This window comes from Cupressus sempervirens, chromosome 3 (genome assembly GCF_028749045.1).
Source record: "Cupressus sempervirens isolate cs-2001-9-10 chromosome 3, ASM2874904v1, whole genome shotgun sequence".
NCBI classification, from domain to species: Eukaryota; Viridiplantae; Streptophyta; class Pinopsida; order Cupressales; family Cupressaceae; genus Cupressus; species Cupressus sempervirens.
Window position 1 is genome coordinate 559,615,641 of NC_143120.1, and position 144,179 is coordinate 559,759,819.

Sequence of the window (144,179 nt, forward strand, 5' to 3'; positions counted from 1 at the left end):
GCAGGGCATTGATCAATCCACATGAAAAAATATAGGTTCTTTCTTTGTGTATTCTTATTACAAATGATCCTTTAGATACTTTTGGATGATACATGTGAGTAATAAATCATTTGGAAATCCTTTTCTGTGCTATTTGATTAAATCTTCTTCTAGATGTTTTCTTTTTGTGGAATAATATACTAATTATGCATGCCAATAGAAGTTGATGTAAATGCTTATGGAGTAATCATTGTAATTTTGTAGTGCCCTATACCATAACAACTCCTGCAACCCTTGTTTGCAATCTAACTATCTAAGCAAACTGTGGGATCCTTAGGCATCATGATTCTTAGCAAGTGATCACTCCTACCATTATTGTGAAATTAAAACAATAGATTTCAACCAAATCAAGTGAGGAGTTTTGTAAGACAAATATAGTATAAACAAACACTAGTGTTGGAAATTGTATATCATTTAGTTTCATCATCAAAAGTCTCACTAAGGAAAACTATAAACCCAAGATATCAAGTTAGAAGGCATGAACATGCTATCGTCACCATGAACATAAACCAACATGAGAAAATTCTAAGCTCTATAAAGATTGATCACACTCAGTTTCTTTAGAGTTATGGAAGCCATGGCCCCATCATGGCAATCGATCATACACTAAAGTCTTGAAAACAATAATAAAAATTAAGGTGAAAACCAAAGAGATGACAAACATAAAACAAAGGCATTATCCAACATGTTTGAATGACTCTAGTTCACTGGTTGCAGTGGGTTCTCTGCTTATTTTCCTTACGAAATATTTGTCAATCAAACCCAAAAATGGAACATCTTGTCAACCATCTTGTTTTTCACCATAATTGCATTTCAATTGTTGATTTATCTTTAAATTAGGAGCAATGGCTCCAAGCATATTTCTCTACATTATAATGTTGGATTGTGCAGTTGAAAACACTACCGCCTTTGAGTGGATAAATAACTGATATGAATTGAATCAAAATTGTATGTTGGACAAATTGTTTTGCAGTTTTATGATTAGATTTATTTATAAATGTTATTAATGATTTAGTGTATGTATATAGTGACATCTTCATTCCTCATTTTCGGGGAAGATATGATGAAATGAGGGCCACAAGAGGCCATGCACACAATAATTATGTTGAAGAAATTTGAGAAACCAATACCCAACAGGAATATAAAATCCTTGGACTTCAAATTTGATAGACTCTAGGTCCAATGGAATCTATTTTATCATTAGTGTAGTATTGTGTATTGGTTTATGGTAAAAAAAAATTTTCTTATTTTGGGAAAGTTCAAGTTAATGATAGATTTGAGAATTTTTTATTTATTTTTTCAGTAAAAGTGGGCTAACCACTAATTTTTTTATTAAACCTAATTTGAGAGCTCATCAAAGAAAGAACCAGGAAGAAAACTCTTAATCTTAGCCCAATTACAGAAGAGGAAAAGGAAAAGAAAAGAAGAGAAGGAAAGGGAGCCAAAGTGTGGAAAAACAGTATGAAAGTTGTGAACAAGTGCTGACAAAAATGTCAAGACTTCTCATTCTCAATAAGCTCTTGCAAAGACTACGATTCAAAGTATTGAGTATATGGGTTGAATGCTTCAAAATTAACATCATCACAACCAAGATTAGCAAGAAAATTTGTGACTCCATTACCTTCTTGGTAGATATGTGAGATACAATGGTCATCAAAAGAGTCTAAAAGATTCCAAATTTGATTCATATTATACATGAGTTTCCAATTTAGGAGTTATCTCTTAATGCATGCATTAATAATAACTATGGAATCACCGTTGATATGGATTTTATTAAACCGTCTTGCTTAGCCAACACTAGACCAATGAGCAAAGCTTGAGCTTCAATAATGTTGTTAGTGCCTGGGGGAATTGGAACAACTTTAATTGCTTGCACTATACCACCATGATCCCTAATGCAAATGTCAATGCCAGATCTACCCAGATTACCTCTCGATGCAACATCAAAGTTGATCTTAACAAAATTAGAAGAAAGGGGATATATTTTGTTGATGAATGATTTGGAGGATACTTTTGGCTACTATTTGGAACAAAGCCAAAAGTAGCAAGCAAACCATCTCATTCCTTGATATGAGAATAGATAATTGCATTTAGCATTTAAGATGTTGTTGTTAACAACTTCAAAGACTAATTTTTGAATGCCATCTTGAACTGTTTGTTTGTAGAGAGTTAAAATCTTGGCAAAAAAATGCGTTTATTTCTCTCTCACCATAGAGCCCAAACCACAATAGCAGGTACAAAACTCTAGATAGAAGAAAAAAAAGATTTAGAAAAAAGCATAGGCCATGCTTGAAACAAGTCCCATAGTTTTCTTGGAAGAGGCAAAGAGAGACTCAATTTGTTTAACACAAAAGTCCAATATTTATGAGCAAATGAGCAACTTAGAAGAAGCTAATCCGTAGTTTCATCTTAAATCGTGCAAAGAGTACACTTGAAAGGCTGTGTAATGTGGATTTTTTCAAGTTGATCACTAGTAAGAATTATGTTCCTCAAAGCCAACCATGCGAAGAAACCAACTTTGGGGAGACCAAATTTATTCCAACAAAAAGAGAAAGTATGATTAGGAACTTTGCTGATATTTAACTGATGTAAGACTTTGTAACCCTCCTTTATTGTATATCTTCCATCTTTAGCAGTTGCCCAAACTAATGTATCTTGTTTATTAGAAAGAAATACTTCTCTTCCCGAGAAGATTGGTTGCAAAGCATCCCTATGAACTACATCAATTGGAAGATCTATAGTATCCCTCCATATAACTTTACCCAAGAAAATATCAATAGCAAACACATAATCTGGAAGTTGTGAGCCCCATAAGTCAATGGTGAGATAGATAATATCTTTGAGATGGTTAGAAATAGTTAATGGTGGGAGACCATTCCAAGAGTCAAACCAAACTCGTATTGAAGAAAAAGATCTTATATTTGTGCAAATTTACCTTTTGACCTAAGATTGAAGTATATAGATCAAAAGTACTTTTGATCAGTTTAGCTTCCTGAATAGTTGTTGCTCCAAATAAAACAGTGTCATCCACAAATAGAGAATGAGTGACAGTGACTAGAGTGCCAAAATATGAACCCCATGCCAAAGATCCAAGCTGTGTTTATGTGTGATAATTTTACTAAAAGCCTCATCCATTAAAATGAAGAGGATAGGAGATAGTGGATCATCTTGTCTGATCCCCTATGAAGAAGGGAAGAAACTAGTTGGAACTCCATTAATAATCACTGAAAACCAAGCTCCCAAAATACATGCTCTAATTCATTTACACCATTTGATAGAAAAACCAAATTTTTGGAGGACTTTAAAAAGGAAGTCCCAAGATACCCCTATCATAGGCTTTCATCATGTCAAGTTTAATGACAAAATTGGATGATTGGGCATAAGTAATGGAGTGTAGAACTTCATGAAGCACCAATGCACCTTCCATAGTTTCTCTTCCTGGGACAAAAGCTCCTTGTTTAGTGGAAACAAGGAAAGGAATGAAATGAAGCAACCTCAAATAAATAACTTGTGTAATAATCTTATAAAATGAATTGCAAAGTGAAATAGGTCAGAAATCAACAAATATCTTAGGCTCTTTCAATTTAGGAATGATAGAAATTTTTGTAGTATCAAAATATTTGTAGATTTGAGAACTTTCATTAGTTGAGTACACTTAGTATTTGGTAATAGTATATTTTTAGTTACACCATATAAAGTTTAAATTGTGGGAGGTATTGATAGAAGGGTGCTAAATGTGGGATCAAAGAGGAGGATAATTAATGGAAAATTTGAATTGTATTTTCCTTAGGTACCTACCAGTCTTTAACACTAAACTAGTTCATGATGCTTGGCCAAGTTGGGTAAAACATTTATGCATATGATTGAAAGTCATTGGTTATTTTACATTGTTTTCCCTCTTCCACATTCTTGTATATGTTTCTACTAGACATATGTGTTAGTAGATTAGGCACTTTGCTGCACCAAATTCTTCCAATTCAATTGCGTCGAGTTGCTATCTTCTCATGCTAGGTCGGGTAGTTCTTCTTGATCGAAGAACCTTGGGGAGCTAACCACTCCATGGTTAGGTGGTAAAAGTGCTTGAACCACCCTTCCGTCTCATGATAGCAGATGGGCAACTTTTTGATGGCTTGGAGATAGGATTACATACAGAAGGGCTCACAGGTCCGAAGGTATGATATTTTATGTGTTTTATGTTATTGTACGTTCATCTCATTTGACATACTCATAATTCTTTATCTTGGATGTATAGGTTGACATACTTATGACAAATATATGATGTGTAGACTTTATAACTTTTGTTAGTTTATGATATTGACATGTGGTTGATAATGTAACATCAAATGTATATAAAGATTTTGGGGTTTATGAAATGATGATACATGATATCAATTTTCAACTCGACTAAATGTCGTTATGTAATTTTCAATTTAAAAAATTTAATTGGATCAAGTAATTATGTGTACAAAGTCAACATTTGAGAGAATTGAGTTCTTACAAGGATGAATGATCTCACATCATCAACTCTTATTCATATGTGATTTGGCTCTTGAAAGCCAATTATTAGTTGGGAAGCTTAAGGGTAGCATTGTAATGAGATAGGGTGGATATATGTCTTCTCAATTTGGAAGTTGAAGGAAAAGGAGACTTGTCAAAATGCAAATGTGTTCATGACTACATATGAAGTTCATGTGCTACTCTCTATCAATTGGCATGTATGGACTTTCACTCTAGCAACTTTTTCTAGATTGTATGCTTCAACAATGTGAAAGAGTAAATAGGAAGGAACATTAGATATCCTACTTGGAAAAGAGGTTTTGTTCAATCTTTTTTTAAACCACTAAGTAGATCATTGACATTGGTACATTTATATGTACCAATTGAAATGTACATCATTGACAATAGTCAACCCAATGATAATACTTACATAAAATAATAACATGTGGTTGACATTACATATACCAATAGAGAGATAGGGGACCAAGGAATAAAATATATCGATGAGAGTAACAAATAAGAAGAGGAAATGTGACATGTTGGTACAACATACATTGATTAACCTCATCAATAAGATAGATACTAGCAAAAAAGTGTAAATCTTATCTTGCTAATAGTTGATGAGGTTATTGGTAAGACACACTCTGATAGATATAAAGGAAGGAAATTCTATTTTTAGTTGTCACGATGATGAAGGTCACCAGTGTAACAATTAGTAATTAGGTTGTGTTATTTTGGGCTTCCTTGACACCTGATGAACACATCAATAAAGCCTATCACAATAAGAGATGACCACTAATGTTATGAGAAAGAATATTAGAATAACTAATTCCAATGGTGTAGGGTAAAGGCATCTTGAATAATTATATTGATAGACTCATTGGTGTAGCTATGTCCATTACCATAATAGTTTGAGGAGTTATCCCATGATACCTAATGAGTCATACCACTAGGTCAATGTACATCGTTGAAAGGAAAAAATGTCATTGACTTATATTATCCTGATAAGTAAAATAAATCTAAGTTGTTTAGTCATCAAATGAGCATATGTTGATGCATCTAATTCCATTTTGGATAGAGTTACTCTGATGAATTTTCGTTGGTGCAATTATCATCACCAATATATCATTTCAATAGGTTGGTTGACCCTTGATGAACTTATTAGTATTAATTATACCAATTGGAAAATGACATAAATACTTTGGAGAAGGAGGAAGAGATTTATCTCGATGACGCCAAAAACAAATATCCATCAAAGAGACATACGCTGATGAGGAACCATTGTCATATCAGTCCAAAATTCAAAACTAAAATGAAGGATTTCTATTAAATGCATACATTGGGTAGATCCAAGGATTCACATGAGGCAAATTTATGAAGTACTAATTATTTCAAGTTATCAGTTTAATGCATTTATTATATATTTAAGATTGCGTGACACAAAAATTTATAGAAGTAAAGAAGCTACAAGTAATTTGCAAAAAACATATAAGAAATCAGACTTGGAAAAATAGAGGCATCTACTTCCCTAGGGAAGAAAAGGCCAATGAAGAGTAGAGGGTCTAAGGAAAAGAATTTTAAAACAAAGGAGAGTGCTCTAGTTAGAAAGTTGAAGCAATATATGATCGACTAAGTGTAGGCTCTTGGACCTAAATTGTGATGGTCAAAGCAACATTTTCTTGAAAGGAAAGTTGGAAGACAAATTTAAGGATGTTGGAGACTTCTAGATTAGGGTTAGTGGATATGAGATCTTCCTATTTCATTGTTTGAGGAGAAACAAGAAAGTGTCATTGTACCTATGGATGGCTAATTGGGGTAAGTTGATTGTCCCAAATGCCTTTATAAATTTGAAACTCTTGGAGATTCTAGTGAGAAACTATAGTTAAGCAAATAGATGCATTAAGATGCATAAATATCTTTTAAATAATTATTTAAGATGAAATAGTAATAAAATAATATACTAACAAACTTAAATACAATAACATAATTTTCTAAAACTTATTAATTAAATATAAAAATAATAAATACATTTATAAATTTGAAACTCTTGGAGATTCTAGTGAGAAACTATAGCTAAGCAAATAGATACATTAAGATGCATAAATATCTTTTTTATAATTATTTAAGATGAAATAATAATAAAATAATATACTAAAAAACTTAAATACAATAACATAATTTTCTAAAACTTATTAATTAAATATAAAAATAATAAATACATTATAGATTTCTCCTAAATCTTTAAATTTGTTATGTTAATTTTCACTATTCGCATAACCATAATTTTATAAAATTAATATAATTTCAAACTAATTAAATAATAAATCTTTCAAATCTGAATACCCGAAAAATATGGGAGAATTTGAACAAATAGGAGAGGAGATGAAAAAATATCATAAAACATTCGAACATTAGGGCCCGTTTGGATCCTGGATTAGAGTAGGAATTAGAATACACAATTCTCAAAATTGTCAAATCCATTGTTTGGGTCCACCAAATGAGAATGAGAATTAGAAAAAATTAGAATCCGGTATCCTTATTTGCCCCCCAAAACCAAGATTTGGTATTCCATCTAAATAGGTGGAATTGTGCAAATACCCATTTTAATTCCATTTTTCAAAAAATGAGTATTACACGTTATTGAAATAAAATTGTTTTTCACATCCGCTCCGCTCGTTTGATCGCTCATTTTGCAACACACAATTTTTCCCCATTGTCGCCTCTGCACATATCTTCTCTACTCGTTGCCAATGTTTCGCCCCTGGTTCTTTTGCTGCTGTTCCCCAGGGCCAAAACGTCAATATCAGAAAAAGGGACAGAAGGGGAAGCCTCTGCTAGCGAGTACCTAAGAGCAAACAATAGGAGTCATTTCGCTTGCCTCAAAACAACTATTTGGCTCTAGCAGCTTTATCTCGTCGACTGAACTTTCCCTTCTCACTTCACCTCTTCTCTCAAAGGTATGAACCCACCTGGCCTGGTAACCAAATCCACTAGCAGATTTGGGAGACCAGAGCTACCGGTATTGACCCTTAATGAACTTGGACAGAGTAGCTCTATTCATTCATGCTTCAATTAAATTACAGGCCGGTAAGATAGGCTGAGGAGTTTAAATTTTTTTAAGCCCCTTTGAACAAATCCTTCTTGAACATGTTTTGCAACGATGGCGTTCCATGGGACCACTTTTTGTTGAGGCATTTTACTTTGATTGGTGCCCATGGCCTATTCCAGAGCTCCCATATTGGCATAGTGAGGAGGATGCCGAGAATGGTTGTGGAATTTGGCTTGACACCCTAAGATTGTAAAGTGCCTTGACAATTTTTGAAGTTTTACCCCAATTTTTCTGCCTTAGGAATTTTGTCAAACACTTCCCTTGCAGCCTCAGTTTGCTGATGTTTGTTGTTTTGCTATGATTTTTGAATGCCAATGATATTGATGAATACAAATGATTGCAAAATAACTAATTGGAAATCAAAGTGATATGCAACTTCTTTTTATTATTTCCAAATGCAAGTACATAAAATTCTGATGTAAAATGCACACTCACAGCCAAGAGGTATTTTTACAAATACTTGGTATGCATCCTATGACTATGCAACGAAACACTTTTACAAACATTTGGCATACAAAATGAACAGCAGAATTAAGTTGATTTCCCTTCAATACTTCAATGTTCACAATGATTGAATACTTTGGTAACAAAAAGACATATATTACTTGTCAAATGTATCCATCTACAATTGCCAAATGTAAATATCAAAAGAACTTGGAATAAGTTGCTGAGATGAAATGCTTTTTGGCTTTGCTTTTTTCGGACTACTTTTTTGGATCTGCTTTTTCGGACTGTTGCGAAAACTGAAACCTTTCTCCTTGCCAACTGATGTCAAAAATTAAATGCACGGGCTGAACAAAAATCACTGAATATTATCTCCCAATTAATCACAAATGAATTGGCTGAATACCAATTCCTACACTCCCAACTAGAGTTGATATCTTACAAACGAAATTGACACTTTAGAGTTTTCAAAACCTCAGGCAAGTATGCAAGCACTAAGGCTCTCAGCACAATAGATGAATATGCAACTCAAGATGTATAAAATGAACCCCCAAAGGCTCCTTATAAAGATTTCACAAGCAACTCCAAAAAGCTTTTAGAAGAATCCAACACTTTATTCTTTTAAGTGATTTGATATTTTATTATGTTAGTCACTTTAATATTAAATCAATTAAATATAAAGTTACTTTTTAATATTTCATTGTTTAGTAACCTTATAAGTAATTAATTTAATATATCTTTTCTCCCTTATTTATTCATTTTTAGCCTCTGAAAAAAATAAAGCTAAAATAAAATAAGTAGCTGGTGCCTTGCCTGTCAAAAAAAGGACATTACAAAGATTGCATTAGCTTGAAAGTTTCTAGAGCCTTTTCATTAATTTAGTTTGTGCATATTATCACATTCCATGAGATGCCATCTCTTTGCAGGATTCTGGCAAACAGTTTATGTGCCTAGCCCATGCTTCCCTGCTTTGCATACATGTCAATATTAGTTAAGAACTTTGGCCTCTTTCAATCCTTACAAAGAAACAATTCATAGGATATTTGAATGCAGCATTGAGTTTCAAACTTGTCATTTTTGTGCAGCATGACAAATGTTAAATTTCTGATTTGAAGGAAACAACTCTGTCTGATACTTTGACACACCATTACTAGGTGTCATTTATATACATTTATGGGAACTTTGAGTTTATGCACGGGACCACGGCTTGCAAATTGCCGCCATTGCTGCTGGCAGATTTTGACGCGTCATATATGTATATTGAAGGCTCCATTAATAGACCTTCGTCTTGCTCCTAGATTCTACGAACAAAATATCCGCTGGTTGAACTGGGGCAGTGTAATTGAATTCAAAAGGGGGATTGTCTTGGGAATCTATAGCTGTTATGAGCATTTCCTGGTTTACTATTAAAGGCACATCTGGAAAGAGGCTTCTCATCTCTGTGTAGAATTTCGTGACAGTAGGTATTTTATTGAGTGCAGGAAGGCGGGGCATTTTGGGCCCTGATTTCAATTTTATTATATTCAGGCTTACGATTTTTATCATATTCAACATAGCAGCTCAGCTAAAGAAAGATTATTGTGAAAAATGGGATTGTTTTCATTAGGTAACAGTATTTTTCGGGTTTTGCAAATTTTTGATTTTAATTATGTAAGTGATGACAGTGGAGTGATGACAATATAATATAGTTAAAGCTAAAACTAGATAATATATACTCTGTTCCATACTTGAAGAAGTTCTAATTTGTCTATAAAAATAATGTTCTTAGGAAAAATCCAGAAATGAAACTTTTAACATGTCGATTGTCCATTTGAGTCTAAAGAAAGATTATTGTGAAAAATGGGATTGTTTTCATTAGGTGATAGTATTTTCTGGTTTTACAAATTTTTGTTTTTTAATTTTAATTATGTAAGTGATAACAGTGGAGTGATGACAACATAATATAGTTAAAGCTAAAACTAGATAATATATTCTCTGTTCCATACTTGAAGAACTTCTAATTTGTCTATAAGAATAATGTTCATAGGAAAAATCCAGAAATGAAACTTTTAACATGTTGATTGTCCATTTGCTTCAACTGATTGAGTCAAAGTTCACCAGATATACAAGAAGAAAAGAAGGCTGGTAAATAAATCGACCATAGAAATCTGGTAAATAAATCGAACATAGAAATCTATTAAGTTTCTGGTAAATAAATCAACCATACAAATCTATTAAGTTTTAACAACATTAGTCTTTTGGTAGGTCTACAAAGATAGATTCAAATGCAAAAGATCACATAAAACTCAACCTATGAATTTTCCACAAGAGCAGATTTCCAAGTGTTCCTTTACAAATCCTTGTAAACTTGGATGACTTCCAAGTCAATCCAGGTGTCTGTGCTCAGTATTCCAAATTCTACAGCCATGGCCATGCAAGTTGCAGGACATCGGGGAGCAGGAGTAGAGGTATACTACAACAGTGAAACCTACAAGGAGATTCGGTTCTGGGTTACCATCTGCGAGGTCTATTGTGACTGAAACTCTCCTTTCTGCTTACAAAAAATCTGTGGATATATTAAAATACAAAGTATGCATCCAAGTATTTATGTTCGATTTCTACTTTGTGGGCGGTATGTAAGAATTGTCTATAAGCAAAGTTAAGGAAGAAACGGGTAAAAATCTTGTGTCTTCATCCATGGTGTGACTCTTCAGTGAATGTATGGGGGTTTAGGTAGGCAAAACATTTACCATAAAAAATGTTAATATTTCATTTCATAATGGCAACATTTGTAAATTGCGTTCTATTGCATACTGTCACATTCCATTGAATAACATCTCTGTGAAGGATTCTCGAAACCTCATACCAACATTAAATAAAAATCTGACCTGATTTCAAAATCCTAGATTCAAGCAGAATAGGAATGCGGGTGTACAAATGTATAATGTTTATATCAGATAAACTGTCTCAAAGGCTTTGATTCCAATGTACTATTTTTAAAATAACTCTGCTACCCAAGAAATAGTGCATGTTCTTTCATCATTATACACATCCTCACCCTGCCACTGATTCTTACTACATCTCAACAGGTTGGTTTCTAATCCTGACATTTGTGTTCTGTTCGACCAATGTACCTATTTTCTTTTTGCATGCAGTTTCAGAGGCCTATATTTTCTTATGGATGTGTCTAAAAATCTCTTCGACCATCTGCCTAAAATTTTTCTTTTTGTAGAGGGGAAGATAGAAAATAATATAATTCGATTCCAAGAACATTGATATCATCAAACACTGATGCAATTTTCCTGTCCAAGTCGGGGAACCTTCACTGGCCTGATTACTGTCCGGAAACTATTTTGTCACAAGACGGTTTGGAAAATTTCTATGGCTTTCATTTGATGTTTCATCCGATGTTCCATGACATCCAACTGCTGCTACCATGTTTAAGATGATCACACCAGGTGTCTGTCAGCGTGTTTGGCAGGTATATGATCTCTCACCGCCTTCTTTCTCTGTGTGGTATAAATTGACCATTCTTTGTCAATGGAAGAATACAAGAGGAAAGATTTATTTATGCGTTCACCATATGGCACAAACACAAAAAAGTAGTTCACACAGAAGCAGTACAAACTCTGCTAGGAGCAATGGGGTGGGGGATTCCTCTCAAAGCAATTTTATATACCATCGACATCTTCGCAGGATGTGTTCTTAGCTAGTCTCAACTCCAAATTGTGATTTTATGCATTTAGAATTCTGAATTGTGTGCTTCTGATTTTCAACATGCAAGTCTGTGGTGACATTAGTATACCCTCTGTAAGTGCAAAATTATATCTCAAGCCTTCTGGGTTCTGTTCTCTTTTTACGAGTTAAACTAATTGCTAAATCAAATCAAAATGTAGCAATTTCATCATTTATATGTGCCTGGTTACCGATTTGGGGAGTTTTCTAAATGTAACGCACTTTGCTACTTTGGCAGATATGCATCCATTAGGGCTATAGAAACTCTCTCGGCTTGATGATCAGCAATGGCTGACTTACTGAGTTTTGTATTCATTCATTTGATGTTTCATCTGGTGTTCCACGGCATCCATCAAACCAAGGTTGAAATTTCAATCAGATTCAACCTTCAGCAGCTTCAGAAAGCAACATCAAACCTCAAATATAGAAGTGGACATCTTGTCTCCTTCCCAGTGGGTTAAAATTTCACAGCTCTTCTTCTCAGCAAGAGCTTCCTTCTGAAATTTGTTCTATTTCTGGGAATGAAACTCACAAAACTGACCCTTCACCCAAATTTCAGATAGACCTTAAACATGATCTCCCACTTATTAACGATGTCAAATCTTGAAACACAGATTCATCACAGGGGATGGTTAATCTCATTTGGTGATCAAATCCATACTCTTCCTCTGCTTTCTCCAGCAATGCACTGGATGCGCAATGATTCAAGTAATATGTGGGAATGATAAATAGACTTCTTTCGCTACCCACATATACTGCACAATGCCCTTTTAGGACATCCAGTGAGAGAGCACTGAATGATCTACCCGTCATCTCATCCTCAAATGCAAAATACCTTCTCTTTTGGCGAAGACCATATCCAATTGCTTTATGGGCGTTCACAAACCTACAAAAGGCCCTGATAATATGCTTAAGAAGCAGAATTGGTGGATTTTCCTTGCTTCTTCAATTGTTTTTGATCTACTTCTTAATCACAGAGAGATTGAAAGATGCAGAATACTTTGGTGAGAAGAGGAAGGATGTGTTGTGTATATACTATATATACTAACTCAAAAAGATAAGCTTCTATGATTAGAAAGCGATTGCAAATTGACAAAGTGGCTGATAGTGTAGTGAGGGAGAATGGATTATGGTCCTTTCAGTTCTCAGAATGCAAGCCAAAATGTATTTGTAGACAAGAATTCTACATTGGAACTTGGAGACAAGAATTAAGTGCTGTATTTTTTGAATGACCAAGGTAATCATGATTCTAACCGCTGTAATTTTGCCTATTAGCTTTATTATTCACCGATCAAACAATAATGATTGAACATGCAAATGTTTGTGAAATCAGCATGAAATTGAACATACCAATACTAATATTTGTTAGATTCACATTTAATTATATATTAACACCATTAGATAGCATTTTACAATACATTATTTCCAAAATTATGAGGACACAGATAGAATAAAAACTGAAAGTGGGTCTGTAACAAAATTCATACCCCATTAAAGCAAATGCTGGATAGAAAGGACAATGCCACATGGAGATACCGTCGTACTTGGGCCAAACTGTTGGCTTTATTTTGCAGGCCCCCAGACAAATTCACACATCATGTTGTTTGCAAGTATTGGATGAGATAAGAGGTTTATTACATTCAGATCAGATTCAGATATAAATCCAAACAATTGATGGATATTTGCTATTAAGCTAATCAGAATCAACATATTAATTCTTATCTTAATGTTTATTCCTACTACACAACACTTAATTATATAATTCATAATGATTTGTTAGTAATGGATATGGATCAGAGAGGTCCCTTCACTTCATAATTGATAACATCTTTGACAAAGCGTTTTCCGTCTTTTGATTTGTATCATAGAGATAGAAGCCAGAGTAAGGTGAGCAACCCCTCACATCTGTTTTATGATTTATAGAAATAAGCTTTTAATATAGCAATAAATAAATAAATAATTGTTTTTTTTAATATGATAATGATGTTCTTGTAGTGCAGTGTATATATATAATTCTGGCTTATTACTTTGTGTGGTCCTCTGCAACTGTTTTATTTGTTTGTTACAAATTGCAATGTTTTATTTGTTTGTTGCAAATTGCAATCTTGTGCAATACATAAACAAAAACTTTGGATAAATAATGGTTACAAAATGGTCAAACATAGGCTTTGAAATGAGGAATTCTCTAATCTAGTGGCCAAATGTAGGCTTTGAAATGGGAAATTCTCTAATCTACGATCAACGTAGTAAAAATGCATACTGAAAAAACCTGTTCAAAAGCCAGAAGGATTGGTAATGCTTACCAAAGCCCACTCAGAATATTCTCACAATATTCATGTGATGTGAGCTAAAATGTGGGAAACAGAGTCAGGGAGGGGTGTGAATTGTAGAGACACTAACAGATTAACATCAAACTCATTCTCTGTCAATGTTTGTCATATGTTATACATAAAATGATTGCAGAACATCACATGTACTATGTTTTACTTTATTTTGTTTCGTTGACAATGCTTCACACAACATTTTTAATTAGGGGCTTCATAATAATAGGTTGTGGCATCTAGCTATTTTTGAAGCAATGGTTTTCCTGTGTTTGTATCCTCGAGCCATACTTAAAGGGCACAAACTAAGCTTTGACCGCTTAGGTGGCCCTGGGCTGACATAGCTCAAACATTACACACTAAGCTTTGACTGTTTAGGTGTGATGTGGGCCCATTCCTTCCTCTCACATTCACAGTTTGGAAAATAATCATTGTTAATTATGTTGTAACTGTCGTGAATCCCCCCAAACTCATCTTCTTCACTGTTAACATTACTTCCTTTGGGAATTAATCCCACACAAAGCTTTATTTTGCAAAATGTTTTCTGCTGCTAATAAGTTCAATGACCATGTCAAGGTAAATACCATTTCAAGATTCCAAAGTTTATTTATTTCCTATTTACCAGGATAAAGTTTGTAATTTTCAAATATGATAAATGGTTAACAAGCTAAGGTTGAAATGTGAGATAAGTTTAAATTGCTTTTCAATTACGGATAGATCTTTCCCGAAAATGATAAATTGCTTGATGGGCCAACAGAACGGCTTTCGATTTCTAGGGTCTTTTCAGGGGGTTTTGTTAGGGATTGATGATTAGAGACCGTTATGTGCTTGGCAGTCCAACCGAAGTTCCAAACTTCAAGCATCTAGAAAATATATATGTTGCAATTGGATCTGACTAGCAGATTATAGAGCACCTTATCTCTGGGTGGTTGTTCTCTCGGTTAGAACATTAAAAATAACCAACTGCTAAAGAGTCAGCCACTGCCCTTGTCAATTGAGCTGATTAATCTCTTTCGTATTATGGATGCAACATCAACTCATGCTCAAATTATCGTGGAACCCTGCTCAAGGAATAAACTGGTGTTTATCAGTTTTTATGATAGGTAATTCTGAAGGAGACATTATGTATTTTCTTTCATCAGTGTCTGTCTTTTTGTATTTTTTGTTTAGTTGGCATTTAAACAATGGTGAAATCTGGTACTGGTTTTCTACCCAAAAATTTATTTAATGAAACCAATTAAGTTGCACTCTGTGTGTATAGTTCTAACCAATTTTTGAATAAAATAAATATGATATATCTTCTATTGCTAATTATTTTATTTATATATTTACTAAATAAAAGAATATATCCAAGCATGGCACTCCCCTCACATAATATATTTATTCAGCAAGAAATTTTTAATGGAAAAAGCACGACATAATTGGAGTAGGAGCTCTAAGTTGCAGAATATGGAAGGCAGCTTCACAAATATAGTGATATCAAATAGAGAGAATGTAAGTCCCTTGAGAGTTTGTCGACCAAAGTAAAAATCTGCCTGATTCAAAATATTATCTGATAACTTTCTTCCCAAAAACTTGTCTACCAAGAAAAAGTCCCTTGAGAGTTTGTCAACCAAAGTCAAAATCTGCCTGATTCAAAATATTATCTGATAACTTTTTTCCCAAAAACTTGTCTACCAAAATTTCTTGGCTTAGACTTCAAACTTTGTCCTCATTTACTTTTATATTTTGAGGCTATTTTTTGTGTTGTCATAGCTGACTTCGTTATTTTTAATTCTTTCTTTGAAAGACTGTTCTTAGTTTTAGATCATGAGAATTAGAATTTGAAAATTAAACATTGGTATTATAAATTGCAAGCTCTCCATTTTGAGAAGGTAATAAATTCAAGGAGTTGTTTAATGTATCAAATAATATGGAATTTTGAAACAAGATGATAAGACAATGTAAAGGGTTGGAAAGACGCCTATGCTATGAAGCTATTCTCATATAAACTCTTATCAAGTGTCAAAAATAAATGCAGAAAAAAATGTCAAATGAAGATATTTACAGCCTACTGCCCTCTTTTTGAGATAATTTCCTTTGTTTGGACATACTCATTGACTAAGAGCTGGAGCAGGCAAGCTCATTATCCCAGTATTCATCACCAATCGGAGAGGAATTTAGGATTCCAGCAAGGGAATTCACTATCCTATAGAGCACACACTCCAATCCAATACAAAAATAGCATATAACACAAGGCTAGGGAAATAGAGATATGTGGTGTGGTCTAGACTGTACCAAATTGGTTTTGTCTATTGAGGTTCTATAACCAGACACTGGACCCAAACAGGTGTGCTTCTAACCTAAAATTTCACATGCTCTTTGAGGTCATGAGAAGGCTTATGCCTTGGAGATTTCATAGTAAGACAATTTTGGAATGTGTATTTGTACACATTTGCTACTGCACGTGGTCTCTATAAAATAGCTCTCCTCCTAAGAGAGGAAATGCATGTCAAATAGGAGGCCAAAAGATGCAAAGAACCTGTCTATAATTTAAGGGGCAAACAGGAATATAAAAAAGAAATTTATTATACATACTACCTTTTAGAGTTTAAAATAAAGTAAATCTTAGAGCAAAATGTTGAGTATTCCAACTGAAATGGAAAAATTCGGAAGTTTGAAGGTTATTTTTGAAGATAGTTTTAGTTTGTATCAAATGAATGATTTAATTTGGATTTTATGATGATGAAGGTTAACAGAGAAGATTGGACATACAAGATTAAACTTGTCTATTTGGTTTGGAGATAAAAGAAATGACAGTATTACGAGATTGAACTTGTCTATTTGGCTTAGAGCTCAAAGAGAATGATAGTATGAGGAAGTTAGGCCTGGTGATTGTTTCAGTTTAGTGAAGAAGATAATTTGTTGTTAGGTGAGGTATAAGGAAACTTGGATGATCTATACGCCTGTTATTATGTTCTCTCCCCAAACCATTCATACCCAGAGCCAATTCAAATCAGTATCATCCTCGGGTTATTCCTAAATTGAAATGACTCATTTTCTTTTTCCTTATTTCTTTCTAGAAGAGATAGAAGGTTTGAAGAGATTATGAATATTTCTTTTTGACTGCATAGGTGTTCAATATTTAGTTGTTGAAGATGACAAATGTTGCTTTTCTTAAAATTTTAATTTTTCATTCTATAGCTATCAAAACGTTACACTTTAGAAAAGAAATGGTGAATTTCAGAGACAAATTTAGCATTGTAACTAACAAGTTTAGAAACAAAATGGTGATGTTCATTTACTGATTAAATATTGGATCTTATAAGCTAAAAAAGAAATTGCGAAGCTTAGAAGTCATTTTTAGACACATCATAAATTTTGTGGCTACAATGAAAAATACACCTAATATAAAGAGTCAATACGTTTGTTCCTTAAAAGAATTGCATTCATTATGTGTTGGGTAGAACTAAAGGCACATCTATTTATTATTCTCAAGTGCCAAGAAAAACAAGCGAAGGTTATATGTTCGGATCATAATGGCGGGCATAGCAACCCATGTTGTCCTACCCAATTGCCAAATCTCTTTGAAATGGGCCATGTAGAAGCGAAACAAATGATATTGTACATTGTGTTTAGTAAGTCCACAAGTGTTGATTTTTGATTGCTATCAATGAAGGGTTCAATTCATTACAAGGCCAGCATCTCAAGAGATAAATCTCCAGTGGGTGATAAACCATTAAAGTGGGAGGCTTGTGTGTGGGGAACTCATGGATTTTGAGTGATCTGAGTCCTAGGAGGCCTTGGATTGCAGTAGAAAATCTCCATTAGAGGTTGCAGTTGTGCTTAAGGAATCAACAATTTTGACAACGTAATTTGAGTATTTTGCAGAGTTTCTATCTCCATTTGATTTGTCGAAGGTATTGTATAGTGTGGAGACTTTGTTTTTGTGATGTGTTTGTTCATATCCTTTTTTAAGTATAGTGACCAAACTTTGCAAGTTTTCTATAGTTTCAGTGAGTTTTGTGCAGTTTTGGGTGACATGCATGCTCTATCCTTATCATCCTATTTGATGTTAATTCTAGATTTGAGGGTGTGTGTTTGTGGTAGAGTTAATTATAGTCTATTTATATACCTTTTCTGTGTGATTAAATCCAAGAGTTGGAATTATCAGATCACAGTTTGGAGTTTTGTGGTGTTGGTTTGGGGTTAAAGGTCTGCCGGGTTTGTGGGAAGTAAAGTTACCAGAATGAATTCATTGCAGGTGTAATATTTAAAGGGTTTGTTGTCTGCATGCAATATATTTTGTGTGAAAATATCAAATTGCAATAAAATTGAGCTTCTAGAGTTAATTTGTAAAATGTGTCAATTTTGGGTGTATCTCCTAATCAGAAAATTGCTCTCACAATTTTCTAATCTTCGTGTGCTCTCCCCTCATCCCTCATCCCGGTTTTTTTTTTCCTTAATAATTTTGTGTTTAGAAACTAGTTACTTTTTAAGTTGTCTGGCTATAGGGGACATGAATTGTTTCCCTTAACAAAATTTTCATTTCCCACATCAGGTATGGGTTGGGAATATTCAGGGAAATACACATCCCTGAAATATCTCCTATAGGGATAGGTCATAGCATGTATAGATGAGTCCTCAGCACATAGATGAAATCCAACACAAAATAAGTAGCATGTATAGATGAGTCCTCAGCACATAGACGAAATCCAACACAAAATAAGCGATATTGATGGTATTTTTTACAAGCTCTTATTATTTTTATAGAGTTGAGGCTATTATACATTGTGAACTAGTGATATAAGATTGATTTTAATTTCATATTAGCTGCATTTAAATATATGTAGATGCATCTGGCGAATTTGGTCCCAAAAGTTTTTGTAATGTGTGCCTTGACATTAATATGTACAGGCAAATATAATATCTGTAGCATAAACTTCATCGACTGTTAAACTTCTGTTCAGGCTCTTGCCATTCTAAAATGTATTTTTAGATGATGTATTTTTTAGAGATAAAATTGTTTTCTAGTTCTAACTGGGGAAACTTAATATTTCAGAATAAATTAAATTTTTTAGTAGATATTCCTCTATTTAATTATCATGCAAGGTCATAAGAAACTCAACTCCATAGACATAAAATTCCTTGGTGACGGGTTTTGATAAGTGATATAATTGAAGGCTTAGATTATGACTAACATGAGATTTTATTGACTTGAATGGGAACCTTGACAAGCTTAACTTACTTCAAATGATTGATTTTCTTTAAAGTGCATATTTAATACTTGTCTATTTGACTTTGTGTGCCTGATGAACTTTTTTCTCTAATTTGCTTTTGCAGAAACCTTTGAAACTAGAGCATTTTCTATGGTGATTTAACATTGGGAAGCATATATTAAGGAGGCCTTGCTTTTTGAGAAGAAGATAGCAAAGAAATTGGTTGAACTGGATAAGGTTAGTATTTTATAGCTTTGTCAACATAGTTCTCATAAGATGTCAGAAAGTCCAGTTATATAGGTACCTGTAGGATTACGCTTTTGGAAAGCCAATCTTAATATGTAGGAAATATGAATTGCTTCTTCCCCATTTAGAAATGTTGGCAACAAAAACTATTCAAATTTCTGTATGGCTGATTGCTTGTGTTGATTACTTCTTGTTTTATAGGTACTTGTAGGATTACGCTTTTGGAAAGCCAATCTTAATATGTAGGAAATATGAATGGCTTCTTCCCCATTTAGAAATGTTGGCAACAAAAACTATTCAAATTTCTCTATGGCTGATTGCTTGTGTTGATTACTTCTTGTTTTATCTTTGGCTAGCTAAATGAGTTTTGTTGAGCGAAATTTCTCTATGGGTGGTTAATGAGTTTAATTAAGTGAAATTTCTGCTTTAATTCTCTATTTGAGCATATAGCGAATAGTTTGGCTAGCTAAAACTAAACAAACTAGGAAGAAAATGAGCAAACACCACCAAGAAAGTAAATCTGGATAAAGTTTACTGAATTTTTGTTTTGGTAATATGTTTACATCAATCAAAGAAAACATAATCCAAATTTTGTTTGTTTTTATTTTTCCAATCTTGTGTACATAGAAAAGCTTAGGGACTTCATCAACAAACTTGATAAAGATCATAATCATAAAAAAAAGGTAATTGATGAAGTTGCTAGATGGCTTGTGACCTATGGAGATTTAAAATACTACTTTGGTTTTGGTTATCAATGATCACCTGTGTTTGCCATGCAACTTGGCTACATCTATGGGCTTGAGAATTTGAAAAACTTGTATTGTTATAGTCCAGATAACTAAGAGCTTGGATGCTTGAAATCCCGAAGATTAAAGCTTTGCTTGGTATCTACCATGTATGCGGTTTGATCTTAAGTGCATTCCAGTCACCTGATAAGATTAGTAACATAAAATAGAAAATCCGTAATGATATCACACTCAGTATTATGGCATGCAACACAAATGTGTATATTTTATGTTTCTCAGCTTCAAATTGAAGTTAGAAACCATTTCTAATGTAGCAGCAACAATAGGATACTTTCAGTACAATACGATTTAATCTTTATATCTAAATCTTTCTAATCTTTCAAGCCATTTGTAGCGAATTGTCCAAACCTATATAGATTTATGCACCATTCCCTTTCTTATAACATTCGCAGGAATCTTTGACAGTCTGCAACAAGGTATTATAGCATCAATATTACCATCTTGCTTTGTAATGGCTGTAAGGCCTCCGCCAATTATTAGACTCGAATCAAAATTCAACCGCAGTGTTAAAAAAAAACACATAATCAATACATGTAATGTCCCCTTTTTTTTGGGACATTATAAATTGATAGGTCAATCCAATATATGACCTGTTGGTTCCCACAACCGTAGATTAGAATCCTACGAGCCTTGCCTACTCGATGCTGGGATATCTAATTGGTTGTGGCCAACTTGATAGGATCAATCAATTCGATCTAGATCCTTTGCGCTTTTGGTTCTGCAAAACCAAGGTCAGTGCCCCCGATCTTGGATAACAAACTTTGATCCAAGACGTTTATAGTAGAGAGATTTAATGCAACGACAATTTCTCGAAATGGCAAGAGGTCAAGGAAATTTCTTGATTGCTAATAGTAAATATTAATCTTCGAAATTATGATTACTTTAATAAACTTGTGAATGCTGAAATAATTTCATATACTTGACAAGGAGCCATGGGCTGAGATATTGATGTTCTTCAAATTGTTCATGTGCTTATTTTGATCATTGAACTTCTGTATATTTGCAAAGGATGACTTACAATAGTCACTTAGTTATATCACACAGTAGCAAATGTGTTGCAGATAGGAATGTGTGATTTTCATTGTTTCAGTACATTGGATTTCAAATATGGCCAATAGCATCATGGTGCACTACTTTAAAAAATACTACATAATGCTTATACCTTGACATGACCAGTTCAATGATTTCTAGCTTTTGTTTTCAAATAAACACCTTTGACATGGTGACATTGCACAATCTCTACTTTATTGTTGCCACTAATGTTGCACCAAAATTTCAAATCTTGCACAAATGGAGCCTAGAATTTCGGGCTCCATTAGTGGCTTTTGCTAGGGACATATGACTCTTGAGGGCATGATGAGAACCTCAGCTATCTTTGAATGAAGAAGACTTGCCAAAATGTAGGGATTAATCAGTTCATGTAATAATACAGATAAAAATCTAAAAATAAGTATAAAACAAAATAGGGAAAGGGAAAAAGAACTCCCTTAATATGCTCATTGAAAGAATTTCTTAAGGTACTGTCCATGAACTAGGAAATCTTGCATACGACCATCCGTATCCTACAAAAAAAAAAGAATATTTCCCAGCCTTTTCAAAAATGATAAATGGTCCTAACCATAAGGCCTCAAACTTACCATGTTTCCCTTTGTCTTGATTTTTTGCGTTCCACTTTTTAAAACCCAGTCACCTACCTTAAAAGATCAGATTAGAGTTCTTTTGTCATGAAGAAATTTGACTTTCTGTTGTTTGTTAATATTCTATTCTTGCACAAGCCTCCTTACTCCATCCAGCTCAATTAGCGCATTTAATCTATTTTTCATGAAATCGATATCCTCTAATTGCTCCTCAATAACAAATTTGTAAACATGAAGTAAATTATTTAAAGGAAGCTTTGCTTCCTTGCCATAAACCAAGTTAAAAGGAGAGAAATCAGTAGACTTCTTCATAGTGATTCTGTCTACCCACAATGCCAACTTGTTATTATCCAACATCCTTCTGATAATCTTCAAGATGTTTTTGTTACTAGACTCAGCTTGTCCATTGCCTTGAGGATCATTCGGAGATGAATATGATACGGTTCTACCATATTTCTTACAAAAATCAGCAAACTCGTTACATGGAAAACACATACCATCATCTACTATGATTTTTTTAGGGACTCCAAATCTAGTTAAGATATTCTCAGTAAGAAACTTAATCACTACTTTGCTTGTAGACTGTTGAGTAGGTATGGCTTCTACCCACTTAGTAAAGTAGTCAGTAGCCACTAGAATCCAATTGTGTCCTCCGATTGATTTATCACTAATCTCCCCGATGAAATCAATTCCCCACATTTGGAATGGCTCTTCTGCTTGTAATGTTCTTAGTGGGAGGGCACCATCATAATTTAACTTACCTGAGAATTTCTGACAAGCCTCGCACTTTGGCACATAAGTATGACAATCTTTAAAATGTTGAGGCTAGTAATAACCTGCTCACAATATTTTATGTGATGTGATCCTAGTTGAAAAATGACTGCCACACACTCCTTTATGCAGTTCTCTAAGAATAACTGCAGGCTGAGCAATATCCAAACAGAAAAGTAAAATTCCATCTTGGTTTTTCCAATATAGATCTCCTTGAATAAGGACATACTTAGCGGCTTGTAACTTAGTAGTTCTCTTTTGATTATCACTTAGATTATCTCTACATTTTGTAAGCTTTAAATAGTAAACTATATCAGTATACTAAGGGCACCTTTCAATACTAACCTTAGTGTGATCGTCAGTAATCTGATTGATTTGCGTAGCTTCCAAATTTGATTTCTCATAAGTTTAGCTAATCCTTGCCCTCTAACTATTTTTGTGATTTGAACATCTATATTAAATTCTTGAATTTGATTTACCCACCGACATCGTCTTTGCGTAGTTTTAGAATGTCTAAATATATCTTTAATGGCAGCATTAGGCACATAAACAATGATTTCGGCTTCAACCAAATAAGGTTGAAAAGACTTAACTACTTTAACAAGGGCGTAAGCCTGCTTCTCATTTATATCGTAATTAAGTTCAGCAGCTTGTAAACTCTTACTAAAGAATGCAATCGGCTGCTCACGTCCTTCATTGTTCTTTTGTAACATGATGGCGACTATAGTATGATAAGAGGCGAACGAGAAGATTTGAAAAGGTTTTTTAAAGTCAGGGGATTTAAGAACTAGAGCTTCCTTTATAGCTTTCTTTATCTTAGTACATACTCCTATAGCTTCATTATCCTATGCTATCTTTTCTCCCTTCTTAAGTATTTTAGCGATGGATTTAATAATCTCGGCAAAATTAGAAACAAATCTCCTCATAAAATTAGTTTGCCCAAAGAATGATTGAATACCCTTAGTAGTTTTAGGAATTTGAATATTATCAATGACTGCTACTTTTTTTGGATCTATCCTTACCCCTTCCTTAAAGACAATGTGCTTTAATAGTTTCCCTTCAGTAACTCCAAAATGACATTTTTTATGGTTTAAGGAAATTTCGAATTCAAGAGCTCTTGTGAAAATTTTCTCCAAATGTTTACAATGATTTTCTGCTTTCTTAGAATAGGTAGTAAGGTCATCTTGATAAACTACCATAATTAGATTAATCAATCCATCAAAGGTGACATCCGTTGCCGTTTGGAAAGTAGCTCTTGCATTCATTAATCTGCAAAGCATCCTAGCATATACGTAAGTACCCCAAGGAGTCGTGAAAACGGTCTTATATTGTTTGGACTCTTTGACCTTAACCTGATTATAACACGAAAATCCATCCATCATGGATAACAGTTCATTTCCAGTCACCTTCTGCAGTAAGATCTCCATATTAGCTAACGCATAATTATCCTTTAGAGAAGATATGTTCAAATTCCTAAAATCTATACACAATCGAATATTGCCATTCTTTTTTCTAACTGGCACTAAATTTGAAACCCATGTAGAGTGCCTAATAGGTTTAATGATTCTGACATCTCTTAGCTTAATTAGTTCATCCTTCATCTTTGGTGCTAGAGTTGGATTGATTGGGCGTTGTCTCTGCCTAAAAGGTTTAGCATCAGGCTTTAATGGTATTTCATGTTGAAATAAGTCTTCCCTATAAGCTTTAAGTTCATTGTAACTCCAAACAAAAACATGTCTATATTTTTTTAACAAGGAAATCAACTCAGTCTTAATCTTGGATAACAATTTCTTCCCTATATAAACATTTTTAGGAGAATTTTCACTTCCTAGGTTTATTTCCTCAAGATTGTTTTGGATTTTAGTGGATTTGCTAGGTCTTTCTCTCTCTGTCTCTCATCAAAGATTCTTTCTAAGGCCACAAGACCCTGGTATTTTGTTTGTCTTTAATTGAACTATTTCTTTTCCAAATAACATTTCCTTGCCATCCTTTCCTTCCACACATCCGTTCTAATCAATGACCTGATTTTCATAATCTTCCTTACAAGTCAAAAACCTAATGAGATCTCTGTCATCTTCAAAGACTTGCCAGTTTTGCACGTTATTCGGTATTGAAGGTCTATTTTTCATTTCTACTTGAATAACCTCATCAAATGGAAGATCAATTTGTTCGATAGCAAGGTTGGCCATTATATCAGCCAAGTAGTTATTTGACCTATCTATCCACTTAATAGAAAAAGCATCAAAAAACTCTATCAAATCACACACATAGTTTCGATATTGTTTCAATCTTGGCTTCCTACTTGAAAACTTATGCCTAATTTGGGATACAGTCAAATCTGAGTCCCCTAAAATAGTGAGTAATTTAATCCCATAAATTTTAGCAATATGAAGACCAATAAACAAAGCCTCATATTTAACAATATTGTTAGTACAGTCAAAATTTAATAGGAAAGAAAATTTAAAAATTTTACCTGATGGTTAAATAAATATAACACCAGCCCCATTTCCTTCCTTACTACATGTACCATCGAAGAACATTTGCCAAATGTTATCACAATTTTCCTTTGCATGTATTGAAATTGGGTTAATAACTTCAAAAATAGATTTAGTTATACTTGGAAATTATCCATGTCAGAATGGCAAAAGTTGACTTTAAAATTCAGATTGTAATCTTCAACAAGGTAATATGACTGGGGCTCTCTTTCAATTCTGATTTTTTTGCCTACTATTGGTATGGTAGCGTAGGATAAATCCAATTGAACATGACCACCAACCAAATTCGACCATTGTCTAGATAACAACATGCCATAACTCATTGAAATCTCAACTACAGTGATGTCAGTTCTGTATCATACATGTGGGAATGTTGGAAAATGAAATTCAATATTTTTAATAATGCCAACTATTGGGACTGATCTATTATCCATAGCATATCACTTGCCATAAGGAGTATTTACTTTGAGACCAATTTCTTTCATTACATCGACAGACATGATATTAATTGCTGCATCATACAATTTTTTACCAATTTGTTATTAATCAGCAATGTTAAATAAAATGGGTCTACTTGGTTTGAATTTTTACTCAATGCTTTCCCTAGATACACAACAGGTGGTTCTTCATTATTTCTTGTGTCATTTTCATTATTAATAGCCTCTATGCTAGACAAAATCTTTAAAGTTTCTTCCTTGTAATTAGGAAATTTCATCATTTCCATTAGAGGAACAATAATTTTCAATTGAGACAATGCATGATTAATGAAATTATGATAGTCAAATATTTGCTTACCACTATTATGCTTGACCAGCTGTTTGGTTAGTTTAGGAGACTGGTTACTTTCTACTTGCTTAGCCTAAGTTTGATTGCTAAATTATTTTAGATGTTTCTACCCCTTGCTGATTTTTTGCAAACATACTAGTAGGATTACCTTGATTTGCAGTGGTAGCTTTATTTCTCCGCTGATAGGTGTGTTTAGCATGCTCTACAGCTGCGACAGTATAAGCCTTCCTTTCCTCAGCTATCAATTTTTGTGAAGTAGGTATATGTTCCTCATCTAAAAGCTCTTGTTGGATACAACGTTGCTGATTTAATCTCTTGTAGTGGTAGTTAGAATTTTGATCTTCCTCTGTAGAATCATCCTCATCTCTGCCCCATTATGGTTCTAATGATATGGCATTAACAACATGTTGTTCTTCACCTTCTTGGTCTTCCTTCTCAAAATAGATTGTGCAACAATGCAATACTTAGGATCATGGGGGAGCCTACATATATCACACCATGTACCATGATAAACAATGTTGGTTTTTTTTTAAAGGATCAGGGGTATCTTTGACATAATTCGGTTTTTCTAGTTTTCCACCCTTCTAGTTTGTAGTGTATGACATGTCTTGAAGACTTAATCTGTCATTTGTGTGAACTTTTTGTTTGTTTGTTTGAGTTTTGAATTGTTAGTTGGTATGAATTTATCACACATATCATACAATATAGAACATTGTTTTTGTACTCATTGTAGATTTCTTTTCTAGTTGATGTTTTAGATCATTTCAATGATCTATCATCAAAAATATGATAATGAAGTTGATCTATCATCAAAAAGATGATAGTGAAGGATTGGATTGTTGGCTTAATCTTAAGCATAGAGTAGAGAGGACTGGAAAATGAATAACATGACAGAAGGAAGAGGGGGTGCATCAGATAGAGGGAAAAAAAAGTAATATTTAAGAAGGAATAATTACATATGAATAAGTGCATGAATGAATCTTACTAAACATGTACAAGGAAGAGTAAATGAATGGTTGGCCAAATATTCTGAAAGTAAACAAAGAAGATAGGAGTGAAAAAGAGTAAATAAAGAGGGATACAAAAGCTTCCACAGCACGGTGAATATTCCATGTAAACAAAAACTTTTTGCTAATTTCATCATAGAAATGCATGAATATAATATAATCTCAACTTAATGAGGGCAAAGCAATATTATTGTGTATCAGGCTCATTTGAGCGTGCATAGAATATATAATTAGGGCATATTGCAATTAAATAAATGAATATGGAATTCTCTTAGAAATCTATTTTCCACAAATAATGGATCTATCCCATCCTCTGCCCCTTCCCTGTAGCTGAATGCTCTCTAGATATGAAAAGCGTGTTGCATTGTGATCAAATTTCAAAATTACATGTCCATATCCATGCTGATAAATGTAGACATCACAAAAAAAAATCTGGATTAGATATTTTTCTAGCAAGAACTGTGGGCATTTCCTCCTATTTGTTTCCTCCTAATACGATATCCAAGGTGTGACCCTTTGCCAATCTTCTCAAATGGATTTGAAAGTAAATTTGTCTAGCTTGGAAATATATCTACTCCTTCCATGGCTTCTTTCAGCATCGAATATTTCTCAAGGTTGAAACCCAAACAATTTTTGGCCTAGTACAATCCTACTCTTGATTTTAGTCAGTTTGGTGTAGATTATACAATTGTAGCACCCACTTATGAATCAGTTGTGAATGATCAACTAGGCACCTCGGCAGTTGTTCAAACTAATTGTGGGCTTAGCAACCCATTTTGGCCTACCCAGCTGCCAAATCTCTTTGAAATGGGCCATGTAGAAGAGTTCAATTCAGTAGGTTAAGAAACAAATGATATTTATTTTTCTACACCTATTAATTTAAAGTCGTACGAGAACTTTGATCTTATCCCAACTCAGATTCCTCTCTAGTAGACTCTGAATGCACTACACCATGTAATGTTCCCAAATACGTTTAACTCCGAATAGACGAGCACTGTAACACGATGGACAAACATGGTGATGTACGACTAGGTCAAAATGACATCTAGACTGTGTTGGGCTATACGATTGAGTACTTGGAGACTGTACGGTGTCCTTTGCTGGCCGTACGATGGCGTATGAGGGGATCGTACGGTTGAGAGAGAGCAGTTGATGGCCGTATGGAAGGCAAGGTGAGTTGTACGGTGGATGGGTTATGGTCGTATGGTATGCTTAAAGATGATCATACGGTGTTAGCAGGCTTGGCCGTACAGTGTTGTAGGAGAGGCCGTATCGATATGAGGCCATACGGAAATCAGACAGGAGGATGCAATGGTATGTGTCCTGAGTGTTATGAGTTTCTGACAGGATATGGAGAAGAAATGGTTTCAGACCTATATTGAATGATTAATCACGAATACATTAGATAATGCCAACAAGAATAAAAATGTTGAATAGAAATAGCCTTCAATCAATAATATATTAGATGGTGCTCCGAGTTGCCAGATTCGAGCGAAGTGTTTCAGGCGATGGAATAGGGTGAGTGTTGAATGCCACCGAAACTGGACAAAGCCAAATAGGGAAGATCTTTCACTTCCGAAATGGCGAACAATAGAGAATCCCAATTGGAATTCATAGTAGATAGAAATAATCCAAAACGCATACCTAATGACTACCCAAAAGCCGTGCTTAAATACCTGTCGGGGAAAACCTTTTGAGAGTGTACAAAGATAGCTGATGGTGACACAAACTAGGGAAACAAAATAAAAATGGGTCTGAGATACTTTAAATCAATCGGCCTGTTACAATGGTTTGATAAAAATGATTTATTTTATAATGGGAACATTACAGTCCTCCCGTCCCAAATTTTGCTTGACCTCAAGCAAATGCAATGCCGGGTGCTGGAGAATGTGCTCGCCCTCTCACGTCGTGTCATCTAATGGCAAGTGTTTCCAGCGCACTAGATATTCCTTCACCATGCGGTTCTGCAAAGTCTTCTCACATACTTCGATGATCTCAGCTAGTTCCAATATGAGCTTTCCTTCTTCATTGAGTGGTGGAATGGCTACCGTGACATTTTGCCCTACGACCTTCTTTAGGCATGAAACATGGAAGACGTTATGAATACGGCTTCCCTTCGAAAGTTCGAGCTCGTACACAACTTCACCAACATGACGAACTACACGATAGGGGCCATAAAATTGGGGCTTCAATTTTTCTTTTCCTTTTTCCTTCAATGAGGATTGTTGATATGGCTGGAGTTGGAGATAGACCAAATCCCCTACTTTGAAACTTCTGTCCATTCTGGGTCTATCAGTGTATAACTTTTGTTGATTTTGTGCATTCTGGGTCTATCGGTGTATAACTTCTGTTGATTTTGTGCCTACTGTAGGTTTTCCTTCAAGCATCTCAGTATGTCTTGTCCCTCCTAAAGCCAGTCCTCGCCCTTGGTGTGCGACTATCACTTGGAACTGTGTCAATGAAGCAAAGGGGTGCGTACCTCTACAGAGCTTTGAATGGTGCCATTCTGATGGACGTGTGATACGTGGTATTTTAGCAATATTGCCCTAGATGTATCCATTTGACCCATGCCCGTTGTTCCAAAACGTAGGTCTGAAGGTAACCTTTGAGCCACTTGTTCACAATCTCTGTTTGTCCGTTTGTTTGCGGGTAGTAACTAGTATTTGGTGACAATTCTGTCCTTGCCATCCGAAATAGTTCTGTCTAGAAGATACTAATGAATCACCCATCCCAATCATTGATAATGTTTTGGGGTAACCTGTGCAGGCAAAAGAATTCTCTAAAAAACAGATCGACAACTTGTGTGGCTTGAAAATCTGAGGGGATGGCGAAGAAGTGTGCGTACTTTGCCAATCTATCAACCACCACGAAAATGCAATGCTTACCGTTCACCTTGAAAAGCTCCGTTATGAAATCCATTGAGATACTTTCCCACTTATGTTCTGGAATTGATAGAGGTTGTAGTAACCTGACAGGTAGAGTATGTTCGGATTTGTTCCGCTAGCAGACCACACACTCTCTTACTTACTGCAACACATCCCCTTTAAGTCCTTTCCATGAAAATCTCTCCTGGAGACTTCTGTAAGTTTTGAGGAAACCTAGGTGTCCAGCCAAGGGTGAGTCGTGTACTTCCTTCAAGATTTTATGCTTCAATTTGGATTCCAACACTAAAAATACTTGATTCTTATAGTAGATGATGTCATCCACAACTCTATACCTATCATCCTGGGTGTTGCCATCCATTAACTCACATGCAAATATGTTATTAGAGTATTCTACCAACAGATGTGCCTTCCAGTTAGCTGAAATCTGGTTTATCGAGCAGATGGCGGGTTTCTTAGACAAGGCATTTGCACCCACATTGTTGCCTGAACCTTGCTTACCCTTTTTTGTTGCCTCTTGTTCAAGTCTTGTTGCTCCAAAAAAATCTCAAACTGTTGTGATCTGTATGGACAACAAACTTGGCACCTACGAGATACTGTTGGAATTTGGTTAGTGCATGTATGATGGCCAATATCTCTTTTTCGTAGATGGAATATAGGCGTTTTGTTTGTGTAAGCTTCTTGCTCTCATAAGCTATAGAGTGCCTATCTTGCATTGGTACCGTGGCAATGCCTTCTTGGGATGTGTCGCACTCCAAAATGAACGGTCTAGAGAAATCAGGTAATGCAAGTACGGGACAAGTGCTCATTGCCTCTTTCAGCTTATTAAAAGTGAGTTGTGCCCAATGTAACCAACCCGGGTGCGCGCACCCGGGTCAAAAGCTTGGCGCACTCGGTGTGCGTACGCACCCGGTGCGAGTGTGTCACGCACCCAAGCACCCCCGCCCGCGGCTTTTTCGCCGCTGCACCCCCATCGCACCGGTTGGGCACCGGGTGCTTGGGTGCTTCCCGGGTGCGCGGGTGCGCCACGGGTGCTCGCGGGGTGCTTCCCGGGTGCGTCGAGAAGAGACCCAATTTTTTTTAAAAAAACAATATTTTTTGGTTTTTTTTTTTTGTTTTTGTTTTTTAAGTATGCTAACCCTAATTGGGTGTGGGTCCCATGTAGTCTATTTGAAGGCTTAATAAGACCAATAGATCTCTTATTCATTTCATCATTTCATTTCACCATTTTCGAGCAGCAAGGAGCTAAGTGAGAAAGAGTGTTTGGAGGAGCTTGTGAGAGATTAGTGGGTGGTTTTGCAAGGGATTGCAAAATCAAGAGGAGCAAGAGGAGCAAGAAAGTTTGATTTGTCAAGTGTCTCCTCAAGTTCGAGCCTTCAAGGTAGGGTTTTTTTTATTTTACTTAGTTTTTTTGGTTTTAAAAATCAATTTATAATTTTTAAATTTAGTATTTAGTATTTAGTATTTAGTTTTACTAAGTTACTTTCAAGTTTCAAGTTTCATTCTTGAATCTTGTTGATAGTTGAATCTTCTTAGTTCTATGATTTTTTATTTGATTATTTCTATTAATTTTTAGTTTTTTTCATTGTTCTTAAAATAAAAATATGGCAATATGGCATATGCTGAAACGTATTTAGTAAAATACGTTTCAGCATATGCCATATTGCCATATTTTTATTTTAAGAACAATGAAAAAATTTAAAAACTAAAAATTAATATAGATAATAAAATAAAAAATCATAGAACTAAGAAGATTCAACTATCAACAAGATTCAAGAATCAAGAATGAAACTTGAAACTTGAGAGTAACTTAGTAAAACGTTTCAGCATATGCCATATTGCCATATTTTTATTTAATATTTTCTTTTAGTATTTAGTTTCATTTTTTAATACTTTAAATTTTTAAATAGTAAATGCTAAAATTAAATAGTAAAGTTTTAAGTTTTAAATCATTTTTACTTGGGCTGAAATGTATCATGATCATTTTTATAATTTTACTTTCATTTTGTGAAATGCAGTTTTATAAATGGCTTCTAGATCCAGCCAAAGTGCAGAAGACATGGAAATTAATGAGCCAAGTGCATCTAATTATGAGCCTGAACTTGAGCTTGAAGGAAGTGATCATGGGGCTGATGTAGGTGATCAATCCGAGCCTGAGGAAGAGCCTCCTTATGTTGCACCAGGGGTGCCTTCTATTGATTGCCCTTCAGAGATTTTGAGGAAGTATGCTAGGGGTCCTTATGACCCAAAGTCCCCTCTTAAACAGTTTGCTACAAAAATTACATGCACTACACCTTCAGGGGGTGGCACATGCAAATGGAAGTGCAATATATGTGGAGCAGAATGGTTTGACAACATTACAAGAGTTAATTCACACTTTCTTTTTTTGGAGTGGCTATGGTGTGAACCCATGCATGTTCTTATCAAATCCTGAGAATGTCAGATATAGAATTGAAGTAAATAAACTATGGGGCATTCCTGATGATAGTGTTGTTCCAGTGCCTAGATCTTTGTCTGCTAGGCAACAGGTACAACATATACAGCAGTTACAGGGGCAACGAGATACATCTACTCGTATCTTGCATCAGAGAGCAGGGACTATGTCACCTATATCATCATTCTCCTCACCTACACACAGTTCAGCAGGGGACAACAATAGGGGGAAACGAAAAGCAACTGCAAGTAGTACTGATAGTAACCCCATTGCTCATTTATTTAACATGCATGCAAGGGACTGGTTAGATGATGCTGTTGGTGATTTCTTCTTTGCCAATGGAATCTCTACACATGTGGCTCAATCTCCCTATTTTGTGAGGATGATGACCATGGCAGTGAATGAGGGAGAGCCATCATATGTGCCACCAGGTGACCACAAGCTGAGGACTACAGTGTTGGATAGAGCCTATGACAAGGTTGGGATCTTGATGGAGCAAATGAAAGCATGTTGGATGGACTCAGGTTGCAGCATTATCATGGATGGGTGGACGGACATTAGCCATCGTCCACTCATCAATATTATGGTTACATGCACGGAGGATCCATATTTTTTGAAGGCAGTTGATTGTTCAGAGCATCGTAAAGATGCTGATTTTTAGTTTCATGTGCTTAGAGAAGCCATTGAGGAGGTTGGACCACAAAATGTGGTCCAAGTTGTGACAGATGCAACACATGTGTGCAAAGCTGCAAGGAGGCTTGTTGAGGCAGCTTATAGGCATATTTGGTGGACTCCATGTTGTGTGCATGCCATGAACAATGCACTCAAAGACATGGGGAAAATAGAGTGGATTAGAAAGGTGGTTAATGATGGGAGAGAGGTGCAGATGTTTATTTGCAATCACCATACATCACATGCACTTTTCAGGAGCTTCGCAAAGAAGAAATTCCTGAAACCAGTTGAGATCAGGTATGCATCATATTATATTCTCTTGGAGAGAATGATTGAGTTGCAAGAGCCATTGCAACTCATGGTTATGACACAAGAATGGAATCAATGCATCATATTATATTCTCTTGGAGAGAATGATTGAGTTGCAAGAGCCATTGCAACTCATGGTTAAGACACAAGAATGGAATCGATGGCCTGAGTCCAAAACAGAGCAGGGGAAGAGGGTAAAGGAGATAGTGAAGAGTGATCAGTTTTGGAGTGATGTAAAATACATAGTCTCCACCATTACTCCAGTGTTTCAAGTGATCAGATATGGAGATGCAGATTCACCTAGCCTTGGAGAGGTTTATGAGTGCATTGATTCCATGCTTCGGCAGATGAGGGCTGTTGTGCGTGAGAGAGACCCCACTCTAGCATTCTATACGGAGCACATTGAGCCTATCATTCACCGTAGGTGGGAGAAGTTGAACACTCCTTTGCACATGGCTGCCTATGCATCGAACCCGAAGTGGTACATACCTAGGCCTAGTAGAGTCACACCACTTCGGGATGATGAGGTGAAGAATGGGTTCTTTCAATGCATTGCCAAAATTTATGATACTGAGACTGCTTGTGAGATTCGCACCGAGTGGTTCGAATTTGCTAGTCTTTCAGGTAATCCTTAAATCTTGATTCAGTGCTCTAAACTCTTTATAATTATAAGTTCTTTTAATAATTAATTGTTACTTATAAGTTATAACTTTATTTAAGTTATTTATAATTTTAATATTATGTTGTAAATTTTAAAACTTGTAACTTGTAGGATACTCGGATATTGCAAAGGTGGATCTCAAAACCATGGCACAAAAGAATCCCATTTTGTGGTGGAAATGTCATGGGTCACAAAAGTTAAAGATCACCTCACTAGCCATTTGACTGCTTTCTCAGGTTTGTAATACTAATAACTAATTCCAGCCCTTTACAATCTTGAAGAGTTTTACCTTGCTGATTTTAATTTATGATTCATTGATTCAATAATTATTAATCATCGATTTACCATTTATCATTTGTTACAAATTGTATGAACATTTGTTTGTAACTTGTAAATTGTAACTTTCAACTTTGTTATCTCAAGTGTCTAGCTCCTCAGCTGCAGAGAGGAATTGGTCCACCTATAGCTTCATTCACTCTGTTAAGAGGAATAGACTTACCTCTAAGAGAGCGGAGAAGCTGGTTGCTGTACGTGGTCACTTGCGGCTCAAAGATCGCAAGACACGCGAGTACAAGGAGAGCCCTGCAACACGATGGGATGTGGAGCCAGAAGATCTAGCTCAGATTGATGAGGATGCCGATACAGAAGCCAATGTAGGGCTAGTTGGTGTTCCTTTAGAGGATCAGGATCTTACCCAAGAGGAGTCTAGTAGTTCCAGTGATGAGGACTTTGGCATAGGGGATGATTAGAGGGCACTTGAGAATCATCCATTCTCATTATTGGCATTTTGTCATTTTGTTGATTATACTCACTTTGATATGGCTATGATACATTTTTATTATTTCATTGTTTTATGCTATTCAGCTCATTGTCATCATGAGCATCTTTATGATATATGATATTCACAAAATCATATTTGAACAATGAATTTTGAATCTTGCATCTTGAACTAAGTTAATTTGTCAAATGGTCATTAGTAATAGTAATGGTTATGAAATTTCAAGTTTCAAGTTTGAACTTATGGTTTGTGAATCACATTTTAATTTTCTCTATTCATTGTAGTCAACTATATTTGATATGTTAATGTTACATTGTTATATAATATATTGAAGTATCATTTCATAATTAGCATTTTCAATCATATATATTAATAATATTATATATATACTATGCGACCCCCTCCCCCCACTCCCTCTCCTCCCCCCCTCCCCTGAACCCCCCCTCCGCTCCCCTGCCGCCGCACCCCCACCGCACCCCTGCCGTCCCCAAATTGAGGCCATTTTTTTCCCGCACCCGAAACTCGTCCCAACGTCCCCCCGCACCGCCGCACCCTCGCGCTGGGGTAACACTGGTTGTGCCTTTTCATTCCACTAGAAAGACCCCTTGTCAGATTCGTTAAAGGTGCTATGAGCTGAGAGAATCCTTTAACGAACCTCTGGTAATAACTGCACAGTTTAAAAAATCCTCGCAATTCCGAGAGTGATTTTGGGGGAGGCCAATCAAGGATAGCTTGAATCTTCTTCTGATGAACTTGAACTCCATATTTATTGACAACATGCCCCAGGTACAATATTTGTGTCATACTGAATTCACACTTTCATTGCTTGGCGAACAAATACTGTTCCTCCATGATCCTTAGGATTTCATCTAGATGCTTCAGGTGCTTCTCCCATGTCTTGCTATAAATAAGAGCATCAAAAAATACCAATAAGTACTTAATTGTTTGTTGAAGATGCGATTCATGCATGATTGAAATGTAGCAAGTGCATTTGTCAATCCGAACGACATGACCAAAAACTCATAATGCCCATAGTGACAACAAAAGGCCATCTTTGCTACATCTTCCTCCCTCATGCAGATCTAATGGTATCCGGAACGAAGATCTATTTTTGAAAAGTAGACTGCACCATGTAATTCATCTAGCAACTCATCTATCCTTGGAATGAGATATCTATTCTTTATTGTTTTTTTGTTCAACACACGGTAGTCTGCACACATGTGCATCATCTCGTCCTTCTTTTTGACCAATACCATTGACGACGTGAAAGGGCTAGAACTGGGATGAATCCATCATTTCTCTAGCAGTTCCTGAATCGTCTTTTCAATCTCATCTTTAAGCTTCTTGGGATGGCGATATGGTGTGGTTATGACCGATTTGGCTCCTGCTTCCAACTCGATTGTATCTTCAAACCCTCGATGGGGTGGTATGCTAGTAGGAATGTCTATAAAAACTTTATCGTGGTTGCTCAAAATCTTCTGGAGATCATCATTCTGGAGAGGTGTCTGTTGCCCATTTATAGGTTCTGTCGAAACAAAACAATGTGCTGCCCAAGCAATGTCATCATGCCGAAAAATTGCTTCCATTCGATGTGCAAAAACTTCCTGAGGACCCTCATTTGCCATTCCACCAAGAATAACCTTCTTTCCATTGACAGCGAAAGTGAAATCCATTCATTTGAAGCTCTGAGTGTATTCATCAAGTGCCTCCATTCACTGTATGCCTAGAATAACCTCCATGTCATCAAGGTCCACTATGAAGAAATCCTTGGTCACTGTGTGATTCGCCATTGTGATACTTAGCTGAGGAACAAGGTGTGTGTAGGGCAAAAGAGTCCCTCCGGCAACCTTGACCTGAAATCTTGCGTGTGTCTCCGTAGGTAAACCTCTTCGCTTCACCAGAGATGAGTTTATGAAATTTAGAGAGGCTTTGCTATCTAGCATCATCGTAACCCTTTGTCGTTGAAGGTACCCTGTACACAAAAAATTGTGCACCTTGGGCTACCAGCTACGGCAGTAGTTCCTCCGCAACATACCAAAGCTGAAATTCTTTCCGTACGGTTGAAACTAACCATGTTGGTGTCGTCGTGATGTTGGTTGTCTTCGGCAAGCGTTTCCTCTTGTTCATCCTCATCATCGGACACGACCTCAATGTAGTGTATTTTTCCTTTTCCGAGGCATCTGTGGCCAGGTTCCAATGGTCCCTTGTAGTTGAAACATAATTCCTTCCTTCGGAGTTCTTGTCCGATAGCTTCGTCCAATGACAGCTTCTTGGGCGGAGGTTTATTATCTTTGTCCCTCAAAAACGCCGGCGGTTTGGGGTGTGAGTAACTTTGAGAGGATGATGTCGATGATGATGCCATGCTCCGTGCCTTCATGGCAGGATTGAACCCTTTTACCCAACCTTTCTGTGGTTCTGTCATTTCGTCCATGAAGAGCACTTTCTGTCTTCTTTCATAAATGTCCGTGACCAACACAGAAAGTTTTTGAAATTCCACAATGTACTAGTGGACCGATCCAGTTTGCCTCAGTTGCGCCAAATCTTTGAAATTGAGTTTCGAATCTTTACCATCAAATCAATCTATCAATCTCTCAGTGAATTCCTCATAAGTAGTTATTTGATCATGCTCCATTGCGATGGTGTCGTGATGCCACCATTCATGTGCATATCCGTCCAAGTGCAGCATCACAAATTTGATTGCTTCTTTTGGCATAGGATTCAACTGGAAGTATCGGCCTTCATTACCCATGCTTGTGCAGATATGGATCCGGATCCGTCAAATGGAGATAGATTTACTTTACTTAATTCTCTTCTGAGATCATCATTAAAATATCATTGGTTTCTGCCTCCTGAATATCTCATTCTCAGATCCGCGTAATCTTTGTAAGATATATCTTGCTCAAAATTTGCATTCTTTCAGTCTTCTCTTAGTTGTTTTTGCATCTCTTCAAAGGTTGGTTGTTTCCCTCCGTGTGGTGCTTGAAAAGATGGCATGGAAGGTCGAGAGTGTTTTGGATGAGGGTTTGTTTTACCCGACACTGAGTCTGCGCTGTGACCATTTTTTTCTCCAAATATTTTATTGTTTGCCAACTTTTTGAGAGTCTCTTCCATGGGTCGCTTAGTATCGGTGATCTATGCCTGATTCTTTGCAAGTTCTCTCAGTAGTTCAGCAGCCATTCTATCAACGGAATGGGTTCTTTGTCTCTTCTGGCTATAAACTCTCATTCACTGTTCACATGCTGGCAAGATTGAAGTGCTCTGATACTACTGTAATGTTCCCAAATACATATAACTCCGAATAGATGAGCACTGTAACATGATGGACAAACAAGGTGATGTATGGCTAGGTCAAAATGACATCCAGACTATGTTGGGCTGCTGTACAGTTGAGTACCTAGAGACTGTATGGTGTCCTTTGCTGGTTGTATGATGGTGTATGAGGGGACCATACGGTTGAGAGAGAGCAGTTGATGGCTGTACGGAAGTCAAGGTGAGCCGTACGGTGGATGGGTTATGGCTGTACGTTGGTAGGAGGCTTGGCCGTATGGTGTTGCAAAAGAGGCTGTACAGAAATCAGACAGGAGGATGCAATGGTATGTGTCAGGAGTGTTATGAGTTGCGGACGGGATATGGAGAAGAAATGGTTAATCACAGATACATGAGATAATGCCAACAAGAATAAAGATGCTGAATAGAAATAACCTTCAATCAATAATTGCCAAAAGATGGTGCTTTGTTTTGCTAGATTCGAGCGAAGTGTTATAGGTGACGGAATAGGGTGAGTGTTGAATCCTACCGAAACCGGACAAAGCCAAATAGGGAAGATCTTTCACTTACGAAATGGCGAAGAATAGAGACTCCCAACTGGAATTCGCAGTACATAGAAATAATCCAAAATGCATACCTAATGACTATCTAAAAGCTGTGCTTAAATACTCGTCGGGGAAAACTTTCTGAGGGTGTACAAAGATAGCCAATGGTGACACAAACTACGAAAACAAAATAAAAATGGGTCCAAGATACATTAAATCAATTGGCCTGTTACAATGGTTTGATAAAAATGATTTATTTTATAACAGGAACATTGCACACCAGCCAACTAGTCACGGAATGGAACTGATTACTAAGGAATATCAAGTGTACAAAACAACTATGGTGATGTTTTATGTGGAGGGGAAGTAATCAAACTCGTAAATTAATTAATTTGTCATCATGGAAAAGTAGTAAAGTAGTAATATTTCATAGAAAATGCAGGTTCTTGAGGTAGGCTTGATATTGTCCATTGTGTTTAGTAAGTCCTCAAGTGTTGATTTCTGATTGATATCAATGAAGGGTTCAATTCATTACAAGGCCAATAACTCTCGAGATAAATCTTCAGTGGCTGATAAATCATTGAAGTGGGAGGCTTGTGGGTTGGAAACTCATGGATTTCGAGTGATCTGAGTCTTGGGAGGCCTTGGATTGTAGTAGATAATCTCCATTAGAGGTTGCAATTGTTCTTAAAGAATTAGCAATTTTGACAATGTAATTTGAGTAGTTTGTAGAGTTTTTATCTCCATTTGATTTGTTGAAGTTATTGTATAGTGAGGAGACATGGTTGTTACGATGTGTCTGTTCGTATCCTTTTTAAGTGTAGTGACCAAACTTTGCAAGTTTTCTATAGTTTCAATGAGTTTTGTCTAGTTTTGGGCAACTTGCACACTGTATCCTTATTATCCTATTTGATGTTAATCCTAGGTTCGAGGGTTTGTGTTTATGGTAGAGTTAATTATAGTCTATTTATATACATTCTCTGTATGTGATTAAATCCAAGAGTTGGAAGTATTAGATCACAGTTTGTGATTTTGTAGTGTTGGTTTGGGGTTAGAGGTTTGCAGGGTTTTTGGGAAGTAAAGCTACCAGAATGAATTCTAGATTTATTGCAGGCATAATATTTAAAGGGTTTGTTGTGTGCATGCAATATATTGTGTGAAAATATCAAATTGCAATAAAATTGAGCTTCTAGAGTTAATTTGTGAAATGTGTCAATTTTGGGTGTAATCTCCTTATTAGAAAATTGCTCTCACAATTTTCTAATCCTCGTGTGCTCTCCCCTCATCCCTGTTTTTTTTTTCTTTACAATTTTTTTGTTTAGAAACGAGATACTTTTTAAGCTGTCTGGCTATAGGGGACAAGCACTGTTTCCATTAACAAAATTTCCATTTTCCAAATCAGGTATGGGTTGGGAATATTTTGGGAAATACCATATCCTTGAAATATCTCCTATAGGGATAGGTCATAGCATGTATAGGTGTCCTCAGCACATAAACAAAATCCAATACAAAATAAGTGATACTGAGGGTATTTTTCACAAGCTCTAGTTATTTTTATAGAGTTGAGGCTATCATACATTGTGAACTAGTGATATAAGATAAATTTTAATTTCGTATTAGCTGCATTTAAATACATGGAGGTGCATCTGGTGAATTTGGTTCCAGAAGTTTTTGTAATGTGTGCCTTGACATTAAAATATATTAGCATGTCACTATAATTTTGTGACATTAGTTTGGTATTGGATTCTGTTGAATTTTGAGTGCCTTTTAGAATGTGATGTACTTTTCATGGATGCAGCTTCTTTGTAGTAAATGAATTTCGTAGGGAGTTATGATTATTGTATGGTATTCGCCTTGAGATTTAATGAATGATAATGTAATCTAATAGTTCATTTTAGAGTTTCTTCATTCAAATTGTTTGTGATTAGCATAATTGGAATCTAATTTTCCATGTCAATTTTATATACAATTTTAATCAACATCAACTATAAGAGTTGGATGCAACATACCGCATGTTGAAGTGGCCAAGCCTGTTAATTTTTTTTTTTGTTGCAGCACAAAAACAATTGTCAAAATATTTGTTTATTCAATATATGAATAAATCCAATAATTAGCCTCATAGAACTCTATACTTTCTTATATAAACTTTGTTTTTTGATGTTTTTGTATCCTGCCTATAAAAGTTTTATGTAATTAAAGCAAAGTTTTATAATGATGGTTGCAAAGTATTATATCTTTCACTATGTTATAGGCAAATATAATATATGTCGCATAAACTTCATCGACTGTTGAACTTCTGTTCAGGCTCTTGCCATTCTAAAATGTATTTTTAGATGATGTATTTTTTAGAGATTAAATTGTTTTCCTATTTTATTTGGGGAAACTTAATATTTCAGAATAAAGAAATAATTTTGTTTTGTAGATCTTCCTCTATTTAATTATCATGCAATGTCATAAGAAACTCAACTCCACAGACATAAAATTCCTTTGTGACGGGTTTTGATAAGTGATATAATTGAAGGCTTAGATTATGACTAACATGAGATTTTATTGACTTGAATGGGAAGCTTGACAAGCTTAACTTTCTTTAAATGATTCATTTTCTTTAAAGGGCTGATGAACTTTTTTTTTCTAATTTGCTTTTGCAGAAACCTTTGAAACTAGAGCATTTTCTATGGTGATTTAACATTGGGAAGCATATATTAAGGAGACCTTGCTTTGTGAGAAGAAGATATCAAAGAAATAGGTTGAACTGAATAAGGTTAGTATTTTATGGCTTTGTCAACATAGTCCTGATAAGATGTCAGAAAGTCCAGTTATATAGGTACCTGTAGGATTATGCTTTTGGGAAGCCAATCTTAATATGTAGGAAATATGAATGGCTTCTTCCCCATTCAGAATTGTTGGCAACAAAAACTATTCAGATTTCTCTATGGCTGATTGCTTGCATTGATTACTTCTTGTTTTATCTTTGACTAGCTAACTGAGTTTTGTTGAGCGAAGTTTCTCTATTGCTGGTTGCTTAATGAGTTTAATTGAGTGAAATTTCTGCTTTAATTCTCTATTTGAGCATATAGTGAACAGTTTGGCTAGCTAAAACTTCACAGACTAGTAATAAAATGAGGAAACACCACCAAGAAAGTAAATCTGGATAAAGTTTACTGAATTTTTATTTTGGTAATATGTTGACATCAATCAATGAAAACATAAATATGAACATAATCCAAATTTTGTTTGTCTTTTATTTTTCCAGTCTTGTGTACACAGAAAAGCTTAGGGACTTTATCAACAGAGTTGGTAAAGATCATAATCATAAACAAAAGGTAATTGATGAAGTTGTCAGATGGCTTGTGACTTATGGAGATTTAAAATACTCCTTTTGTTTTGGTTATCAATGATCAACTGTGATTGCCATGCAACTTGGCTACATCTGTGGTCTTGAGAGTTTGAAAAACTTGTATTGTTATTGTCCTGATAACTAAGAGCTGGATGCTTAGAATCCTGAAGGTTAAAGATTTGCCTGGTATCTACCATGTATGTGGTTTGATCTTAAGTGCATTCCAGTCATCTGATAAGTTTAGTAACGTAGAATAGAAAATCTCTAATGATATCCCACTCAGAATTATGGCATGTAACACAAATGTGGACATTTTAAGTTTCTCATCTTCAAATTGAATTTAGAAACCATTTCTAATGTAGCAGCAACAATAGGATACTTTCTGTACAATACGATGTAATCTTTATATCTGAATCTTTTTAATCTTTTCAGCGATTTGTAGCGAACTGTCCAAACCTGTATAGATTTATGCACCTTTCCCTTTCTTGTAATGTTCACAGGAGTCTTTGACAGTCTGCAACAAGGTATTATAACATCAATATTACCATCTTGCTTTGTAATGGCGACAAGGCCTCTGCCGATTAGTAGATTTGTATCAAAATTCAACTATAGTGTAAAAAAAATCCATGCTTTTTTCCAACACATTATAAGCTGATAAGCCAATCCAATATATGACCATTGAGGACTTAATACAGAATTATTAAGTCAATTTTAATTAAAGGGAGAGTGAATAAGAGATGAGTTGGCATCGGGATAGGCAAAAATACAAAAGCTAAAGTCATAGGCTGCCTCTTTTAAAGGCAGAGGAGGAGCTCATTTCTTTATACTTGGATTTGATTTTGATATTGAGCTCTCTTGGAGAGTCAATTGGAAGCTTCACTTTTCAACCCACTTGGAGGATGAAACCCACAAGTCAGAAGACGGTTGACGAAAACCCATCGTGGTATTTCTAGTCTGGTATTTCCAATCTGTAACACTCTTTTTAAGATTGGATTGTGGTGACGATAAGTTATTGTATATCTGATGTATAATTCAACAACGAACCCGAGGTTATAGAAACTGTTATATTGGATGAATTTATGGTTATGTTTGTTGAAAGTTATTAAATTCAGCTGCATGCATTTGTTGTTCAATATTTTCCGAGATTTCATTTGAGAGTTTGAAGATGATACCCAACGAAGAACTGTTTGGGACAAATGGAAACCCCAAGAGGTTCCGTTCCCACATCAGTTACATGAAAACTATTAAAATCCAGAATTACATACATATTTGTTAGAGTGAGCAACATTAGGGGTTTGATCTCGTGGACACAGGCATATAGGTAGCATGGAAGTACTGTTCGGGATAGATAGAAGCCCCAGAAGGTTATGTTCCAATACTAGTTACATGAAAAAAATTGGAAGCCAAAACCACATACATATTCGTTAGAGTGAGGAGCATTAGGGGCTTGATACCGTGAATATAGGTATGTAGGCAGCCTGGAGATGGAGGAAACCTCTAGTGTACAACGCCCTATGCTCCATTCAAGACTAAATTATGAATAAGTGAGATCCCGCGTTTTAGGTTTACCTTAAATAAAAAATTAAACACTAGTGAACCATTGCTATTTTTGAGGTAAAAAACAAGACCGATGCTTGATAACTAAGAGATTTTATCGAACTAAGTAATTCTCTCGGGCATCTCAAACCTCGCTGAGAGCCCAAAATCCAAGGAAGGGTGTGAATCTATTGATTATGACGAATATGATTACAACAGTTGAGCAATATACTTAGATATCTCCTATAAAGGACAACAACCTTGGTGCACTACTATTAGGGGAGTGTAGAATCTAAGTGCTTAGGGCAAAAAACCGCTGTTTAGTAAAAGTCTCTAGCCAGAGGATTATATTACCTATCCACATCTAATATTTAAATCAAAAACATGTCTAAAGAAGGTATCGAAAGCTGACTAGATGCCTAAAATAGTGAGAAGCTGTATCAAACTTAGTAATTCTCTGCTGGTCTTACACCTGGTCGATAGCCTAAAATCCAGGGAACGGTGTGGGTCTATTGATGATGACAAATATCATTACAAGACTTGAGCAATATATCTATATATCCTCTGAAAGATGGCAACCTCAGTTCACTACTATTAGGAAAGTGTAGACTCGAAGAGCTTAAGGTGGAAAAGTGTTGCTTAATACGAGTTTGTAGGTAGGGCATTATATTATCTATCCTATTTGAATGATGCATGCCCATCACGATTGATAGATGGATCACATGAATGGTTTGATCACCCTTTAGTATGGATAGATGAATACGTAGAAATATAAACAAATAAACACTTAAAAGAAAAGTTAATAAAGATTGGGTGTTCGACAACAAAGAAATGTTGGGGACAGATAAAAGCCGCAAAAGGTTTTGTTCCCACACTAGTCACATGAAGACAATTGGAAACTAGAGCTACATACATATATGTTAGATTGAGGAGCATTAGGGGCTTAATCCCGTGGACACAGGTATGTAAAACAATTGGAAACTAGAACTACGTACATATTTGTTAGATTGAGGAGCATTAGGGCCTTGATCCTATGGACATAGTTATGTAGGCAGCCTGGAGGTGGAGGAAACCTCTAGAGTGTAGCGCCCTGTGCACCATTCAACACTAAAAATAAATTACGAAAAAGTTAGATCCCGTATTTTAGGTTTACTTTAAGTACAAAGAATAAAACACTAGCAAACCACTACTAAACTTTAGGTTAAAAACAAGTCTCAAGAAGGTATCAATACCTGCATTTGATTATCGATACACTTAGTAATTCTCGTGGTGATATCACACTTGACTATTCATAATAAAACCTAGGGGTTGTGACCCATACCCCTAGGGGTTGTACTAAAACATGAACTTAGTATTGTCAAGGTTATAGAGGATGTTGAAGGATTTTGCCTAATTCTTTTGAGTGGATGTTTTATATCGAATGACTATTGGGGAGGGATAGAAGCCCTGGGAGCTTTCGTTCCAACACAAGTTACATCAAAAAAACTAGAAACTAGAACTACATATATATTCACTAGAGTGAGCATGATTAGGGGCTTGATCTTGTGGACATAGGTATGTAGGTAGCTTGGATGTGGAGGAAACCTTCAGAGCACAATGCCATGTGGACCATCCAACATTAAATTACAAAAAAGTCAGATACTACATTTTAGGTTTACCATAAATCAAATAGATTAAAATACTAGCAAATCATTGCTAATCTTCATGACGTGTTACCGTAAATCAAATAGATTAAAACACTAACAAACCATTGCTAATCTTTATGTCAAAAACAAGTCTCAGGAAGGTATCGATACCTGACTGGTTGGTTGAAAAACCGAGAGGTGGTAGCGAAATTAGTAATTCTCTCGATGATCTCACACTTGGCCGATAGCCTGAAATCCAAAGAACGGTGTGTAACGATTGATGATGACAAATATCATTGTAAGACTTGAGCAATATATCTAAATATCCTCCCAAACATGACAACCTCAATGCCCTAGTATCAGGGAAATGTAGACTCCAATGGCTTATGGTGACAAACTATCGCTTAGTGTAAGTCTCAAGCCAGAGCATTATATTACCTATCCTATTAGAACAATGCATACCTCTCGCGATTGAGAGATGAATACCTAAACTAAATGATTTGATCCTTATGATGAATACATTTAGGGTGTGGATCTATTAATTATGATGAATATGATTCAAAAAATTGAACACTATGTCTATATATTCTAAAAGAGATGACAATGATGATACGCTACCTATTAGGGGAGTGTATACTCCAAGTACTTAGGGTGAAAAATCGTTGTTAATTATATTTTTCCTTCCACAACATTATATTAACTATCTTACTTGAAAGATGCACGCCCATCACGATTCATACATAGATGCCTAATGCGAATGGTTTGATGACTGTTATGTATGGATAGAGGGATATGTAAATATGTAAACAAATGAAAACTTAACTAAAGATGGTATGTTGTGTTAGTCAAAGGGTTATGCCTGACAATTAACTTTCACACATAATACTTATGATTATAATGAGGCTATATCATCCACTATGCCCCAATGTCTTAGTAGATTGATAAATATATGGTTTGTGTCAACAATGACAACTTTATGTTGAGTAATATGGTTAGCCTTTAGGTTAGTAAAAGAGACTTTGATATGTCCTCAATGTATGTAACTATTTGAAATTTGACATATTGAAACGATTTATCTGGGAAGCCTAAGGAGGACCTTTTCTCCTAAAATGCTAGAAAACCGAGGATGGGGCTCATGGAGGATGATCTGTTAAGAAAATATTATAAATAAATACGATATTAATTATTTAAGTGAAGGGAGTGAGAACTAAATGCTTAATATAATGTAAATATAACGTGTATTATTTGTGCCCTTGGCAGAAATCCAAATTTGGTTTGATTGATTCTTTGATGCCTTAGTCTGAGGAGTTAGTCAATTCCATTCAAGATTATTCCTGCAAAGTATACAAAGAGTATATTTTATATTAACTTAATATTGAAATTTTAATTACCGTTCCCTTCACTAAAATAACTGAGAGGCGGTATAGAACTTAGTGATTCTCTAGATGATCTCACACCTGGTCGATAGCCCGAAATACAAAAAAAGATGTGGATCTATTGATTATGATGAATATGATTACACAAATTGAACGCTATGTTTATATATTTTAAAAGAGACAACAACCTCAATACGCTACCTATTAGGGGAGTGTCTATATATTCTAAAAGAGATGACAAACTCGATACGCTACCTATTAGGAGAGTGTATATAAAAAGGGCTTAGGGCAAAAAATCGTTGTTACCTATATTTTTCTTTCCACAAAATTATATTACCTATCTTACTTGAAAGATTCACATGTAGCGCGATTCATAGATGGATGCCTAATGTGAATGGTTTGATGACTGTTATGTATGGATAGAGGGATACACAAATATAGACGAATGAAAACGTATGTGAAAATGATTGGAAGGTAGAACTACATACATATTTGTTACAATGAGGAGCAGTAGGGGCTTGATCTCGTGGACACGGGTATGTAAGCAGGCTAGAGCTAAAGGAAACCTCCAGAGCGCAGCGACTTATGCATCATTCAACACTAAATTACGAGAAATTGGAATCTTGCATTTTAGGTTTACCTCATAAAACGATCAAAACACTAGTGAACAACTACTAATCTTTAGGTCAAAAACAAGATTTAAGAATGAAGCAATACCCAACTAGATGCGTGATAACTAAGAGGTGATATTGAACTTCGTGAAGCTCTTGAATATCTCACAGCTGGTCGATATCCAGAAATACCGATGTTGATAACTGAGAGGTGGTATAGAACTTAGTGATTCTCTCGATGATGTCACACTTGGTTGATAGCCCGAAATACAAAGAATGATGTGGATTGATTGATTATTATGATTGTGATTACAAGAATTGAACACTATACCTATTTATTCTAAAAGAGACAACAACCTCGATACGCTAGCTATTAGGGCGAAAAATCGTCGTTAAGTATAAGTCTCTTTGCAAAGCATTATATCAACTATCTTATTTGAAAGATGCACACTCATCGAGATTTATACATGGATGCCTAACATGAATGGTTTGATGATTATTATGTATGGATAGAGGGATATGTAAATATGTAAACAAATGAAAACTTAACTAATGATGATATGTTGCGTTAGTCAAAGGGTTATGTCTTACAATATAACTTTCAAACATAGTACTTATGATTCTAACAATGTTATATCATCCACTATGCCCCAATGTCTTAGTAGATTGATAAATATATGGTTTGTGTCAACGACAACTTTATGTTGATTAATATAGTTAGCCTTTAGGTTAGGTAAAGAGACATTGATATGCCCTCAATGTATGTAACTATTAAAAATTTGTTATTTTGAAATGATGTATCTAGGATGCCAAAGGACGAGCTTTTCTCCTAAAAAGTTGCAAAGTCGAGGATGGTGCTCATGGAGGATGATCTATTAAGAAAATATTATAAATAAATACGATATTAATTATTTAAGTGAAGGGAGCGAGAACTAAATATAATGTAAATATAACGTGTATTATTTGTACCCTTGGCGGAAATCCCGATTTGGTTTGATTGATTCTTTGAGGCGTTAGTACGAGGAGTTAGTCAATTCCATTTGAGATTATTCTTGCAAAGTATACAGAGAGTATATTTTATATTAACTTAATATTAAAATTTTAATTACCATTCCCTTCACTGAAATAACTGAGAGGTGGTATAGAACTTAGTGATTCTCTCAATGATCTCACACCTGGTCGATAGCCCGAAATACAAAAAAGGGTGTGGATATATTGATTATGATGAATATGATTACACAAATTGAACACTATGTCTATGTATTCTAAAGAGACGGCAACATCGATACGATACCTTTTAGGAGAGTATATATTCTAAAAGAGGCGACAACCTCGATACACTACCTATTTAGGGGAGTGTATATTCCAAGGGCCTAGGGCGTAAAATCATTGTTAAATATATTTTTCCTTCCACAACATTATATTACATTTCTTACTTGAAAGATGCACACACAACATGATTCATAAATGGATGCCTAATGTGAATGGTTTGATGACTGTTATGTATGGATAGAGGGATACGTAAATATAGATAGACGAAAACGTACGTGAAAACAATTGTAAGGTAAAACTATATACATATTCATTATAGTGAGGAGCAGTATGGGCTTGATCCCATGGACATGGGTATGTAAGCAGGATGGAGGTAAAGCAAATGTCTAGAGCGCAACACTCTATGCACCATTCAACACTAAATTACGAGAAATTGGGATCTTATATTTTAGGTTTACTTCAAATAAAAAGATCAAAACACTAGCAAACAACTGCTAATCTTTACGTTAGAAACAAGAATTAAGAATGAAGCAATAACCAGCTAGATGCGTGATAACTGAGAGGTGATATTGAACTTAGTGAATCTCTCGAATATCTCACAGTTGGTCGATAGCCAAAAATACCGGTGTTGATAATTGAGAGGTGGTGTAGAACTTAGTGATTCTCTCGATCATGTCACACTTGGTCGATAGCTCGAAATACAAAGAATGGTGTGGATCGATTGATTATTATGAAGCGTGATATACTCCAAGCAGATGGGGCTCATGGAATATAATTTGTTAAGAAAATATAATAAATAATTACGATATTAATTATTTAAGTAAAGGGAGTGAGAACTAAATGCTTAATATAATGTAAATATAAAGTGTATTATTTGTGCTCTTGGCGGAAATCCTGATTTGGTTTGATTGATTCCTTGAGGCCGTAGTCCGAGGAGTGAGTCAATTGCATTCGAGATTATTCTTGCAAAGTATACAAATAGTATGTTTTATATTAACTTAATATTGAATTTTAATTACCGTTCCCTTCGTTGAAATAACTGAGAGGAGGTATAAAACTTAGTGATACAAAGAAGGGTGTGGAGTCATTGATTATTATGATTGTGATTACAAGAATTGAACACTATATCTATATATTCTAAACGGGACACCAATTAGGTCAAAAAATTGTTGTTAAGTCTCTTTGCAGAGCATGATATTAAATATGTTACTTGAAAGATGCATGGTCATCGCGATTCATACATGCATGCCTAACGTGAATGGTTTGATGACTATTATGTATGGATAGAGGTATATGTAAATATGTTAACAAATGAAAGCTTAACTAAAGATGGTATCTTGAATTAGTCAAAGGGATTATGCTTTACAATATAACTTTCAGACATAGTACTTATGATTATAACGATGTTATATCAACCACAATGCCCCAGTGTCTTAGTAGATTGATAAATATATGGTTTGTGTCAACAACGACAACTTTATGTTCAGTAATATTGTTAGCCTTTAGGTTAGTAAAAGAGACTTTGATACATCCTCAATGTATGTAACTATTCAAAATCTGTCATTTTGAAACGATGTATCTGGGAAGCCTAAGGAGGAGCTTTTCTCCTAAAATGCTGGAAAGTCGAGGATGGGGCTCATGGAGGATGATCTGTTAAGAAAATATTATAAATAAATATGATATTAATTATTTAAGTGAAGGGAGTGAGAACTAAATGCTTAAATATAACGTGTATTATATTTAAATATAAAGTGTATTATTTGTTCCCTTGGTGGAAATCCAAATTTGGTATGATTGATTCTTTGAGGCGTTAGTTCGAGGAGTTAGTCAATTCCATTCGAGATTTTCTTGCAAAGTATAAAAAGATATTATTTTATATTAACTTAATATTGAAATTTTAATTACCGTTCCATTCTTTGAAATAACTGAGAGGTCATATAGAACTTAGTGATTCTCTCGATGATCTCACACTTGGTCGATATCCCTAAATACAAAAAATGGAGTGGATCTATTGATTATAATGAATATGATTACACAAATTGAATACTATGTCTATATATTCTAAAAGAGACGACAAGCTCGATACGCTACATATTAGGGGAGTGTCTATATATTCTCACATAGACAACAACCTAGATACACCACCTAATAGGGTAGCGTATCTTCCAAGGGCTTGGGCGAAAAATTGTTGTTAACTATATTTTTCCTTCCACAACATTATATTACCCATCTTACTTGTAAGATGCACACGCAATGCAATTCATAGATGGATGCCTAACGTGAATGGTTTGATGACTGTTATGTATGGATAGAGAGATACATAAATATAGACAAATGAAAACGTATGTGAAAACAATTGGAAGGTAGAACTACCTACATATTCGTTATAGTGAGTAGCAGTAGGGGCTTAGTGAGTAGCAGTAGGGGCTTGATCCTGTAGACACGAGTATGTAGAAATTGGGATCTTGAATTTTAGTTTTATCTGAAATAAAAAGAACAAAACACTAGCAAACAACTGCTAATCTTTAAGTCAGAAACAAGACTTAAGAATGAAGCAATACCCAACTAGATGCATGATAAGTGAGAGGTGATATTGAAAGTAGTGATTCTCTCGAAGATCTCACAGCTTGTCAAAAACCCAAAATAAAAAGAAGGGTGTTGATAACTGAGAGGTTGTATTGAATTTAGTGATTTTATTGATAATGTCACACTTGTTCGATAGCCCAAAATACAAAGAAGGGTGTGGATCAATTGATTATTATGATTGTGATTACAAGAATTGAACACTATATCTATATATTCTAAAAGAGACATGAACCTCAAACCCTACCTATTAGGGGAGTGTATACTCCAAAGGCTTAGGACGGAAAATCGTTGTTAAGTGTAAGTCTCTTTTCGGAGCATTATATTAACTATCTTACTTGAAAGATGCACGCCCGTCGCGATTCATACACGGATGCATAACCTAAATTGTCTGATGGCTATTATGTATGGATAGAGGAATACGTAAATATGTAAACAAATGAAATTTTAACTAAAGATGGTATCTTGTGTTAGTCAAAGTGTTATGCCTTACAATATAATTTTTGGACATAGAACTTACGATTAAAATGATGTTATATCATCCACTATGCCCCAATGTCTTAGCAGATTGATAAATATATGGTTTGTGTCAACATCAACAACTTTATGTTGAGTAATATGGTTTGCCTTTAGGTTAGTAAAAGAGACTTTGATACGTCCTCAATGTATGTAACTATTCAAAATTTGTCATTTTGGAGCGATGTCTCTGGGAAGCCTAGGGAGGAGCGTTTCCCCTAAAATGCTAGAATGTTGAGGATGGAGCTCATGGAGGATGATTTGTTAAGAAAATATAACAAATAAATACTATATTAATTATTTAGGTAAAGGGAGTGAGAACTAAATGCTTAATATAATGTAAATATAAAGTGTATTATTTGTGCCCACGGCGGAAATGTCGATTTAGTTTAGTTGATTCCTTGAGGCCTTAGTCCGAGGAGTTAGCCAATTCCATTTGAGATTATTCCTGCAAAGTATACAAAGAATATGTTTTATATTAACTTAATATTGAAATTTTAATTACCGTTCCCTTCACTTAAATAACTAAGAGGTGGTATCGAGCTTATTGATTCTCTCGATAATATCACACCTGGTCGATAGCCCAAAATACAAAGAAGGGTGTGGATCTATTGATTATGATGAATATGATTAAAAAAATTGAACACTATAGACATATATTCTAAAAGAGACAGCAACCTCGATACTCTACCTATTAGGAGAGTGTATACCCCAAGGGCTTAATGCGAAAAATCGTTGTTGACTATATTTTTCCTTCCATAGCATCATATTACCTATCTGACTTGAAACATGCACACGCGGTGCGATTCATAAACAGATGCCTAACGTGAATGGTTTGATGACTGTTATGTATGGATAGAGGGATACGTGAATATAGACAAAATGAAAACATACGTGAAAACAATTGGAATTTAGAACTACATACATATTTGTTATAGTGAGGAGTAGTAGGGGCTTGATTCTGTGGACATGGGTATGTAAGCATCTTGGAGGTGAAGGAAATCTCCAGAGCGCAACACCCTTTGCACCATTCAATACTAAATTACGAGAAATTGACATCTCGTATTTTAGGTCTACCTCAAATAAAATGATAAAAACTCTAGCAAACAATTGCTCATCTTTACGTCAAAAACAAGATTTAAGAAAGAAGCAATACCCAACAAGCGTGATAACTGAGAGCTGGTATTGAATTAATGATTCTCTCAATGATCTCATAGTTGGTCGATAGTCCGTAATACAAAGAAGGGTGTTGATAACTATGAGGTGTATAGTGATTCTCTTGATGATGTCACACCTGGTCGATAACCCAAAATACAAAGAAGGCTGTGGATCGATCGATTATTATGATTGTGATTATAGGAATTGAACACTATATCTATATAATGTAAAAGGGACAACAACCTCAGTACGCTACCTATTAGGGGAGTGTATATGCCAAAGGCTTAGGGCAAAAAATTGTTGTTAAGTATAAGTCCCTTTCCAGAGCATTGTATCATCTATCTTGCTTGAAAGATGCACACCCATCGCGATTCTACATAGATGCCTAACGTGAATGTTTTGATGACTGTTATGTATTAATAGATGGATACGTAAATATGTAAACAAATGAAAACTTAATTAATGATGGTAGCTTGTGTTATTTAAAGGGTTATGGATTACAATATGACTTTAAGACATAGTACTTATGATTATAATGATATTATATCATCCACTATGCCCCAATGTCTTAGTAGATTGATAAATATATGGTTAGTGTCAACAGCGGCAACTTTATGTTGAGTAATATGGTAAGCCTTTAGGTAAGTAAAAGAGACTTTGAAACATCCTCAATGTATGTAACTATTCAAAATTTGTCATTTTGAAGGAATGTAGCTGGGACGCTTAAGGAGGAGCTTTTCTCCTAAATGCTGGAAAGTTGAGGATGGAGCTCATGGAGGATGATATGTAAATAAACTATAATAAATAAATACGATATTAATTATTATAGTGAAGGGAGTGAGAACTAAATGCTTAATATAATGTAAATATAAATTGTATTATTTGTGCCCTTGTCGGAAATCTTGATTTGGTTTGATTGATTCTTTGAGGCCTTAGTCTGAAGAGTCAGTCAATTCCATTCGAGATTATTCCTGCAAACTATACAAAGAATATATTTTATATTAACTTAATATCAAAATTTTAATTACCGTTCCCTTCACTGAAATAACTGAGAGGTGGTATAGAACTTAGTGATTTTGTCGATGATCTCACACTTGGTCGATAGCCCGAAATACAAAGAAGGGTGTGGATCTATTGATTATGATGAATATAATTACACAAATTGGACACTATGTCTATATATTCTTGAAGAGATGGCAAGCTTGATATGCTACTTATAAGTAGCGTATAGTCCAAGGTCTTAGGGCGAAAAATCGTTGTTAACTGAGAGGTGATATAGAACTTAGTGATTCGCTTGCTGATGTCACACCTGGTTGATAGCTTGAAATACAAAAGAAGGGTGTGGATCGATTGATTATTATGATTGTGATTGCACAAATTGAACACTATAGCTATATATTCTAAAATGGACTACAACCTTGATATGCTACCTATTAGGGGAGTGTATACTCCAAGGGCTCAGGGTGGAAAATTGTTGTTAAGTATAAGTCTCTTTACAGAGCATTATAGTAACTATCTTACTTGAAAGATGCTTGCCCATCGCGATTCATACATGGATGTCTAACATGAGTGGTTTGATGACTGTTATGTATGGATAAAGGGATACGTAAATATGTAAAGAAATGAAAAGTTAACTAAAAATGGTATTTTTCGTTAGTGAAAAGGTTATGCCTTACAATATGACTATCGAACATAGCACTTATGATTATTCAAAATTTGTCATGTTGAAGCGATGTAGTTGGGAAGCCCAAGGAGGAGCCTTTCTCCTAAAATGCTTGAAAGTCGAGGATGGGACATCAACCTCGATATGCTACCTATTAGGGGAGTGTATATTTCAAAGGCTTAGGGCAAAAAGTCGTTAAGTATAAGTCTCTTTTTAGAGCATTATATTAACTATCTTACTTGAAAGATGCACGCCTATCGCCATTCATACACAGATGCCTAACGTGAATGGTTTGATGACTGTTATGTATAGATAGAGGAATGCTTAAATATGTAAACAAATGAAATTTTAAGTAAAGATGGTATCTTGCGTTGGTCAAAGCGTTATGCCTCACAATATAACTTTCAGACATAGTACTTATGAGTAATATGGTTTGGCCTTTAGGTTAGTAAAAGATACTTTGATATGTCCTCGATGTATGTAACTATTCAAAATTTTTCATTTTGAAGCGATGTATCTGGGAAGCCTAGGGAGGAGCTTTTACCCTACAATGTTGGAAAGTCAAGGATGGGGCTCATGGAGGATGATTTGTTAAGAAAATATAATAAATAAATATGATATTATTTATTTAAGGGAGTGAGAGCTAAATGCTTTATATAATGTAAACATAAAGTGTATTATTTGTGCCCATGGTGGAAATCCCGATTTGGTTTGATTGATTTTTTGAGGCCTTAGTTTGAGGAGTCAGTCAATTCCATTTGGGATTATTCTTGCAAAGTACACAAAGAGTATGTTTTACATTAACTTAATATTGAAATTTTAATTACCGTTCCCTTCACTTAAATAATTGAGAGTTGGTATCGATCCTAGTGATTCTCTCGATGATATCACACCTGGTCAATAGCCCGAATTACAAAGATGGGTGTGGATCTATTGATTATGATGAATATGATTACAAAAATTGAACACTATGTCTACATATTCTAAAAGAGACGACAACCTTGATACACTATCTATTAGGAGAGTGTATACTCCAAGGGCTTAGTGCAAAAACTCATTTTTGAACTATATTTTTCCTTATACAACATTATATTACCGATCTTACTTGAAAGATACACATGCAGGGCGATTCATAGATGGATGCCTAACATGAATTTTTTGATGACTATTATGTATGGATACATGGATATGTAAATATAGACAAATTAAAACTTACGCGAAAACAATTGGAAGGTAAAATTACATACATATTCGTTACATTGAGGAGTAGTAGGGGCTTGATCCTGTGGAGACAAGTATGTAGGCATCCTGGAGGTGAAGGAAAAGGAAACCTCCAGAGCGCAGCGCCCTATGCACTATTCAACACTAAATTACGAGAAATTGGGATTCTGCATTTTAGGTTTACCTGAAATAAAAAGATCAAAACACTAGCACACAACTGCTAATCTTTAAGTCAAAAACAAGACTTAAGAATGAACCAATACCCAACTAGATGCGTGATAACTGAAAGGTGATATTGAACGTAGTGATTCTCTTGATGATCTTACAGCTTGTCGATAGCTTGAAATACAAAAAGGGTGTTGATAACTAAGAGGTGGTATAGAATTTAGTGATTTTCTCGATGATGTCACAACTAGTCAATAGCGCAAATACAAAGAAGGGCGTGGATTGATTGATTATTATGATTGTGATTAGAATAATTGAACACTATATCTATATATATTCTAAAAGGGACATCAACCTTGATATGCTATGTATTAGGGAGTGTATACTCCAAAGACGTAAGGCGAAAAATCGTTGTTAAGCATAAGTCTCCTTTTAGAGCATTATATTAACTATATTACTTAAAAGATGCATGCCCATCGCGATTCATACACGAATGCCTAACGTGAATGGTTTGATGGTTGTTATGTATGGATAGAGTAATATGTAAATATGTAAACAAATGAAATTTTAAGTAAAGGTGGTATCTTGCATTAGTCAAAGGGTTATGCCTTACAATATAATTTTTAGACATAGTACTTATGATTAAAACGATGTTATATCATCCACTATGCCCGAATTGTTCGTAGATTGATAAATATATGGTTTGTGTCAACAGCAACAATGTTGCCTTTAGGTTAGTTAAAGAGACTTTGATACGTCCTCAATGTATGTAACTATTCAGAATTTGTCATTTTGAAGTGATGTATCTGGGAAGCCTAGGGAGGAGCTTTTCCCCTAAAATGCTGGAAAGTCGAGGATGGGGCTAATGAAGGATGATCTATTAAGAAAATATAATAAATAAATACGAAATTAATTATTTAAGTGAAGGGAGTGAGAACTAAATACTTAATATAATGTAAATATAAAGTGTATTATTTGTGCCCTTGGCGGAAATCCCGATTTGGTTTGATTGATTCCTTGAGGCCTTATTCTGAGGAGTCAATCAATTCTAGTCGAGATTATTCCTATAAAGTATACAAAGAGTATGTTTTATTTTAACTTAATATTGAAATTTTAATTATCATTCCCTTCACTTAAATAACTGAGAGGTGATATCGAACTTAGTGATTCTCTCGATGATATCACACCTTATTGATAGCCCAAAATACAAAGAAGGGTGTGGATCTATTGATTATGATGAATGTGATTACAAAAATTGAACACTGTGTCTATATATTTCAAAAGAAATGACAACCTCTATACACTACCTATTAGGAGAGTGTATACTCCAAGGGCTTAGGGCAAAAAATCGTCGTTAATTGTATTTTCCTTCCACAACATTATATTACCTATCTTACTTGAAAGATGACCATGCAACGCGATTCATAAATAGATGCCTAACATGAATTTTTTGATGACTGTTATGTATGGATACAAGGATATGGAAATATGGACAAATGAAAACTTACGTGAAAACAATTGGAAGGTAGAACTACATACATATTCGTTACAGTGAAGAGCATTAGGGGATTGATCCTGTTGACATGGGTATATAGGCAGCCTGGAGGTGAAGTAAACCTTCAGAGTGCAGTGCCCTGTGCATTATTCAACACTAAATTACGAGAAATTGGGATTCTGCATTTTTGGTATACCTTAAATAAAAAGATCAAAACACTAGCAAACAATTGCTAATCTTTAAGTAAAAAACAAGTCTTAAAAATGAAACAATATGCAAATAGATGCATGATAACTGAGAGGTGATACTGAACGTGGTGATCTCTCGAAGATCTGACAGCTTGTCGATAGCTTGAAATACAAAAAAGGGTGTTGATAACTGAGAAGTGGTATAGAATTTAGTGATTTTCTTGATGATGTCACACTTGGTCAATAGCTTTAAATACAAAGAACGGTGTGGATCGATTGATTATTATGATTGTGATTACAAGATTTGAACACTATATCTATATATACTAAAAGGGACATTAACCTCGATACGCTACCTATTAGGGTAGTGTATACTCCAAAGGCTGAGGGTGAAAAATCGTTGTCAAGTATAAGTCTCTTTTTAGAGCATTATATTAACTATCTTACTTGAAAGATGCACTCCCATCGTGATTCATACACGGATGCCTAATGTGAATGGTTCGATGACTATTACGTATGGATAGAGCAATACGTAAATATGTAACCAAATGAAATTTTAACTAAAGATGGTATCTTGTGTTAGTTAAAGGGTTATGCCTTACAATGTAACTTTCTGACATAGTACTTATGATTAAAACGAAGTTATATCATCCACTATGCCCCTTTGTCTTAGCAAATTGATAAATATATGGTTTGTGTCAACATCGACAACTTTATGCTGAGTAATATGGTTAGCCTTTAGGTTAGTAAAAGAGACTTTGATACGTCCTCGATGTATGTAACTATCCAAAATTTGTTATTTTGGAGCGATGTATCTGGGAAGCTTAGGGAGGAGCTTTTACCCTATAATGCTGGAAAAGTCGAGAATGGGGCTCATGGAGGATGATCTATTAAGAAAATATAATAAATAAATACGATATTAATTATTTAAGTGAAGGGAGTGAGAACTAAATGCTTAATATAATGTAAATATAAAGTGTATTATTTGTGCCCTTGGCGAAAATCCCGATTTGGTTTGATTGATTCCTTGAGGCCTTAGTTTGAGGAGTCAGTCAATTCCATTTGAGATTATTCATGCAAAGAATACAAATAGTATGTTTTATATTAACTTAATATTGAAAATTTAATTAATGTTTCCTTCACTTAAATAATTGAGAGGTGGTATTGATCTTATTGATTGTGTCGATGATATCACACCTGGTCGATAGCTCGAAATACAAAGAAGGGCGTGGATCTATTGATTATGATGAATATGATTACAAAAATTGAACACTATGCCTATATATTCTAAAAGAGACGACAACCTCGATATGCTACCTATTAGGAGAGTGTATATTCCAAGGGCTTAATGCGAAAAATCATTGTTAACTATATTTTTCCTTCCATATCATTATATTACCTATCTTACTTGAAACATGCACACGCTGGGCTATTCTTAAATGGATGCCTAACGTTAATGGTTTGATGACTGTTATGTATGGATAAAGGAATACGTAAATATAGACAAATGAAAACTTACATGAAAGCAATTGGAAGGTAGAACTACATACATATTCGTTATAGTGAGGACAATAGGGGCGTTATCCCATGGACATGGGGGTGTAGGCAGCCTGGAGGTGAAGGAAACCTCCAGAGCACAACACCCTGTGCACCATTTAACACCAAATTACGAGAAATTGGGATACCACATTTTAGGTTTACCTGAAATAAAAAGATCAAAACACTAGCAAACAACTGCTAATCTTTATGTCAAAAACAAGATTTAAGAATGAAACAATACCCAACAAGATGCGTGATAATTGAGAGCTGGAATTGAGCTTAATGATTATCTCAAAGATCTCACAGTTGGTTGATATCCGAAAATACAAAGAAGGGTGTTGATAACTGAGAGGTGGTATAGAACTTGGTGATTCTCTCAATGATGTCACACCTGGTCGATAACCCGAAATACAAAGAAGGGTGTAGATTGATTGATTATTATGATTATGATTACAAGAATTCAACACTATATCTATATATTCTAAAAGGGACAACAACCTCGTTATGCTACCTATTAATGGAGTGTATATGCCAAAGGCTTAGTGCGAAAAATCTTTTTTGAGTATAAGTCCCTTTACTGAGCATTATATCAACTATCTTGCTTGAAAGATGCATGCCCATCTCAATTCATACATAGATGCCTAACGTGAATGGTTTGATGACTATTATGCATGGATAGAGGGATACGTAAATATGTAAGAAAATGAAAACTTAACTAAAGATGGAATCTTGTGTTAGTCAAAGGGTTATGCATTACAATATAATTTTAAGACATAGTACCTATGATTATAACGATATTATATCATCCACTATGCCACAATGTCTTAGCAGATTGATAAATATATGGTTTGTGTCAAAAGCGGCAACTTTATGTTGAGTAATATGGTTAGCCTTTAGGTTAGTAAAAGAGACTTTGATATGTTCTTGATGCATGCAACTATTCAGCTGGTCGATAGCCGCATGCTCAATTTTTACAGCAACTAGTGATGGACTTGCTTGTCCAGTAGATGCGACTAGACCACTATGAGGAGAAGGAATTGAGTCTTTACTTTTTTGTAGACGGAATTGATGTGCCTTAGCATGGCTGGTTTTTGTGTGGTCCTCTTACATGGAGCCACTGATTGGTGTACATGTGTTGGCTTTGTGCACCTATTTTGTTTCTCCTTGTGGAGTAAGGTTCATTGTATTCCTTGTGTTCTCTCCATTTGTAAGTGAAGAAATGAAATGTATTTGTAGTTCATTGTTAATTCATTATAGTAATGAAATAGTTTCCCTTTGTTAAAATACATGATGCAATGATGCATATGCTTGAGGTTTTTGATGGTGCATTGTTTTAATATGCATGAGTGTGTTCTCTAACGATGCTAGGAAGATGTATTTCCTAGCATTGTGTGGTGATTTATCCCTCTTGTGTTCCTATGCTCAGTCATCAGTTGTAAAGTAATTTAATTGATGTCTTATTTTATTTGGCTGGAGGTACTTTTCTTATGTTGTTGGGCTAGCATTGGTTTTCAGTATTTTTCTCTATTGGACTAGTCTTCAGAATTTCTCTATTGCTCTCTTTGTGGCTGTTGTCACACTTAATTTATTGTTGAACTATGCGCATTTTTGAGACTTATTGTTGGAATTGATAATTCCGCCACTTGGGATTTTTCATTATGTTTCTTGGTGACTCTTCTGAATGTCTTTTATTGCTGCCCAGTTATGTGTTGTGACTCTATCATGTCCACTTCGGACCTCTAATAGTATGTACAAGGAATAACATTGCAGAGAACATACTAGTGTCTTTGTTATAAATGTAAATATATAAGTATATATATAAATAAATAAATAAATAATATAAATATATAAGTATATATATAAATAAATAAATAGTATAATAATTACAATTGAAATGAATTCCTTTCTTTACATTATAGTAATGTGTAACAAAATATAGTTAGGCAAATATTATGAAACATTTCTGTTTTATAAAAGATTAATTAATTATCTTTAATTTTTTTTTTTTGGCTAAATTACCTTATTCATATGATACCTATATTCCAACAGGACATCAGTTAAAAAATAAAAAATAAACATAAACTTATAAATAAATATACATAAACAAATAAAGAAGTCTAACCAATTACAAAAGGACCTTACTAATGTGAATAGATTAATATATCTGAAAACCAATAAAATATATATATATCTCAAAAGATCAAAAGACTTCTATTTTGCAAAATTGGGAGCCGCACGAGAAACCAATGGAGGAAGTCTGGAAGAATGTCACACGTGTGATGCTGGAGGATCCAAAGAAACCAATGGTAAATGTGGCTTGCAACAAAGAGGGGGAACGTTTCTCGGCACCACCTAGAGACTGTATAGAAAAGGGTTTATATAGATTGTTATAAGGGAAATGCCAGTTGCAAATTTTCTGGTGTGAGGGGGTGGCGCAAAGGGCCATTAGCACTAGAAGCCTTCATTTTTGCTAGGCAGATTAACACTAGGGTTTGAGAACTTGGGGACATTCCAAACATCTTAATATGTCCAGGCAGAGTTGATTATTATGTTTTCAAGGTATCTTATACATAAGACCAGGTTGTATTTGCTTAAATTTGAGTTTTTTAAAAAGAAAATGTAGAAGAAAAAAAAAAGAGAAATGAAAAAAAAATGTGAAATTTTTTGAGTAAATGAAGGCAATTTCATTAAAAGATTGTTATAGTAATTAATTTGAAGAAGAGAGTTCTTTCATTCTTCTTTTTAAACTCAGCGTTATTTTATGCCCCAGGCAATGTTTTAAAATGAGCTGGAAATGTTATTGTATGATCTTGAAGGGTATTGTAGGCAATAAATTTTGAAGTCTAAAATTTAATAGATAAATCTGGAAACAAGTGTGTCCTTTTACTGTTGGAATTGCTGCTGTATATGGATTGATAAATAGTTTTCTTTTCCCAGTAACAAAGAAAGTTATAGAAAATTTTCAGTTGTTATTGCCATTAGTGGGAAGCTACAATGTTCTTAAAACAATTTATTTTATTATCCTAAAAAAATAAATTTATTTTAAGTCAAGCTTGATAAACAAAACACATCTATACCATTTATAGACATGAATTTAATAGCTGAAAGTTTTGTAAATTACACTGCATTTCTACACCATCTGCTGTTATAAATTTGGTTTGTGGGGAGGTGTTTTTAAAAAAATAAAAAAAATAAAAAATTATACAGTTTGCATCATTTATTGTTATGCATTTGATGCTGGAACAACTTCTGTGATAGCACCTTTCAATTTGCAGCAACAAAATTTCTGAGATTAATTTCTTTATCCATAATAAAAATATATACATGGTCTAGCGAAGTAGCTCGCACAAAATTAGGAATGCATTTTAGTTTCCTGATATATATAATTTATGAAAACCTGGAAATGATGCACTTTACCATATCTGTGATTACTGTCCTCACTACACAACTCAGAATGCACCGAAAAGATTAAGTGTTATCTTCACAGAAGAAATGTGCCAAGTAGAAAAAGACAAGTATAGGTTGGAGATATATATTCCATTTTGAATTAACACAGTTTAAGACTTAGTATTTCATCTTGGTCTGCATATATCTCTGTGTCAAGAGCCCAGTCTGCCATTAACTTGTTGTCGGGAAACTATTTTTACTTAGAGTCAGGTCTTTGGTTTATCTTAGGAAGGGATAACATATTTATCTACGTCTGTTTCAACGCTGATGGAAATATACTTACATTCTAGAAGGCAAATCTTCATCTATGTTGAGAGGTCATTTGTCAAATGATGAACTCTGAGTGAGCTTATGAAACATATGTATAGGAAAATAATACACATGCCCAAACTACGACCTTAAACTTAGTATCTTAAGGTTATAGTGGATGTTTAGGGATGCCGCTTGACTCGCTCGAGTGGGTGTATGATGGCGAAGAACTGATAGGGACCGAGGAAAACTTCGAAAGGTTCCATCCCACATTGATTACATCTAAACAACTAGAAATTAGAACTATGTATCGAAAGTGAGTAGTTCAAGGGTCTTGATCCCGTGGATACGGCGGGTATGTAGGTAGCCACCTAGGTGGAGTGATGCCTCCAATGTGCAGACGCCTTGGACATAGTTAGGTAGCATTTAACTATTTTAACGCATTATATGTTAACTCAACAAAACTAAAAGATTCTCAGGATGGTCCCTGTACTTGGCCGGATTCCTAAAAACTGAGAGGGGCTATAGGACATGGAAATCTCTCGGTAGTCTAGCACCTGGCTGTATGCCCGAAATCTAAGGAAGGGTGCAGATTAAGAACCTTAGCACACTTGTGGGCTGGATGTGAAAATTCTAGCGAGTGACCCTCGACCTGAATAGTCCCGAAGGGTTAAAAAACTTTGATCAAAGTACATTGATATTCCTGTCCACAAAAGAACCATCTCGGATGGGTGGAAGAAGACCATTTAAACACTTAGCTATTGATGACCATCTCGTTCCTTGGCCAGAAGAGCCCAAATGGCTAAATAAGATTTTGCTCTGCATGGACTCTTTTGCTGAGTAATCAATAATTTAAAAAAAAAAGTGTTTTCCTTTTTGTTATGTTTTTTTCTTCTATTGGTAAGTCTATTATTCTTTTCTAAGGGCAGGTTGGTCTTGGTTTCTATTGTTCTTAATTGCTTGTAAGAAGGGTGATTTAATGTTGGTTGGGTTACATGAGAGTATGTGGCTTGAGAATATTCTTTTACCTGCTTATCTTGGTGTATGGTGTGTTAGCATTCCTCCTCTCTTGCGGTTATGGACATTTTATTGTTGCATTCTTTGGCAACTGTGATTCTGAGTGTTTATCTTGCCTTATGGTGTTGAGTTGTGGCTAGATGAAGTTTTTGTGATTGGTTGGATTGTGTTTGGGCACTTGTGGTGCTTGGGTTCTATTCTTGGATTGCAGGCTTCCAGGAGTAAGCCTAGTCTTTGGGGGGGATGATGTAGTGCCTCTCCCAATAAATTTTTGTAAGTCATTCAGGTGGATTCAACCCTGGTGATATTGCTTTGTAATGCTTTACGCGAAAGTTAGTGATGTAAATGGATTATTTCAGTACAATTAAATAAATGGTTAAATTAGGTGATTTAATGCATTTATTGCTTCAGCTATATTATTATACACAATTGCACTTGATCGTGTTGTTTAGTGTGCAGGAATTATTTAAATCTAGACTCATTAAATCCGGTGATTTGATTAAATCCAAACTCATTTGCATTATGTGATTAGACCTGTGAGGGTGTGTGCATTTAGAGGTTCGCATAAGGTTTTCTATGATTTTGGTTTAAGGGGCTTTTGGGCTTTATTTTATTTGATTTTAATTTCTGGCAGCTTTCCCATAGATGAATTCTAATTACTTGGAATAGCCTGTTTCGTTTGGGTTGATTTGGGGTTTAACTAGTACTCCTAGTTATTCACCTTAATCGATTATTCACTCAGAAAGTGAAGTATCCAAAGAGGAAATTAATTCTTCACTTCTCATTTTTCAATTAGAAAGTTTGAGAGTGAAATCCAAAATCCTCTTCATGAGGAATTATTGTCTTGTTCGTTGTGGGAGCTACATGCGTGGGATTGTCGCGAGATCGGTCTCGTTGGATCTAGCTCAGGGAGACCTTGGATTGCCGCAATTTTCAGCTACTTTTGTTGGGTTTTTATTTTATGGTTCAAATTCCCATTTTGCCCATTTGGCTGTGAGGTAAGGCTCTCTCATTTTATTGTTTCAGCTTCGTTTCAGCTTCGGTTTTTGGTAGCAGTTTTTTTAGGAGGTTGAGAACTATTGTTCCCCTCCGTTATTGTTTGCTAGTTCTGCCCAGTTGAACGGGTATGAACGTTTTCCCTATTTTTGAGATGAGGGTTTGGGTTTTTGCACTATTATGCTGGCCGTATTTGCCTACGGTGTCTGAAACTATATTTTATTGGATTTTCCTGGCTTTTGTGCGCTAAGACCAAATGGGTTTTATTTGCGAAGTTTTTCAATATTGGGGTTTTCCTTCGATCTACTGCCGCCTAGTTTTCTCAGGGTTTCTTGTCATGATGTTGGTCGTGGACTTGGATCATCTATTGGGATGTCAGCTAGACCATTGTTGCACTTTTATGTTTGCATTGGGATGCATGCCACATCCTTACTCCCAGCGTTGTCCGGTTGAGTGATTTTATACCTAGTGTTATTGTTTCTTTTGAGCCCTTGTGGTTATTTCGTGGACACTAGGATTTGTGTAAGATCCATGCTCCCGGATTGATGCTGGTTGAGTGAGTTCATGATGATTGGTTTTGTTGCATCAGTGGGATTCGTGTAGAATCCATACTCTCGGATTGAGGCCGATTGAGTGAGTTCATGATGTATGGTTTTATTGGTTTATTGGGATTCATGTAGAATCTGTACTCTCGAGCTTGTATTCAATTGCGTGTTATTTTTCTTGTATTCACATCCAACCCTTGTTTTATGATCTTTGTGATGGTGGTGCGCCACACATGAGCATGTGCGTGTGCGTACGTCGGGTGATTTGCGAGGCCCGAACTCCCAGTTGTATTCCAGTGCAGTTATGTTCATTGGGGTTGGGTTGGGAACTTGCATTGCCTTTGGGCACTCATTGTGTGATGAGCATGGGTATGTAGGGTAGATGTGTCATGACCCCTCTAGGCTACTCCTTAGCAAATTCCTATAAACTTATAGATAACTTTAAGTATGACATTTGACCTTATTATTGAGTTTTATATAATGTGGTCACTTTAGAGGAAATTTGTTTAAATATTTAACAAAAATTTGATTTAATTATTTTTAGATTATTTGATTTGATTTCGTCAGAGGCTTTTTATTGAAATGTTTTTTAAAAAAATATTTGCTTTGATTTCTCAAAGTACGGTTTAATTAAAATCTCACAAATATTTATTTAAAGAGATTTTAGCTTCTTAGTAGTAATTAAGTTGATTACTATGCAGATTGTAATTTGGATGTTACCTAATTAAATGATTCTTTCTTAGATATTTAATTACTTTGTAATGAAATTCTTGAATGCTATTGTCTTAACTAGGATTCCCTTATTGAGTCGATTTCAAATATAATCAAGCATGATGAATAACTAAGTATAAAAGTAGACTAGACATTATAAGTAATTAATAACACCAATATAATATAAATATATAAGTATATATATAAATAAATAAATGATATAATAATAACAATTGAAATGAATTCTTTTCTTTACATTATAGTAATATATAACAAAATACAGATAGGCAAATATTATGAAATGTTTCTATTTTATAAAAATTTAATTAATTATTATTTTTAATTATTTTTTGTCTAAATTACCTTATACATATGATATATATATTCCAACAGGACATAAGTTTTTTAAAAAAAAAACTTTTAAATAAATGGACATAAATAAATAAAAAAGTCTCACTGATTACAAAAAGACCTTACTGATGTGAATAGATTAATATATTTGAAAACCAATAAAATATATATATATATCTCAAAAGATCAAAAGACTTTCATTTTGCAAAACTGGTAGCCACACGGGAAACCAATGGAGAAAGTCTTAAAGAATGTCACACGTCCAATGGTAAATGTGGCTTGCAACAAAGATGGGGAACCTTTCTCAGCACCACCTGGAGACTGTATAGAAAAGGGTTTTCATACACTGTTATAAAGGAATGCCTGTTGCAACTTTTCTGGTGTGATGGGGTGGCGCAAAGAGCCATTAGTGCTAGAAGCCTTCATTTTTGCTGGGCAGATTAACAGCAGGGTTTGAGAATTTGGGGACATTCCAAATGTCTTAATATATCCAGGCAGAGTTGATTATTAAGTTTTCAAGGTATCTTTTACATAAGACCAGGTATGTACCTGTTGCATCTGCTCATATTTTTTTTTAAAAATTGTAGAAGAAAAAGAAAAGAGACATAGAAAAAACATGTGAATTTTTTTTAGTAAATGAAGGCAATTTCATTAAAAGATTGTCATAATATTAAATTTGAAGAAGAGAGTTCTTTCATTCTTCTTTTTAAACTCAGCGTTATTTTCTGCCTGAGGCAATGTCTTAAAATGAGCTGGAAATGTTGTTGTATCATCTTGAATGGTATTGTAGGCAATAAATTTTGAAATCTAAAATTTAACAGATAAATTTGGAAACAAGTGTGTCCTTTTACTGTTAGAATTGCTGCTGTATATGCATTGATAAATAGTATTCTTTTCACAGTAAGAGAAATAAAGTTCTAGAAAATTTTCAGTTATTGCCACTAATTGAAAGCTACAATGTTCTTAAAACAATTTATTTTATTATCCTAAACAAATAAATTTATTTTAAGCTTGATAAACAAAACACTTCTATACCATTTACAGACATTAATTAAATAGCTGGAAGTTGTGTAAATTACACTCTGCATTTTTACACCATTTGCTGTTATAAATTTGGTTTGAGGGGAGGAGTTGTTTGTTTTAAAAAAATAAAAAAATAAAAAAATACAGTTATGCACCATTTATTGTTATGCAGTTGATGCTGGAACAACTTCTGTGATAGCACCTTTCAATTTGGAGCAACAAAATTTCTGAGTATAATTTCCTCATCCATAAAAAAAAATATACATGGTCTAGCGAAGTAGCTTGCACCTTTTAGGAATGCATTTTAGATTTTTGATATATATAATTTATAGAAAGCTGGAAATGATGCACTTTACCATATCTGTGACTATTATTCTCACTACACAACTCAGAATGCACTGAAAAGAACAAGTGTTATCTTCACGGAAGACACGTACTAGGTAGAGAAAGACAAGTATAGGTTGGAGATATATATTCCACTTTGAATTAACACATTTTAAGCCTTAGTTTCTCATCTGGTTCTGCATATATATCTGTGTCAAGAGCCCCGTCTGCCATTAACTTGCTGTTGGGAAACTATTTTTACTTAGAGTCAGGTCTCTGGTTTATCTCAGGCAGGGATAACATATTTATCTACATCTGTTTCAATGCTGATGGAAATAGACTTACATTCCAGAAGGCAAATCTTCATCTATATTTACGTATTGGAAAATAATACACATGCACAAACTACAACCTTAAACATAGCATCTTAAGGTTATAGTGGATGTTCAGGGTTGCCGCTTGCCTCGCTTGAGTGGGTGTATGATGGCGAAGAACTAATAGGGACAGAGGAAAACCTCGAAAAGATTCCATCCCACATTACTTACATCTAAACAACTAGAAACCAGAACTACATATCGAAAGTGAGTAGTTCAAGGTCTTGATCCCGTGGATACAGGGATGTAGGCAACTTGGTAGTTGGAGTGATGCCTCCAGTGTGTAGACGCCTTGGATATAGTTAGGTAGCATTTAACTATTTTAACACACTATATGTTAGTTCAACAAAACTAAAAGATTTTCAGGATGGTACGGTCCCGAGGGGTGAAAAAACTTTGATCAGAGTACATTGATATTCCTGTCCACAAAAGAACCATCACAAATGGGTGGCAGAAGACCATTTAAACACTTATCTATTAATGACCATCTTGTTGCCCTAGATAGAAGAGCCCGAACGACTAAATAAAACTTTGTCCTGCATGGACTCATCTCCTGAGTAATCGATAATTAAAAAAAAAGTGTTTTCCTTGTTATGTTATGTTCTTCTGTTGGTAAGTTTGTTGTTCTTTTCTAAGGGTAGGTTGGTCTTGACATGTGGTATCAGAGCTTTTGGTTCAAACACTCGGCCTAAGGGTCTACACTATACTATATGTTGGGTTGTAAACTAAATAAATGGATAAGTTGTACATAATAATAACAATCCTAATATTGTGATTTAATGTTAAATGGTTCATTGTATTCCTTGTGGAGTAAGGTTCATTGTGTTCCTTGTGTTCTCTCCTTTTGTAAATGAAGAAATGAAATCTATTAGTAATTCATTATAGTAATGAAATAGTTTCCCTTTGTTAAAATACATGAGAGTATATTGTAAATCTTTGAAAGAGAAGTAGTTGTTGTGTTAAGATCATTTGGGTTAATGATTTACGTCCCGAAATTTCTTATTTCATAAGCTTGTGAAAAGGTGTAGTAAAATTGTGCTATATCTAAATGTTGCATTGCATGGAAAAGAATTAAGAAAATTGGAGTGATGCATATGCATGAGGTTATTGATGGTGCATTGTCTGATGTGCATGAGTGTGTTCTCTAACGATACTAGGAAGATGTATTCCTTAGTGTTGTGTGGTGATTTATCCCTCGTGTGAATGTTCTCAGTCATCACTTGTAAAGTAATTTAATTGATGCCTTATTTTATTTGGTTGGAGGTAGTTTACTCATGTTGTTGGGCTAGCATTGGATTTCAGTATTTTCAGCATTGGTCATGGACATGGATCATCTGTTAGGATGTCAGTTAGACCATTGTTTAACTTTTATGTTTGCTTTGGGATGCATGCCATCCTTACTCCGGACGTAATGATCAGTTGAGTGATTTTAGACTTGGTTCTATTGTTTCTATTGAGCCTTTTTGGTTATTTGGTGGACACTAGGATTCGTGTACAATCCATACTACCGGATTGAGGCCGGTTGAGTGAGTTCATGATGTTTGGTTTTGTTGCATGATTGGGATTTGTGTAGAATGCATACTCCTGTATTGAGGCCGGTTGAGTGAGTTCATGATGTTTGGCTTTGTTGCATGATTGGGATTCGTGTAGAATGCATATTCCCGTATTGAGGCCGGTTGAGTGAGTTCATGATGTATGGTTTTATTGGTTTATTGGGATTTGTGTAGAATCCATACTCTTGATCTTTTATTTGGTTGAGTGTTATTTTGCTTGTGTTCTCATCCAACCCTCGTTTTATGATCTTCGTGATGGTGGTGCACTACACACGAGCACGTGCGCGTGTATTTGCTGTGTGACTTGTGAGGCTTGAAGTCCCAGTTGTATTTCGGTGGAGTTATGTTCAATGGGATTGGGTTGGGAACTTGCATTGCCTTTGGGCACTCATCGTGTGATGAGCATGCGTATGTAAGGTAGATGTGTGGAGTGGCTTCTTTCATGTAATCTCACCCGAAAATGGCTGAAAAGGTAACGTGAAAAGGGTCTAACAAGTGATAATTAAATTAATAAATGGGTACTAAAACTTAATGAAAATATAAGATTTGGAACACTTGGCCTCCTGAAAATCTCTCAAGTTGTTCTTGTTTCTTCCTGTTTGGAATCATTAGCAAATCCTTTAATTATTCAAACTCGTCAATTTCATTGTTGTCATTAGAACTAGGTACATTTTCAAATTCCTTCCCTGATTAAAATAAGAGTCTTTTAATTTTATTCTTTTGGCTTTGTATTTTGATGAGATTAACCTTTCCTTTGACTTATTGAAGACGTTGTCTTGCATTGGCAGCTACCAATTTACCATTTTTTTCTTTTTGTAACCATTCATCATTCATTTCTTTAAACCTCTTTACTTCTTTAACGTCGAAGTATATCAAACCATCTCTTGTATGATTGATATCTTTGTGTTTACTAATAGGCATAGGACTTCCACCAATAAATGATATCATAGTGCTGACTTTCTCATCATCGCATACTTTTATTTCATTAGAATGATGATGTATAACACAATTATCCTCAAAAAAATCAATAATGATATCTTGCCATTGTAGAGTGTTACCTTCATCACTTGTAATCAAATCACTAAGGTCAGCTCCACTAAGTAGAGAATCAATCCTCATATCCACCTTAAGAGGCTCGATAAAATGATGAGGCCTTTGTAACAACCCATTGTAGAACAACTTGTCCAATTCAAATGTGTCTGAATCAGAAGCATTATGTTGTGTGCTATCATGCATACACATACCCACATCCAAGGAACCGCTGCTATGTACCTCAACAGATAACTCAACTACATGTTCATCTAGCTCGAATTCTTGGGACTCCATGCTAACAACTGAATCTTCAAACTCATTTTCTAAGAGCTGTTTTGAAAAATCAAAATCATCATAACATGAAATTGCATCATACGATCTGTCATTAGTACCTACTTCTTGAGTACTACCATGTGACAATTCAAGGATAGTGTCTTGCACTCTTGGCCCTTGTAGATGCAAAGTTTCATTACTGCTGTCATAAAATGCAGAAGTGTTTATGCAATCTCCTTTCATGACACTAGTATCTTGAGTGTCAATACCTAGGACCACTTCCATAATCTCTTGTGAATCATTTTGTAAGGAGGATGTAGTCAAATCATTGTCCAAATCTGTCATATTGGTTTTCGAGGTCAAATTCGCATGTCTATCAAATTCATCATGTAAGTTTTTACATACATTATTAGAAGTGGAAGACATAAAATCATACTCCTTTTTCATGGGTCGAAGATTTGAGAAAGTGTCTAGCTTATGAATCCAAGACTGAACTGTAACTTCCCCACCTCTATCAAGCATAGGTAATGCGAATCTGTTGGCTGCAATATGCTTTGGATCTTTGTTTTGATCTCTTGGTCTTCAATCTCGTCTCGTCTTGTAATGCTCTCTCCTTTGACGTAGAAATTTGTCAAAGCTCAGATGTTCCCTATCCTCTGGTGTTTGATTCCCATTCAACATTTGCTGCCATAAGATGATCTGCAAATGTTGCCTCTCCTTCAACATTATCATCTTGAATTTCATCCCTGATGAAGGTAAGGCATGTAGGCCTATCAATGGTACAAGTGGGAGCTCTTTGTGACTCCAGTCATCATCCAACGCTTGATTTTGTCCATCTTGTGCGTTTGTTTGTTGCATCATGGAGGTAAGTGCTCGTAGAGCTTCAGCTACTTACTATTGCAGCTCTCATGCTTCTCTTTCTTCATTGTGATGGAGTACACGTTTTTGTCTCCTTTTGTGAAATAATGTTGAATTCTCATGATGAAAATTTGATGAAGTATTCCCATATGAAGAATTTGAAAGCCCTACAAGTGGAGGCTTTCACATCCATTACAACAGATTCCCAAAGGGAAATAGGATTGAATGAGATTACTGTGACGGTACAATCAGTATTTGTCTTCTATTTTAAATTGCTTTGAAGTTGTGACATAATGAAAAGTCATAGATGAGTTTACATTGCTTCTCTAATCAGCAAGGCAACCTGTTGAAGTGACCTAAATCTGAGATAGTCACAATATTGTTCAAGTGGCCATTGTCATTTGGAATTTATTCCTATTTCATAATCATTCTAAAGATTGTAATAAATGTTTGTTGTTCCAGCATTTTTTCCAACCATTGAGCAGGATTTTTAAGTTGATCTTTTCTGTTCCTTTATCAAGGCATTATTTGAATTATCATGTCGTCAGAGGTTGTTCATTCATTGGAAGTTGTTCATCACTTAGAGCCATCTCATAGCCTCAGGCTTACAATATAGTTGCTGTCCTCACTTTCAGGAAAGGAATTCCGAGGGCAAATGCGTATTATATCTAGAAATAATGGAGAGTCTCCAGACCAGTATCCAAGATGCAAGAGGAACATTTCCAGAACAAGGGAATGCATTCAAAGTAATACATAATGAATATTAACAGTGAGCAACACATAAGATATAAGTGCTACAGAAAATCTAATACAAGAGCGTCCTAAGGAAGTATGTACAGTAAACATGCCTTGTGTGTACTGACAGCAGTACAATATGTACAGACCTAAGGAGCATAATTATTTCTAAATCGTTTTTATTTACCAAGGAATATTTATCAATGCAGACGAGTTTGTGCTTCAAGGGATTGCTTTTACCATGAGAAACTCGAGTATTCCTTTATATGCTCCAACTTGCAAAGATTTAGAATGTCGGGCTCCTAATATTAGAGGATGAAGTGGATACCTTTGATAAGCAGAGCATGTTATCCTTTTGCTGTTCATGTCGGTCATCACGATTGGAGTTGTGGAAGGAATTTTTTCCATAAATCATGATGAGGTCTTATCATCCAATATGGGTTTATGTTTTTTTCAGTAACTTGCATCTAATAAATGTTTATGTTGCTGCAGGTATATATATATATATCACGCATCCCAGATGAAAATGATCTCTGCCTAAAGAGACATGCGCACTGCCTAAAGAGACATGCGCAGGATGAATCACTGGAAGCTTATCAAATGTTACCACTGCATGTAGAGGATGGAAAGAGTGAAGTTAATCATTGTGGATCGAACAAATGCATACCAACTATTGTCAATAGGAGATACATACATCAAGGCATAGTTGGATAATGGTGCATGGTTTAAGTCCTTTCTCTTGCGCAGGGCAAAGTTATTGGGAGAAGCCAATTTGTTCTTTTCCTGATATGAAAGGAATTATATACGATGCTAATAGGAAGTATGTAGTGGAGAAAACAAGGATTTATGATTACCTTCGATGCAAGTAAGTTTCAGATGGATGAAGAAAATGCACGCGATGAAGGATATGCGATGGAGGTCAAGTGCCACGGGTTTATAGTAAAGTGCCATCTGGAATTACATTTTCAGTTATATACAGTTAAATTAACCATTTAAAGTATTTAAGCACATGCCGATAACCATTTAAAGTATTAAATCGCCGGTTGTTACTATCATATTAAAAATTTAAACATTGTTTAGTTTTTCACAAAGAGATGTAACGTTTGGGCAACCGATACTGTTTGGTCCTCTATAAATATGTGTAATAGAAAATCAAATAGCTACCATTGATGTTGCTCTAAAAAAAGAGGAACCCTGCATAATCTGAAGCATATATGTTGTTAAATTCCTTCCTAAGGAAAGACTGAAGTTTGAACCAAGCCGGTGGATATTGAGATTATTGGGCATAAACTTTGATATTGTTTGAAATCAAGTTGTGTTGAGTAGAGCATCAACACCTGAGTGTCTTCAATACAAATTCTTCTACAATATAATCAGTAAGAGTTTTATTTGTTCTAGAGTTAAAATTTATATAGTTCATCCTTTGTGATCATTTTATTGTTTATTTATTTACAATTTTTTATTACGATAGGTGGATCAAATTGTTCGCTGCTATTTAAATCTGATAAATACAAATATCGTGAAATATTATTGTTTTCTTTATTTATATCTATTTTGTCCATATAAGGGTTAAAACATCATAGACTGGTTTAAATATGCATAAAAACCGAAACAATTTGAGGCATCGTGATAACTAAATTGTTTATAAATACAATATACCTAATATCATAAAGTTGTATTTAACATATACTTTTGACTCTATTGTCCATTTAAACCTCAGCACTGATCATTAACTTGCTCATAATTCTCAATCCATATGCTTGCAATAATCTAGTCTTTTTCTTTCAAGAGTTTGATATAATTTTAATAATTCATTTTAAATCATATTTCAGCATTTCCAAACTTAATAAAGTCATCATAATTCGAAGATTGATATTCATAGTTAACAATCCAGCAATTTTTTAAAAATCTTGCCATAGTAGGAAGTTGTCTTTGCATTGAATTTATTTGCTATAAGCGTCTTGGATTCAAGTTTGTTGTCCAAGATCAAGTGTACAGGCCTTGGATTTGCAAAACCAAAAGCGCAGAGGATCTAGATCAAATTGATCGATCCTGTCAAGTTGGCCATAACCAATTAGAATCCCAGCATCGAGTAGGGAAGGCTTGTAGGATTCTAATCAATGGTTTTGATAACCAACACATTGTCTCCTGCATCTCTTCCTTCATTTCTTGGTGGTTCTCTTCCCATGTCACCCATCTCTTCTAGGGGTGTATATTCTCAAACTGATTTTTCTCTCGTTCTCTTCTCCTATGAGTGTAAACCCTAAGGTGGCCTCGTTGTTGTGGCTGTATATGAACTTCAACCCTCCAAGACAGCAGAATCAAAGCTTTGATACCACTATAATATCCCTTCCAATTTTGAATTAAAATTTCTGATTCCTTAATTTGAGAATTTCGTCAACCACTTTGTACACAAGGGATATATGTTGTAGGTCTAAATTCTGATTTCTTTCTGAATGCCAAACTTTAATACAAAATTCCAAAACATCTAACAATAAAGATGGAAATGTTGTAGTACTTTTTTTTTGAAACATGTAGCATTGGTTACAAACGAGAAAACATGCATCTACAACAATAAGACATATTATTGTATTAGAAATAGCCTTAAGAACAACACAACAATCTCATGATAAAACCAGGCATTCATTGCATTCAATAAAAACTGTGATACACAACCATAGAAATCAAGTTGTCGTTGAACAAAACCCTCACAATTGCCCAAGACATACCAACTTAATTATCATGCATTTGCATCAATCTTAGAAATGAAAATTTAAACACTAGTCAGCACACAGATAAATCTCAAAATTAATCAAAACGTATGAATGCATTATAAATGACACACCAATACACTTGTGCACCATTTGTGAAATGTTGCACTTCTGTACAAACACACAAATCATTGACAAAACATTTCTTCATGCTTTCAACTCTCTTCCAATAGCACATCAATGGAAGAGAATTGAAATTGGACAATTTATGTATCCAATGCTTCAAATCTGCTATATTTGGCAAAGTCCCTTCGTTTGTTGTGCCTTGGAGAATAGATAGAAACAAACGCATTGATTCAGTGCACACACTAACCTCACTAGAGGAAAGGCTTGTGTCATTGCGCATCGCCTTTGCACAAGTAAGGCAACTAGGTTACAAAAGGTCACAGTATGGGCTTAATGGAACTATCATTAATGTGCCTACAGATATTGATAACGTACAATGAGTACTACCTTGAGAGGTAGACGACAATAGAATAATTGCAATAAGATTAAAGCAAAAACTAGAGTATGGAAATGCATATGCCCAAGGCAGTGTACGACCCTTCTGCATAATGAATGCATTATCAGCTACAGCAATGACACCCCTGTACATTAGAGAGAACATAGTCATAAATGAGTGGGAGACCATTCTATGAGAAAAACAAAAATAAATGCAAGTGCTCAGTAGCATGGAAATTGAGGACTGCAATGACAATGACGAACTAAGTAAAGAACCAGTATGATAATCCCTTATTCATTGGTTCAACGACACAAGCTCAATCAGAGATCTTGACATAATTATAATTGAAATTGCTCCATCCGAAGGGATCAAACCTCTTAGAATATTCCAAAATCCAAACTCAGAAGAAATGAACTTTCCAACACTATTTTACAGTTATCCAAGGCCAGATCATATACTCGCAAATTTCTCATTCCAAAAAATAGCAAAATGGGAGCTTATGCATATGGACAATGACTTTGCTACACACATTACAAACATTTTCTTCAAAGAAATCAAATTTATAATTCAACAAATCTCATCCATTGCATGGGTATGCATAAGAAAAGCTGAGCTAATAGGTAAAAAGTTGCTGGCAAAAGATGTTCGAACCCCTGCCAACATTGACCAAATATTAAGATCACCAATTGGTTTCAGGTCATTCAAAACTATCCATACATATCTTGATTGCCTTGACAACACAAGGAAAAACATATTTGCGATGATAAGGCAATTAGGGCCTCCAACATTCTTCGCCACACTGACAAGTGCCGAACTGGACGTCGCTAGTCAAAGCTTTATACTACATCTATGCTCACCATAACTCTGAAGACAATGAAACTATACAAGATAAAAATTTAGACTACCAAATAAGGTAGAATCCAGTGCGATGCACTCGCTACTTCAATCATCGACTTAATGAATTCCGTAGAATGATGGTGGGAAATACAGAGTTTTTTGGCAAAGTGATGGACTACTTTTTTATCACAGAATTCCAAAATAGAGGAAATGAACATGTGCACTTCATGCTCTGGATTCAAGATGCACCAGTATATGAAAAATGTAGAAATGAAGAAATCGAGAACTTTGTCGACCAATATATATCTTCTAATTCTAGCTTGTTGGATGAGAACCTTGCCAAAATACAAACACACCATCACACAAGAAGCTGCAAGAAATACAAGACATCAACTTGTCGCTTCAACTTTCCTATGCCTCCAATGAGAAAAACAACTATCACAGAGCCTTTACGAACACCAGAGACTGAAAGCACAAATTATGCGCTTTGTGAAATACAACCCACACATTCATTATGAAAACTACTATTGATAGAAACTTATGCTTTATGTACCTTTTCGAGTAAATGAGCAAACCTTGCTATTAGAATACAACACATGGACTAATGCCTTTAATGCAAGAAAAACACAAATAACAAATATTGGAAAAATGTTTAATGCATAAATCAACTCCACATGTTGTAGCATAGACAATGTTGCAAACGAGGTACATGGCGACGAAAATCCAACAATGATATTCGATTGTCACCTATAACCCAACAATGAATCTACAATGCAAGAACAATATGACATTGGTAATGATCTAATGCACAGTGAAAAACCCAAATCAAAGCACACTACCCATGGCCCATTATACTCAGAAATTGCACATCCATTCTTGCAAAGCACCCATGAATACTTCATCACGTTGAAGACAATTAAACAAAGAGCTACAAAACAATATTAAAAGACGTGGTCATGACAAAAAGACATTTTCCACATAAACCAATATACTTATTCCTAACAGGAGGGGCTAGAACTGGCAAGACCTTTACAGCAAAAATATTTTGTGAGGCTTTGATCCGCCTATATGAGAAACAATTAGAGAGTGACCTGCTCAAACCAAAAGGCATTATTGTTGCTCAACAAGAAAAGTTGCATACAACATGGGAGGGCTAACTGCGCATTCGATACTTTAACTATTGTGGAGCTCATAAAAAATGATTTCATTAGACTCAGACACATTGAACAACTTGAGCAAAAGACTTGACAAACTACAACTCTTACTAATCAACGAGGCGTCACTAGTTGGCTCAACAACCTTATACAAAATAGACAGAGGACTACACCAAATAAAACAAACACCAACCCAACCATTCGGCAACATAGACATCATATTCTCTAATGACTTCTACCAAGCTGAACCAGTATGTGATGCTTGGATTTTCGAACACCCAACAATTAATGTCGATGAAATTCCATACACATTTTGGACGAACAATATCAAATACTACAACTTGAAAATTGTAGTCAGACAAAGAAACCAACACTTTGTATTCATCCTCAACCGTATAAGAACTTACGAGCAAACTGATGAAGACATCTGGCACATAAATAAAAAATATCGAAAGCCTATACCTAATTATCGAAGATTTCCATATTTGTTCCAATGCAACTCAGCTATTGATGACCATAACAAAAGAATGTTAAACTTCCTCCCAACAACACTCTACAAACTTGACGCAGTTGACCAGAAAGATAGAGCTTTTGACAGTAACCCTTATCAGGTAGAAAGAACAAGCTTGCCCTCCACCATACTTGTCAAGCCAGGGATCCTTGTTGAGCTTATTTATAGCAGGGAGCCTTGACACACAAGATGGTTTGGTCAATGGTGCTGATGACACGTTCCAACTACACATGAACGAAATCGAGGACGTCGTTTGGATCTAGTTCAATGACCCTCAAATTGGAAAACTACGAAGGTAACAAATGCAAAATATGTATAGAGAAAAAATACTGGCTACATGGACACCAATCACACGAATTACAAGAAGGGTACGAACAATAGCAAACATAGCCACTAGTTAATTTGAACTCAATTTTCAACGAATTTTGGTCAAAATTTTGACCCAGGTTGGTCGAAATTTTGACCAAGCAGTTCGTGGCAATTTTTCTCGTCGAAATTTCGGCCAACTTGCAAGTTGGTCGAAATTTCGACAAATACATTCGTTGAATTTTTTTCTCTGCTAACTCTGATTTTCCATTTTTGGTCAAAATTTCAACTAAATATTGGTCGAAAAATGTCAAGAAATGGTTGAAATTTTGACCAGTTCTTGGTCGAAAACTTTCAAGAATTGGTTGAAATTTCTAGTAATGTTTGGTCAAAAACTTTTAAGAATTGGTCGAAATTTTGACCAATTCTTGGTAGAAAACTTTCAGGAATTGGTCGAAATTTCCACCAATGTTTAGTCGAAATCTTTCAAGAACTTGTGGAAATTTTGACCAATTCTTGGTGGAAATCCATGAGGAGATGGTTGAAATTTCGACCAAACTAAGTTGTTTAAAAAAAAATAGAGCAGGTGAATCCCCCAATGAATGCCTACCCGTGGACTCTCTCTTAGATCATATGGAATATAATGGCTATGGAGATATGTTAAAGACAGAGCAGTAGACACATATTTGGCATCAGGCTCTCATTAATCTAATTCAGGCTTGTTATAATCAGCATTTAATCATTTGAATAACAACTCTTGTGAACAAAGAGAGTTAATGACAATCTTAAATAACAGTTAATGACAGTCTTGAATAACAGCTCTTTTGAACAAAGAGGGCAGCGATTAGCATACATTGACAATCTTAAATAACAATTAATGAAGGAAAGGTGCGATTAAATGTGAAATATAAGATATATACATACTAGGTGTTTTTCTTTAATGATCCCAATCTCGAAGTGGCCACTATCTTCATGGGCTATGGCGTACCGTCTGCTACCAAGATACTGAGATGTCACCAACATACTAAAAACACAATTTTTATTTTTTATATTAAAAACACCGAATAAGTTACACATCTTTTATTGAAACTCGTATGAAGCAAAATTGTAACTAGCTTGACCTTCATTTGTTGCCTTTAGCTCCAACTTCTGGAATGGACTGAAATTTTACCAGTCAACATGCTAGCTCAGTATTTCTCAAAAGACGGATTATTAAATGTGACTAAATGGTAGCCAAGCAATGATTTAATCATGAAATGAAGCCATGAAAGAGTTACGTACCTGCTGTTTGGATTATTGTGGGGCATTTGCCCATTTTAACTTGGCCCTCCTTTGGCTGCTTCTAATTGGAGAAGTATTCTGAAAGTGAAATAGAATTGTAGCTCATCTATATAATCAAGCCAATTAATTGATTGGGCTGGAAGTTATACAGCAATTGTTTTTGATCGATACATATTGATTTTATTTAATATTTTAAAAATAAGATTATCCAAATAGACGATTAAAAGTTTGTGGTTTAAGATCTCTGAGAAGTCCTGGAAACACCTCAGATCTCCATAAACCAGTAGCTGACCCACGACAGTTTCTGTCTACCCCATATTTACTATTATAAGCATATAAACACAGGATAACCTGCTCATGCAGAGTATCCATCTCTACCCATACTTGTTACTATAAACACATTAACATGGTAAACTTCAGACCTTCCTCGACTACAAACATGTACCATATGTCTGTAAAACTTTACAAAAGGAGACTAATTTGGGGCACCAAAATTTGGAAAGCTTTCAAATTTGTAGGCTGCATCAAGTTTTTAGTTTAAGTGTGTTCTCTCGTGGCACCGAATAGGAAGGGTCGCTATGTGGGGAAACTCTGAGACATGCAATTATTCTCCATTCCGTGCTACAAAACCTTCTCTTGGTTTTGCTATGTTGTTGCTTTAAATACTCCCATCCCATACGTCAACTCATCCCATACATGCTCCTTCATCAAGAAGTGGGCATCCATAGAGAAATTTAAATTTATTACTATCACATTTGGAAAATAAGCTAGAAACTAAACCTATGAATATTTTAATGTGTGGGGCTCTATCGCCAAATATTATTCTAACTAATACCAGAACTTTTACACTATTTAAGCATATCTCTGTATAATTAATGTCCAGTGGGGCTCAATTTGAAAGAGCTCATTATAAGTAGCAATTGTCCCATGAATTATGTAATAATAATTGGCAGAGTAAAACAAGAAGCAATATATAATAACAAACAACAATGATATATTAATGATCATGTCTAAATCAGCAAACTTGTGTACAAATCAATCAGCAAACTAATGCTATCATGTGTAGTTAAGCATCAATTAAGATGAGGCACATAATCAACTAAACAACAAGCACGATTGTATCAATTGGACGAATGCGATGGTACAACAAACCGCATATTGTACACACAGTCCTCATATCCCTGAAAGTGTTGGATTACATCTAATATCATATCATAACACAACAGCTGGAGGTATCTTCATATATAAGAGGAATTATGTATGGACATTACCTATTCTTATTCAGAAACGGTCATCGACATATTGTGATGCATTCCCATGCAAGTAGAAGTTTATAACTTAATCATGCAATTAACACTGTCAGCCCCAAAGAGTGTGATTACCATGTTATATCCCAAATGATGCATACTAATTAGTCTTCAAAGGGGTATGGTAACTAAGGAGGAGAAGATCTAACTTAATTGAAAGATTGTGACTATCTGAAAAGAGGTATCTCTAAGGGGATATAAAAAAAGGGAGCTTGAAACATCATGGAGGGGATGAATAAGAGATTAGCGATTTAAAATAAGAATTCAGATTGCATACACAGACCTGTGAGTGATTGATTATTCATCAGCTGGAAGCAAAAGTGTAACAGCAAGAGTACACCTCAGTACTGCTTTACAAAATGTAGTATTTGAAAGCTAATAAGGCTAAGAGCAAATACACAATCCAGTTCATAAGATATAGTATTGATCTCAGTTTATATTGATAAATCAGAAATATATAAACATATACATAAACACATACATACATGGATACATTTAGAATCTATTTGAAGTTGATATATTCAGATCCTGTACCTTAGTGTTTTTAATAGCCGCTTTTAATTACGGGTAGGTTGTCGGGTATGGCTGGAGTAATTCCTTGCAAGGTGGGTGAATCCCAAGAGAGCCTAAGGCATGGATTTTGGAAACCCTAAGAGCATAGTTTCAAGATGGCTATGCATGTGTTCTGGAAACCTTGAGGGAATCCACTTGTAGATTGGTATCCGTGCAGCCTGTGACAAGTACTCCATATATCACATTGTGGAAAATATCTCCTACTTATCAACAAAATATAGCTGGAAAGCAATGAAAGCCAAACTAGTGCCATGTACATCAATGAGTTAAATCCTGATAGCAATATCACGTTGTGGAAAATATCTCCTACTTTTCAACAAAAACTAGTTGGAAGGCAATGAAAGCTAAACTACAGGCATGTACATCAATGGGTTTCAACATGCTCATCCAAAGGTTTTTGTTGTTGTTCCTTGTTTTTTTTGTTGATTTAACTTGATGAATGAGTTAGTTTTAGTACTTGAAGTCTTGGATCAATGGCTTCTCGTGAAGACACAATCATAGAATTGCAGCAATCAACGGTTACAAGGTTTTGCAACTTTAGCAAGTTTTGAAAAGCTACATTTTACAACTTTTTGGACAGCTTTTACATTCTTGACACAATGGCTTTAAATTGTTGCAAGAATCTTCCAAACACATAAAAAATGGACTATAATTGACTTTTACAGTTACCCTTCCATGGCTCTTTCATACAAATATGGCCTTCTAATCACAATCAGGACCTATTAGGAGAACTTTACAACTTTGACTTGCATATCCTTACATTTGGATTTAAAAGGATTTATGACTAAATAATCTTATCGCATCGTGAACAACCTCTTTGGACTTAAAATATCATAATGTTTCATGTTGATTTCCTATAGCTTAGGTGCTCTAGCACCATTAAGCGTTTTTAACAAGCTGTACAATACTACCAGTGATGAAAAAGCTAACAAAAGGTGCATTGAATATTTGATGAAAGAAAAGCTATGTACAAAATCCAAATCAAAAGCAACTCAAGTATGAAGTAGGTGAAATAAATACATTTTATATTTAATAAAAGATAGTCTGCAAACAGAGATCAAATGAAAAGTATGTCAAGTATGAAGCCCATCAACAGACACAATGTACAAATCTAAAATACAAAACATGACATACTTGTATGAGTATCTTGGAATCCCAAAGGCTAAAGAAACAAAATCTTTTTCATGTTTTCCCCACCAAGTTGAATGGCCATTTTGTTTGGATGCTAGAGTTGCTTCATGATCATTACAGACTCTAAAAGTATTGTACTTGAATCAATGCTGTTAAAATGAATGGGAAGTGATATACCACTTTTAATATTCCTACTCAGTCCTTATAACACTTTCTATGCCATATGATATAGCGGAGGAAACAGGCTACTAATATCACGCCAACAGTCACACCAATGGAAATCCCCATAGTCACCTGCTTGGATTGAGTACTCATTTCCTTGATAAGATCTAGGCTGCAGGAGACATAGAACTTAAGCAAACCTTAAATCTTCTTCTGACTTGTAATAAGAACAAAAACCTACAAAACACGACATCCTTGTATGAGTATCTTGGAATCCGAGAGGCTGAAGAGACAAAATCTTTTTCATGTTTTCCCCACCAAGTTGAATGGCCATTTTGTTTGGATGCTAGAGTTGCTCCATGATCATTACAGACTCTAAAAGTATTGTACTTGAACCAATGCTGTTAACAAGAATGGGAAGTGATATACCACTTTTAATATTCCTGCTCAGTCCTTATAACACTTTCTATGCCATATGATATAGCAGAGGAAACAGACTACTAATATCACACCAATGGAAGTCCCCATATTCACCTACTTGGATTGAGTACTCATTTCCCTGATAAGATCTAGGCTGCAAGAGACATAGAACTTAAGCAAACCTTATATCTTCTTCTGACTTGTAATAAGAACAAAAACCAATTACATGACCATGATAAATATATAGCATTTCACAATATTTGAAATAATTAGGAGTCAGTGCATGTACTATTACCTAACAATCAATATTTGCCAACTCAGATAGCTAAGAAGATATCATGAAAGTGACTATTTCCTTTCCATCAAACAAGCTAAAACAAATTGAAACTATCCAAATAATAATATCAGATTTCCACAATCCATTGAAGATTATGAAGTTTGCTTCTGGATTCAATTGTGTTTATTTTTTAGCATCGTAACTATCTAAAAATACACACAATTGAATCCAGAAGCGAATTTCATAACTATCTAAATAATTAAAGGTAACTAAATTGAGGATACTTAGTTCAAAAATAGCACAATGCCTTTATAGAAGTAAGCCCTTATACCTGGTGAGCTACAAAGGTACCTTGTTGACCAGGCCAAATGACTCTTCTACCAAACAACCTATTAAGAAAAGTTTCCCCAATTGCAGAAAAAAGTGACTTTCTCTGGGCAAAGAGAAAATACTAAAACTTGCTTTGGTCTCTATAACTTGTAAAAGTTGTAGTGACATCTATAGTTGATCTCAAAAATGCATGAATCTTAAATTTTTGTGTATCTGCATATTAGCCTTCCTACTTGGTATTTCGGTTGGCATAAAAGTTATTCTGAAGTGGGCTTCTAAGTTCTCACAATAAAATGCAACACCATTTTAATACTAATTTAGAGGATATTAATCTTAACATGTAATGCCAATTTGATTAAAATTTCAAATAAAAAAAGATCAAACTTGTAATCATTTCAAATGGTTCAACCATATTGAAACATTTACCAAAATACTGCAAAACAAACATGTTTACACCATGCAATCAATTTGTTTGCATGAACCTTAAGCTTCAGAATAGAAAATCAATTAGACACCATTTTGATTCATGTAAATATTTTTGTGAAATAAAATTGAGAACCAAGCCAAATAAAAAAAAAGAATATAATGCATAGGAAAAGCAACTTGAAAAATAGCTATCCTCATCATCATACTCCTTTTTAGAGACAAATCTATCATCATTGTGGTCCCTGATTCTTGCAAAGTCATCGTCTTCATATTTATCTATGCTTTTGTTGTGGAGAGCATCACCATCTTGACCATTGAGATTTCGGTCTTTGTACTTGTAAGCATAATCATCTTTTCTTTGACTAGAACTACTATCAGATCTGCTACCATTCTGACTTCCATAGCGATCATCATCATATTGATCACCATGGTATCCACCACCAAACTTTGAGTATGAACTAGGCCTGTATCCTTCATATGAAGATAGACCGCCATACCTAACAGAATTATATATTATGTTTGCATTACACGTATATAAATATAAGAGTAAGCTCATCAAGCAATTATTTTATTCATAGTTAATTTTGAAAGAAACCAATAACTACTTAGCCACTTACTTATCTCTATTGGCTGCTGCCTTTTGTCTCACTTCTCATATTTTATCTTTATCATTGATAAGAAAGAATATTCTGAGCCTTCTTTCTGACATTGATTCCCTGATCCTTTCCGTTTGGTTCAACAAACTCAAAATTTGGAAGTGTCTAATCAATGAAAATTTCAACTATCAATCTCATAGCTAAAACATCAATCTCAAATATTTTAATAGAACAACCTAGAAATATTCAATATATAGTAGAGAATAGTGCAAGAATCAAACATATAAGTAAATTAGTTTTAGTTGGCCGCTATAAGTTTCCTAGCCAACAAACATACAGTCTTGGGGGGTCTTATACCGAAATTTGGAAGGTGTGTTCCAATAGTTCATCAACAACACGTTCAGATCCATTTGCCACAAGATATTCCAGAATAGTCAATGCCTTGAAATGACAAAAGATGAGTTTCGTAATAGAATGTTTTACAACTACAAAGGTGCCATAAGATGAGAACAAAATCAATTTTGTAGTTTTGACAGAAGATGAAAAAAGGAACACTTCCATTGCACAAAAAAAAAAGCATGTTTTTCAAAATTACAAATGTCAGCTCAGGCAGGTCATATACTGTTGTTGACTTTTGGCATGAACCAAATATATGTGCAGCTTGAAATTACTAACTGCCAAAGAAGGATTAGAGCAATCTACCTTGTAAACATCATAGTTTAAAAACTCGGTATCGGCAATATCTCAACCAACCCAAAAATTTTGAAAAACTCGGAATCGACAAAAACTCGACGAAAAATTCGGCAATAAATCAGCACTTTTATCGAACATTTGAAAATATAAAATTTCTTAAAATATGCTGAAAAACGCATACATACACCAAATTTGTAGAATATATAATAATTTGAAAATTGAGATATCCACCATATATCATTCAAAGTTTAAGATAAACAGTAATTTATACTTATAGCAAGAGGAACTTAGTAGATTAATCATTAACAATTTAATATACTACTAGAATCGTATACCAAAAAACAAGTAGAACATTTGAATGCGACAAAGACCAGTCGAATAGAAGATGCAGTCAATTTTTAAGGTGAGAGACTTTGAAGACGCCGTTGATTTTGAAGGTTTGAAGACAGACAAATTAAAATCACGGAGAGTTTGAAGATCCGCAGCCCTATCCACGGCAAGAAGAAATCATTAGCAGATCCGCAGCTAAGAAATCATCAGCAAGAAATTGCGAAAACACAAACGAAATCGCGAATGACCTAAGACACGAAAATACATGACTCTATCATCCAGCGAAAACCTAATTTTTTTGGCATTTTGTGTTGACCGTAGCAAACGATTTTAACTCGCGTTTTAAACAATATATTGCAATTTTAACTGGGATTTAATGCCGTGATTTTTCAATAATATCGGTGCCGATTTATTGGGTGTTTTTATTGTTTTCGTGGGCATCTCGCGATATATCGCGGTTTTTACGATTAATCGCAAGTATTTTGAACTATGGTAAACATGATGCCAATTTCTATTGGTGTCACTAACCCTTTTCCAGAGAACACCCATAACCAACTGGCTTTCGTTGCTGCATCAAATACAAATTGCTTTATCCATTATTTGTTGGATGACTGCCAAAAAGAAATGTAAGTCTGTGTGTGAGTTCTGATGCAAAACCCTAAAGATTGTCTTACAAATTTCTTGTAGCCTGAGCAATCTCAGCCATAACCGTCCCATGTGGACCCCAAGAAGGTTCATCGCTTGTTTCATCAAGTACCTACAAAATAAAGAAAGTGATCAATAAGTGTCCACTTTGAAATGCCAAACAAAAAATATCATAAGAGATTTAGCTAAAAATGCACAAGCTTCTCTCTAAATTAAAAAGTGTTCTTAAACCCATGCAGTTAAGATATCCCATTTCAACTTCAATTGTTGTGGACTGTTCTTTGCCATTTAAAATTTGAAGTGCTTTCAAAATGGTACTAGATCATTTGTCACAGCCAACCCTCAGGCTGAAAGAGGAGTTGCACATAAGAGTGAACTCTATTTCTTTTTTAGTTAAATTTTTATCTGTATAGCTGTATTAGAAAAATCCATATAATGTTCTAAAGAATCCATATGACAGGTATTTATTACATCATTACTAGGACAATGCTATTGATTAGGATTATGCTGCACTTAATTCAAATTTTTTTTATATGTATCCTGCATCTTTCATCCTTAGTTTTAACCAATGACAGGGAAAAGTCATAAAAAATGCTGTCAATAAATGAGGGGAAAAAATCATCAATAAATGATAGAAAACAGTCATATTAAATGCAGTCCAGCCATTACTTCATTTCTTTTATTAAAAGTTGGCAAATACAATTGATTACTAACTTTTCACTTAATCCAACAAAGTACATCAACAGGAATTTTGTTGACTTGTGTCTTTAACTGCAATCGTACAAAACAATAACTATAATAGACTTTCTATGTTGACATCACAATATACATTAGATTTTTTTGTACAAAGCGAGAAAATGTAAATTCAACTTAACTCATAATACATGCAATATGCCTAGAAATCCAAGGTGCAACTCAAATCTGATCTAGTATTCATTCTGCAAGATTAACATCTATTGCATTTTATAATGACTGGAACAATATTGAAACTACTACCGTGCATCAACATACAAGTTAAGGTTGCCCATATCTTAACCTACTACACATGCTTTTAGAGCTACTAAGTTCAACTGCCCAAGTTTGTTGCATCGCTAATACTAAAGCAAATGCAACTAACACTGAGATGAGTAAGACTCATTTAGTCATAAATCTTCTGCTGTTATGATTTAAGATCAATTACAAAAGTCAAACAGCTGCTGCTTAAATGAATTGACTGTTTCCAAACTAATTAATTGCCTTTTGAACAGTGACCCTCGTGAGTTGGCAAGGTGATTTGGGGGTCTCAATTGGGGTCTCAAAGCTTCTTAATGTCAAACTTCTAAACTTCTAAACCCATCAGTTGTGGACATTCTGGGGGTCCAAATACGGGACATTCTAGTGGGACCTTGCATCATATCTCCTTTAGAATGATCTCAGACGATAATGGAGAATAGAAGTTCCAACCATACATTTATCTTAATGTCAAACTTCTAAACCCATCAAAATGATGTCAAGCAATAATGGAGAATAGAAGTTCCAGCCATGCATTCATCTTAATGTCAAACTTCTAAACTTTTAAAATCTTTCTGCTGAATGTGAATGTCTTGCAGGTAAACACGATTTTAAGCAGCATGGTTGTTTAAAAAATAATTCAAGTTTGGAATAGATACTCATGGAAGATAACACAATAAAATTTTAAATTTAATTGTCTCTAATATTTTTCTGAAAACTCCTTTGAACTATGATAGCAGAGACCCAGTGCATCTGGAGTTGCATGGGCACACAACAATCCCTGTTCAGTGTTCTGAATGCAGATCAATCATGCTCTCTTTGTGCAGCACTAAAATCTCTTCTGCTCCATGATCATGTTTTACAGGTAACGTATACTTTAGAAAGCATACCTTGTTTCAATAAAAAGATGGAGGTTTGAAAGACATGTGAATGGAACACTATACAACAAATTGATAATTGAATTATCAGTAGCATACGTCTGTAGAAAACTTCTAACAACTGATAATAGTTAAACACGAGGACCCCAGAATGGGAACACCAAAGTTGTCATGCAGTTCTGACATGTGGAACAAATTGTCATTCAACCCTGTCTGATTTCTGAATAGCGAATCTATTGGGTGAGGAAGAGAAATCCGAACACACCTTATCTTCTGAAATTGTCCCAGTGAGACGTTGGGAAGCAAAATGGCCCAAATTTAACTGTCTCTCCTTTACCTTATCTGTATCATCAATTTTCAGATCTTGTAGAAAGTCTCCATGCATAGATTTCAAGATAATCCTCTTGGGCCAAACTTTATTAAAATCCATAAGAACACAAGGTGGAAGAGTTACTCTGTCCAAGTAAGATCATGCCTAATAAAAACCCCCCAAAGAGTTACCTAATTCCTCCAGAACAGTAGCTTTCCTATATTCTAGAGGTAAAGATGGAAGAGAAAACCAAACTGGAAGGGAAGGGATATGCAACTTGCACGGGGAAAAGTGTGGGTGCCATACCTGAGTGAAAATGCCAAATCCCTCAATGAACCAACCCTTAAATTGATGAGTCTTATCTCGGATCTGACAGTCTTGGAATATGACAACGAAGGTACCTTGGTGTTATCGACGCAAAAGCATTTGGAAATCCCTATCCAGTTTGTGAGAACCCATTTTGAAACCACATCTTCTGGCAAGCTGTAGTTCCAAATCTTACAAATGAGGGCCCATGCTTGGAGATCATGGGTGTTATCTTCTATCAAATCCCTTGATATATTGACTACATGGGGTATTCCTTCAAATTTATAGACTTGTTTGAAGAGAGGGGAGCTCCACATGTTTGATGATACAGATCTTCTTGTCTTTTGAAATTCTTGCAAGAGACAATCTCTATCTCTTCTTGGAGAGTAGTGTCTTGATGACCCCGCTCTCCTGCTTACTCTGCCATATGAATCCCAAAAGGGTTTGTGCGTGGTACTCCTATGATTCTTCTGCGGCCTTCTCCAGATTCAATTTTCCTAACATCTATCGTGAAATACCCATTGCGGACTACTGTGAAAACCCTTTTTACCTTCAGCTTGGTTCTTGAAGTCTTGAAAAGGGATCTGTTCTTCTACTCCATCTCCACTTTTGTGCTTCTGCGGTCCTCTCCAGAGGCGATATTCCCATCGTCCATTGTGAAGAACCCATTGTGGACTACTGTCGAAACCCTTATTTCCTTTGACTTTCTTTTTAAAGTCTTGATAGGGGATTTGTTCTTCTACTTCATCTCCCCATTTGTGATGCATATGTTGGCTATTGGAAGAATCCGTTGATCCAGATTGGGCAACCGACACCATTTCCCACTAGTGTTCACACATCTTTTTTTTGTTATGACCCGAGTTGGTCGAAATTTTCGACCAACTTGGGAAAACATAAGTTGGTCGAAATTTCGACCAACTTGGGCATAAAATCCTCCTATGCATTTAATTTTGACCAACACGGGGATGAAATAACAAAAAAGATGGAATCATAGCTTTGGTTGAAAATTTTAGTAGAAAAACAAGTGCAAATGTACTAGTGTGCCTATACAACTTGCATTTGCAAGAACTATTCATAGAGCACAAGGCCTCACAATGGAAGCGGTTGCTTTCGAGCCCGCTAAAGTCTATCAACATGGTCTTGCTTACACTGCTCTATCTCACGTAAGAGAATTGAAAAATTGTACTTGATTAACAAACTACAACATAATAATTTTGAGTTGTAAAAAAAAGTTGAAGATGAAATGCAACGCCTCAAAGCATCGTCACAATGGTCACTAAATTATAGCCTTTATCCTACATCATCAACCACCATCACAATATGTACCTTAAATACCAAAAGCTTTCAACTGCATGCCTAGGAAATAGACCACGACTACGACTTGCATATTGCAATTGTTCTTTGTCTGCAAGAAACAAGAACTATTTACATTGACCAACTGTCACTGCTCAATGAAAAAATCAGCTTCTATCCTGCATATGCTATTCATGGACTACTGACATGCTGCACCAAAACTACCACAGTACAAAAAATAGAAACATTTGCAACAAGACAGCTCAAATCAACAACAATTGACATTTGTTACATGGAAACATTCCTGCATATTGCAAATGTTTATCTGACACCAACTGCATCAATGAATGAACTATTCACTTTCATAAAAAGCATCACTACTATATTACCAAAATATTCAAAACTAGGAATTACGGGAAACTTCAACATCGACACACTAAAGACAACAAGAAAACAATCCCAATTCTTTGATTTTATGCAACAACACAATCTGACACCTGTAACTAAGAACAACACAAACAGGAAGAAACCTCAACCATATTTGGATGCATAACATAGATGCAAATCACAAGAGCCACTATTCTTGACACATCTTGGACTGACCATTTCGTGACTGCAGTCCAATTTCAGCTCTAGCATTGAACTCCATAAATCATTGTATCACTCACCACAATCATCTCATAGATTACACTTAGTCATGTAACCACCATCGCATGTTCACTATAGCTTTAGCACTGCGGACAATGGAAACAAAACAAAAGAAAGGGTCTTCATCGATTCCTGAAGACAATAGGCAGAAAAGGCAAGTAGTAATACTACTTTGATTCTCTCTACCTCCAATTCATTGGCATAAATTAATGACAACTAATATATTTCAGGCTAATATGCCCCCTTTTACTGCAGACAAAAGTTGATAGCCACTTCCACAACACCCATATTTGACATCTACACTACACAGTCAACAACATTGTTTGAAGGTGACATTATCGCTACATATGGACCAGCTTGCAAGAACTATGCACAAAACAAACAAAGAACATCAATTGCACATATAGATTTATTAGACAAAAGTGGTCTAATGACTAACAACAAACATTACAAATGCCTTGATCGACAAATATTTGCATTGGCTTTCTCCTGGAACAAGCATCCGCATTGTAAAATTTGAAATCAAGAAGAAAAACTTGCAATATGAAAGAGGAGATGCTGATTACTACATCTAGTTCAAGGCAGAGACAAAAATTGAAAAAATAGCTACTGTTTGTAAACAAAAAAATCCTTCACCTAATACCGAAATTTCGTAGCTGATTCAGTCTTAGAATACTTATCCAATTGGCAGTCTTGGTGTCCTCATAACATCACATCTATAGAATGCCACAGAGTTCCACCTACAGATCAAAGATGGACAGTGGCCATCTGACACAGCTATTCTAAGCAACAAATATTGGTCGTTAACATTCATCTCAACACTTTTATGCATTTTTCATCCTCCAATCCCTAACATTAGTACCCTTTGTTGTTGCAGTTCATTGTGCCAAAAACAAACACATATAGCTACAAAAGCTTGGAAAATATATGTAGATCAAAAATATCACCAACAACATTGTTGCTACTCCTAAAAAGTGTCACCCGGATTGGCCCACGAGGTTCAATAGTTCTCAGATCAGGCCAAGCCACCTACATAGACCATTTGAATGACAAGTGCACAACACAATCACTACAAAAACTCACAAAAGAAAATCTGCAAGTAAGTCAAAAAACAACAAACAACTACAAATATTCAGTAACATTCAAAAGATCACTAAAATCAATTACTTTTTATGACATCTCTTTTGATTAAGTAAAAACAAGTTTTTTATGACACATGTGTTGCTTCTAAGTAACAGGAACATTAAGAGCAAAAATGTCCATAGCTCACCATACCAGCCAGTTTGCATAGTCTCCAACAAATAGTCTCCTCATCAACAGCAAGTAATCCAACTGAGATTCAGTGCACCAACTGTCGAACAGATACAACATTTCAATTTGAACCTTATCTCCAATGCATCATCGAGACAGAAGACACCATCGTTGAATGTTGTCTACATGGAAAGCTCTTGCAAGACTACTTCCTAGAATTGACAAAAATCCACTTTGACAACTATACAGAAAGCATGTCTACAGCAGTCTACATGATGCGCAACTTCAAGATACAAGGCACGTTTACACTCGCAATGGACCATACAATTACTTCGACCACAAGAGAAACAATAGGTGTAAGTACTTATACACAATTCTTTACTATTTCCATAACAAACAATCAAATTTATTAAAAACAAATGAAATGAAAATACTAACTTCTATTCACTATTTACAGGGTACATACGCAGCACATAGCCTTCAAAAGAGTATTGCGACAACTCAGATAGTAACGCCCAAGGTAAAATAAAAACATTTCCCACTATTCAAACGTGCATAGTAATAGATAGCATTAATAATAGTACAATACTTTATTGCCCTAACACACATAGTCCTACTTTGTAGGAATGGTATGCATATCAAAACCGAGTGCCACAATTTTGCAAACCACTTTCTCCCATTTAAAGAAAAACATATGGATTTCAGTTTTTCGAAACCAAGCTGTCGAATATATGAACTTTACAAAAATTGCCTCCCACTTTGAAATCAGACTTGTGTATTAGTTTTTGGGTTCTTCTGAACAAACACAACAAATAATTCAATCATCTATATGTTTCGTACATGTCTATAGAATACAAATTTTCTATGTATCTGTTTGCTACATGTTTGCACTCGACAACATAACAAATTGCTAATAAACTCATAAACTTCTAAAAAGTATAAAACTGCTACTTTTTAAAAGTAACTTCTCCAAAAGTCAACATTTACTAATCTAGCCCCTGCCTGCTGTTCAGGTTCACAAACATTTTCTTCTTCGTAGTAAGTCTTGTGTTCTTCCAAAGTGAGCATTGCATATAATTCCAAAACTTGGTAACTTACATAAACAATCGAAAAATAGATGAATTTTACAGAAAAAATTACTTATACAATTTTATAGCTATTCATCAATATTTAATAGTTTAACTTATACCCAACTATCTTAAATTTTTCTGTTGAAATGAAATTGTTCTTTGCTGTTTTCACTATAAACAGATCTCCACCAGCAACACTATCAAATCTGAAACAAAATCCTCCATCTCCATGCCAAAGGCAGGGAATTTATAGTATAATATATTTATTAAATATATTATTTTGTTGCTATTATTAATACTAACAATATATTCAATTTAATAATTATTATGAATTTAATACTAACAATATATACACTTCTATCAATTATTATAAATTTAATTATTATTATTATTTAAATCTTATTTGAGAGATGGGGACATGATAGAGTCGGCTAAGAAGGGATGCGACCTAGCTACAAAAATCAAGAATTACAACTATAAATTTTAGAACCAATTTTGGTGGATCCTTTTAGATATACTTGATATTTGCTTTTCTATAAATAAGTTGAATCAATTAATGGTTGAGCCAAGGCAAGTTCATTAGACCACTGCAAAACATTTGCTGTGATATTGGAAGGTCACTATTCTTATGAATTGACCTGCTATGGAACAGACTTAATGTTGCATCCTTGTGGATTCAAACAGATCAAGTGAGGTTGATGCTAGGTAAGCACTTGAAGATTTTTTTTCAGCTTGAGATCAAGTATGATATCTCGATTCAACAAGAAATAGGCAAAAGTACCATTTAGTTCAACTGAGGTAAATAAATGGAAGCTTCTTTTTCTAGTTATGATGCAATCCATCTTGACAGGTAGATAACAGAGAATACTGATTAATTATTGAAAAGTTAAATAAAGCTTTCTAAATACTACTAATTATCCAATATTTCATAATTGCTACAAGCATGTAGATATGTGTTCTTTGGATATGGAGTTCAAAAGATTGCAGCAGTTATTTGGCATCCACCCACAAAAGGTTGTAAACATTTTGAGAAGCCCTTGTCAAAAGTAAAATTTGTGATAGCTTGAGCTAAGTTAGATTTGGTGAAGAACACATTCCTTGCATAGCGAGGGTGTTAGTTTTACTTTTTTATGATCTTTCATTGTTCTACCAGCTAGCCCAGTGGTAATTAATATTAAATTTGGACACAAAATTATGGAGGAGGGCTAGTAAACTAATGAGTGTATGTTGGTCTGTCCAGTAAGCCCCATTTGATCAAGTAAGACCAGATCCACTAACTGACGGCACATGAATACTGATTGGGAGACCTCATAAAGCACATGAATCGTTGAATATGCCAATAGCGATTTTCCATCTCCACTACCACCACTCCCAACTAATTGGACAACCTATCCTATAGATGGGCACTTATATTTAGAATTAACATTCCTAAATCTAATCACTAGTGTCATGTCAAATCTGACATTTTTTTTTGTTTGTTTTATCCTTTTTATCTCTATTTTTTGTTCTAAGTGCACGGCAATTTTATGTCATGTTTTTAGAAAAAACAAAGTGTTAGAAATCCATCTCTAAAGCACTTTAGTTCTATTTTTGTACACCCAAGTCAGTAGTGGGCACTCACCTTTGTAATACGAGAAAATTCAAAATAAGATGAATATTTACACAGCAAGTAATATAATTTTGATTTCATTTTACTTATTGGTTTTGTAATTTCAGCAAGCATACTCATTCTTATTCATTTATGTCAGTTGAAGTACTCAAAAGATGACAGTCTCCATGTAGAAATTGCATGCAATGGGCTGGATTTTAACATATGCAACTGCCCACCAATTATTGAGACAATTTTATCTAAACCATAAAACAAAAACCAGCTTCTTTCAAAAGTGGTTTTGTTATTTTTTAAGTATAAAACAACCCAAAAGAAACATAGAGCATAGCACATCCTTGTACTTTTTGTGCATTTAATTCTTTTTGCTAAAACTCTGTTATTCTTGACCCTTAGAAATAAACTAATTGTTTATCAATGATCCAGAGGGTCCGTACATTTTTACCTCAAATGGAGATCCAGAAAAGCATACACTAATTGGCATCATAACATCTGCACGGGTGAAAAATAAATTGCATGATTGGATTCTATATTTATATAGAAAATGTGCAAGACAAAGGCTCAAACAAATTCAGATTGGATGTGTATATCAGATCAGATTTAAAATAAAGCAATGTAATATGCCCACTCAGTAAACCATAAAACTAGATGAAAATGGAATCTATAACAAGATGTGTATTTTTATTTGTGTTATTTGCATGAGAGAAATTATAATTTGTTTGCCATCACCTACAATCACATTAAGAAATGGTTGTATGAATTAAAAACACTACATCAATGTTGCATAGTTGTCTACTTACTTGAAGTCTTAACTCTAGTGATATTTTAATATTTAATTGGATAAGTACTCAATCTACTATTTAATCTTTCAATCGGTTAGCGTGGTAAAATCACATAATATTGTATACTGCAATAAAGATAGAGAAGGGATACTAGCAACAAAAGAAGGTGAAATTTATCATTAAGAAGAGTGAACAATACCTTTCTAGGATCTTGTTTGCCACTAGTTGACCTAGGTTTGCGGTGGAATTTTGATGAAACATGAGGTGTTGGGCTAGAAATCTCCACCTTTTCATTACTCCCTATTCCAAATCAGGTTGGCATTAATCTTTTGATCAACCATCTCTTTTGGCCATGGAGAATTGTAATTGCACTAGTATTATTAATCAATCATTTATTTTTAAGTATGAAACGAAGGATCAATGAAAACAAGGTCCTCATTTGATTTAGAAATGAATTAAAAGCTTTTCTAATTTTAAAAAAGAGAAACAATTGCTATAAGGAAGCAAACTCATAAAGATATTTGTAAACTACTTGAATGAGGCTTCAATGCTTAAAATATGAATCTTCATTACACAATAATTTTATGTTTTCTTAAAAGGTGAAAGTAGATGCAATTCAACCACAAAGAAACCCATTATCACTTTTCGAACAACTCCTGAAGAATCTAGATCCAACAAATTCCTTACTTTCAACAAGATCAAACTATTACATAGTTATCCATCACTTGGACTTTAGGGTAGATGGAGGTTCAAGATGTCACTCAGTTCAAAAGGCTGAACATCTAGGTCAAAAGAATGTGAATTACTTGTTCAAACTAGTTTGAAGAATGACCACAAGGAAAAAGACCTTTATACAACCGACAATTAGATTCCCTAATCTACTACAAAAAAATGCATTTGAAGCCTCAATAATCTCTGGACTAGGACAAGTCAAACGTGGCACGATTGTGTTGCAGTAGAGGTTCCAGCTACCACTAGGATCAGCACTAAATATATAAATTTATCTTCCAAAAGGCAATGTTTTTAAAAGCTCTAGTTTATGTATATTCTCAAAGAATTAGAAAAAGGAAACTTACCTTAAATTTAGAAGAAATGGATGAGGTTAGACACACCTTTGAGCTAATGGTGGAGGTAGTGGAAACAGACTCCATAAGGTAAGAATGATGAAATATGTTTGAGAAGGAAGGAAAAGGATAGAGAGCAACATTTGGATTAGCAGGCAAGCTATGGTTTAACTTTATATAATTAACATGTGACTCAAAAAATAGTTAGTTTTATCTATTTCATAGCTTCTTGAGGATCACTTTGTTGCGTCAATTAATAACATATCCAAACATAAAATCATGGGTCTAAAACAACAACATTTAAAATAAAAGAACGGTTAACATATGGCATACTTAAAGCAGTGCCGACACTGCAAACTAGTATCTCCTTGAGGAATTAGATAACAAACATGCATTCAATAGTCTTAAGCAGAAAATTTATTGGTAAGATCTTATGATATACTACAGTTCAATGTTTATGTAGTGCCTCCTACCTGAAATAACATTACCTTAACAACAACCAGATGGGTAATTTTTTCAGACTGCATTGCTTATGGAAATTATTTGTCAACTATAAAATTGTTTATCTTGCCAGTCAATTTCTGATGTTCTTGTTAAAAAATGTATTGAAAGTGCTTGCACATAGCAAAACAAGCCAACAAGTTGTATTCTAATTATCACTTAGAGATGTACAATTATGGAGTATGCATAGATGATCCTTCGGGCCCTAGCATGACTATGTTGGGTTTTTATGATTATAACAACAAATATCATTATTTTGATAGTGTTTGCTTCATATAAGAGTTCCTAAGAGATAAATATGATAGGAGGAGATTCTAATGGACCAAAATATTATGCCAAGAACTTTCGATTGATATTTTTTATAGGCCTTTAATGACTGATTATCTGACCACAGTCATGGCTGGCTAAACATTATAACAGTGACAATCATCATTAACTTTCATTTCATTATCTAAATGAATTATAAGAAAACATTTTTATGACTTCTAAAGTGTAAAGATCCTTCTTAGGGCGTGGAATATACAAGGTGATTCATGAGAAACAAATTTGATGCCATTTCAATGAACACTGTCAATAAAAATAATGGATTCTTTGAGATAGGAGGGATCTATTAGAAGGTATTATTTATCAAGTGTCTGTAGTTGGAAGATGTGGAAAAGTGTATAAATAATCCTTATATTGCACAACATTGAGACATAGACCAAGATCAATCTAGTATATTCCTTACCCCAACATTCGCCTATCAACACTAATAAATAGTAATAAAAGAAAAGTCTCATCAAAATCTAGAAATCTAAGATATGAACATGTGCACCTTTTAGTTTCTAATTTCAAAAATAATTACCCATTGATGCCTTAATCGGTAGAATTCATTACATACCTCTTATAGAACATATGCTATCAATATATGTTTGCAATACAGTTCTTGCTTGATGTTCTTATAATTTTTTGATTGGAGTTTGATGAAATAATCGTATCTGCATAATTAGTCAAAAAGGTAAGTAGTATCTATTTCCAATTTCCATGCAAATTCCTTTCATGGTAATATCTGAGAATCAAAAAGGTTGTGGAAGCTAAGAAGCCTACAAGACTAATACATACCTACAAAATCTAGTGCAGCATGGTTCCCATCAGTGCAAGTACAAAGATCTTTATCCTTTCATTTAAAACTGCTCGCCTTGGACAGTTGAAACTAGGTCCTACCTGTAAATAGTTCCCAACAATGACACTTCAAATTGACAAAAGAACACATAAAAATGGAGCTTCATCCTAAATATAAGGTTATGATAACAATTATATTCCTACTATGTATGATATTCATTTTGGAAGAGATATTAATAAAACATAATGAGAGGAAGATCCATACCTTAGATCCAGATATAAATAAATCTGGATGGACAATGAAAGTATTATTTTCATGGTTAATAACACATTTTCCTTCAGAATGAACTAGAAAAGCATCCTGAACCATCGATTTGGTAGCTAGTTGTAGATAAATTTAATGATACTTTGGTATGAGTTTTACCCATATCTACTGTTGTTTCTTTTGGTCTTGTGTGGATTGATGGTGAAGAAGGTGGTGAAAAGGATACAACTTCTTTGGTTGAGCCATGAGTTATTTTCTTGATTTTGATTGTCAACACCATTGTTTTAGTTTCTTAGAAACTATATAGGCATGTATAAAATATCTTTTTCTCCTGTATTTCTTCCAAACCCCCAATAATTCTTCAATTTCCTGGATATCCCTACTTGTGTTGCTCCACTTAGTAACAGAGGTTTGGGGTCAAATTTCATTTTATTCCCAACTTCTTTGGAAGTTGCGTTCTTCTCCTCAACTTCCTCTAAGATCCTATTTATTCCTCCTATTTCTCCAAAATGATGTTTTACAAGTTTAGCTACTACATATTATGTCACTGCAGTCAACATTAGACCATTAATTTGGCTTTTAAATACAACTTTATCGCTGTCTTCTAGTACTTGTGTCTCATTCTTCACAGTTTGATTCTCACCAAGCAATGCTTCATGCTGGAAGTCATTTTTTGTATTTACATTTATGTAAAATAACGTGTTCATGATTATGAGTAATGGACAGGTCATCAAAATCAATAGTTCTAATAACAATAGCCCCATTTAGTTTTTCAGAAGCCTGTAAATATGTAGAATTGTCATTACTGGGGTTTTCACTAATGATGCCATTTTCTTCTTAAGTCTGCAAACTATTCAAATATTCCGAAAAATGATGGTCATGACTTTTATTCAAGTTGTTAATTTTATCCTGACAATGAAAATCTGGTTGCTCATGCCTTTTTCAATGCTTGTCGTTCTTGAGCAAGCTCTTCCTACTCTTGCAAAGCCTTCTAGGCTGCAATTCTCTTGTAGTGCACTTCAAAGTGTGCTTTCTTTTGGCAACTAAGTTTGGTGTTGAGAATCCTCGCACCTCTTCTAGACAACTATTCTATGGAAAGAATGACCATTCCTCCCATGTTAGTGATTTGACCTGAAATCTACCAAATGAAATTGGACAATGATCATGAAGCTGGGAGGAAGGCTCAACCTGTCATTATCACATCAACTAAATCAGAACATTATTGGATTCTACAACAATGTAAATTACAACTAAAAACAACTATCATTATAATTGATGTAGAGCAGCATGGAAAACTTCTTCACCTTTCAAGGGTCTTGTTTATCCACATATCCTTCCATCATATTAACATCTTAGATGCATTTGACATCATATTCCAACAACCAAACACTAGGATCTATTCTTGATCCAATTAGAAAATGGATCAAACTTCCATCTCTTCAAGGTAACATCATAATCATTGACTCAAAAGTACCAAAAACCCATTAATCCTTCCATCAAGGATCAAATAAGAAACCAGAATCATGTTTCCCTCAAAGAATTTATTCAAGAACACATTAGCTCAGGTTTTGACATCTATATTAGAGTCCAACTTCATGCCCTGTTAGGCCTTGTGACCACAACCCACCTATTGGCCCTCTTCCTGCAACACAAAATCATTACCATTTAATCCTTCCTAGTATTTCATTCTCTAAGTTTCACAAAACTGGTCAAGAGACTATTACATAGAGGCAATCCAATCATGCCTCGATAAACCAATAGGTTGCTATCAGCGATATATACTGGTATTCATTAACAGTTGAACTGTGTCACTTACATCAAGACCTTACTCACTGACAATTTGCAAATGCAGTCAATAGATTGATTAGAATTATTATAAAGAACAAAGGAACCGTTCAATGAATTAATTCCCAACTAATTCACTCAAAATGCAAGGCCATATCATGGACAACTGCAAGCAATATATTGTTCATTTTTTTTTGTTTATGGATCTTGATCTATCATACAAGGTTAATTCACAAACAGTCTTGATGTCATTTGCAAATCAATGAGATCACCGCCAACAATAAAAAAAATTCATTATAGTGTCACAAGGAACAAGTTCATTGTCAACTAATAAAGTTCTTCCACTACCATCATAAATCAATTAACTTACCCATTATCATAATGCTGACATAAAATTTCAGCCATCAGCAAACTTTACAGTTTCTTAAATCCATTTTCTTCCACCTGTCATACAAGGCTAATAACCCCATTTGTTATGAGACCTCTATCAAACCCATAAGGTTGTTGGCAACAAGTTTAAAATATTGTTTTCTAATAGTACCATTAGTATCCTTACACCCTTTAAGGAACATTTCTAATGCTCCTCTCAACTTCCAAATAAACGTTTTGACAATAGTAGTTAGTCACACAGACAATAGTCAATATATCTACTGACTATCCTCCATTGAGGTGACTGTCATTTATAGTTTTAATAGACTCGTGCTCTGCCAACAATAATGTTCGCACCAGACATTATTTTTTAAATCACTTTGGTGGAAGGGTGGAAAATTGGGTTTGCAAAAACATGTCCAAAAATGAGGGAAAGCCAACGGTTCATTTCAGATTTACATTCCCGATACAGAGACCCAAATTTACTGTCAAAAAAAATCAAAATTTTATAGTTTTAAGCCACTGGGGCATCAAGCCATTCTTACATAACATTTGACATTGCCATCAAATTCATTGGAAAGTATAATGAGTCTACTTCAAAATGTTCCAAGATTCAAATTTTCCAATGGTTAATATGAAAGATGTACAAAACCTTTGTAACCATATCTGTTCATGGGTTCCGCACAGATTTTGTAAAATCAATTGGATCTTTCATTCTATTCCATGACTACAATCAAACTTGGCTCAAAAGATTCGTAATTCTCCATTCTAAATGACCAATCATTTGATGAGCCCTTCGAATCCATTCTCATGCAAAGAAATGTTCATGAACAGAAAAATAACCATGACTAGCATAAAATCATCATGATCATTAGTCAAACTAACTTTATTGCACTGTAAATTTAAAACTATTACAATACAGGGGTTCAGACAGGCTTCTATATGTCTTTTCATACCTGTTGAGTAGAGATGTAACTTGATTTTGATCTTTTTCTTCATTTCAATCTGTTACAGAGATATATTAATAGTATTTTTTTTCCATAATGATTCTCTATTTTCATAATGGTGCACTTTGTTTCATTTCATTAACTTTATTTGATTTTTAGTATTTACTTGAAATTTAAATAATAGGCAAGCGTCTAAATGTGGACTCATACATACAATCACAAAATTTGGGGTTTGAAACAATTCATTCATAGAGGACCAGAACAAATATTAAATCAATTTTTCATATGCAGTATGGAGTAACTATTTTTTTCTAAAAGCATGCCAATGCAAATCTTAGTTTCTAGCATTTCAAGAAATAACTTAGATCTAAAACCATTTCTTATTTTTCTCCACTAAGATCTTTTCTGCAACTATCCTAGAGCCTTCTCTAAAGTGCTAGCTACGATTTACTTTTCAGCAGACAAGCACACGTGGTTCAGACATATAGAGGAAAAAACTCAATTCGAGACTACTCTTGAAAACATAATGGCTTTGTTGAATAAATAGAGAGAGAGGCAAGATAGAGCAACGAAGGCTCCAGTAATAGCTATTCCCTTGCTGACACACCCTCAACTCCTTAGCAGGTACCTGTTACTGTGAGGGCATGCCCCAATGAACAACATATCTGGGAGGATAAAGTTATCAGGTGGATGGAAGGATGACATGGATGGGAATAGTTTTTGTATATGACCATCGTTTTTTGTGCAACATCTATTTATGTTACAATTACTTAACATCATGTTATATAACCATAGATATATGATGTTTTTTTTTATTAGATATGATAGGAATTGATGACTTTGATCATAGTATTGTACTTAATTTATCATGATAAATTATAAGTATAGTATTTGATTCCTTAGACATACCTGGGAAAAACAGGAGTTCTAGTGTAACTCAAAAAGTGATGATCGATGGACGCTATAGTGAGGTAAATTTGCTAATTTTATTATTACATTTAAAAAGTTTAGTTTTAGTCTTGCTAACTTGGAAGCTATTTTCATTATTAGGAATAGCATTCCCTCAGTGATCTGAATATTTCATTATTTTTGAAAATTTATTTTTCGTAACTTGTTTACAATTGCAGATATATTTGCTCCATCATCTTACCTATTGAATGACTGATAAGATATGTTCATATAAACTCCTAGTCTTGGGTGGGGAGATTTATGAGAAATTTGATACAATGCTTGGATAGATGAAGCATGCCATTCATCGTAGGGATCCTACATCCAAATTCAATGAAAGTGATGCTTGTGCATAAACAGAGGGATTGTTGTAACTGCCAAAAATATATAACTAGTAAATAAATAAGTGACAACCTATTTTCTATAGTATGGTTAGGATAGTTTAAGATTAGGTTTTGATTTTGCTAAATACTAGGAGATAAGTCCTATCAGTTCTAGGCCCAATTTGGCTTACTTTTAGTTATAAAACCAAGCAATGTTTCAATCAAAAGACAGAGGAGTCACGGGAAAAAGCCAGACACATATGTCATTGTATAATTTCAAGTGTTCGCTAAATAAACAGAGATTTATGAATGTTATATTTCTGATTTCTCACCATTACATTATCTCAAGAATATTTTCCGAGTGTTATTATTCTGACTGCTCGTAATTTTGGTATCAGAGCCAAGTTAACAATCTGGGGAGTGCTGATGTCAAAACATTGAAGCTAATAATCATAGCTACTATTATAGAAGTCTGAGAGTAAATCTATAGCCTTGAGGCTAACCATGAAGAACATTGAACAAGGCCAAATTGACTCAGGCTGTGGACATACAGAGGAACCATGATTTCTGTGAAATTTGGTCGGTGCTATATTCAATTGTTGAAGAGTTGAGCTGCAGCTATGGAATGAAGTCTCCGTTCAAATGAAGATAATTTTGAGTCATAGCTCAAAACAAAGAGTCAGTTTAGAAATAAAATAATTAGATATTCAACCTAGCTGTCGAAGGAAATCATTGTAGCAACCACTATAAATATCACATTGCAAGCCAGACCTGAAGGATAATTTAGATCACTGCCAAATGAAGGAGAGGAGAATAGTTCTTAAGTGCAGGCAATAGAAGACGCAGTACAAAATTTGAAGATAAAGTCTTAAATGAGAAACGTAGCCGCTACAAGCATTTTATCAGAGGTAAAAATCCCTTTCAAATAAGCTGATGTGTATGAAGTGTTTTACTATGGAAGAGTTTGCAGATTTTTCAATGTTCATAACTTTCTCGTTTGTTAGTGAAATCAAGAGATTCAAAATATTTTAGAAAGATGGGATTGAGGAGCACCTAAAGCCATAAGTTATTTTTAAGATTCCATTCTAGTAAATGAGCAGTTTCAGATAAGGTGATGGATTTTTACTAGGATATTTGAATTCAGTATTATTTGCGCTATTGAAATCTCTTTTCTAAAGTTTCCATCATATAAAGTGAAGAAGAGAGCATTTTTATCTTAGTAAGAATGAAATTTGTACGAGAAGATTATTTTACAGCCTTCTATTGTAATTGGTATCTAAAAGTAGAGAATTCCCAATGGGTGCAAGACAAACATTCAGAAGTTGTTATTGTAATAGTAGCTATGAAGGAAGTTATTATACAAATGACTTATAGCTGGAGAGAGTTCGATTATAAGAACAGGTGATGTTCTTGATAGTGGTAAGAACTTTTTTCAGTTGAGATTTCAAAAGGACAAGCAAGAAGCCCTTAGTGAATGAGGAAAAGTTAGCAGCAGGAAAGTAGAATTGTGGCAAACATTATTACAGCTCACATATCTATGAAGGAAAGGAAGATTGGTGGCAAAAAAAGCGTTGTTGCAATTCTAAGCAAAGAACTCAAAAAGTGATGATTGATGGCTTATAGTGAAGTATATTTTCTAATTTTATTATTACATTTAAAAGTTTAGTTTTAGTCTTGCTAACTTGGAAGCTATTTTCATTATCAAGAATAACATTGTCTCGGTGATCTCAATATTACATTATTTCTGAAAATTTATTTTTTATAACTTGTTTACAATTGCAGATATATTTGCTCCATCATTGATGCAGGAGCATCTAGAGGTATAAGGGCAATCCTGTGTCACCCAAAAAAAATATACTGAGACTTAGTTTTTGTTTCATGTGTTTTCATTTTTGGATACCCATTTGGGTCAAATAAAAGTTCCAACTCTCACAGTTCCACTATCAGTGTGTTTGAAAATCTCGAAAAAATAGGAGCATGTAATTGGGCCATCATTTTGGTAAACTAGAAGGTGTGAATTGGCTAGATGAATGTAATCGTGATTTAGAGCATTCCAGAAAAAGAATCAGGTCAATAGGCTCCACGGTTTGAAAGTTATTGCAATTTTTCGAGTTTTGGAGACCTCCTAAGAATGCTTCAAAGTTAGGTTAGGGGCATTAAATGACCTCGAAAAGGGTCAAAAAAATGGGGGACGAGCAAAGCTTGTCCATAGGGCTATAGAGCGCTTCGAGAGCTTTCCGAAAATGTAAACGGTTCGTCAATCGAAGCTACGGTTCAAAAGTTATGCCTCCCGGAAGTTCGGTTACCGTTTCTGGATTTTTCTAGATTTGCGCCGACTTCTACTGCAGCTTCCGGAACCTTCTATTTGGTCGGTGGGTGCCTACTAGCACTTTCTAAAATGTACTCCTAGTCCTTAACCCTCTAGGGTCTATTTAAGGAGATTTCTGGCATTGTAAAAGGCAGTTCGGAGTGGAGTTTGAGAGGAGGTACTGAAAGGAGAAATTATCTCCAGATTTATGCTATTGTAAGCCGTTAGGGCATGTTTTGAAGTTTATTTTCTCTGTACTGTTTGTACTAGCTTATTTTTCAGTTAATACAATTTCTCTTTCCTGTTGTGTCCATTATGTTCTTGGGTTGTGTCGCCATCAATCATCTTACCTATTGAATGACTGATAAGATATGTTTATATAAACTCCTAGTCTTGGAGAAATTTATGAGAAATTTGATACAATGCTTGGGTAGATGAAGCATGTCATTCATTATAGGGATCTTACTTCCAAATTCAATGAAAGTGATGCAAGTGCATAAATAGAGGGATTGGAAGTAACTGCCAAAAAGATATAATTAGTAAATAAATAAGTGAACCTATTTTCTATAGTATGGTTAGTATAGTTTAATATTAGGCTTTGATTATGCTAAATACTAGGAGATAAGTCCTATCAGTTCTAGGTCCAATTTGGCTTATTTTTAGTTATCAATCCAAGCAATGTTTCAATCAAAAGACAAAGGAATTACGGGAAAAAAAAAACAGATATGTCATTGTATAATTTCAAGTCTTCACTAAATAAATAGAGATTTATGAATGTTATATTTTTGATTTCTCACCATTACATTATCTCAAGAATATTTTCTGAGTGTTATGGTTCTGATTGCTCCAGAAAGCATATTCAGCTCTTTGGGATGTTGCAGTGAAATACCTCATTTCATATTGAAACTATGTTCTAAATACCAAAAAATATGCATCTAGGCTTGGGAGAGTGCTTTCATTTCATTAAGAAGAGATGAAATAAGGGTTCATGAAGGCTCTTCAGAAAATGTATATTGATGGGGAGTTTACTTACTTTTTATAGAATGGCTAGCCTTTGTCAATTTTCATGGTTTAGTATTCAACAAATTTTAGGCGAGGATAGATAGAGCCATATTAGCTCAAACAAACCCTATTAGATGATGGATGTTGTGTGTTATTAATGTACTAGATCTGAGGATACTTGCCACACATCTCATTTCATAGGTTGTTAATTCTTTTGCTGCAAAGAAGAATCATTCCACATATAGTTTCATCTACTCAATCAAGAGGAACAACCTTGCCTCTCATTGGACAAAGAAGTTTGAGGACATGCATAGTGTCTTGTGGATTTAGGTATCTATGACTTTGACCACATATTGGGATGTCACATGTACTGTTGATTAGGAAGCACAAGAAGGATTGGTTGGTGTTCCATTGGATGAGACAACCCCTCATTGTAGCAATCTAAGACTTGAGAGTCTGATTTTGATGTAGTGTCAATAGATTCTAAGTAGGGATAACTATATATGTTTTATGTTTTTTTTCATTCTTTAGTTGAAAAATGTAGCTTTTAGGGTTTTTCTTGTAATTATATATATAATTATTGCAATGAAACCAATAAACTTTGTTAATTTGCATCATGTCCCCAATTTGAACCACCTATATGAACATCAAAAAATTGTCTGTCTTGTGTCATGATTTTCTAAAAATATCAAACCTCAAAAGTGAATTGCTACTAATTAAAGGGGTAATCTAAAGGAGTGAGAGGATGCAATAGGAATTCCAATGCCATCTTTCCATTTTGGGGATGCTATTTCAGGCATCAAAGGAAACTTGGGGATGGATTTGGGTGTTCGAGCTGTCCCCCGACTATCACTAGTAGCAAAATTTGTCTCAATTTAAAACTACCAAATTCTATGGGAGGGAAGAGGGTCCATCAAGGAAACTTGAGCATGTTCCATCCCTTCTACACCTTTCTATAGATGCTTCATCATTCATGGGCATAATTCTATTTGTAGTATTCTATTCCCAGGTAAATTTTAAGGAATTTTTTGATCATAAACAATGATTATAGCATATCTATCTCTGTCACATCTTAACAACTCTTTTGAATCTGTAAGCCATTAAATTAGGTTTTCTCTTCAATAGGCTATTCCATATTAATCTATAACCATAATATTATATTTTATAAGTAAGTAATTTAATTCATGACTATATTATCTATGTTCGCTATCATTTATTTTCCCTACTATTCCTTGAATTCCATTTCCCAATAATTTCACAAACTTTTAAAATGACACCCAAGGGGCATGGAGAGATTAATTTATATTTTCCAGTAAGGGAAAAAGGTCATCTCTTTCAAATTCTATAAGCCACTATCATTACTCTTCAAACCACATTTCAAATCTCCCAAAAAAACATCATTATTAGCTCATTAACTTTGAACATTCCACCCTAAAGAAACCTTATATGGTCATCTCTTATTCAGTTAGATTCCTAATCAAACAAAATAATTCAGCCCTATTGGTTATTAAAATGCTAAGAGCTCTTCATGGGTCTGATTTAAAAATCTGATAATCATGCATGTTATAGAAATTTTCTATTCATACATTGTCAGCAAATGGAAATAAATCAACCTATACCAATCCTTATATAACATAAAAGTTAAACTTGTTGAATCTTGATTTGATAATAGGCGTTAATTACCTTGTCGTTTGAATTGGCTGAACCTAGATTGATGCAATTTGGTATTTTGTGACCTAATGATGGATCCAACAATCAAAAAAATTGCACGATGGTTGAAGATTGAACCCATAGGCTAGAGATATGGACTCAAGTATAGAAGCACAAAGCTTTCAACAGTACTCAAACCAAACCAAACTAAACTAGACCTGACCCATTACTCAAACCTAGGAAAAAAACCATTCTACTACTTCAAATCAAACACTAGAACACAATCAAGTAAATAAGCATATGAACACATCTGCTCTGCTACCCTATCTTTGGTCTAATTCAAGTGTTAAATGATCTATGAAGATTATTTTTTCTCTCGTCTCCTCTTCTGCTCTCATTCCTGCCAATCCGGTGCTCATTTGGCATTATTTTTTATACTACACCTAAAAATGACATTGACTTTTTAATTTGGTGCTTCTAATCAGTACTTATTATTTTTAATTAGTTAAAAAATGTCATTCTATTTCAACTTTTAATATTTTTTTTAAAATTTTTTTTTTGCACAAATGTATCTTTATAATTATTTATTCTTAACCTCTATGACAAGTAATATCGAGTGGTAGTTTTTATAAATAATAATCATAATTATTAAATAATATATAATTATTTTTAAATATCTTAGTTTTGATGAGGGCATGTGCTTTTTTACGTTGATTTATTAATTTAGCGTATTTATATAATAATAATATATAATTCTTTAATTGCATGTAATGCAAATTTTAATAACATATGTATATGATAATTATATAAACAAATTAATTGTATGTATGTTGCAATTTTTAATAGACTAAGGATTTGGATATGGTTCTTGGTGCCATTTTATTTTCACAATGAAGATGGTCCCATCATTTCTTAGGTTTCCTTGATAATAGTTTTTATATTACATTAAGTAGTGTAAGAACTAATACATGATTTCAACACTTTTAACTAAAGGATTCTAAAGGATTGTGAGACCTTTATCTATCTTATTTTTACACCTTTTAAAGGAATGTATATAATGATAACATATATATTACATTATATTACTATATAATGTAAGATTAAATTACATTATATGTACTATATTATTCCACATGGAAGTTGAAGAGGTACATGATACAATTTAATTAGATTTTGTTTTATAAAGGTGGGATTATACCCTACATGAAATATGAGCTACTTGGATTTAACCATGGGATATTGAGAATGTTTAATGTTCAAAAGATGGGATGGTTAAGGTGTAAGGGTATAATCTCAACAATAGGGAGGAGTCGATAGTGAATGTAACTATGCATTCCACGAAAGGAATGATTTTTTTTTTAGGACCAAGAATCCTCTAATGTTAAGGTTTAATTTATATTTAGTCATTTTTGTTTCAATGACAAGCATTAGTGACTAACTATTTAGTCATATATTTAGTAGTTTATTTAGTTATTTTTGTTTAGGTAATTAATTATTAGTGACTAATATTTTAGTCACTTAGTTATTTATTTGATAGTTTATTTAGTCACTTTTATTTGGTTGATCATGTGATTTAACCCCATGACTAAATTAGTCACTTACTTTGTCACCTATAGTTGAAAATTACAAAGAAATAGTAGAATGTGATTAGTTTTAGTCGCATGACTTAAAATTTTAGTGGTGTGACTAAAAGTTTTAGTCACGTAGTCACATATTTGCCAAAATGTACTAGTGTTAATAGGTTGGAGTTGGGGAACTATACATCCATATTCTCCATAATTTTATAGGCCCCTATCTCTACTCAATCTACTATGGGGTGGGGGGTGGGCATGTTATGTATAGAATCGAGAAGAATAGCCATAGAATTTTAGGGCATCGGGCCCCTTCCTTGTAGGGGGTTAGGGGGAGCCCCTATTATTAGATTATTCTGGACCAATGAGAAAGCAGTTCAGAGCTAAAAAAGTGGTGATCGCCTACCCTACTATTCTAAAAGGTGCCAGTGGTAGTAGGAAGGAGGCTTGTACTCAAACTAAACTGAACCCAGTAGTTTATGGCGAAAACCCAAACCAAGAGATAACCTCTACACCTAACCCTACCTTGATTGTTCACCCCTATTATTCTATTATTCTCAACTAGCCAAAAAGCCCCTAGAATAAGGACCACCCTCATTTGATGGTAATATTGTTGGATTGGAGCCCTACCATTCTATAGGATGAGGTAGCTCCTCAGCCATACTTAATGAATGAGTACATTTCCTCCCACCCACCCCAACCTATGTAAGGCTGGTGTGTGCAGAAGCCCTTTACTATATAAAACTAGTTAGGCCAACCGCTAGTGCTGTGAGGATGGTTCACATCAAATAATAGCTAGCCCTACTATTCTAATGGGCAGTTGAGGTAAGGTTGATCTCTTCCACCTTCTTTTCCAGCAGACCCAGCTAGGTTCGCCATATAATAGTAGGGCAGAGATAATGGCATCTGACTAGGGATATGGTGGAGCTACAACCCACAGGGGGTTCAGGATGGACGTGAGGAAATATCGAGCTCATGCTATCAACACCTAACCATGGAGTGAAAGACCCTACTATTCTATGGGGCATTATAGTTAGCATAGGAAAAAAAGAAAGGATGGCATGCAAAGGAGCCCGGATCATGGCCCTAGTATTATAATGGGCGTGTAGGATGGACATTTGGATGGATGGTTGATCCCAATGAGTTGACAATCGGAAGGTTGGCCTTCCCTCTATATATTGTTAATGAAGGTAGGGTTTAGTGCCATCTAAGTGGAGGAAGTTAGAACAATCTCCATAGTTGGTGACGCTCCTGGCCCATATAATTTTAGGGCAGGCCAAAAGCATCATGTGCATTCACATGGATACCGCTGTAGGCCCCTACACAGAAAGGGTAAAGGGCTCGATTATTTGTCCCAGGTCCAACATTAGTGTCCGATAGGGTGGATCGATTGGACACAACTTGATTCCTATGGATAATCATAGTACGAGGTCGTCAGCTAGCCACTGGTTGGCTATGGAGTATATAAGATTGTAGGTACTTTTTCATTAGCCAATCTCACCCAATGGTGCATCGAGCAGCCCTATGGGCATCAAAATTCAGCCTGCCCTACTTAAAAATTCTAGGCCCCTTGCATGCATATGCCCCTACAATAATCTACCCATTCTTTTTAAAGGCCCCTAGTTGCAAATCCCTAGCCTAGCCCTAGAATATTCTTTAAGTCAATTTTGGCGAAGTACTTTGAATTGACCAAGCAATAAAGTAAATCTTCAATCCTTGGGATTGAGAATTTGTACCTAATTGTTATCTTATTGATTGCCCTTGAATTTGTACACATTCTCCGAGTACTTCCTGAACCAAGACAGTTGGTATTGCACATGGGCTCACATTCTTTGTTATCAATATATATCACAAAGAATTCTTGCACTTGCTTGGTTATCTCCTCATTTTGAGTAGGTGTCATCTTATAAGATGCCTTGTTAGGAAAAGCTACTCCAGGGATGAAGTCTATCTAATGGTTGATAGCTCTCTTAGATGGAAATGTGTGCTTCCCATCACTTACATTGTCATCAAATTGATTCAACAGGTCCTGCACTTCCTTGGGCCACTGTTATATGATTATGCTACTTGTATTCTAAGGTTTGACAATGATGGCATACCCTGTGCCTTCTCCTTCCAACAAAGATTGAATGGTATAAGACTCTTCTCCTTTCTAGAATTTGTATATATTCTTCTTGACATCATATCGTGCCTCTTTGTCATATTGCCATGGCCTCCCTAAAAGGATATGGCATGCATCCATGGGTAGTATATCACAAAGAACTCTGTCCTTATACCTACCAATGTTTAAGTCAACCCAGGCTTGTTCCTTCACCACTACATGCTAACCCTTATTTGGCCATGTGACTCTATAAGGATTGTCATGAGGAAGCTTTTTAAGTTTAAATTTATCTACTGCTTCTTCTGACAGAATGTTATCAGTACAACCAGAGTCAATGTAACCTTACATACCTTGTTTCGTACCTTGCGTTTGACCATAAATAGGGGTCTCATTTAGCTTGTCTCCTCTTTCATGGGCTCCCTAATCAGTGTTATTTTGAACATTAGATTCTTCCCTTCTTTTGAATCAAGCGGAAGATCAACAATCTTCTTGTTTCCACCATCTTCTTCAGCATAAACCACCTTTCTTTCTCCACCACCAAAGTTACCTCTCTGATTGCTTTTCTCTCTGCCTTTGCCTATACTTCTTTTTCAACTTTTCCTTAACCTCAAGTGCTAGTTGATAGCACTTTTGCACTGTGTTAGGAGTCCACAATTGAATGTCCTCTTGTTTCACCTCAAGCCATTAACATATCTTGTTGTCTTGATGCTTTCAGCTTCTTGCACCTTGGACCTTAGGCATGGTTTTTGGAATTCTTTAGTATAACTTGTCACGTCATTATCCCTTTGTTTGAGATTGTACCTTTTGGTATGCATTTGCACTTCAAAGTCTTCAAGAAGTTAGGTTTGCTGAATTTATAGCTTACCATACTCTTTCAATTTGCATAGGGTTTCTTTCCCTCTTTCACTCTTTCATCTTGAATGAACTTCCACCATGTGAGAGTTGCTCCTCTCATCCTTGCCTTTGCTACTTTCATTGTTTGGGCTTCTGTCAAATTCTCACTTTCAAAGTAGTTTTCCAAGCCTTCCAACCATTCCAAGGCATGGTCTATATCCAACTTTCCACTAAAAAGTGGCAGTCCTTACAATGCTTTCTGATTCAATGCTTTGATTGCCCTAAGAAATGGTTCCTCTTCTATTTTAGGATCAGGTGTGGGTGCCTCCTCTTCATCAGACACCTATTGCTTCTGCTTGCTACATTTCTCCTGTTGGTTGACCTTATTGGTCACTGCTTTAATCTTGAGAGCTTCTCTCTCAATTGTTGTCTCCAAGGCTGTTATCTTAACCTTCAACTCCAAGTTTTCCTCATCCTACTCTTGAACCTTCTTAGCCAACTCTACATTTGTCACCATGGTGGATCCTATAGAGGATATCCCTTCACTATCAAACGTGCACTTCTTCTCCCAAAATCAAACTTGCTCTGATACCAATTTGATAGGAGCAGTCTAGATTAATGTAGATAGTTGATAAACCCTCCTTAGTATCCCCTACTACATAAGTTAACCCTAATCAACTAGAGACAACTTTTCCCTTAGGCTATCCTATCTCTTTAGACTTGCACACTAACTAAAAACTTCATTTTAGGCCTCCTTAATGACTTACTGGTTCTTGCGAGGGTTGGAGGCTCTTCAGAGGGTGTCTTAGAATTCTTTCCATCTATTTACCACAATCCATTCATCAGATTTCTATACAATCCCTTCAAACTCATGAAAATCTCTTATTAGGCCTAATAGCCCTCAATTAGCTCTCCTAATGGACCAAATCTAAATTTGTACAAAACTTTCCTCAAGAAGACTCCAAATAAACTTCAAATGTTGATACCTTTTTCCAACACCCTCAAGAATCTTTAGGTTTTAGGTTCTCAACACCTACCACATGCCCTAACCCTATTTTTAAGGGTTTGTTATGGTTAATCAACAATTACAACTAGTCAAGAGAAAATCTCCTCTTTCTCACTTTCTAGAAATCTTCAAAGCTTTGTAGAAAAAAATGACTTCACACTATCCTCTATCCTTCCATAACACCCATCCTAATCAAATCACTTCACCCTTGCAAGAGATCTTCTCACCTTGGCTTAATTTCTCGCCTAGGGCTTCTAAGAAAATAGCTTGGCCCTTCACTCCTGGCTCCATCCTTCCTAATACATAAAATACAAGGTGGCTACTAGCATTCTTCAAGGTTTCATGAAGTTTCAACTATGGGGAAGGTTGGTAGACATCAATTTGCCAAGGGTGCCCTAGTACTAGCCAACAAACAGGCAGTTTAGTAAAACATTTATTGAGAACACCAATGGATTGCTAAGAACTTCAAACCAAAATAAAACACAAGTATTCACAATGCAAAAACTATATTCCAAAGAAAAAATATTGATTCAATCACATGTCAATCCAAAACTTCAACTTTCATTCCAATTGTCGTGGATTTGCTTGTCTGTTGTATGCATCCATACAACTCTAAAACTCCCAATCGTACAAAAGTGACTTGGAGGGATTTGCATACTCATTTCACAAATAACTAAACCAACATCTGCTCGTTGGTAACCACCTTGTGACTTCTAACCATATTTGCAACTTTGAGAAGAAAAATTATCAATGTGCAATTTTTGCAAAATTGACAATTTTTTGCATTTTTACATCTTTGACTAGGTAGGGCCATACCTTATGCCTCCAAATCATCCATGGAAGGTATTTAGGCCATGTTTAGACCATTTTCATGCCTAACTACCCTTCTATGCTTATATAGCCCTCTAAATCAACTTTTTGCACTTTTGCTCCTAATTGCTAACAAATGCAACATTTCAACTAATTTCTTATCATGCATTTCATGTGTGCTTCCCATGTATGACTCCTTATTCCTACCATGGTCTTATCAAGACTATTATTAATACCTAATGACCTATCCCTATCCTAGGTGCTACTGTACCAAGTTGGCCTTGCACAATTTTATTCTCACAAAAGTGTTGATCATATCTTTAGTATAACTTCTAGTTTGCATGAAGGATTCAACATCAATTGGTTCACCCTCACCTTGTGAATCATCAATATTTTAATCAGCAACAATAATAGATACTTCTGATCCACTACTTGTGGGTTGTGGCTCTATGTAAACCACTCCATATCTGCTATCCTCATCAACAATAAAGGCCTCACTTGGCCTCATATCACTCACTAGGGCATCCCTGTTCAAAGAATATATCCCTATCTTGTAGAATCCACTCCTTATATTGTTGGGGGTTAAAGCCAATTTGAAGGCTTTGCTTGCCAGTGTTGTCAACTCTTTATGACCAATATCAAGTTCTGAGTTTGTGGCCAACCAGACATTGCTATACTATTTGAAGTAACATTTGAATGGTAAGAAGACACTAACATCTAATGGTTGACACTATTGAAGTTGATGAAAGATCAACCCCACAACTCCCAAGAATCTCCTGCATACAAACACCTGTCATAAAAAGAGAGAAGCAAAAGCTATGGAGGTTGGAGTTCCTAGCTCACAGATGAGACATTCTTGATGAGAAAAAAGAGATTTCTATCAAAAGTGAATTAATAAATTACAAAGAGATATCGTCTTTATAAAGCAGATCAAAACCCTAATAGGTAACAAACCTAGGTTGTGTGATAATAATTAGCAAAAAAATTAATTATTATATGCCTAAAGTTTAGCTTAAGCAAACTAGAGATAATAAGTGACTTAATAATTAAATCAAGATGATTTAATTAATAAGAAAATATTTTATTACTCTAACACCCCCCTTAAGATAAACTTAAGGAGTAGCTAAAAATCACATGAGAACAACCCTACTCCAAAAAGAGATGGAAAGAATGTTCTGGAAGATAGAAACAAAAAGATGATCATGAAGAACACCACTAAAGCATGAAGTTGCAAACACTGCCAAACTGTTGATCTGAAGAACCTCCATTGTATAGAACATGACCAGGTAGAGAAGACTAAGTCTAAAGAGTTGATCGATCGAAGATGGAAGGTATCTTCATGGCCTCCAAAAATAAGAATGAAAGAATGTTTATATGGTAAATGATTCGTCTCATCAAAATGCATAGGTGTCTAGCCACTACAATTGCCCTAGTACATAGGATCAAATGCTAAATACATAGCTCACTCCATTGAACCAAGAAATAAATAGAACCACCATAACCTCCCTATAATGTTGAGAGGTAAGACATGAATATTGAAATTGAATGCAATCTCCTACAGAAAGAAGAACCAAGAACATTGAGAGTGCAAAAGAAGTACAAATACCTATAATGGCACATGTCATCAACACATCATGAGGCTAATGTCATAGAAGGAGCACTCACTTGACAAAAGAAGATGAAAAATATGGCCAACATGAAACCCCACAAGACACTTTATAATATAGTACGAGTACCAAAAAACACAAAGTTGTGCAAGTTCCTAAAATGCAATAAAGTGACACTTTATCTCAGTGCATTTGCAAAAATACTACACAAAGATGTCAACAAAGATCAAAAGAGACATAAAGTTGATATAAGAGATAGTACACCACATGAAAAATCATTTGACGCAACAAAATCAATATTCGGACCTAAAACAACCAAGATATTCACCAGAATGCAAAAAAGAAAAAAATTAAATAGGATTTGCTTGGAGCAAAATCTGGAAAATAGAATGCTTGAAGATGTCTCTCGAAGTGAAAAATAGAATTCCTAACTTTGACAGCCAAAACAACCATCAAAAGAGCACCAAAACTTAAAATAACTTGTACCATTAGAATGGGCTTGGAACCAGCTTTCTGACGATATCTTGTTTGCAAAACATAGAGTCCAAATGAGCAAGTTATGGCCAAAAAACCACAACTGGGTCAAAAAAGTGCTAGAAAGGGAAAAAAATTGCCTAGAAATCTGTGCTAGAATGCCTCAGGAAGCATGCCAACTAGTATCATAAATTACGTTAGAATTCGTACCAAACCTATGTAATTTTCACACCAAAGTGTCTCCATTTGTGTGCCAAAATTCTTGATTTGTTGTGCCAAAAATATCAATTTGCATGCCAAAATTCTTGAATTTCATACTGAAAAAGCTCAAATTTTGTGCCAAAAGATCTCGATTTTTCATGCCAAAATTCTTGATTTCCATGCTAATAAATCATCAAATCATTGTCCCATGAAACATGCCCAATATGGGAGCAACATGTTTTTGCCTTCAATTCTAACTGTGTCCAAAATGAACAAATTTTATATGAAAATAAGGGTTTTTGGGTGCTCAAAGCTCAACAGATAGGTGCATTTGGGCTCAAAATGTACCGAAAAAAGGTGACCCCTAGATCCAATACAAAAACTCTTTGAAAAATGAAAATCATCTGAAAGAAAAATTACATATATGAAAGCCAAGCCAAACCTCTCATAAATACAACAGGGGCATGAAGATCTAGAGCTCTGATACCATGTTATAGTTAATGAAAGATCAACCCCACTTCTCCCAAGAATCACCTACATGCAAACACTTGTCACGAAAATAAAGAAGCAAAAGTTATGGAGGCTGAAATTCCCAAATCCATAGATGAGACATTCTTGATAAGAAAAAAGAGACATTTCTATTATCACAAGTGAATTAATAAATTACAAAAGAGAGATCATCCTTATGAAGGAGATCAAAACCCTAATAGGTTATAAACCTAGGTTGAATGATAATAATTAATAAAAGAATTAATTATTATATGTCTAAAGTTCAGCTTAGGCAAACTAGAGATAATAAGTGACTTAATAATTGAATCGGTATGATATAATTAATAAGAAAATACTTGATTACTCTAATAGACACCTATGGCTGGTATGCATGACAAGTGTAACAAAATCTAAGCCCAAATGCCTTTCTTTATCAACTTTTTTCGATGTCATATGATTGCCCTAATTGTCAAATAGTGGAAGACGTCTATTTGAGGGAGATACCCCATAAAAAAATTTCTTGCAAAGTGGTCTAGCCAATTCAAGAACAATTCTTTTCTCATCCATGCATGTTCTTGTACTGCCATGTAGGCTCTAGGCTTACACTTGATAGTGTAGGTTTTTATATGTATCTTGGCCTTGAAAAAATAAAAATTTGGTATGCTTTGACCAACATGAGTTTTGACACATGCCATAATAATGATCCATTCTCTACTATTTGAAATGATCTATGGGGTGTTTCTATCACCATATTATGCAATGACTCTCATTCCATAGTTATAGCTTGCACTCATATTTCATCACAATTCCATATTCTGCTTGATTTGTAATTGTAGAGGTTGTACATTCTTTCCAGGTTATTATAAATGAAGAAAAAAATAGTGGGATGAAGCATAATAGCTTTGTGAATGTCCAACACTTTTATGTTTCTGAGGCTCAAGTAGTTATGAGGATCTTTAAATCCAAGCCACCATTATCTTCGATAGTCCATCCATAAAAGGGCTAACCCTTCCCTACTTTGATTTAGAAAACCATTTGTTGCAAGTTTAGAACCTGTACAACTATGCCCATTTGAGACATTCCTTTGCACCACATAAAAAACTCTAATTCCTCTACATGGGTTAGCACCATTTTGGGTTCCTTTACCTTTGTTGTTGTAACCACCAACAACCACACCTTGAAACTATATGTCATAGTTTTTTTTTTTAAAGAAAAAGTGGCAAGCCACTATAATATTTATTAATCTGATTCAACGAGGTCAACTGGGAAAGAATTAGTGAAGAAAACCCAGCATCATCCCTAAAGTTTACATGTATGTATATATTAATAGCAAAAAATTACAAAGGGTTATCACCCATCTAAAGATAACCCACTCTAAACTTCTACATAATACAGATACAATAAGTTTGGCAGAAAATAGAATTAGAGTAGCAACATAAGAGATACCCCCAATTGAAAAAAAGGGTAATTTTTGAGATGAACCCTTAAAACAATGCTTTGCAATTCTGCCAAATCTGTAAGAACACAAATAGAGGAGCCAGAGACCAACATCCATAGTCAAATCATGAAACTAAACTATGTACTAGCCAATCTAAATCAGAGTTTGGCACACCGATAGAGTCCCAAAGATTCTGTTCCAGTGGTTGTGGTGTTACTGCCATTGCATTTAGCTGAGTGGGGGATGAAGCATTAGGATCCGATAGCAAGTAAATCATGGCCATTCCAACTAACAGGATTCTTTCCACCACCCGCTCACCCAATAATCGTGGATCAGAAGGTAAAGATTGTTTCAAATAATTGATATTGCCGTTATCTATGGCTTTCTTCATTGCCTCAAAAATAATATAATACTCATGCTTTTGTAGAATTTGAAAATGTGAAAACAGATCACCAACTAAAGCCATTCCATTCCATAAATCATATTTCTGCATGGCCATCTCCAACTTATAATCCAGTAAGAAATGTGGCTGAATTACCTTACGAGCCAATCCTTGAAGCAACTCCAAAGATTGTAGAAGATCCATGGCATTGGAAAGGAAAATAGATATGACCTGGGAGGGATATAAAAACACAAGTGTCGAAGGATAGAGAAGCTCCTCACCAATGATGCACCGAATGGCTGAACTGACCAAGTGTGAGTTCAAAGTGAACATTTGATACAACACCTCATCCGTTATATGCCTAGGAAGCACAACTTCATCTAAGGCTAGCTGAAGCCAAATTCAATTTTTTTTTGGCATAACTAAACGATGTTGCATATGACATGTTGCGCAAACCAAATCAATATCCCACCCATAATTCATTTTTCAACACAATCTCAACTTACAGACTGTATTTGCCTAATTAAACCTTTGCAAATAATTTTCGAGATGATGCGAAGAGTCTTACTAAATAATCAAATTGCAACTTGTCATTTAATCTCTCCAGTGACGTCCTAATCCTGCCTGTAAATAGTACTACAAATATACCTCCTTAAATATTCAGATTTGTTCACATGAAGCAATCGACCAACATGACTTCAAAATTGAATATCATCAGATAATAAAAGATTTGGATCTTGCAAAAAGTACTTTGAAAATCATATCAGTGTAAATGCTTTGAATAAAAGCATGCGACATTAAATTCATAAGCATATGACACCAACTTATAAACAGGGTAACTCGACATCTGATAAGCATAACTCGGCATTAGAGACACTCGAAGACTCAACATCTGAATAAAGACTCAGTAACTCGGCACTAATTACTTTTATGCCAACTCGGTCCTTGGAAGGATCTTGTATAGTCGACGCAAATGAAGAACTCAGCACCTGAATCCTGAAGGACTCGGCACTAGTTATCAGAATGCCAACTTAGCACCTGAAAGATCCTGTACTCTTGGCACTGCAGAATAACTCGGCACCTAAAGCATGAAGAACTCGGCATCTGAAAAATTGACCGAACTCGACTCGCAATGAAAATTACTAAGGAGCTCGGCACCTGAAGGATGATGCATAGCTCGACACATGAAACAAAATTACTCAGCTTCTTAAGATAACTTGCTGATCTCAAATAGAACTCGACACCAGGTATTAGAATGCCAACTCAGCACCTAAAAGGAACCTATACTCTCGGTACTATAGAATAACTTGGCACCTGTAGTATGAAGAGCTCAGCAGCTGAAAAATTGACTGAGCTCAGCTCACAATGAAAATTACTAAGGAGCTCGGCTCTTGAAGGATGATGCATAACTCGGCACATGAAGCAAAATTACTCGGCATCTTAAGATAACTTGCTCATCTCAAACAATACTACTATTAGTTGCTGCCATGTCATCATCAATAAGATTTTTTAAGACCTTATGTTGCTCAATAAAAGGTAGAGAATGAAAAGTAGAGACATTAACCCCATCACATCCCAAATTTGATAAAAAATTTGCAACTTTATTCCCTTCACAATAAGTATGCGAGAGGAAAACTTCCAAACATTCATCAAGGAGTCTCCAGATTTGATTAAGAACATACTTTAGTTTCCAGGAAATAATGCGTCTATGAATACAAGCATTAATGATAACTGAAGAATCCCCTTCAATATGTAGCTTATTAAAACAACCTTGTTTAGCTAATAAGAGCCCAGCCAACAAAGCATGGACCTCAGCAATATTGTTTGTGTCAATAGGTAGAGGAGATACACTGATTGCTACAACCTTACCAAAGGAATTTCGAATGCAAACCCCAAAACCCAAAGGACCAGGGTTACCTCTAGAAGCACCATCAAAATTCAGCGTCCAAAAACCAGAAGATGGAGTTCTCCAACTATTCTTCTTGAGTAAGATCTGAGCTGGTGATGGACTGATCTTGCACCCATTAGGGATAAATAAAAGTTTCCATTCTTGGACAAGCGGTGAATCCCAATGAGTCACAATCAGATTAAGTTTAGTCCTTTTCAAACTGGAATTAGTCACTTCCGAGATAGATCTTCCAATACCATTTAAGACAATTTCTAATGGAAGGGATTCCTTTCTAAAGATACGTTTATTTCTTTCCCACCAAATAGCCCAAACTACCAAGGCTGGAACACATTTCCATAGGTTTGCAAACAATGATTTTTGATAAAGAATTGGCCAGGTTTGAAATAGATCCCAGAGATTGTTAGGCAAGGGAGTAGAATACTTAAGCTTGCTCAAAATAAAGCACCAACATTGATAAGCAAATGAACAAGAAACAAACAAATGATCCACAATTTCGTCCTGTTCCTTACAAAGAACACATTTAAACAGCTTAACAATTTGTAGTCTATTCAGTCTGTCACTAGTTAAAATCTTGTGTTTTGATGCCAGCCATGCAAAACAACTTGCTTTAGGTAGAACTACCGAATTCCAACAAAATGAAAAAGCTCTGGATGTAGGTTTATTCAAATCATTATGTTGTAGAATTCTGTATCCCTCTTTCACTGAATATTTACCATCCATAGCTGGAGCCCAAAAAATCCGATCTTGGACATTAGAAAAGTAGTCTGATCTTGAATTCAGAACATTTTGAAATTGATTAATTTCCTGAAATGAAAGAGGCAACTTATTTGGGTCTTTCCAAACTATTTTATTAGAAAATTCAGAAACATATTCCACATATTGATTCAACTGGGTCCCCTAATAGATTTCCGCAACATGAATAATATTCAAAGAAATCCCACTTTTAGATAAGGGAATGTGACCATTCCAGGAATCATTCCAAAAGTTAATACTAAGTCCATTGTTAACTTCCCAGGAAATATAGTCAATTATGATTTTGTGTGAAGCTATCATAAAGTCCCAAACAACCGAACCTTTTGGAGGATTAGAAATCGTTAAGACTCTAGAAGGATCATTGTTATCCAGATATTTTTGCTACATAATTTTACACCACGTGGACTGAGACTTAGAATACATGTGCCAAATCAATTTCCCACCAAATGCCTCATTTTTGAATGAAAGATCGTGGACTCCAGCTCCTTCGACATTAGGAGTGTGTGACATATCTTGCAAAGAGACAAGTGGAATCTTTCGAGAATCATCCAGGTTACCCGACCAGAGGAAACCTTTGATCAATTTTTGAATTGTAACTAGCACTTTGGATGGAATCTTAAGGACATCAATAAAATAGCTAGGGATAGTAGCTAAAACTGATTTAATCAACAAAATTCTTCCTGCCAATGACAACCATCTAACTTTCCAAGATGCAATTCGACTTTGGATACGCTGAATAATTGAAGACCAATACAAAGACTTATTTGAACCCATGAAAAAAGGAATGCCCAAATAGACTGAAGGTAAGAAATCTTCTAAAAAACCCAAGACCTGTTTAACTTTGTCAGAAACCAAATTGACAGTATTGAAAAAGTAAATCTTGGATTTCTGAGCATTAACCATATGACCAGACACTGTTGAGTAAAGGTCAAGTGTATACAAAATCTAAAGAGCCTCCTATACATTTGACAAGCCAAACAAAAGAGTATCATCCACAAAAAGAGAATGTGTAGTGGATATGTTTGTACCTGAAATGAGAACTCCTTTCCATTCATTAAGAAAATGTTGATGTGAGATGGTTCTACTGAAAGCTTCAACCATAATAATAAATAGAATTGGAGATAAAGGGTCCCCTTGTCAAATCCCTTGAGTAGAAGGAAAAAAACCCTCAAGCTTCCCATTAATGATCAATGAAAACCAAGCTCTCGAAATACAAGCCTTAATCCATTTGCACCAATTTTTTGAAAAGCCCATTTTGGCAAGAACTTGCAGTAAGAATTTCCAACAAACTCTATCATATGCTTTCATCATATCCAGTTTGATGACAAAACTTGAAGTCTTGTTTGAATTAATAGAATGAAGAACTTCATGAGCCACAAGAGCCACTTCCATGGTTTCCCTGCCCGGCACAAATCCACCTTGCTTTGGGGAAATAATACGTGGAATAAGATGCTGAATCTTGAGATATATGGCTTTGGTAATAATCTTATAGGATAAGTTGCATAAGGAGATTGGTCTAAAATCCGCAAAAGTTTGGGGGACCCTCAATTTTGGAATGATAGAAATATTTGTAGTATTAAAATATTTTAGCATAGATTTAGACTTTCTAGATTCTTCCACAGCCGCCCATAAATCCCAACCAATAATTTGCCAACAACTTTGATAAAACAGTGCAGAGAACCCATCTGGCCCAGGAGCTTTGTCAGGCAGAAAAGAAAAGACAACTTTACAAATTTCTTGAATAGTGAAAGGAGCCATCAAAATATCATTATCTTGATCAGAAACCACTGTAGGAATGAAATCAAGGAGTTCATCAACCTGTGATGCAGTAGGGGAAGGGAAAATAGCAGGAGCAAAAAGATGCTTGAAAAATTTAACGCCTTCGTTCCTGATAAGAAGTTCATTAGTTAGGAGGGTACTAGAGGCATCTTTGATATGAAAAATTATATTGTTAGTTTTATTTTGCTTGGCTGAGTTGTGAAAGAACTGAGTATTTCTATCCCCATCCTGACGCCATAATTCTCGAGATTTTTGTCTCCAGTACATCTTTTCTCTAGAACACAATTCCTCCCATTGTTCCTACAAATTCTTTTGAAGAGAATGTGTTTCTTTATTCATGCCCTCTTAGATAATCTGGTTATAAACTTCTTCAAGCTGATCTTTGACTATGACCTTTTGATGAAACACATTTTTAAAAACTTTTTGGTTCCAAATACGAATTCGAGACTTGATATGTTTCAATTTCATTGCAAACTGATGCATTTTTCGTCCTTCTAAAGGAACTTCATTCCACCATTGTTGAATATTGTGTAAAAAACTTGGATGTCTGAGCCACATGCTTTCAAATTTGAAAGAAGAATGAAAGTGTTGATCAAAACAATTGTTATTACAATTGAGATTTAATGAAATAGGAAAATGATCAAATCCTGGAAAAGTAAGGATGTCTGATGAAATATCTAAACAACTCAGCTGCCAATCTTTAGATAAAAGAAATCTATCTAGACGGGCAACAATATTTGCAAAACCAGATCTCTTGTTAGTCCAGGTAAAAACTCCATTATTTGGATTAACATCCATCATATTGTTATTATCCACGAAAGCATTAAAATCTTGAAGAGTTTTTAATGGGGGGATAATTCCACCAATTTTTTCTGATTGATCTAATAGGGCATTGAAATCACCACCAATAACTACTTCTTGTTGATCTTGCAATTGAAGGGAATGTGTGATAGACTCCCACAAACAAGCTTTCTCCAAGGTTGATGTAGGCCCATATACATTAATTAGGATAAAAGAAATATCAAATGTAGTTATTTGGATCAACTGCCAATTACTTTCTTGTCGAAGAAGTTGAGTGTTAACTGTGAGAGGATTCCAAAAGACTGCTAAGCCTCCAAAAGCACCCAAACCTTGCATATGAAATGCTTTCTATTTTTTCCAAGATGCAATGATTTTATCAAAATTATTTTAAGTCAACTTGGTTTCTTGAAATAAAATAATATCTGCCTGCAAAGAATCAATAACTTGTCTGATTCTTTGTCTCTTGTCAGAGGCATTTAGGCTTCTGACATTCCATGAGATGATCTTCATTGATGACAAGGAGAACACCTATTTCTCCTTGTCGATCTTCTAACAATGGTAAAACTATCATCCAATGTAGTTTGAATACTTGCAACGATTTCTTTCTTAATTTTGGAGCCCTTCTGTCTACCTCTAGCCTTTGGTAATTTAGGAGTTATTGTAGATGGTGTCTGCAAGATAGATAAAGGCTGAACTTTAAAATTATCTTGCATGGGAGAATCTTGAGATTGAGAATGTAGAGGAGACAAAAACGTAGAATTCTGCACTAGTTGATAAATATTGGTCTCTAATCCCATGGAGTCTCCAACCACTGAATTGATAATTCCTACATCAGAATCTTGAGAAAAATAGTTAAGAACTATCTGATTGTCAAAATGTTTAATAACTGTCAGTTTGTCAAACACCTGATTAGGAATCAAATTGTTCGAAAATTGAAATTTTTGAAGTAGATTATCAATCACAGGTGATTTATAGTCGTCATCTTGTAAGCCTTCTTCTTTTACAATATCAAAAATGGTAGAGGTAGTAATCTCAGATAAAATTTGATCACAAATAAAAGTCAATATGATAGGAGAAGGATAAATGGAAAGACACCATATGGGTTGCCTTAATATTGATAGTGGAAAACTTCTGTTCTAAAAGGTGATCAAACTGAAAGGCATTGCAGATCACTTTGATGAGGATTTGATCACACACAAGTAAAGGAATCCAATAGAGAAGATGGGGAATATTCCAACATGAGGAATTTACTATTGCAGCACACACTCTTGAGAAGAGCAAGGAGCCAAAAAAATTGATGGAGAAAGACTAGGAATGAGTCTGACAAAACTTGAGCTGCAAGTGTATTCTCTTCATAAATAGATTTATCTGTTGGATAATCTAGATCCTTTTGCATGATAACTATGTCAGAGATGTTGCTATTCTTCACTGAAATTGTCATAGAACAAGCCTTAGGATCTGAACAATGGTCTGGATAGACTTGTAACACATTATCTTGACCAGGTTGGCACATACAGCTAAAATGACCAAGATTATCTTGGGATTTTAGAACCACAAAAGAATCCTGCACCTTAACTGATTGTGTCCATTTTCCCCATTTGGATATGAGAACTATAGATTGAGGCAAAGATTTGCTACTCAATAAGCACACCCTAGCTTCCAAATGAGGGCATTCATACGGAATCAAATCATGTTTCAGAAAAATTCCCAACTTGTTAGCTATGATTTCCAATAACTCAGGATCACGGTACTCCAATGGCAAAGAAGGAAAATAAATCCAATATGGAAAAAATTGGATATGGATATCTTTGGGATTACAATTTGGTATCCACAACATAGTGTATAATCCAACACCTTGACAAAACCAACCCTTTTTCCTATTTACAACATCTCTTTCTCCTTTTGAATTAAAGATAGCAATAAAGAAATTGGATTCAGAATCATAATTAAAAATATCTATAAGTCCAAACCAGAGGTTGAAACGAATCAGAGGAAAACTTACCAATGAGAGCTATCTGCTGAAGAGTGGAAATCGAATTTTTTAACATTTGGTTTAGAAAAGTGACATGCACCTGTTGGTGGGAAGAGTGCAAATCTTGATCCAAATATTGATCCCCATTATTCTGGGATTGCTCTTGATTGTTATCATGTAAAGTAGATTTATGTGCGACTTACAGATAACCTAGATCTATCTTACCCTGATCTTTTTCCTCTAGATCTTATTTGGTTTAAGGGGGGCTCTATCTAATTTGGAATCTAGCTTCTATCGAGCCAGACCATTTTGGATTTGAATAGTTTGTATTTGAACAGAATGGCCAAGAGGGGCACCTTGACAAATATCGAATACTGGCTATTTTTTGAACTTCTTCCTAATATGATTCCTTTGAGCAAATGTAGATTTATGATGCACCTTTTCTAAATTAATAGGCCGCTAAAATGAACGAGCCATTGAAGGATTGTTGTGCAAAGGATTGTCCTGCCGAAGAGAATTTGAAAATTTAGGCTGTTGTCAATAATGAGAAGATTCGCCCTTTTCAAAATAGGGAGAGAGCCCAGGTTTAGCAGCCACTGGATATTGAGATGTTGTCAACGATCGACGATCATGAAATCTAGGGTTAAGGAAAAATGATTTTGCAGGTTGAACAATTGCTTTCCCTTTGAAGATCGACTTATGTGAAGTGTTTAAAACCCTATTTGAATTAATATCTCTGAAAGAACATCTCTGAAGTGGAAAAGGATTAGATTTGGGATCGACTGGCTGCACGACTGGTGTAGTAGAGAAGATATGACTGAAATCATGATCCCGAGCCAGTTGAACAAAAGGTGTGGATGAAAATATGGAAGAGGGTTCCTAGAAAACAGAATCAGAACCAGTGTGTCGAGACCTATTACACTTGAAATCCTTGCTCCTGCACATGCCCTCGAAACCCTTCCCTAAGCACTGAAAACCCTTCCCCGTGCACTCCATATCATTAGTTCTTCATCCCCATTCTTGAAATAAAAAGTTCTTGAAGATGCATATTTTAAACAACTTTTCTATAGATAGTACTATAATAGGGTGTATCATTCCATAGTGGATGGTAGATTTACTACTGCTCAAATTTGGACATGCTTAGCTTGGGGCTCCCTAAGAAGATATGACTGAAATCATGATCCCGAGCCGGTTGAACAAAAGGTGTGGATGAAAATATGGAAGAGGGTTCTTGGAAAATCGAAACTGTATGTCATAGTTATTACATCACCTAAGTAATTAGGTAGAATGCACAATTAGTTTTGTAATGTACCGATTAACAAAAATATGTAGCGAACAGGGAATAGTTGGGTATTGATTGAGAATGTTACAAATGTAAGACAATATTGTGAAATGTGAGAGTACAGTGAAAAAAACACAAGAAGATTGACATGTATATTTCATTGAATAATACTATAGAACTAGAAAAAGGGCTAGAATACATAAATGAAAGAACCACAAATCACATAAAATATATGCAAACCAATCTAACATACCATAAAAACAACTTGAAATGAAAGAGATTAAACACAAGAAGCTCACTTCAAGTTCAGTTACTATGTTCTCCTTTCTTCTCCATAATTGAAGTTCATGTAGCTCTTCAATTTGAAATGACTTAAGTACCTATGATATTGAAACAAAATTGATATGATGACAAAGTGATAGCAATATGGCAAGATGATAATGATAATACTAGGAGTTTGGTTAACGTAAACAAGTGCATAAGAGCTCAATTTATAGGATTATGTGAAACTTTCCCTGTTAGGGTTACAAAATCTTGTGAAACCTATATGGTTATGTGATTTAAAAAATTTCTTCTTAAAGCCACCTTGTTAGATGATTTTACTGGAACATGTCTTTATTTTTCATCAATGCTCTTATTTTTATCATTCCATTGCATAAGTTCAGCTATATCTCTACCCCCTATACATTCTGAGTAATTGTGGGATTATTGGAAAGTGTCGAAGAAACTTTCAAAGAACTATTGTTGATTTTGGTCATTGTCTCTATACCTAGCAGATTTGTAGCTTCTTATATCTATAAATGATTTCATACCTTCAATATTATACACTCCTCATGTTAGATCGCACTCGCGTATTATTAATACTAATTAGTGTTTTCAGTCATATGTCTCTCCTAACTAATCCTTGTTGTCATATAGCAATTTTGATTATTTTATTGCATATCTTGTACAATCACTGCCTTCCCTTACTATATTGTTTGTCTTGAATAATTATAGTTTGCGACCATTTATCCAGTGCTTTCCAACGAATCATTGACGTGATGATCAATTTCATACTTCCATCTCCTTTTTCCATGAGTCTTAGAATAGATCAATACTATGTTTCCTACCACAATTTATGTCAAATTTAGTTGTTTAATAAATATGTGAAATCTTTGTTGTATATATATTGATTGCAAGTTGGAGTTATAGACCATGAAAGTTTCTCTCTTCATATATTTGATTTTTATCCAATTAATAATCATTGTACGTATAAATGTGCTCCTTATTTCATTGTTATGAGTTACTTTGATGAGATGAATATGATGGTATCTTCTTGATATATTAAGTACGAATAAGATGATCAATATTTCAACCTAAACTAATACTTATTTTTAATGACAATTATTAATGAGCTAATGAGTATTTCCATATTAATAATTATATTATTGTAATTGAATCAATTAATAATAAATTATGTTATATTTTATTATTATTTATTTCATCATTAGAATTATCATCTTTATAAACTATTAAATTTCATTTCAAGAGGGGATATCTAAGTTTTGCCCTCCAAAAAATTGGTTATCCTCAAGCAATTTGATATTTTCTCATTATTTCATAGTGGCATATGTTAATTTGACTTAAGACAAGTTTTATCTCATTTTCTAGAGAGCTGATCTTCAACTGATGGAGACACAACCCAAGAACATAATGGACACAACAGGAAAGGGAAATTGTATTAACTGAAAAATAAGCTAGTACAAACAGTACAGAGAAAATAAACTTCAAAACATGCCCTAAGGGCTTACAATAGCATAAATCTGGAGATAATTTCTCCTTTCAGTACCTCCTCTCAAACTCCACTCCGAACTACCTTTTACAATGCCAGAAATCTCCTTAAATAGACCCCAGAGGGTTAAGGACTAGGAGTACATTCTAGAAAGTGCTAGTAGGCACCCACCGACCAAATAGAAGGTTCCGAAAGCTGCGGTAGAAGTCGGCGCAAATCTAGAAGAATCCAGAAACGGTAACCGAACTTCCGGGAGGCATAACTTTTGAACCGTAGCTTCGATTGACGAACCATTTACATTTTTGGAAAGCTCTCGAAGCGCTCTATAGCCCTATGGACAAGCATAGCTTGTCCCCCATTTTTCGACCCTTTTCGAGGTCATTTAATGCCCCTAACCTGACTTTGAAGCATTCTTAGGAGGTCTCCAAAACTCAAAAAATTGCAATAACTTTCAAACCGTGGGGCCTATTGCCGTGATTCTTTTTCTGGAATGCTCTAAATCACGATTACATTCATCTAGCCAATTCACACCTTCTAGTTTACCAAAATGATGGCCCAATTACATGCTCCTATTTTTTTGGGATTTTCCAAACGCACTAATAGTGGAACTGTGAGAGTTGAAACCTTTATTTGACCCAAATGGGTATCCAAAAATGAAAACACATGAAACAGAAACTAAGTCTAAGTATTTTTTTTTGGGTGACACAGGATTGCCCTTATACCTCTAGATGCTTCTGCATCATCAACCATCTCATCGTGTGCTTATTTGAGTTTATCTTACACTATGTTTGCATGATAACATTCCTCCAATTAGTCTTTCTCCAGCATTCTAGATAAAACAGAGTATACACTTGAAAACATATACATGAATATGTGAAGACATGAAGTATACACAAAACATACACATTAATGCATGAAGATGCAAAGCATACATATTGATGCATGAAGACACGAAGCATACACAAAGTACACATATAATACACACATTGTTAGGTTTATTCATTTATAACACACATGATCAATTCTATATTGATATAATTTCAAGTACACCTATACATACATCTAAATTCATTTTCATTAGAGTGGTTTTGAATTTTATTTTATTTTCCTACAAAATGGCAAGCTCATGCTCTCATACCACTTATAATATCCCCTATTAGGAGCTTAATTTATCTTTTTTTTTCTCGATTAAGGTTTAGATTGTAATGTTCCTTGTTATTTAAGTGATCTTCAACACTCGTATCCAACGTTACTGCTAATTGAGCTCAAAGATAAAAGCAGTATATGTTTTCCAAGTTGCCTAGACACCAACTTGCAATGGATTCCCTCAAAGTTTATAGGTCCAATCCATTAAGCCTTTCTTAGGTCGATGTCCACAAGGCACTCTGGGTCACTGAACCCAACCCTATCTGGGGACAAAGATATATTGCTTGGATTTATACAAGCCCCTCTTTGGTAACACTTAAATCTTCCCTTCTTACCCAGATAATAATAGTATTGAATATGTTGTCAATATATAAATGGTTTCCTCTCTAATTATTATATCTATGTATAATTTTACTATATGTATTTATTATTTTACTATATGTATTTATACATGACATCATATGGGTTCTCGACTCATCGTAGAATTTAGATATAATATTTGTAATTCAGAATTAAAGTATTAAGTCGTAGATTAGATACAACATATTAGTATGTTGTCATATGATACTTTATCGGCCATATAACGTGTATTGCCTTTTGATGAGTGTGGATGATATGTATTCAATGCTATCAATAAGTAATTACGTCTTTATTGATCCTTCCATGTGATCAATATGGAAATATATTTAATAATCTTCTATTCTTATCCTTCTTTCCTATTTGATGATCTTGAGGAATGGCTTCAACCAATATATATACTCCCCTATTTACTAATGCTTGCATCCCTTCAAAACTATCCACTCCTCTTGTTAGAGATCACAACTTCCTAATATTAATACTAAACATTGTTTTTACTCATGTGTCTCTCCTAACTAATCGTTGTTGTCACATAACAATTTTGATTAGTTTATTACATTGCTTGATAATCATTGCCCTCCCTTACTATATTGGTTGTCTTCAATAATTACAATTAGTGGGCATTTAACCACTACTTCTATCAGTAATTGGATTTCCAATGATGTTGAGCCATGTAAAAAAACAAATTCTCGAGGCAAAACATTTATGTTACGTCCAGTTATCTAGAAACATATGGACAAGAAAAGGAAACTAGAAAGAGGCAATTTGAAGAGTTAAGTGTTGTTGGCTCCAATTCATCCACATTCATAGCTGCATCTTCATCCACAAGTTGTGTTAGAGAGGGATCTTCCATGCGTCCCTTCCATCCTAGTTCAACTAGTGCTACTACTTCTGCTTCTGCTTCTACTAGTCGTAGTGGCACTATTACCTTTGGGTCTAGAGTCCAGAGATCCAATTTGGACAACTATTTTATACCACACAATACTTCTAGCGTGCAACTCTTACTTGAGCGCATGGCTTGGAACAAGGAGGTTTACTGTGCTAAATTTTTTTTTGCAAATGTTGGTACTTTAGAAACATTCCATTTATTGCAGCCAAGTAAATCTTTTTTATTTGATCATTTCAAGTTTAAAAGTAAATTTAAGAATTTATAGTTTGAAGTTGAATTAAGCTTTTTCTAATCATAATCTATTTGTGACAAGTCTCCTTACTAACACATATGGATGCAACTTTATGACATGATAAAATTAGATTATGATATGATGATTATGATGATTTGTGAATTAATGTAATATGCAGATTTTTGGAGGTTTAATGATTAAATGTTTTATAAGCAAATGATGGGGAATAGGAAGTTAATTATGAAATGTGTTATATGTGAATTGTAGAACAACGAAATTATTATGTATCTTTACTTCATATGTATTTATATATGACTTTTCATTGGACTACTGATGCTCGAGTTTAATGTGCAGGAAAAGAACCATGGAAATATATCGGGGTAACAAGGTATAAACACATGTTCGTATGACATTGCCAAGGTGAATCTTTAGAAGATTCATAAACCTCGTTGTGATGTGTTTATTTTGTAAACGTGAGATGTATGTGTGTAGTATGTATTTTATGAATAGATTCAAAACATGTCATGTGTGATGTATAGTGAATTTTGTGTGTGTCACTTGACACTTGTACTTGTGTGAAATGACATGTTCTCTGAAGATGGATCATGTAGCCACCTTATCTTAAGTTAAATTCCTTAATTAAGAGTTGGACTTAATTGCCTTAATTTAGTAAGGGAAACAAAGGTTACCCCATAAGAAAATTTGAAATTTGACTTTACCTAGCATTGTGAGGGCAAAAAAGTAGCTCTAAGGTGAATTTGTGATGAAAATAAACTCTACCCATGATAATATTTTAAGTTAGGGGGCTAATAGTGACCACTAGGGTACCTAGAAGACCTAGGAGACTCCAAAAAGAGTCCATTTAATATTGAATCCAAAAATGGGAGTCATATATAGCTCTGCATGGCCAAATTAGAAACCCACTTACCCACTCTCTAGCTTTAGGGACATTTAGGGTTTAGAGGAAGAGGATAAGGAGCTCTACAACAACTTTCATTTGCCATTGCTTGGAGTGAGGTTGGTATCCATGATCCATGGTGTTTAATGTATTGCATTGTAGATTTGATATGTTGTTTCTTCATTGCATTGTAGATGTGATATGGAGTAGATGTGGTTTTGTGAAGAATCTTGTTGTATGTGTGTTGAATGTGAGAGTTTTGAGTGATTTCTTCTTGAATCTTGTTTTGTTCATGTTATTTGTTTGTCTAAAACGGGTGTGAAGCATCACTCACCCTTGGGAGGGAAGAGATGCTTGGGTGAAGGGGTTAGTTGGGCTCATTCATGTAGTTGAGAAACTCTCCCATGTGTGGAGATGATTTTGATGTGTTTCAATGGAGTATGGACTTCATGCTTGCTTGCATTCTTGGGAGGTATAAGGAGGTGTATGAAGAGGGAAGACATTGTTAAGCCTTGAAAGGACATGTTACTTATGAGAAAACGTGAATATATGTGATTCATGGTTTTGACATTCTTCTCATGGAGAGAGCCCACCTTCACCCTAAATCTTGATTCTATTGTTGAATGTATGTGCAAGCCTTGGGATGGTTTGTATTGTGTTGTTATAGTTTTGCATGATATGTGAATGTAAAGATGTGCAACCATTTGTGCCTTGTTTCCCAAGCTCAGTGGGTGGCCTCCTTGAGGCCTAGGAGGGGAGGTGAGCCTCCATGGTTCCACCTTTTTTGCCTCTTATTGCAGGTTTTGCTTGAGGCCTTGGACTCTTGGAGTTCATGAAGATTTTTTTTTTCATTGCATAGGAATAGAGGATACTATTGTTTTGTGTTGAAAATGGAGAATAAGCTCCATCTTGTTATGTGATTATATTGTATTTGTAAGAGTGTTGTCTTTGTTCTATTACATTTTTCAATAGAGAGGGTGTGAGTCATCTATTTATTGTGAAAAGGTATTTCCATTGTATATATTCCAAATATTGATTTCACCACCCTATGTTCATATTTGACAAGTGTGTAGTATGGAAGAAATGAGAGGACTTTGAAAGAGAGTTCTGTTGAATGGTAATTTTAGTTTCATTTTCTTGGTTATGAATGCATTGAAGAAAATGATTAAGTGACATGGAAGACATTAGAAAGATGAATAGGTGATTATCATTTTGTTATTCGTATTTCCTCTAGTCTCATATGAATAATTTAGATGCATTTGTGTTCAATCTTGAATCATATTAAGTATAAATTGTGTTTCTAATTGATAATGAATTCGTAGTCATGAAGGAGACATCAACAGTAAAATTGGAGAATTTGAAGTTCATAAAATTACATGCTAAAGATTGCATTGTTTCTCATATAAGAGTATCTTTCAATTTAAATTTGATAGTAATAAGGTAGTTATCATGTACCAACCATAGATTTCACTATATGGAATAAGCATTGATATACATAATGCGATGTTCAAATTATATCAGCTCAGTTATAATTACCCATAGAGAAAATTGTGGAGAAAATAAGGCAATAAGCTCAACTTAAAAAACAAAGTGCCTGTAAATGCATATTCATTCTCTGGAAAATGTATGAGCAAAATCAAATAATGTCTTTTGCCAATACAAGTCAATAAAATAATAGTTCCTAAATAAGATAATAATATCTTGAAAATTATAAGTTAGAAATAATTAATTTTAGAACCACCTCCCATTAATAAGGGATGTCAAGTCCAAATGATGACAGACCTAGGACTCACCCTAGACCTAAGTAATACTCCCTAAAAATCATCATAAAGTACAAATAAAATTAAATAAAAAATTATATAAACTAAAAAGGATGCAAGGCTAGGTGCCATTTGCAAAGGAGGAGGAAAGGCCTTTTTCAAAAAAAAATGTTGAAAAGACAAGTGTCCCACCAAGCGCCTTCCCCTTGAATACTCCACCTTGGGCACTTTGGAGAAAAGGTGACTGTGGGTCTGACATAAGTTAGAACCCACCTTAGGTGCACATAGGGAGGCATGCCCATCGTGACGTTGACATGGTCAACAATTCATTTAAAACCCAAGGTTTTTTTGGTGCCTCCATCCCTTGTACCAAGGACAGTACATCCACCTAGGGATTAGGTGCCTAGGGCATGAGGTAACGTGAAAGGGAGTAGATGAAAGTTAAGGAAATGGGAAGGGTAGTGGGAAAGTAAAGAAATTAAAGTAATTTACTATTATTTTTTTGTATTGTTTATTTCATGTTATGAGTAGTGTAAAGGATGTGTTTTTTATTTAATGGGTTTTTATTTATTTATTTAAATGTTTAGGGTTAGAATGTTATTGAGACATGTGTTAGTGGTTAGGATAAGGGGAGTTTATGACATGTTTTGGGGATAGTATTAATGCTATGGAAAAAGGTTAAGTCTTAGTTGGTTTATGGAATGTGTAGATGGTAAGTTAGGATTTAGAATGGTGGAAGTTAGTAGATATTTAGAATGATGATGGTATTAAATTATTTTGTTATTCTTCTTATTTCATATTTATGTATAGAAAAAGGGATGTAGGTTATTTAATGAAATTATTAGGATATTTGAGGAAAGTTTTTATTAAAGAGATTAGTGGAATGTAGGGTTCTAGGTTAGTAGTTGGTATGAATAATAAAGTTGGAATTTTGGGTGTATTAAAGAAAAACATAGATTAATAGAGTTGGTAATGTAAGAGTGAGAATCATAATTCTTAATTGAACTCTTATTTTCATTTTTTATTTTCATTAAGTAATATTAATAATGATAAAATAATAATAATATTAATAATAAATATTATGTTAAGATGGGACATGTGGAAGATTGTTTTAATATGTATATCATTTGATGAAAAATTAAGTACGTGAAAAATAAAATATTAGGGTTATCCGAGAGTAGCACCTAATTAAAAAAAATTGAGGCATAATCAATTTTTGGACAATTGAAAAGCCTAGTCAAAAGACATCGAATTGGTTAGAGATAATAAATAATAATACTAATAATAATAATAAAATGATTAATTAATAAAACCAAAAAAAATTAGTTGTGTTTTTGCCTTGATGAATTATGGGCATGACATGTCACAATTTGTTTCCTCAATCCAACATTTTGTTTCGTATATACAGTTGTACAAAAGACATCTATTGATGGTAGTGCCACACCTATACTACATTAGATGGATAAATATAATAATGAAGGGGTGATTTCTGCAAGCTAGATTGCTCAGACAGAATTGTAGCTAGGTAGAAACATATGTCAAACTTAAGATTCTCAAGTTTATAAATTATGCATTTTAATTTTATATTTTTGTCTTATTGTTGGAAATGAGACTAATTATCTTTTTCTTTTCCTTATTCCATATAGATGGTGCCAAATATTCGGGCCTACATCCCCACCTTCAAAAAATTGTCATTTGTATTTTGTGATAGCCTTAGAGCACTCTTGGATGTGAGCACAATTGGTCCATGCTTGAGCACATCCACTTGAAGAGGCATAATGGATTGTTCGTGATGAGGTTGAATGATCTTGTTTGTGTCCATTATAACCTCCATCCTAGATAGATTTTTGACACTAACTCCTATCCAATCACTCTAGTGGAGGTCAATCTAGAGTTTTGAGTAACTCACAAGCTATTGATCTTGTCTTTACTAAGGACCATAAGTGGGTTGACCAAGTAGACAAAGAAGCATAGGTTGTAGCTATGGAAAAGGAGGATAGAACATGATCAAGAATTGCTGATGTTGATCATCATGACACCTCACAATTGGAGACTATGGCTACTCACTCATCCAAGATGTACCTTAGGCACCTTTGTAGGATGTAGACATACTACTCTAAGGCTAAGGTTGAGCTAGAGCCTAAGCCATAGACTTGTTTTTGTTTTTAATTACATATATGTTGGAAACATTTAATTTCATGGATTTTATATACATTTGATAATAATTATAGGTTTTATATCTATGTTTTCTATTCCCTTTAGCTATAATTTACATTTGTACTTAGGTGATGGATGTATGTGATCAAATTAGCTTATATTTGATGATGTTATAGTGTTTAAGCTTTTTCCAATGATGGGTGCATGAAAAAAGTTTTAATATATTCAAAATCTCTAAATTTCAAGGGTTTTTCATTTTGCTAAGTCATAGTCATGTCATAAGTTGTGTCGGCCTCATTGAGTTCGAGTCTAGGAACTATATGTTGGATAGAGGTTGAACAAGCAAGTTTCATCATAATGGCTATGAATCTAATATATGTGAGCACTAGAAATATGTCAATAATGACAAACAAGAAAAGACTAAATGATTGATATAAAGAGGGTTATACTTCATCATGGTATGAGATGTACTTTGATTTGAAAATAGAATGTGCAACTTGCAAGATTTTTATTTTTCATTTTCCAGATGGCTATTATAATGGGTTATAGAAATGTAAAACTAAGAATGAGTTTCTATCTTCAAGTGATTGGGGTGAGTTTCCGAATTGGCCTTGGATTTAGAAATCTTATTGATGAACAAGTTGAATCTAAACATATTGTTTCATAGTGTGGCAAGTTTTGATTTTAGTTGTCCCAATAAGTGCTATAGACCATCTTGCAAATTTGTAAGATCTAGGTATTGGTATACTGACCCATGATTGTTTAAGGAAAATAAATCTCTAGGAGGGAGGGCTATAATGTCCCTTTTTTGGGGGTATTAGAAGTCGATCAAATTGTCAGTTTTGAAGTTGTCATATCATGTCATTGGTGGAGCTTAACAATAATTAATAAAGTCATTTTAATTTAAAAGAAGGAGATAAAAAAAGAGACAAAGGAAAGGATTTCCGAGAGACATGCAAAGGAAAAATGAAGAGACAATGAGATGTGCTATTAAAGAACATTGTGAGGCGCATTTCAGATATACTTGGTTATGTTTGTTTTATACTCAGTTATTGTTTTCACTTAGAGAATTTCAAGAGGATTTGCCTTTCAGTTTTGAAAACCTAAGGACATAAGCCTCGAGATTTCTTGGTGGATTGGATGGAAAACCAATTCATTTTTTAGCATTGATTGGCCACAGAGTTCATAGCTAGGCAAATTTGAAAGGTCTTTATTTTAAGACAAACTTGCAATAATAGAGGTACTTCATATTTAATTCATATTGAATTAAAAATCTCTATTTCAATTAAATATTATTATTTATATGATTTTCAGTATAATATATTAGATGAAAAGAAATTAGTTTGCATTAAAAAATGTTTGTGTAAATATTGTAAAGTATTAGGAAAATGTAGAAGCAAATGTCCTGGGGGGGATATTACATGATGCTATGAAAACTAAATTATTCCAAACATAGTGAGCTACCATAAAACTAAATAAAACAATAAACATTTTTCACGATTATGATTAGTTGTGTTTATTTAGGATTTTTGATCATGTTGTCAAAATTAAGTCTTTCTTTTTAAAATTTTGACTTTTTATCTAAACCAACATTGGTTTTTATCATGATTTTGCCATGACATTTGGGTAACCATCAGTCATAACAATAGAATAACCTAGGTGTTACGATGACTAGTAACAGTACCAAGACCATAAAGAATCCAGAATAGATTCCTCCAAGAAAACTTAAAGGTAAAATATCACTCTCTTCTTTTTTGCAGCAAGTAGTTTTGGCACCTATTTGTAATTTTGTAATTAGTGTCTATTGTGTTGTATAGCATTAAGTGAAGCATGTTCACTATTATAATTTTACTCGTGTTTTATAGTTAAGTTCTATGTGCAATGCAAGACAAAGTAGTAGACTATGTTGTCATTATAATTATTGATTTGGTTGGCAGCTAGAAATAGCTAAAAGTTGATTCACAATTTAGATTTATTTGATACTTAAGAGGTTGTTAGTTGATGAAGAATACTTTAGAATCTTATATGTAATGGAAAACTAAACAAATTGATTCAAGTGAGTTATTTTTTCACCAAACACTTTATATTTTTCTTATATACTCTCTAGTGATATATTATTTTTCCTTCCTTTAATAAGCACAACCAATTGCATTTTAGTCTAGAACTTTTTCTGCATAAATGATCATCTTTCCACTATAACACAATTCAACATATGAATATTTAATGTTAGATATTCTATGTTGCTATATTATTTGTCCTTCATTTTAAGGATGCTCATTTGCATTTTAGTCTTAGTCTTTCTGCATAAACTACCTATTTCTTCACTAGAACACAAACCAACATATAAGTAGACAGATTAAATGTCACACATTTTCAGCTGCTATGTTATTTGTCCTTCATTTTAAGGACAACCACTTGCATTATATAGTGGTTTCTTGTGCATAAATGACCCATCTTTTTGCTAGAAACGAATCTGGAAAATAAGTGGAAGCATTGAATGTTAGTTATGTAACAAAAAATATACTTGACTTGAAGATTTAGATGTGTGCATCTTACATTGTTCAGCAAGAAAGAAATAAAGAATTATTTTCAAAACAACATATACAATCATTATATCCATAAGGAAAACTCTTTGGTGACATGAGATATGACCAATACAATACATAGGGAATGAAATTATATGGATCAGTCATTTAAATCATTTGATTAGAGTACCTTCTCAACATCATATCCACACTAACCTGCCAAACAACAAAAACAATTTTTTTTTACTTCTTTTGCTTACATTCAAAATGATATTATGTAGATGACCTTATACAAAATATAAAGTAAGGCATTCCAAAGGATTAGGTATATCATCATATCAGCAAATATGTGCCTATCAATAGACCTAAGTTTAACCTCTTAATCATTTGTAATTTCATAAATCCACAACAAAATATATAAAAGAGTGATTGGAACTAGATAACTCATAAAATCTAGCATGGAAACAAAAGTTTAACAGAGATGCCAAGTGGAACATTCATTCAAATAGCTCATAGTCTATAGACTCAAACTCAATGAGGACTCGATAGAGAAAACACTAAAAATAAAGATATCGTAAAGATTTTTTTTTGGGTCAAATTCAACTGCAAAATGTATTTAATTAGAAATTAATACCTCAATAAATAAAATGCATAGTTTTATAGCACTAACAACATGTAAAAAATGCATCTTAACCTACATTTTACCTTACCCAACACTAGAAATTGAGAGTACTTAGCAACTCAGAGAGTACTCACAGAGTTAGCAAACTATGAAATAGCTAAAAAGGTTCACTTACAACTTGCTACCCTTGCAACACTGATAATCCCATGTACCGTCTAAACATTGGATACAAAATAGATAAAAAAAATTATGATAAGAAGATATACTTACTATTAACTAATGTTTTTCCACCTTCTACAATATATACAAATACATAAAAATTGTGTCTTTAAAATGTAAGTGATACTCCCCATTCCTAGAGGTGTGTTTTGTTTAAATGAACATGGAGAAAGATAAGGACTACTATATTGTGACAATCCACAATGAAGTCACGTTCACGTATGAGGAATTGCATGATATGGTTAGATGTGGAGATGGAAATAGAAAGCAGGGAAACTCCAATGTAACTTCTACAACCAAATTAAATGGCATGTTACGTTGTTAATTTATGTGCACATTCAAATAGGTCCTGCAAACAAATTTTGTCTCAAAATAGTGTAAGATGACACCCCTTTTAATGACCTTTTTTTATTAAAAAATTCCTCTTATACCTTCATTGTCTTAGCCTCAAGTATGTTGACTATATATCTATCTGATGCTCATATTTTGAGTAATTTCTTGCATACAATGATCAATCAACACTAGGTGACAAATTTACAATCTAGCATAACTAGATATTATTTCATTCCATAATGTTTAGTTTATCTCATTCACCTTACTAAGAAAACATTTGCTGCTACATAGTATATACAACCACATCCATGTCTTTTTTTTGAAAATAATGTAAGATTAAAAGGTCAAAATTTTCGTTAATAGTGTCCTTAATTTGATCCAGAGATTCTTTAGCAAATAATACTAAACGTTTCAACTGAGAACAGTTTCCAATTCTTGTGTACCTTGAAATGATATTCTCAACTCCCAATATTTGTCATTCTATACACATCACTCCCCAACATCACACATCATATCGAGAAGTCAACATGCTACAACATTCTCAATATGAATGTCAGCCACCATGCATTTGCAATTGACAAGCCATAAAATTGTCATAAACTCACACTATGTCTCAAAATAATTTTGTTGTTGTCACAACTTCGTAGATAAAAAAACACTCCCTGAGCTCTTGCCTATGACCTATCTCAAATGTCCAAAGGTTCTACATACTACAAAAACCTTCGATTGATTCTATCATGAATATCTCCCATTTCCAAAGATCATAAACCAATCTCTATGTTGCACCCAAGGTCTCCAAAATTGGACTTAAATGTCACCACCAATAGTTATTTACACAACACTCAACACCACTTCTTCAGATATTTGTCATTAACAATGACGCTTCCACTACCTGGCCACAATGGTGTTTTCAAAGAAAGATTGAACTTGATATTACTATTTATTACACATGAACACCAACCATTATATTTTGAATTCCTCCACATGATACTCTCACCATACGATATTTGCACAATAGTGTTCAAACAATATAAACTTACAACAATAGTCTTCCTCCTTGAATCTTATTGCAAATCCAGTTGCAACCTAATTGCCAAAATTTGAGCATGCATTGTATCAACTCAGAACTTCCCAGCTGTTAAAACTCACCCACCAAAGCCTGAAGGAAATCTTGAAAACAATAACACCAACTCTCTTAGAATTTGATGGTAAAAACTCATTCACTTATGTTCCTCAATTCCTTCAATTATTTAATTCAAAGATTCAATACCAAGTTTATAATTCCCACAAGTAAATTGACAAACACTAAATTATTATAGGAGTATCTTCCTACTATGAAGATAATGTCACTTGGAAAATTTTTCATTCTCTAGAAGCTAAACCAGTTTGCAAATCTACAAAATTATTAAACAATTATGTATTTCCAATCTGCACCTTACTGAAAACTTCCTAGTCCTTTTACCTGAGCTCCAAATGTAGTTACTATTAATAAATTCTTTTATTTCCTTTAGTTTTAAATTCCTCAATTGATATGAGACAGGAAAAAATTGTTTCACCTTTTAAAATCAATTTAATAAGTGTTAGTGAAATATTTATATTTTAATAAATGCTAGCACGGGGCAACTTAGCACTTAATTAAAAAATTATAACATTAGTCTTATTTATTAGGGAGGGACATTACAGATAGTAAGGTTTATGATAATAATCATCGGACATAACACTATTTTTGTCAACAACTAAATGCCTTGATATTGTTTTCTTTTGCATTGGAACATAAAAAATCAAGCTTAGAATTATATGACATTACATAGACTAATCATGTATGAGCAATTAACTACCCCTAAGATATGTATGCAGTCAAGAAAGGATATTAAAACAAGATTTATAGCATTTTAGATGTGTTATGTGCTCTTGGAGGTATAGAATTGCAACTTACATGTTGTTAGCCTCTTTTTTTAGCTTACCAGTTGATAAACACTCTGCAACCATCAAATTGACATGCATCATCATGTGTCAAATTATTGTCATGTCGCCTTGTCAAACTCAATAATGTCAAAATGTTTGCACTATTTAGTCTTAATCACAAATATGATAATATCCCATCCTCAAATGTCAAATCACTTACCAAGATGTCCTTGTTAATCTACATTGATAGTCACAAGCTATTATTAGTATTCAAATTTGTTCCTCCTAAGTGTGACATGTTTTCAGCACCAAGTTTCCATAACTTGTCCATCTACTAATTTGTGCATAAATAGTTGTATTTTATCAGGTTTTGTCAAAGACAATATAGGTTTGACAAAATGTACAGTGAAGTTGCAACTGTAAGTCACTCTCTAGAACTCAATGTGTGTTTGTGGATAATTGTATGGTGCCATGCTTCTAGGGAGGTTCAGTTTGATTCACAGATGTGTTTCTATTCATTCTCATCAAATTAAAACCAACAGTGTTTGATCAGTTAATTGCAGTTTTTTTTTACTTTCTTCTAATATTTGCACTAGTGACACTTGGCTCTTCTCCTTGGTGAAGTTGTAACAATAATAGCACCATAATTTATAAAGGTCAAAACCCAATAAGGCATAGAACCAAACACAGAAACAATGACAAAGAAGAATGGCAACAAGTTACATCCTCTTAGAGAAGAACAACTGTCATTGATTTTATCAAGAATGATGACTTGGTTCACAAGAAGTGACCAATATTCATTAAGTGATGACTAATGAACATAATGATTACTCTAATTGTACTTAATTTTTGGCCAACTATGTATTGTAGATACTGATATTAATGGATAAACAAAGAAATATAATTGCCCATGAAAAGAGGTTGATGTGAATTAGTGTATGACAGAAATCATGAATGCATAGATAGAAAAGTACAAGTTAAATTATTACTAAATAATGTCAGTCAGTCATCAGCAAGGGGCAACAATCCATGTTTTAGAAAAAAATACAACAATTAAAATAAGGCTAGTGAGATTCATGTCATGGTGGTAGTTTTTTTGCATATAAAACAACATTGGTTGAAGCAAACAACTATTTCTCAAAAGGTGTGATTAGCAAAACAAAGAAATAATTGTGTCTTGAAAGCAATCTAACTCTTCATTTGTCAAATAGATATGTCCTTAAAATGAGAAGATATATATAGAGGAATGATTGTTGAAGGAGAGGGATATACGTGAAGATTTTATTCTAATTGTTAAGATCAAACCAAATTTTTAGATTGATCTACAAACATATAAAGTCATGGATGCATGAATTTAAAGAAAGTGTCAAACAAAAAATGGCATCATAAGAACATCAAATAAGAAAGAAGAACACAAATCATAAATGGATAACTTCAGATTGGCTATTATATCAAGCCACCATTTGGATTAGAAAGTGGATCATCGCATGTTCAAAGCCAATAAAGATTAGGAAAAGTGGTAATAGCATCACTTGAAGATTGCTATAATAAGTGATAAGGTTTGTAATATATCCAGTTCATTTTAGGAACCACAAAAGATATTGAACCCTCCTCATCATATTCCATAAATTCATATCGATCCTTGTCACAATAGAATTTATCTTATGTTGGTTTGATTTGGACAATCGCCATAAACAACATTTCTACAAAGTCATATCAGACATTGTAGATTGTCCATTCAATTCATATATTTGCAGATCAATTTCTTAATCTATTATATCCTTAACTATCATGTATAAGGCATTTGGGATATAAGATTTATGTAGATGACGTTGTTGGTCAATATAACAAATATATGATCATCAACTTGAGAATCAAATTAGAATTATTGTTTAGCAAAAGCCCTTGTATATTAACATCAAGGTAGCAAACATTTGTATTAGTCAATCTCTCCATTCTATAATTCATAAGGATTA

General features: G+C 34.6%; 2 long non-coding RNA genes across 3 annotated transcripts; both read left to right on the top strand.

The window, feature by feature from the left end:
• Positions 1 to 8,985: 8,985 nt before the first annotated feature.
• LOC149567646 (uncharacterized) lies at positions 8,986 to 102,766 on the top strand. Of its 2 annotated transcripts, none has more exons than XR_016361646.1 (4): positions 8,986 to 9,695; positions 19,447 to 19,559; positions 41,267 to 41,379; positions 102,208 to 102,766. It is a non-coding gene; the product is annotated as an uncharacterized LOC149567646 (long non-coding RNA). The 2 variants fall into 2 exon arrangements; XR_016361645.1 differs by lacking the exon at positions 102,208 to 102,766 and adding an exon at positions 95,362 to 95,730.
• Positions 88,325 to 92,776, top strand: LOC149567647 (uncharacterized). The gene is made up of 3 exons (XR_016361644.1): positions 88,325 to 88,438; positions 92,247 to 92,615; positions 92,717 to 92,776. It is a non-coding gene; the product is annotated as an uncharacterized LOC149567647 (long non-coding RNA).
• Positions 102,767 to 144,179: the final 41,413 nt, after the last annotated feature.